Here is a 117,666-nt window from a genome sequence, read left to right on the forward strand (position 1 = left end):
CATTGAAAACCATTTAATCCATATCTGCTCTTTTCCGTCCATAGAAACTACAGTGGAACCTCTGCTTAAGAACTTAATCCGTTTTGGAATGGTGTTCTTAAGTTGAAACTTTCTTAAGTTGAAGCAAAATTTCCCATAGGAATGGACTGAAAACCAATTAATCCATTCTGGCTTTTTTTTTGTTATGTAGAGGTGTGTTCGTACATTGAAGCATTAGTTCCCATAGGAACTAATGCAAAGCTGGTTAATACGTACTCTACCACTAGGGGGAGAATTTTTTTTAACCTAAGATGACCTAAGGTTAAAAAAAGAGCAGGAAATGTTTTTTTCCTGTTCTTATCTTGGATTTCTGTTCTCAAGTAGAAGCAAAATTTAGCAAATGCAGCTGTTCTTAAGTTGGATTGTTCTTAAGTAGGGACGTTCTTAAGTAGAGACCCCACTGTAAGTATACAAATATTAATTAAAATACGTTTAAAACAACAGAGCACAACAGTCCATGTAAAACCCTTCTCAGGCCACTAGTTATTAGGGAAAAGCCTGACTAAAGAGAAAGGTCTTTGCCTGCCCGTGGAAGGACAGTAAAGATGGGGCCAGCCTAGCTTCCTGTGGGAGGGAGTTCCAGAGTCTGGGAGCAGCAACAGAGAAGGTCTTGTTCTGTGTCCCCACCAAGTGCACCTGTGAGGGTGGTGAGTGTGAGAGAAAGCTCCCACCCCCCATGATCTTAATGCCTGGGCTGGCTCATGGACAGAGAGCTGGTCTTTAAGATAGCTTGGACCCAAGCCATTTAGGGCTTTGTAAATTAAAACCAAAGGACAAAAATGGAAGAGACCTCACAGAAGCAGAAGGCATCAAGAAGAGGTGGCAAGAATACACAGAGGAATTATATCAGAAAGATTTGGATATCCTGGACAACCCAGATAGTGTGGTTGCTGACCTTGGGCCAGACATCCTGGAGAGTGAAGTCAAGTGGGCCTTAGAAAGCTTGTCTAACAACAAGGCCAGTGGAGATGATGGCATCCCAGTGGAACTATTTAAAATCTTAAAAGATGATGCTGTTAAGGTGCTACATTCAATATGCCAGCAAGTTTGGAAAACTCAACAGTGGCCAGAGGATTGGAAAAGATCAGTCTACATCCCAATCCCAAAGAATGGCAGTGCCAAAGAATGCTCCACCTACCGTACAATTGCACTCATTTCCCACACTAGCAAGGTTATGCTCAAAATCCTACAAGGTAGGCTTCAGCAGTATGTGGACCGAGAACTCCCAGAAGTGCCAGCCGGATTTCGAAGGGGCAGAGGAACTAGAGACCAAATTGCTAACATGCGCTGGATTATGGAGAAAGCCAGAGAGTTCCAGAAAAACATCTACTTCTGCTTCATGGACTATGCAAAAGCCTTTGACTGTGTCGACCACAACAAACTATGGCAAGTCCTTAAAGAAATGGGAGTGCCTGACCACCTTATCTATCTCCTGAGAAATCTATACGTGGGACAGGAAGCAACAGTTAGAACTGGATACAGAAACACTGATTGGTTCAAAATTTGGAAAGGAGTACGACAAGGCTGTATATTGTCCCCCTGTTTATTTAACTTATATGCAGAATACATCATGCGAAAGGCCAGACTGGAGGAATCCCAAAATGGAATTAAGATTGCCGTAAGAAATATCAACAACCTCACATATGCAGATGATACCACTCTGATGGAAGAAAGTGAGGAGGAATTAAAGAACCTTGTAATGAGGGTGAAAGAGGTGAGCTCAAAAAATGGTCTGAAGCTCAACATCAAAAAAACTAAGATCATTGCAACTGGTCCCATCACGTCCTGGCAAATAGAAGGGGAAGATATGGAGGTAGTGACAGATTTTACTTTCTTGGGCTCCATGATCACTGCAGATGGTGACAGCAGCCCCAAAATTAAAAGGCGCCTTCTTCTTGGGAGGAAAGCGATGACAAACCTCGACAGCATCTTAAAAAGCAGAGATATCACCTTGCCAACAAAAGTTCGAATAGTCAAAGCTATGGTTTTTCCTGAAGTGATGTACAGAAGTGAGAGCTGGACCATAAAGAAAGCAGACCGCCGAAGAATTGATGCTTTTGAATTGTGGTGCTGGAGGAGGGTTTTGAGAGTACCCTGGACTGCAAGGACAACAAACCTATCCATTCTGAAGGAAATCAAGCCTGAGTGCTCACTGGAAGGACAGATCCTGAAGCTGAGGCTCCAATACTTTGGCCATCTCATGAGAAGAGAAGACTCCTCGGAAAAGACCCTGATGTTAGGAAGGTGTGAGGGCAAGAGGAGAAGGGGACGACAGAGGATGAGATGATTGGACAGTGTCATTGCAGTGACCAACATGAATTTGGCCCAGCTCCGGGAGGCAGTGGAAGACAGGACAGCCTGGCGTGCTCTGGTCCATGGGGTCACGAAGAGTCGGAAACGACTAAATGACTAAACAACAAAGATTAAAACCAGCACTTTGAATTGTGCCCAGAAACGGATCAGCAGTCAGTGGAGCTGCTGTAACAGGGGAGTTATATGTTTCCTGTAACCATCCCCAGTTAACAATCTGGCTGTGGCATTTTGGACCCTTTGCAGTTTCCAAAAACTTTCCAAAGGCAGTCCCCCATAGAGAGCATTACAGTAATCTATCTGGGATGTAACTAGGGCATGTGTCCACCATGACCAGATCAGACCTTTCAAGAAATGGGCGCAGGTGGCACACTAGTTTTAACTATGCAAAAGCACCCCTGGTTTTTGAATTACCAGGAGCACCTCTATCTTGTCTGGATTAAGTTTCAGTTTATTCGCCCTCATCAAGTCTTTACTGACACCAGAAACTGATTTAGAACTGAGACAGCTTCTTTAGATTTAGATGGAAAGGAGAGATAGCGTTGAGTGTCATCAGCACACTGGTGACAAAGAACCCCAAATTCTGGACAACCTCTCCCAGTGGTTTCATGTAGCTATTAAATAGCATAGGGAACAAAACAGATCCCAAAGGCCAAGGTGTTGAACAGGAGTCCCCCAGTACCCCCCTCTGGGTTATCCCCTCCAGGAAGTACCAGAGCCACTGTATAATAGTGCTTCCAAGTTCCGTCCCAGAGAGACAGATAAGGATATGATGGTCAATGGTATTTCAAGCCGCTGAGAGGTCCAGCAGAACCAACAGGGACACACTCCCCCTGTCCAGTTCCCAGTATAGGTTATCCACCAAGTCGACCAAAGCAGTCTCTTTCCCATAACCAGGCCTGAAGCCAGACTGAAATGGATCTAGATAATGTGTCTCATCCAGGAGTCCCTGGAGCTGAGAAACCAGAATCTGCTCCAGCACTTTGCCCAAGAATGGGATAATAGAGACTAGCTAGTAATTATCCAGCACTGTGGGGTACAAGGTGGGCTTTTTCAATAATGGTCTTACTATGGCCTCCTTCAAGCAAGTTGGGATCCTACCCTGCTGCAAGGAGGCATTCACTACCCCTTGGTCCCACTCGACCAGTCCCTCTCTGGCAGCTTTTAGCAGCCAGGATGGGCAAGGGTCTAGCAGACAAGTGGCAGCCTTCACTGGTCCAAGGATCCTGTCCACATCATCAAGCTGCAAAAACTGAAACTTGCCCATCAACTGTTGTTCTGTTCAGGCTTAGTGGTGCTGCATTCAGTAGCCAAGGGCTGACTATGCAGAGATAGTTAGCCTGAGTGAAGGGACAAATATTCACACACAAATAAACAACTAAAGGGTTGGTATCAGTGAAAAAGAAAGAGAAGAAATGAGCGAAGATTATTAAAGAAAACATATTCATTCTTATAGAATTCCTGAATGTCCAGGCGACGTCCAAGGGACTTTTGACATGAGTACATGACACAATGACATTACAGTTCAAGGGTCTCTTCTCAGAGCAGTGACTTTGAAAGAGACGGTTAAAAAAATGTTGGTCCACACTGTATCTTTATTTTTCCTAGGATAATTCCACTTTTTTTTTCCAATCCTACCATAAAGCATAAATTAACAAGTACATATTAAATTTCCTACATACACAAGCTGTAAAGACAATCAGGCGTCAAACAAACGGAGGAAAGCACTGAGCAGAAAGCCAGCCGCATTTTCTGAAAAGCAAACTCTCTCTCCTCTTTTTTCTTTTCAAAGACATGGGGCTACTAGCATTTTCCCAGTCATTAGTGATACCTTGAAGTTGCTTGAAATCCTTATTGTTATTATGCACAATTTTTTATTTATTTGTTTTATTTATAGGATGCCTTTCTCCCGATAAGGGGATTCAAGGAAGCTCACAATATATATTTCTTTTTTTTTAATGTAATAAGTTAAACATTAAAAATAATTAAACTATATACTGATTAAAAACAATTGAATAATTAAAAGCAAGTAAACATTAACAATTATCTTAACTTGAAAAATTCATTCTGCGACTCATGATTGTTGAGTCCCCTGGATGAGTCGCCTCTTCAGGTAGAAGGAAGGACAAATAGGGTATATGTCTGCAGGCTGTAAAACTACCAGTCTTGGCTCCAAAGTTATGCAGGAGTGTTCTGTCATTCTATACTGGGTGCCATTTTTCTTTCATTCCCTGAACCACTGGATTTGCTGGAGAAGTGAAAAGTGACTTGCTTACATCAGTGCTTTTTAAAGTCTATGTTTGGCTTACAGGCTTTCATACTTTGATCACTTATCATCACAAAGTTATAAATAGAGTGTTGTGTTTTTTTTAATCATGCAAAATTCTTAAAATAGTATCCACAGTTTGTGGTAAACAGTCAAAAGCTTTGAACTCAATGATAACTCACTTCATCCTTAATTTGTGTGGAGTGGCAGAGGAAAGCATGTTTACCAAGTAAAGGATGGAGCATCAAATTTACCTTTGAATACTATAGCTTTTAGTCCTGTGTTTGATATTTAATGTCAGGTTTTCAGGGGATTTGCTGCTTATTTGATTTAGAATTTCATGTAAAGTAAATCTTAAACTACTGTGGTGGCAGCTATAAAGACAGAAATGTACTCTTTGTAGCTGAGTGATGTCTACACTTCAAAGTGAGCTTGTATTCTATAAAGGGAATCACCATGTCACATATATTTTGAAGCTATGATATAGGACAACTTCATATACACTCAGTTATAGAAGTATGAAGATATTTGAAAATATTTTGCTTCCTACCATTATACAGTACAAAAATGCATAGGGTTTTTAGTGTGGGGGGGTCAGAACTTAGAAATCATGATTTACTTGAGGTCAACTTTGAGGAAGAGAAGAAAGAAAATGAGATCTGAACCAATATGTGGAATATTTCATTTTAAAAGGAGATCATTGTATCACTCATTACTTCTTAGTAGCTATGTTGCCTTTATTGCTATCATTGCTTTTATGATGCATGCAGTTATTTGCATTACCCATTATTAACTTGTTTGTCATGCTAAAGTTGCCAGTTAGCTAGGAAAATACTAGTAAATACTCTTTGATTCCTTCTATTGGCCAATATTAATATTGAAGAAAAGGGCTAGAAACGACAGCAGAGGTCATTGAGTCCAAACCCTCCCCCTAGAGAAAAATCCTACCTTAAGCATTTATTCAACCTCTGGAGGATCCACTACCTTACAAGTTAGTTCACTGCAGTCTTGAATAGCTCTTACTGTAAGGAAGTTCTTCCTAATGTCCAATCAAAATCTCCTTCCTATAAATTAAATCCATTACTTTTCATCCTACCTTCTGGAACTGCAGAAAACATGCTTGCCCAATCTTCCACATTTGAAGATGGCTATCATATTGACTCTCAGATTTCTCTACACAACACTAGACATGTCCAACTCCCTAGACTATTCCTTGTAGAGCTTAGTTTCCAAACCCTTTATCATCTTGGTCACTTTTTTCTGCATACATTCCAACTTCTTGATATCTTTTTTTAAACTGTGGTGCATAGAACTGGGCACAGTATTCCAAGTGATGTCTGCCCAATGCAAAATAGAATGGTACTGTTACTTCCCTTGATTTGAAAACTGTACTTCTGTAGATACAGCCTATTATTTATTTATTTATTTATTTATTTATTTATTTATTTATTTATTTATTTATTTATTTATTTATTTATTTTTGATACTGCATCAACATTGTTGATTAATATTTAGCTTGAGGTCTAAATATAGAACTTTAGATTGTTCCCTTTTGAAACTCATTTTGTTTCAGTGAATTTCTCCAGTGTATTAAGCTCCTCCTGAATACTACTACTACTACTACTACTACTACTACTACTACTACTAATACTAATAATAATAATAATAATAATAATAATAATAATAATAATAATAATAATAATAATAATAATAATAATAATAATAATAATAATAACAAGCACTCCAAACCAATGTGATGAAAGCTAAGATCCTAGGAATTAGTGCTAGCAGCATATGTTGACTCTGCCAAGAAAAAAATGAAACTTTTGTCACACCTCATCTGTGAATGTGCAAAGACTACACAAACAGGTTATAAAATTAGACATGATAGAGTGGAAAAATTAGTTCACTGGTCATTATGCAAAAAATATAACTTTCCAGCTCCTAAAATCCCATGGGATCACCAGATAGAGAAGGTGTCAGAAAATGACAACATCAAGATCTTGTGGTATTTCACCTTGAACATAACATAACAGACATAGTAATAATAGAATGAAGAAATGTCTGGGTCATTGACATTGCAATTCCAGGAGATGCCAGATTCAAAAATAGAGAATTGGAAAAAACAGTAAAACACAAAGATCTGGCAATCAAAACATCTCGCTTTTGCATGAAACACACTTCAGTGCTCCCCGTACTCACTGGGGCTTTGGGAACAATATCAAGATATTTCACATGGTATTATAAGCAGTTGCAGATCTCAGAAATCACACCATCAGAGCTACAAAAAAACAACAATATAAGGAGCAGCATACATACTGCTTCAATATTTAACAGCTACTTAAGCTTTTGGTCAAAACATGTATGCGTTATACAATACCAGCCAATATTTTTATCATTTTGATTAACTGTTCCTGGTGTTTTTGAATAATAATAATCATCTGAGAACTGCAGAGCTGCCCAGCCCTTGTCAAGGAGACACAGTGGAGAATCAAAGTCCCAATCTCTGGTTCTGCAGCCAGATACTTAAACCAGTGAGCTATCCAGCAGTTCTGGACAAAGTCTGGGAAAAGAGAATAGAAAGGAGTAGAACTATGGAAAAATGAGAAGTAGTAGGTTACCAGGAGCAGGAAAATGACTGAACAAAAAAGCACAATAAGTGCAACTACCCTGTTTGCCCCAAAATGACAGGGTCTTATATTAATTTTTGCTCCAAAAAATGCATTAGGGCTCATTTTCAGGGGATGCATTATTTTTTTCATGTACAATCTACGTTTATTCAAATACAGTCACGTCATCTTCTTCTGGTTGCTGCACAATGGTGGAGGGCGGGTTTTCACTTAACTAGGGCTTATTTTGGGGATAGGGCTTATATTACAAGTATCCTGAAAAATCATACTAGGGCTTATTTTCAGGTTAAGTCTTATTTTCAGGGAAACAGGGTAAGCAATGAAATTAGGCTGGATTGAGCTAAACAGGGACACTTGAAAGTGAGGTTTAGATTATATTAATCTACTCAGCCATGCATGCAGTAGAATGGGATTTCCTTAGAGATGTGTGTCTCAGCAATCAGACATGCAAATGAAGCAACAGTAAGTGTTTTTGACATCCCTGAAATCTCACCATACAAGTACTTTTTCTCTGCTTTTAAAAAACTGAGCAAAGATGTTTCTTGAGAGGCTTTTCTAAAGATCGCACCACACATCCATGATGCTGTCTCCAGGAAAGTAATGTATCAGTGTGTTCTTACTGAGCTCCCTCACCACTAGAATTGCAACGGATCAGTGGTCAGTGTGCAGTTCAAAATAAATAAATCACATATTCTGGTCTGTGATGCTCCGATGTTGTAAAATAACAAATTTCTTGTTAATGTAGGAGATGTCTCTTCATGGCCACATATCACATGATATAAACATCCATCTAATAAAATGGCAGAAGCAGTGATGAATATTCCACCAACTAGACCATGTACACCTTAAAAAATGTGCTTGATGCCTAAAAGTAATATTTCCTCTTTACTTCTACAGCTCAGTCAAAGGCCTACAGTGGAAGAGCTGCGTGAGAGGAAAATTCTTATCCGCTTTAGCGATTACGTGGAAGTGGCAGATGCTCAGGACTATGACAGGCGGGCAGATAAACCATGGACACGGCTCACGGCTGCTGATAAAGTAAGTAGGCAAAGTTCATGAGAGAATAATCTTGGAGTTCTTTGGCATACCACGTCCAGCTGTGAAGACCTAGGCTACAGAAAGATGGGTACGTGACATGATAGAAAAGTGAAATAGATAACATTGAAATAAATGATACGAAAGAGTTGAGTGTGCGTCACTTTTCATAATGTGTACTGTCCAGAAAAGTTAATGGGTGGTGGTGGTTTTCAACTGCTAGTATTCCCCAGATAGCACAGCTGATGGCAATCATAGTCATGGGGTGGAGAAGGGGAAATGGCATTGTTTCATAAGCCTTCCAAATGTGTGTCCATGGGAAGATTTGCTTCATTCAAACTGCTTCTGTAGTTCTTTAAAATGGTCATTCAGCTCCATAGAGAGTTGGATTTGGCATATCTGGACACAAAGCAGCCTTTTAATTACTGTTGATTCAGTGGGAGGAGAAAGCATGTGCTTCATTCTCTACCATTAAAATTGATGGGACCTTAGAGTACTCAACATGGGCTAAATCATTCCCTTGGCATGGTTCAGTCATCAAAGAGACAATGCTGAATATAATAATGCCAAAAGAATGCTGAAGGGGGCAATAAAAGGCCTATTCGATCCTGCTGCCTTCTTCTACTGCAGCTGCCAACCAGATGCCTATGGGAAGACCACAGGCCACACATGAGAATATGTCTCAACTCCAGCTCAAGCTGCCCAATAACAGTTATGTAGAGGCATAGTGCTTTTGGCAGTGCATGGGGATATATCTCCATCAGGACTAGCAGTAACTGGTAGCCCCATCCTCCCTTAATTTATCCAGTTGCCTTTTACAGCTGTCTCAGTAGGCTGTCATTATCAATTTCTGACAAAAGTAGCCATGCCATTATGTAAAGTGAGGCGGCCACCGTCAGTAACAGGTTGGCAGGCTGGCAGTGCTAACCCTTCCTCCCATACACGCCTGCTGCTCCAAAGAGCTGCTGCTGATGCTGCTGCTCTGCTCAGATCTTCAGAACCATCTCTTTGCTACCAGCCAGGCTCTGAGAGGTCTTCTCAGAACCAGGCCGTGTTGATGGGCTGTCTAAGGATATCCTCTGTGCCTTGGCAGAGGCAGTTTCCCTCAGCAGCCCACAAACACCACCTGTCTCTAAGGGGTCCTCCGCACCCAGCGTGCCTGGCTGTGTGGAGAGACTCATGCTTGGTGGGTCTCTGTGCAGAGCCTTTCCACATATGATGCAAGGAAAACAGCAGTGATGGAGCCAGAGGGAGAGAGGGAAGAAAGGTGCCAGAGGGAGGATGAAGCAGCAGAGACAAGGGAAAGAAGAAATGGCCAAGGCAGAGGTGAGGTTAGTCCTTGATTCCAGATCATGAGAGGGAGTAAAGGTTCTCCCTGTCCACTTCCTCCACATCATGGATACCTTTGTACACCTCTATCAGGGCCCCTGTGGCCTCCCATAAGGAGCGCTGGAGATAATGCCCTGGTGACATAGGATAACTCCCTCCCCATTTGTTTGCTAGAAGAAGTTGTGTGTCCTGTTCTGAATGTTGCGTGATTGTCTTCCCTCAGTTAGCAATGCGCCTGTTCCTATTTGAAAATATACTTTATTACTTCTTGGGAGACAGACAAGTTGGCAGTACTCACAAAAAGAGCCAGCTGAGGCAGGTTGGTATTTGCTGTTTCATGTCAGGCAAGATTTTCCCTTTCAATTAAAAAAACCTCCTTTCACACTCTTGAGTTGATGTGCAAAGACTTAGCATATATTAAAGCTGTTCTAAAACAGTTTTTCTTGTAATTTGCAGGCAGCAATTCGCAAAGAGCTCAATGAATTTAAAAGCACTGAAATGGAAGTTCATGAATTAAGCAGGCATTTAACAAGGTAAGCAGGGTTTGTGGTGATGGTGGTTTTTAAATTGTGGCTAACAGTAATCGGTGTGCTGAATGAGTACTGAGTGATATCCAAGGTAGTGGATAGAGTGACAGACTAGGACTTGGGATACCTGGGCTCAGGTCACGACTCAGCTGTGGGAACTCATTGGGGAGTGGAACTGGTGATTAAATAGCTCACTTACCGCATTAGGGTCACTTTAAGTCAGTTTCTACCTGATGGCATGTAACATACAAGAGTAGTGTGGTTTCTATTATAAGCACCACAAGCATAAATCTTATATGTAGCCCTGCCACTTCTTAATCCAAATTTAGCCATTGAATTCATACAGTGCTTTGTACCCTTTTCATAGAAGCAAACAGAGCAGTGAAGTGTCACATTAAATGCTTCTTATATTAGACTGTTAGACTGTTTTGAACTACAGCTTCCTGTGGATTCAGCAGTTATGTCTCAGGGTTTTGCCAAATCTGTTTTGCTGACTATATGCAAGAAAAACAGTATGTTTCTGTTGATGATAATCAGATTACTGTCTCTGCTGCCTCAATTTTTTTCCTTTTCATTTCAGATTTCACAGGCCATAAAAATGGGGTGCTCCACCGTCTTCAAAACCTAACTGAAAAGAACCACAAGTGCTGGTGTTGTTCATTTCTCTGTTACATAAAATGTAAATCTTTTGAACTGCCTTTTTAAAATAAGCGAAAACGTGAAGAGAAACTGTGTTTTCCTCGGCTGGGTAGAACTGCAGCGTAAGACCGGTTGGCACAAAGTTCAACAACAGAAACCGCTGTTGGCAAGACTCGTGCCAACAGTTGACACTTATGGCTAAAACCTTGTTGTATGGATTCCACCTCCCTCAATATTCCTCCAAAACCAGCCATCCACGCATACTGTCTTTCTCCAGTCAGCTGTTAATTCCTGTCAAGCATTTCTCCTTGGACTCCAAAGAAAGCTGAGGCCCTTGGTGTTGGCTTAGACATACATGTACTGGACAAAAGCTTGACCAAGGCCTATCATCCTTCTAGACCAACATTTCTAACAAACACTCCTTTCTGTTTGAGAGCACCTTAGAAAGATGGAGGCAGGGGAAGACCCACCCTGAGGACTTACTTATCTTTGACATTTTCCAAGAATCATCCCTGGAGGATTTCTTGGCTGGCTGGCTGGCTGTCACCCTTTGTCATCCATCTCTTTCATTCAGCTGGCTCCTTTGTTGGAGAAAGCGAATTTTGAAATGATTACAGATACAGGGATATTTGGTAACAATCATACTTCAACAAATGGAGCAGGTTAGGATGCCTTCTACCATGCTTGGGTCCATAGTCTCATTTTTCCCTGTGTGGAAGTTGATGGCATAACAGCCTTGCTGATATGACACCAGCTTCTGCACAGACGCCATGATTCTGCCAGGCATGTGCTCTCCAGATGTGCTGGACACTACCGCTCCCCATAAAAACCCAAGCAACTCTGGAGCTATAGTTGGATACATCTGGAGGGCACCAGCTTGATGAAGGCTCCTGGGAAGTGCAAGGTAGAGAAGAAATGAGCTCCAGGTGATGGTTGACCAATTTTACTTTATATGCATGATTTTTTTTTAATAGCAGGGATTTCTGTTACATAGAATACTACCTGTTGTAAATAACAAAATGTGCTGTTATCACTGGCTCAGCATCATACTGAGAACCAAAGCATTTGGCAAAAAGCTAGAGCTGGGATTGCTGTTTTTCTGTTTTTAAAATATTGGCTGTTCTCCTAACTAATTACCCTTAAGCACTGGGAAGCATTATGGATCCAGTCCTTCCAAGCACTTTGGCTAGTGCCACTGGCATCGGTATGGTTACTTGATTCACATTAAGCATATTGGGTGATTTCTCTTGGCCAGAAATCTCAATCTCTTGCAGCAGCTCATTCCAAACAAACAAATACGGGGATGGCAACTTAAGTACTCAGGCTTCTTTACTGATGTGAGAGCATAGGATTGCATTCAAACGTGTCCATAGATCAGCATTCCTAACAACTGTGGCCCATTGATTTAATGGGTGCACTCTTAAGGTATGACAGAAAGTGAAACTTTATGTTGTTTTAAACTCATAGCATACAATTTCGTGGCTGTTTTTTTTTTCTTACTCTAGAATAATCAGGTACAGAGTCCAATTGGGATGAACATGTATGGATGAGATACATTTAAGCCTTCACCCATCTGTTTTTTATTTTAAAATACCCACTTCTGTGGGTGGTTAGAAAAATAAGTAAAATCTCTACTTGATATTAGCCTGCAGCAGTCTCATTACTGCATGCATTAACTTTAGAGTAAGAAAACCAGATACCTGACCACACACTGCATGTTTAACAGAGTGTAGCTTGGTCTTGAATCTGGATCCAACCCAGAGTTAATAATGTCCATTTGCTCTGGGAATGTTTCTATAGAAAAGCATTGTATTTCTGTTAGAGCAGAACAGCTAGCAAGCCAGGTTCTCTTCATGACAATTCAGTCATACTGTTTCATACAGAGACTGAGCAGAAGAGTACTAACAAAGAGCAAAACTGAATGGTCTCTCTCATGATCCTTGCATCCATTCCAAGCACAAGGATGGGAAGGTAAGATGACATTTTAAGGATTAGATCCAAACAAGCCTAGAACATAAGTAGGTTTCTAAATGAAGGGTCACTTACTAGGAAAGATTTGTGGGAGATGGAGGAAGGGATTACACATTTCTACCACCTCCTGAAGGTGGATGGGCATGTAGCTCATAAAGCCCCCCCCCCACTTGCTGTTGGACATGGAGACACAGTAGGGTGAAACTGTAGTCCTGCTATCAAGTCTGGAGAGAGAAGTCTGGGATGGAGAGAAGCTGAAGAGAAAAGTGGATCTTCTACAACTCTGAAAACTGGAGTTTTAAAGTTTCCAATTCTGTTCTCATTTACTAGCATGATAATATAGCTTCATGTATGTGCAATGTCCTTAAGATCATATTTGATGCTGCAACTCACAGGACGTAACCTGTAGCTGCCTAGAGAAAACAACAACATCCAAGAGCATTTTTGAACAGTATTTATATGTCACTGTTCTTCAGTAATTTTAATTTGTCGGCAGTTGTGGGGCAGCATGTCAGGCCTTAATCCAGATGCATTCGTAGGTCTGTTCTCTAAAGTTAAGCAGAAAAAAAAGCTTAAAGAAATTTTCCCCTCCAGGTTTCAAAGACACCAAAGCGTTCATGGCTGAAATCCTGTTGCCCTGCTCTGTCTGCATAATAGAAATGGCTTCATAGGCGGCAGCACACTGCTACTGGTTAAAGGCTTTATTTTGCAGTTTCAGGGTACGTATGGCTCACACACTGTGCAACAGTTGTGCTTGCCCTGGAATTGCAAAAGGAAGCCTTTAATCAACAGCTATCTGCCCTTGTCAGTAATTTCATTCCCATCATGCTGGTGGACCCTGCCCAACAAGATTTGGGCCAGTATGTTAATTTAGCTCCTGTGTGCCTCCCAATTAAAACACACATTTTAGAAGCTGAAAGTAATGTTTATAGAACATATCCTCCAAACCAAAGCAGACTGCCAAATACTGCAGTTTACAGATGCCCTTGTACAAGAAAATTTACTAAAGTGTATTTATTGTTAAAATGAGCAAACTGGCCACTCTCTTTTTCTAAACTCTAGGAACGATAATAACAAGATTGTTTCAATAGAAGGAATTTTTAGAAAGTGTTATCAGCTATTCTGCTTTCCTGGAAGCAGTGATACAGTTGGCTGAAGAGGGAAATGATGAAGTTTTATTTCATCTTTCTGCCAAGATTAATTTCCAAGTGGGATGAGCTATCATCTAACAGCTTAGCTCTAATTCTGGTTCTTCACTGTAAGTTTTGAAATATTCTAGGGAGACTTCTGTATTTTTTCTCACCATCATGCTCAGTGTAGAGAAATCTATATGCACAAGCTCTGATCGGGAATATAATTGTATATACTCATTTTGCCCAACATTAAGATGCCAGTACACTGGTTTTGGGAAGGGCTGTTTACACAAGAGGGTCATTTGGAAATAGATTGGTGGATCCACTATGCCATAACGTTCTATTGCATACTATGGGATGTATTCACAACTTGGAAATGTTCCTTTTTGGACTACAACTCCCAGAATCCTGTATCCAACATAGCTACTAGGTATGAGAGCGGCAGCTCAAAAAAGTGCCATTTACAAGTCCTAGATTTCCTTGCAAAAAAGGAACAAGAAGGTGACTTGCTTCTACTCGTATCCATGAAACATGTCCTGAATTACAGAATTCTTCAGTTGGAATGGTCTGAAGAGTTGTCTAGTCCAGTGGTTCCCAATGTTGGATCTCCAGGTGCTTTTGGACTAAAACTCCCAGAAGCCTTCGCCTTTAGCTGTGCTGGCCTCGATTTTTGGGAGTTGTAGTCCAAAAGCATCTGGAGACCCAACGTTGGGAACCACTGGTCTAGTCCCACCCTCTTGCTGCTGCAGTAATCAAATAGTCGAAGTATCCCTGGCAGATGAGATTCAGGGCACCTACTGTACACAAAAGCTGAAAGTACTTAAGGCAAAACACTGCAGCCTCAGCCAAAAAAAAGGAAGGGGGAGCAAGAATAAACAATGCTCTTTGCCCTTGCATGAAAAATGGCTGACTATTCAAGGTTGCTGAATGTTTGTTCTTTCTGGAGTGCAACCTGTGCTATTCTGTTTCTCTCTTGCAATGGTTAGATGCCCTGAGTGTATGCCACTCCACAAAGAATACAACCCTTTTCCTTCCCACTGAATTAAATGGAAATGGGCAAAACCCTGCTTTCTAGTTGCCTTGCTTCCCTGCCGTTCAACAAGAATTGCGTAGGAGACCTTTCCTTTGTTTGGAAATGGAAGCCCCCCCCCTCCTTTCCAGCAGGAGCACCTTAACTCCAATATGCCTCTGTTATTCTCATGCAAATGAAGGTTATCACACACATGCCAGCAGTTTCCCTTATTATGTGGACAAAACATTCTCCCCCTCAATAACTGAAAAGGTAGCCGTGATTTTAAAGGGCACTGGTGTTACTGTTGAAAATGGCAAATGGGGGTGCAAATTACTTTCCACAACCTGTTTTATCCAGCTTAGTTCTTATGTGAACAGAAAGGCCTTGCGTGAGCATCTCGCCTGTGCATCTCAGTTCTTCTGGACCCAGTGCATTTTGCAGTTACCCTCCACGTCAAGTGTATGTACATAGTTTTGTCTTTGTATAGGAGTGAATGTGGTGACAGTCAAGCCTGTGATCTTCCAATATTGTAATTTAACAGATAATAGCTGTATTCAGCAGCAGCAGCAACAACAAAAAATGTAAATACCTAGATGGAACACTAAAACTGAATCTCTACATCCTGAGGTTTTGTACATATTGAAACTGCATGGTATTTAAATTGTCTGGGATGTATGCAGTTTCTTTAAAAAAATCAAAAAGAAAAAATATGTTCTGGTTTAGGTTCTCCTGCCTTCTGCCAATCATACTGTTGTTTATGATGCAACAAGAATGGGCAAGAATTTCATTTCAGTACTTTAAAAAAAATCATCAACATTTGCAAATTGTTTCATATTTGCAATGGGAACAACTTGATATTTGTAAAAACTGAATGTGGGAAAACTTTAAGGTTTGTCCATCTTAAGTGAGAGCTTTGGATGGTTGTTTAACTTAAAGTTTGTTTTTGAAGCCCCCTGTGTTTTGAGCCTTGTTAATGCTGCATTAAGGTTACCATCTGTGTTTTCTTAAAGGCTCAATATCTTTAGCATCTGTGTGGCAGCAGACCCAAAATGGTGGAAAGAGGTGTACCATGCAAATGGAAGAAACTTTTGTTTCAGGGTTTTTCTAAAAAAACAAAAATGATCATAATTCCATATTTTTGAATTTGGGATTCGGGATGGGTGGGAAATCTTTGAGGTTTAAGGAGTTTTAAACCTTACTGTGGGAGAAAATGGGAAGAAGACAAGGGTTTCCCATCTTGATGGCATCTGGTGCTTCAATCAAATGATAAAATGCAAGTGAACAATAAAGAGAGCTAGAGGGCAACATTGTGCTGAATAAAAATACACCAAGATACAGTAGTTATGAGCGAGAGGTGGCTGAAACCATCATCTGACTTGAGAGACACCATCACCGTCATCTTAGAAGTGTAGTCCAGCCCCTGTCAAGGAGACACAGTGGGGAATCAGACTCCCAGTCTCTGGTTCCTCAGGGAGATACCTAAACTTCTGAGCTATCTAGCAGTTTGGATTTTATCTGCAGAAATATGATGAACAGTGGCTCTCCATATCTCTTGAGGCTAAATAAGAGTTGGGTGGATCAGAGCGGCTTTATTTTTCAACACAGAGAAACCAAACATCAATTACTGTTTGAGCAGACTTTTGTGCCAAAAAGCCACTTAACTCTGTTTCGGGGGGAAAAGACAGATATGGGATGGAGCACCCTGGAATTCATCCGGTTGCATTTCCTTTTAACACCATCAGGCAATTCTCTACATTGTAATAATTTCTTCATTACTGATTGGTTGAAGAGAACCCCACATCTTCAAACATAGGAAAGGAATATTTTATGTATGCAAGTTAATAAACAGAGAACACAGATTTTTTATTATTTTTAAACGTAATTTTCAGACACACTTTCTATTCAGAGGGCAACACTATTAGTAGTCCAAAGTGATGCCACGTTGTGATATGCCTTGTGCAGGTGCTCTTATTCTTTGCAATTTAATAATCTCCAGCGATTAGGGTTTCCATTACATCATTTCTGGATAGATAGCATTCTTGTGTGTGAGTGCATGGATGTATAAAAGAGTATATAACAGCAAAATTGGAAATTAGGTTCAGTGCAAGTATAAAATGTTGTTTCTCAGATTCAGGTCATATGAATACACGCATGCAGTCCTGCACACACATCCTTGGAATTTCTTCACATCCACATCATGTATGTGTGTGAAGAAATTTCAAGGTGGGGTGCAAGACTGAGAGTTTTTTTATTGGGCTTTAGAATAGACAAAAAAGTACTTATTTTTTATTTAAATGATCTATGCTAAGCTTTTGTGTTTATTTTATATTTAATCATTGTTTCAAGGTGATGGTAAAGGAAAAGTGAGGAGATATGAGGAATTCTTAAAAAGAAGGAAGGAGGCATAATACCAACACGTTTGGGAGCCAGTGGTGTAAGGTGATGCACATGGAGGCAAGACATCCTAAGTTCGTGTCTACATAGCTGTGGTCTGAATTTTCAGTGACAAAATAGGAAGGAGGTTTTTGCGGGCTGTGCAATCAGTCCTTGGCAGGCCGAGTAGCTCCGCCTGTTCAGATATTTGGCAGCAAAATTTCATTCCCCACTGTGCCTCCTGAGAGAACAGCCAGTCTGTGTAGCCTTGAGCAAGCTGCACAGCCCTAGAACACCCCCCAGAAGGAGATGGTATACCACTTCTGAGTACATTATAGCTGGAAAATCCTAGGGAAAAATTGCTATAAGTTGGAATTAATTTGATGGCACATAATCATCATTAGTACATTAAACACTCAAGTTCTATGTTATATGTTACTGACAAAAAAAAAACTGACAAAAACTCAACCAGTGTCTCTCAAATGTACATAAAAATATTTGAAAACCATGGCAATACTGTGTAGGATTTCACATCACAGTCATTAACTGAATATCAAAGGACACAAAGAGGAGTAGCCCAAATGATCAAGGAGCTAGAGCTTCTCAACTAAAGCATTTAAGTTATTTAGGAGGAGAAATAATGACTGGAGGGGACTCAATTAAGGCTTTTAAATGTTGCATTGTTTGTGGAGAAGAAATATAAATCTTCACTTATTTCAGGTCAGAATGAAAAATTTCAAAGGTTTTCTCCCTGCTGGATGGGCTTTACAAGCACTTTCATACATTTTAGGCCTTTATTGCAAACAGTTGTTTTTGCCCCCACAAATTTGTCCCAGTTCTTATTCAGGTTTCATATACGTAAGGGCAAACAGACAGCATTTTCTGCCTTCAGATGACACAGAGGATTTTGCAGTCAGTGCTTGCCTGCCTGCCCTAAGAAGAGCCTGCCAGAGGGGGAAAATCATGTAGTTGCCTTATGCAATCCGGAAAAGGAAGCAGGATTCTGGTTTTCGTATTTGTATCATAAACTATATTTTGCAGAAAATGCATTTTTAGAAATAATTTTTTGCCAACTGCAAGGGTTAGAATTCTGTTGTAAGTGCAAAGCTTACGGGCACCATGTGTGAGGCACTCTGCTTTGCCCTGGCATTCTCCAGCTTGTTAGAGACCAGCCATTGAAAACAAGGACTTCCTAGATTTCCTTTCCACAAGTGGTGGAGCAGGGGGAACCAGGGGAAGAACCTGGTCTTCTGGCCGCAATTCCTCATGAGCAGGATACTAGCTAAGGGGCTTTGTTGTGAAGACCCCCCCTCTGTTTTTGCTAGTACTGCAGCTGATGAAAAAAGGGCTGCCCCTTTTGCCCTTCTCTGTGAGCTAAACAAAATCACCCACGTCTGGACAATTTTTTCAATGGATGAGAAATTTCCCACATTACAAGATTCTATTTGCTGCTGCCGGTGCCAAAAGCTGAGTGGCACTCAGGAAATAGGGTTGTGGGTGTGCCTTATAGACCATCACCCACCTTGAGCAAGTGAAGATCTGTCCTTTACATCAAAATAATGGGTGCAAGAACCTCGGGTAGCCCCAGAGTTTTCAAAGGCACCATCTCCAATCTATGAATCTGCTGGAGACATCTTCACAACCAGAAGGCCGGCTGAGAAGGCCTCAATCACATAAATCAGGGGATTGGAACCAACAGGCTCATTCTTTTTTTGGACTAGAAATTTCCATGGTGAACATGGCCATAGTCAAAAAGAAAGGGTGGGAGAAGCTTTATTAAGGGGAGAAGGAGAGAAATAATGAGCCTTCACTACGCTGGTCGTGACATTCTGAGAATGGTAATCCAAAGCATTAACTTCCCAGGTCTGGGTGGCAAACCATCTTCAGTCTTTTTGGAGAGCAGAATGGGAAAAGAATTAAAAGCTTTCATTAACCTCAGAGACTCGGCTGTACTCTTTACAAATGGCTTGCTGTATTTTGCCTATTTCCATTCTCTTCCATTTTAGGGCATCTCACGTTCAGTTCTGATACATGTAGAGAAATCCAAAATTGCACTGATTTTCGAAACTAGTTTCCACCAAAAACTCTTTCTCTCTTCTACCACAGGAAAGAAGAGCTATTGCTTAAAGATCATGCCACACAATGGCTTAATAATAACACACTCCACAAAAGAAAATGCTCTTTTGTGAAGAATGGAATCACATTCTTTGTATGTACAACCGGGTGATTACAGATGAACTTTCCACTGACATTTAAATGGCACTGTTTGATTGACTTCTGGACAAAGCTGAAAGCTGCTATCAGCATTTAATACACTGGTCCAAAATTGCTGTTGTTCATGTGAGAAGTGAAGTGTAGCCCATTTGTCTCATCCTAGCAAATTCAAGTAGCACAAATGAGTCACAAAAGAAAGATTCTGGGTTTTAATAGTCTGACGTCTTGACTTTAAACATTGATTCATGTGTGTGACACTAAGCACTCCTACACTAATCAGCACCGTTGATTGAAGAAACTAAAGCACCTTGCCATCCAAAAATAAAAATGAGATACAGATTCATTTCACAGAAGCTTCCATAGACCACATGCTTAATTTTGCCTTAATCATGAAGTAATTGGCAGTTCAAGCACATTGGAGGGAATACACGTACACTCAACAGCACTTTGAGAGCGTTGCAAATTAAAATAAATTCTCTCTTTCCTAAAGCTGAATTGCTGGACAGCGTTCTGCTAGCATCATCTAAATCAGGCAGTTCGTGTGGCTGGCTAACTGATCAGAATCAATTACAGCACCAAAACCATAATGCTCACATTCTCTTTATCATACTAGAGCCAAGCAACCTAAGGGCATCCAAATGTTTGGGAGATCAATGTCAACCACCAACAAACAAGCCAATGGTTAGGTATTATGGGAGCTATAGTCCCAAAAAGCTGGGGGGGGCACTAGTTTACTACTCCAACATGGTACAGCATAGAGATACTAATGTCCTGTCTGCAAGCAAAATGAAGAGAAGGAGAGACGGAAAAGAGTTGAAATGCAGATGACTAAAATAAGTGGGGTGAGTCTTTCAAAAACTGAGAAAAGAGAAGGCTAATGATGATCCAGACCATATTCTACAGAGGTAGCATGAATAAGAAAAATGAGCTCCCTTGAGACCTTTTCAGGTATACGTTTGTCCCCTTCAGTTTGACAAGAACAAGAAAATGGTGTGAGCAAGAAGAAGGAATGAAATGTTGACTAAGGGCTTTTTTTTTCTCCTTTTATCAATTGTTTTTCATTTATTTCAATTCTGCCTTTCCACAGCACTCATGCTAAAATAACGAGAAAGAGGAAGCTGTCAGGTTGACCCTTTCCAGGGTTCTTTTCTAAGTGTACAGTACAGATACAGTTTACCATTCCTTTCTTCTGGGGGGGCTGTCTGGGACTTGCAGCTTGCCCCCGGCCAAACAGGCTAGTGCCAAAAGGCAGTTAAGAAAAAAATCAGAACTAATGAGCACAGAAAGAAGAGCAGTGGACAAAGCCATTTTGGAAAGCAAGAGAAACAGATGTACCAGGACCAAACCTGCCAGAACAAATATTTTTCTCAGAATATCAGACTGTAATCAAGGCCAAAGCCACACTGATCTCCTGTGACAGAGTCTCCCCATCACTGTGGAGCAACAGAAAACTCTAGAAACCTGATGAGAGGAATGGCACAGTACTGTTTCCCCGAAAATAAGACCTAACCTGAAAATAAGCCTTAGTATGATTTTTCAGGATGCTCGTAATATAAGCCCAACCCCCAAAATAAGCCCAGTTGAGTGAAACCCTGCCTTCCACCATTGTGCAGCAACCAGAAGATGACATGACTGTATTTGAATAAATGTAGATTGTTGTATTTTAAAAATAACATCCCCTGAAAATAAGCCCTACTGCGTTTTTTGGAGCAAAAATTAATATAAGACCCTGTCTTATTTTTTGGAAAACCCGGTAGTCTTTCAAGGGAAGGATATAAAGTTTGGTGTTTGGTTCCAGCTTAGAAACATTGTAAGTGGGAGATGAGAGAAGTCTATAGGATTATGCCTGTATGAGAAAATGGCCAGAAAGTTTGTTTTTTCCCCTTTCTCATGATAAAAGAAACTAGGGCCACCCAAGAAAACTGAACAGTGGGAAGTTTAAAAGAAACAAAAGGAAGCAGCTTTTTATCAAGTGTTCAGTTAAATCAGTGGCACCAAACCTGCCATCCCCAGAGGTTCTTGGACTAAAACTCCCAGAAGCCTTCACCACTAGCTGTACTGGCCAAGATTTTGGGAAGTTATAGTCCAAGAACATTTGGGGACCCAAGACTGAGAACCACTGAATTAAACTATAGGTTTTACTGCCATCAATTGAAGTGATGGCCACCAAGGCTGCTGTCATAAAGACAAATTCATGGAGAATAAAGCTATTGATGGGTCACAGTCACAGTGGCTCAAAACACTGAGAACCTTCGGCATTTGGTATTTTACCCATTAGCAGTTCACCCATGTGCAAACTAAAAGATATACAAACAGTACTTTCACCCTTTCTGCCCTAACATAAAGGGCAAGAAATGTCAGTAGAATTACTTCTACATCTGCCTGGATACTCATTCCTGTTTGCTTTGTCCTGCCTATGGGAATGAGCAGTGTTTCAGTTTATGTTTAAGTGAGAAAGAGAATCCTTACACTAGTTGATCAAAACCCTTGGGGACTGGGTTCAGGTTAGGGTTAATTGCTAATTTCTCATCCACAACATGGGCTGAAAATTTAGAGACTGGTTGCTTGATGGGGCAAAACACAGCTTGTTCAGATGGACAACTTTATTAAACCAGAGTTCTTGCATTTAAGCCATTTTAGTGCCAGCAAGCTTATCCATGTGTCTCTGTTTTGCCTGTTTCTCAGCTAAATCATTATGCCTATGAACAAAACGTCTCCTTCAGATATGTCACTTCAGTGTCCTCCATTTTCTAGTCAGCCTCACCAAGAAAAGCCATCAGAAATAAACCTGCAATTAAATCCAACCAATGCAAATAGATTTACTAGAAAACACAGAATCACAAACATTCAAATGAATTAAAATCATTACCTTCTATATGCATTTATGCACTTTGAGCACTTTCGAAATTAAAAAAAAAACAACTCAATTAATTACCACCACTGTGTCCCCAGTATTTTAATAATTTTAATTGGATACTTTGAGATCAGGAGAGATGGGGGAAAGAATAAAAATTAAAATTAAAAAAAATCTAAAATTCCAGGTGGAGTTCAGTCTCAGATTGAGTGAGCTGGCATTCCACAATGTTTGTGCCACAGTTCAATAGCTTTGCTCACAATCGCATCCGTGTTATCTTGAGGGATCTACAAAAATAAAAACAGATAGTTGGTGTTACTCAGTTGCTTTAATAATTTTAGATTTTAGAAGTTGTAGTCCAGACACTGAACTCTCAGGGGCTTGTTAATCACAGCAACTCTCTCTATTAATTCCTCAAGGAAATAAGGGCTTCATCTACACACAAGAGTCCTTCTAGTCATTCATTTATAACAGTGGTTCTCAACCTTGAATCCTTAGATGTTCTTGGACTAAAACTCCCAGAAGCCTTTACTGCAAGCTGTGCTGGCCAGCATGTCTGGGAGTTGCGGTCCCAGAACATCTGGGGAACCAAAGTTGAGAACCACTTACAATGAAGGAACAGTTTCCCTGACACAGACAATTTGGCATTTGGAGTTTCCATCTCCAGTGATGCTTGCCACAAAAGGAAGCCCACAGTAGCAATGGGATGCATGTGGAAATCTAAACAGGTTCACAGTTACCAAACTGTTTTGCTGTTTTATTTCTTCAGTTTCCCATCAACCCCAACTTGTACACATAGGTAAAAATATTGCACTGTTGCCTGAAAACTGATTTAAGTTGATCCAGATGTGTAGGCTACTGCTGAGTGGTGTTTAAAACGTACTAGCCAAATCTATTCTTTCCTGCCCTTTCATTAGCAAGTCCAAGGCACCTCACAATGTAACTTAGAACAACAACAATACATTTCTTTTAAAGACTGACAAAAATAAATTGCACTAAAGCAACCAGGAAGAACTACAACAAGAGAGAGAGAAAACATTAAAAAGCAACCATAAATAATGTAATCATAATAATTAAAGCCACTTTTTAAAAAGAGTGCAATTGCTTATTGCCCAGAGACCTTCCTAAAAATGACATTTTTACAACCATGCAGAGGGAAATTAGAAAGGAGTTTGAATGTGGCTAAGACGACTCTCCGGCCAGCCTTCAGAAATGAAATCAAACTTTGACTATTCTCCTAAATGTCCAAAATTGTCTTAGCTCACAAAATATGGGGTAGCATCTGACACTGGACTTCTGCTATGGGACAACAGAATCTAGATCTATCAGGGGTGGGAACCCCCTTCATCACTCCAGACTCCTCCTCCTGCACCCTTAGGATCAGCTCTGGCAGACTGAGAAAACCCTCTGGACCTGTTTTTAGGCAGCATGGGGAGCTGGAAAGTGATGTAGGAGAAAAGAAGTTCTGGTCCTGCAGTGCTAGCTGATACTGAATACAGACAACCTTTCACTACAAAAGACATCAAACCAAGATAATGAAGCTGGTTTGCAATCCACTCTTTGTCTTGAATATGGTTTGCTTTTACGTTTGGATTCATAAATCACTGGGAAACTGCCTTATATCTGGACCCTTAAAAGATGGTTTAGATGAAATATTATGGTAAACAGCACAGACCACAGTTTGGTCCAATTCTGAACTGAATCACGGTTACCTTTCAAGCACAGCAAACGGTAATTGGACAAAACCATATTTACTTATTGCTTTTAGCCACCTTCCTCTTTAAAAATCCCATTGAATTTAAATAATCTGTAGTTCCTTTTGAGAATTAAAATGTAAAATAGTACTCACATTTTCCAAAAACTGTTCAATTTTTTCTGCACTATTCAGGGCCAGCAACTTCATTTTAAAGGTTAATAAGATCTCAACAGCAACGAAGACAAGAATTTTGCAAGAGCCACTAATAACTTTGTCCCAAACCCTAGAAAAGTCAATCACAAAGTCATAAAATCATAATCTTAATTTTTACATCGCTCTAATTCATATCAGGGCTGACACCTGTTTCTTTCCTGAACAATACTGTATCTCAAAGTGTAAGCAACATGTAAGGATTTTGAAAATGATGAATTTGTTAAAGTATCAGCAAATATCAAGGCAATGTGTGTCTCATAGCGGAGACATGTTTAGAAGAAATCTCCTTACAATAATCAATTTGACCCAGGAGACAGAGAATACATCATTGTAATACCCAGCCACCTGAGATCCACAAATATGACACTCAAGGCCACTTCTTTGCCCAGGGAACTCATCTGATTTGGCACTTGTGGGGGGGGGGGTGCAGGGCATGGGCACTCGCCTTTGTAAGCTGGATTCAGGTAGACAACCAGCAAAACACCTTCTAAACCAAAGGCTGTGGGGAAGCTGGCCCATTGCTGAACATGATCTTAGGTGTGCCAGGAGTCTGCTATCTTCAATGCTCAGGTACTGTTCCAAAAGTCTTGGCTGGAACATAAATGCAAAGAGTGATAAAACAGACCAAATGAAGTAAATAACCCTCATGGGCATACGTCTTTATAGCAAGAAAACAAAAAAAGTGCAAAAATAAATTCAATGTGAAATATGCAAAAAATATGTCCTTTTAGATATTGTTTTTAAAAAGTCAGACTCAAATACAATTGCTAAAAATTTTAATAAAATACAATATTTTAAAAAATCTCTAATAATCAGTGCTCCAGTTTCCAATCCATTATTATTTGTACTTTATGAGCTAGGTTAATAAGTCACTTGCTTGGCATCAACACTTTCCCCCCCAAGCTCTTGTTTCATTGTCTGCTATGCTACAAACCAACTAGTACATTGTTGTTGACCTTCATTTCCACTCAACCAGGGCACAAGTGTTCATTCAAACAGGCATCTTCAGACCCATGTACCAATGGAACAAGCCCTCTTTCTGACCTGCCTGAATTTAAACACACAAATCCTGAGCAGGAGGTCTAACGGCATCCTCAATGCCTGCTGAAGTTTGCCACCTTGATAAAGCAGGGTCCCTGAACGTACAAAATAAGTTATATTTGCATTCAAGTCAACACGAAGAGAACTCCTGTTCAGGCTTTACAGGTTTGACACAGCAAGTTCAGATGCCAAGGACCAGGGCCAACAGGGCACATGGAATGAGGGCGGAAAGGGTAGAACATCTTACACATTCCCATGTCCTGGCTAGCAGGCTAGTGGCTAGTGGACAACACAGACAATAGAGTAAGATTTTTTTAAAGCAGAATTCCCAACTGCAGAAATGCCTTGTTGGATCACTTTCCCACCTAAACACAAATCTTCAGGCTGAGTGGTTGTTTTAGTGACTGCTGCACTGCAGTCAACAAGGCCTGCAAACGTCTAGTCCTGATGAAGGTGAAGAAGAGGAGGTTCCGGCCAAAAGGAATAAATCGTTTTAATCCAATTTGAGCAGTTTTAATTTAAGAATGGAAACCAACCCCTCTTACTTAAACTGTGTTACATGTTACTAAGGTAAAAAAGTAAAGGTTCCCCTTGACAATTTTTGTCCAGTCGTGTTCGACTCTAGGGGGACGGTGCTCATCCCCGTTTCCAAGCCATAGAGCCAGCGTTTTGTCCAAAGACAATCTTCCGTGGTCACGTGGCCAGTGCGACTTAGATACGGAACGCTGTTACCTTCCCACTATTTATCTACTTGCATTTGTATGCTTTCGAACCGCTAGGTTGGTGGGAGCTGGGACAAGTGACGGGCGCTCACTCCGTCGCGTGGATCCAATCTTATGACTGCTGGTCATCTGACCCTGCAGCACAGGCTTCTGCGGTTTAGCCCGCAGCGCCACCACGTCGCTTTTTTACATGGCACTGCCTATCATTTAAGTTCTTAATAAACAGTTATCTCCAGTCTGTCTAATTTTTTTCTCTATTTCTCCAACTGCATATCCATCCATTTCCAACAATACAGACTTTTTTCCAGCGGCATGTTGTGTGTTCATCTGCATGTTAAATCACCCACCCCCTGCAATATAGGCTCTACACTCACAATTCTAACCTTTCTCTATGGGATAATACGCACAGCCACAAACAACATCTATCTTTTCTTACCAACTGTGGCAAGGAATCTTTGTACTTGTTGTTTAACTGGTTCACAAAACTACTGACGAGCCAATAACAGTCAATGCTGTCTTCCACCATTTCCTCCATAGCTTTAGCAATAGCAAGGAATATCTCATCTTCAGGTTCCTGGAAAGTCAAGCAGACACAAAACCATCCAGAGGCAGGATATGCATTAGACCAACCTCCTGCTTCAGCCCAGCTGTTTAGGAAGAACTCATCACAGCCAGGCCTCCACAATCAGGCTCTGAACAACCACCCCTCACCTCTGTTACATACTAGAGGGCCATTTACAGCCCCGTCAAGGATTTGCTTCACTTTCAAGGCAGCCATACTGAAAGATTCAGCCAATGAAATAGAGCTGGCTGGCAAGACTATTTGGCATTATCCTTGCAATCCTTCTTTACTCTTTAAGGCATGTCCTGCTTTGTGGGGGGGGCAGGGGTGTGTGAAGAATGGACAGAAACAAAAATTCCTATATGCCGGAGAATGGAAACGGCCAACGGGACAGATGAGTATGGAGGAAGGCAGGAAGGGTTCTAAGGCCCCCCTGCAGATGGGCATGCTTTCCTGAAAGTGCTCCAAGCTCTTGGAGGGAGGGACATAAAACTCAGGATGCCAGGAGCATCCCACTGCACTCAACACCTCTGTTTGATGCCACTCTTGCATTTCTCTGTACTGCGGGCCTTCTAGCATGCACATCCCACAGCTTTCACAAGAGAAAAGCTTGCCGTCCAGATTAAGGACATCATGATGACTTGTACCGGTGCATTTCTGCCCTTCTGACACAACCCTGTGCATTCCATAAAGGTCAGATATTAATACAATACTGCAAAAATTAAATACATTGCAGCAGTTTGTTTTAACTCTGCTATTTCTTTTAATGAGGGTGTGAGGGGATCACACTGGTGTTTTGAAGAAGCCTCCCTGAAACAAATGGAGGAAGTACAATACATATGGTGTGGGCGATGTGCTGCCAATAGATGTGACTTTAACACATTTTTAGACACTGAGAAAGCAGTTGATGATGCTCTCTCTTTATATCCAGAGTCTCTGTGTCATCTGGTCATTCCTTCCAATGGCAGCATGGTGGCTTCCACTATTATCCAGGAATGCAGTGCTACTCTGCTTCTTTTCCATTGCCAGTTTATTATCCTTCACTTACAAAAAAGGAATCGCCAACAGGCAGCAGCATTCTAATTAACAGTGTGCCATCTAGTCAATTACAACCTATGGAACTCCTTGCCACAGGATGTGGTGATGGCATATGGCCTAGATGCCTTTAAAAGGGGATTGGACAGATTCCTGGAGGAAAAGTCCACTGCAGGTTACAAGCCAGTATGGGGGTGTATACTCTCCAGGCTTAGAAGGAAGCTATCTCCAAATGCTAGATGCAGGGGAGGGGGACCAGGAGACAGGTCTCTAGTTGTCTCATGTGCTCCCAGAGGCATCTGGTGGGGCCACTGTGAGATACAGAAAGCTGGACTAGATGGGCCCTTGGCCTGATCCAGCAGGGCTCTTCTTACACTCTTATGCGACCCTTCTCACAGTTTTCTAGGTAGAGAATACTCAGAAGTGGTTTACCATTCCCTCCTTCTGGCAACGCGCTGCAACTCTGCAGCTTGCACAAGACCACACAGGCTGGCTCTTCTCCTACAAAGCACAGCAGCCTTCTGCATTTTCTAGGGACCACAGTCCTGTTTATTCCTGTGGCTACAATGCCTCTCTTTGCTAGCCACGGGTAGGCTGTGCAGGGCAAACTGGACTGCTATGCAGCACTTGCCACAAAATAGAAGGGCAAAAGACATTGTTAGAAGACAAAAACAAATATTGGGTGGAATATTTGAACCCTTCTCCTGCCTTGGCTTGGACTCTGAGGCCACAGCAAATCTGCTACCTCACTTTGCTGCTTTCACATTTTAGTACAGTTTCAGATGGAAACAACTTCGATCTATAAAAGCATTTTTTTTTTCTGAGAGCTGAATTAAACCCGACTAACCAGAGGGGAAGATGGATTTCGAGGCAGCTTTCCTGACTCCAGCTGATAGATCCGAAAGAAAACTTCCACCTGAGGGGTAGAATCGTTGACAAAGTGAATGACTCGGAGAGCATGGTGCACATCCTTATACTGCTCCTTCCGGTAATTCATCACAAAGGCATGAGATTCATGGTGTGGAGGAAGAATGCCTTTTTAAAGAAAAAAAGAATAACCATGGAAAATGAACAGAGAAAGAGATTTAAGCTCACCTATTGGGCTGCTGAATGTTTTTTTTATTTTATTATATCACAAACATACAAGGCATACCAAACATACACGCAGGGAGGTGTTTTCCCTAAAACCATATCTAATATATAGAGTGGGTGGCATATAAGATAAATAAATAAATATAGTCTTGAATACATAACCATATTACCCTACTAAAATCTTTAAACCATATTATATTCTCCACTCTGTATATATATATATGTATTTATACACATATATATTTCAGATCAAAACTTCTAGTATTAAACTTAGCAAAAGTCTTTCTAATTTGAAGTGATTACCATAATACACTATCTAATATATAATCTTAACTACATGACTTTGTGGCCTTCATAGATCTCACAAAGGCCTTTGATTTGGTTAGCAGGGAAGGCCTTTTTAAAATCATTCCCAAGACTGGATATCCACCTCGGCTCCTTAACACCATCAGGTCCTTTCATGAGGGAGTGAAGGGCACTATAGTTTTTGATGGCTCAACATCAGATCCCTTTGACATCTGAAGCGGAGTGAAACAGGGCTGTGTCCTCACGCTGACCCTGTTTGGGATCTTTTTTGCTGTCATGCTGAAGCAGGCCTTTGGAACTGCAACAGAAGGTGTCTATCTCCGGACTAGTTCGGATGGAAAGCTCTTTAATCTCTCTAGATTGAGAGCAAAGACCAGAGTCCAACTGAAATGCATGCGGGACCTCCTCTTCGCCGATGATGCAGCCATTGTTGCCCACTTTGCTGAAGACCTCCAACAACTCATGAATCATTTTAGCAAGGCCTGCCAAGACTTTGGACTAACAATCAGCCTGAAGAAAACACAAGTCATGGGCCAGGGCATGGACTCACCTCCCTCTATTACCATCTCCACACAAGAATTGGAGGTTGTTCATGACTTTGTGTACCTTGGCTCAACGTTCTCTGACACTCTCTCCTTAAATGTTGAGCTGGATAGACGCATTGGCAAAGCAGCAGCCATGTTCTCTAGACTCACAAAGAGGGTATTGCTCAATAAGAAGCTGACAGCTTATACCAAGATCCAAGTCTACAGAGCCTGTGTCCTGAGCACAATCCTGTACTGCAGTGAGTCCTGGACCCTACGTGCATGGCAGGAGAGGAAGCTGAACACCTTCCGTATACACTGTCTTTGACGCATTTTTGGTATCACCTGGCAGGACAAAGTTCCAAATAAAGTACTCCTAGAACGAGCTGGAATTTTTAGCATGCATACATTACTGAAACAGCAACATCTACATTAGCTTGGGCATGTTGTGAGAATGGCTGATGGTCGGAATCCAAAAGATCTCCTGTATGGAGAATTAGTGCAGGGAAACCACCCCAGAGGGAGACCACAGCTGCAATACAAGGATATCTGCAAACGGGATCTGAAGGCCTTAGGAATGGACCTCAACAGATGGGAAATGTTAACATCTGAGCGTCCAGCCTGGAGGCAGGCGGTGCATCATGGCCTCTCCCAATTTGAGGAGACCCTTGTCCAGCAGGCCGAGGCAAAGAGGCAGTCCCGAAACCAGCAAATTCAGGGAGCTGAACAGGGGACAGATTGTATTTGTTTTCAGTGTCACTCTCGAATTAGCCTTCTAATTCTAGCTGTTCCAAGACAGAGCACGTTACCATAGTCTCTCAAGATTGAAGGATGCCTAACTATTGTTGTTTGTTGTTGTTGACAGCTTTAGCAAACTAAAACATCACACCATCTCTTCAACCATTATTGTCTCTGCTGACTGGCAGTGGTTCTCTTAATGTTTCAAGCGGATGTTTTCTCAGTCCTGTTTCCCAAGAACCTTTACGTTGATGAGCCATTCATTCTCCCACATGTGATTTCCTCAGGAGGTACAAGTCCAGGCAATCAGACTTCCAAATTAAGCCTGCGTTTACTTCCAATAATCTCATATCACCTTCTTTTTAGGATCCTGCAATAATAATTACATTTCTAAAACTACTTATATTATTTATAATCAAGAATATGATTTTCATATATTAGCATACCTAGAAGCACCTTCCACACCAGGGTCCTATACATGGATGGGAGAGGGAACCTTTGACTAAACGTGCAAAGCTTTTCAATATCTGTGAATAAAGATAGAAAAACAAATACTATTTTTAAACTTGAAGAGCATTATGAAGCACCTCCTTTTCAAAAGTGACACTTGGCTTCTGTCCTATGATATCTTTTGCAGATATGTTCTAAGACAACAGCCTTAGAAAATAAGAATTTCAGTTTTTCGCATTTAGTAAAACTCAACTGAAATTACTATTCTTCCTCCTCTCATTTATGACTGCTTTATAAAATGTACTTGCAAGTTTGATATAAGAGAATTTATACTATACAGTATTCAACCAATTAAACTATTTTAATTGATTTATATCTACACAAAGAAACATTAATACCACTAGCAGAGGATACTGGTTAAAACAAGAGTGAGGAGAATGTGATGTCTGGGTTTGTTGAAGCGCACACCCAATCAGGACAGCATAGTTGCATGCTGAGAGATCATGGCCTAATCCAGAACAGGACTACACATTCCCTCCTTCCTGAGTTAAAACTTTAAGGGGCAAATAAAGGAGATGAGCAACCCCAGCATAAAACTGCTTTTTCTACAATTATTTCCAGCTTTTCAGAAACAGACCAGAAAGGAGTGTCATGAAACACCTTTGGTGCATGCTCTACATCTCCTGAAGTGTGGAACTGTCAAAAATGTTGTGTGAACCAACATGTACATGCATTCATTAATATATACCCACATTTTCTTCTGTCCTAAAGGAGAAGTGAGCATACCTCATAGGTGAGACATGTGTTTCAGTTCACATAAAAACATTTTATCTGAGAAGGTGATAAGGGATGTGGGAACCCAAGACTCTTTTTTAACAATAGGCTACTTTCACGGTCTGCAGATGAAAGCCTAAGCCAGCCTAGAAAGAAAGCAAAAATCCTTAGAAGTAAACTACACTGGATTCGCTATCAAACTTTCTCCCAAATAGGTGTGCAGAGATGTACAGCCTTAGGTTATACAGAGTGGGCCAAAAGAGATGGCCGTTTTACAAGCAGCTCCACTAATCATACCCAGCCGATCATCCTTCAGAAGAATTTCTAATGACTTTTTTTCTTCAACACCACGAAATCCTACTTTCTCATAGTACACTGATCGGAAATTTCTCTGAGGGTCCTCAGCCATGTTTCATTCTGGAAAGAAATAACATTTTAACAACAATCAATCACTGCCATTTACAAAAGACTATCATGGATACAAGTGAGGCCTGCAACAAAATCTTGTAGAATAAAATGCTCTTGTTCAGGGCAACAGACACCCATTCCATTACCCAGAATACTCCAGAGTCCAGACATCCTTTCATCTGGTCTCAAAGAGGGTTCCTTCTCAATACTCAGCTAGCATTCTACTGCCATTGAGCACACTGAGTCCTCAATGGGTAATTTGGGGTTTCCCTCTTAAGGGCATTTCCCCCCCAGTAACAGTTATTCACACCGGTGCAAACCTTGGGAATTTCTCAAAGTCTACAATAGCTCCCTCTTGTGCCTGAAGTGTGCTATTTTGACTACCTAAGAACTGGCACTCAATTAAATGAATTCCCTATCTAGAACCACAAATGAGACCCACAACAAAATGTTGCAGCATGGAATGACCTGATTGTTGCAGCCAGTCAGCCACATCTTTCTTCACAGTACTCTATCCCATTCTACTTCTCAACCATTTTCCACTGCCCTTCCATCAGTCAGTCTCCATTCTGTGACCTCCATACACATTCAGTATGTTTGTTTCTCACAAAGAGTGAGAAGGGGAAAGGAAGGGAGAGGGAGCACTTTTGCAAGCCTCCAGGTACCCTACTATGCTGACACCTTCTTTTTGTGTTTGTGTGTGTATGTAGCAGTGGCTGAGTAGCTGATGCTGCTTTGGTTATATAAGTAACAACATTAATACTTGAATGTTGAAAGGCATGGAAAGGTCAAAACTTGTCAATAATAATGAAAACATCAAAGGAATCCAAACACTTCCATACACCTCAGTTTCTTTTCCTTCTGTGCTTGGTCAATAGAAAACTAGCCAGTTTTACTTCCAGTTTGACTTTAAGAATTGGCAAGATTTAATTAAAAATATGGAAGAGAGTATACTTTGAAAATAAGTCAAAACATGATTGGCTATTTTAAGCCTAGAGTCATTGTTAGATAACTCTATATGTGGAAGCACTGAAGTTTGCTTCTCAAATGTAAGAAAAATTACTTCTTTTACTCCAGAAAAATTGATACATGTCATATAATCATTTTTAGTGTGGTCTTTTAAATATATAAGAAGACTTATTTTGTATTTAAGTTAAACAGTTACAGACAGGTAGTCTAACAAAGTCTTAGAGCACCTTTAAAACCTAAGAAATGTATTGTGGTATTAGCTTTTATAGATCAGAATCTACTTCATCACAACAAGGACTCAAGTGCACAAAAGATTATACTATAATAAATGTGCTAGACCGTTAAGAACTAGCACATTTGTTGCAGCACAAGCAAACGAGAGTTGCTTTATTTCATTTTTAGGTGCCAAACAATGTAACAATCCCACTTCTTTCTTAATAGAAGGAATATATTGCTTCAATATCAATACTTTTTAACCATAATTATTCTCCTACTCTAATACATACCTATGTAGGAAATGCCTTAGCCCAAAGCCTTTCCTCTTTCACTATTTCCACAAACACATATAAACTCCTTCAACACCCTAAGAATTAAATTGTACATGCATTTTTCTGAGAATTAATTCAGGGGATCATTTTATCCATGCCACCCACCCACCCCCAGGAGATATATGCAGTTTTGCAATATAAATTTGTTGTCCACATCATATATATGGACAAAACCATCCTGCTTCCTGGAGTTTAGTAGTCAAATTTGTTAACTACCAGATGAGTGCTGAAATGTGCAAAACTAATTAAAATTCTGATGCAAAGGCTTCAGACTGCACAGACATGGAGATATCCATCTGTGTAGACACCATTCTTCCTCCCAGATAAATATCCAGCTTGTCATGAGCCATTCACTCATAACAAGTTCAAATAATAATAATAATAATAATAATAATAATAATAATAATAATAATAATAATAATAATAATAAAACAGAACCCCGTTGTTTTTGAATCTCCTGCTAAGCAGCACAGCTGAAAAGAGGGTGTTGTTCAAAAGCCACCAAGATGAGCGAGAGTTTTGGGGTCTGTGACCAGTGAAGACATAACTGGTGTGATGAAGAAGGAAACGAGGTGCTGATGATGTCCCTGTTTGCATAACACGGGGAAGTGAGACGGACGGATGCAACCCAGGACAGGCGCGGCAGGTCCGGTAATAAAACCGGGGCACATCCCTACAAGCGACTAGGAAAAGAAACATTTAAATGTAAATATCTCGGCGTTCTAAAAAAAAAAAAAAAAAAAAGACAAAAAGCAATCACCTCCCCCGACCACTCGCACTTCCTCTTCGAGAGCTTCTGAGCATGTGTGTTTTTGCGCATGCTCAGTGCGAGTTTCTGCGCATGCTCAGAACAGCCCCTGTCAAGATCGGCTGGACTGGCATAGCTTTTGAACGTACGAATGCAGAGCTGACTTGCTCAGACTCTGTAGAGGCAAGAAATAGCGGGGCTGTACTCGCTGCTCTTCTGCACGTGTCATATATGGAAAGTTGGAGACATCCCACCCCACCCACTGGAAGCTACAAGAGGTTTGTAATTATTACTTAAATGGCCCATCTTACACGCAAGATGTTTCTGGCTGCCCGCAGCGCGTGGCTTGCCTCTCCAATTCTCCCTGCCAGATCGGTGCGCGCGCACGTGATGGGGCAAGAGAGCGCGCGCGCACGGACGCACAGACAAGACTATTTTGGGCAGAATTATAAAACTGTGTGTTCATGTTTGATTCAATGGTACAACCTCCCTCCTGTACCGCCCATGCAGGAAATCTCAAATTATCGTCAGACCAGTTGGGTCAAGTATTCTGCCCAAGAAAATGTGTTCCGTGTGGCTGGTTTTAATTGAGAACCTTTATTTTTTTTCCGTGATTTTGTTTTTGTTTTGTTTTGTTTTGTTTGTTTCCTTGGATCATATCCTCAGTCCACTTTGGCACTAAGATTTTATGGGCCGGACTGGCATAGCTTTTGGTCAAGTACCACATTGCTTTGGCATTTTGAAAAAATCATTATCATCTGAGTGAATTCACTTGTGAACCTTGGATTTTATGTCATTCTTCGCTCAAATCTGATTCCACCACCCACCCACTTTTTCAGTTAGCCCACCTTCACATCTGCAACCATCATGACAGCACTGAAGCAAGCTCCCCCTTAAACTGTTTGAAGGGTGAGCAACTAGGGTCACCAACAAGAATCAGAGACTTAAAAGTGTCTTGTGGAGGAGGTCAAGAGACAGAAAGCACACATGGACATCCACCAGTGGCGGTTAGTGTCAGGGAAAACACATATATGTACTGCAGTATGAATAGTTCAAGGGGACCAGCAGCAAGGCATAATCAGGAAGTGTTGGACAAAAGGTGCGTTCTTTCAAAGATCATTGATTGCATGTGTTTCTTGGAGTCTTTGAGCTGGTGCTTCATAGGCATGATGAGACTAAAGATTCTGCTAATCCAGGAGTTTTCAAGAGACTAGCAGGTCTGATGGTGTCCATCAGCTCAAACATGGAGCTCCGCTTCTGGTGTGCCACAATGTTCAGCAACCTCTCAAAGACCGTAAGATAAACTGCTGACCTAGATGTTTATAGAGGCAAAGAATTGCAGCCTATGTGGGCAGATGCTCTAAGAAGACAGTGGGATCCTATACTGATAGTCTTTCTTGCACAGAAACATGTGGCACCCTGATATCATCTACAGTCTATTCTAGAGAACATCCACAAATGCCACTGCAGGAAGAAGAACCACTTTGGACTTAGCCAATGGCATCAATTCTATGAGACCATCCATAGGCAACTGGGTCTATAAGTTACCTTCAAAATCTAGGCTGTCCAGAGGCAAATCATAGGTCACCATGGGACAAATTTCAAATAAAAATGGCATCATTATCACCACACCCATAACTGTTTTGCATTTCACTAATCTTTCACATTTCAGCTAAAATACTTCTGCAGGGACACTTGTTTCCGTCACACAAGCAGAGTCCTGGAGTGGAAACTGGGATAGAATAGTACATCAGCTCCACTGAGGGGGAGGAGAAGGAAAGAGGAAGCCTCAGTTACCTCATAAAGTCCATTACTCCTTGCCTTTCTGTTCTTATCTGATCATGTTTACACATGTGTGACTACCATTTGGTTCAATAGGAATATATAATACAGAATCTTAGTCCTGTTCGTGCAGCTGGGAAATCATCTGAATAGTGTGATAACGTTGGTCAAGGGGAGAGGGTCTCACAACTTGCATTCTTCCCATACTGTTTTCACAGGTTAGCTTCTGCAAACATTAGCTTGTAGTTTTTTATTGGAGTCAACCCATCTCATTTTGGTCTTCCTTTTTCCCTGCAGTCTTCAACTTTTTGTAGCATTACTTTCTTTTCCGGTGAGCCTTGTCTTCTCCTGATGTGCCCGCAGTATGAAAGCCCGTTTCACAATTTTTGCTTTTAAACAAGTAATTTTTTTTTAGTACTGTGCAGAAGGCAATGGCAAACCTCTGCTGAACCATTCTTACCCTTGAGAACCCTGTGCCGAGACAGTTGTACTACAGTAATTTTATTCAGAGGCAATAGAGGGCAGACTTAAATCAGTTTTCCCTCTTCTTTAAATCACAAATATTTAGTAGCCTTGACAGTAGGTGGCAGTGATCTCTGTACAGTCAATATGTTACTTGGGAAAAAAATATTATTATATATTTTATGTCTCAAAATTCCCAAACTGGGATCCAAAAAGCTATTAAGGCATGTTTCTCAACTTGTATAAAGCCAATTCTGGTGCCAGGTTCTTATAGAAACTTTCCTGATTTTCAAATGTAGCTGGAGAGAGGGATAACCAAGAACTAAAATCCAAAGGCAAGAGTAAATGATACCTTTATTAGACTGCTAAAATCACAAATTTTACCTAGGTTTCAACCCCTCAGTGGTCTTCAAGTGCTGCAGAGTTGTGGATGGTATAAAAGATGCATAAATCTTCCAAAATCATGGAATTAAAAGCAAAAGCAAAGCGTGCTGCTTATATACCGCCCCATAGTGCTTCAAGCACTCTCTGGGCGGTTTACAAGTTAATTATGCAGGCTACACATTGCCCCCCCCCCCCCAGCGAGCTGGGTACTCATTTTACCGACCTCAGGATAGAAGGCTGAATCAACCTGGAGCCGGCTACCTGGGATTGAACCCCAGGTCGTGAGCAGAGTTTTGGCTGCAGTACAGCGTCACCATGTCCCCATACAGACGGGGACATGGTGGTGCTGCGGGCTAAACCGCAGAAGCCTTTGTGTGCTGCAGGGTCAGAAGACCAGTAGTCATAAGATCGAATCCATGCGACAGAGTGAGCTCCCATCACTTTGTTCCAGCTCCTCGCCAACCTAGCAGTTCAAAAGCATGTAAATGCAAGTAGATAAATAGGTACCACCTCAGTGGGAAGGTAAACAGCATTCCGTGTATAGCCACGCTGGCCACGTGACAACGGAAACTGTCTTCAGACAAACGCTGGCTCTATGGCTTGGAAACGGGGATGAGCACCACCCCCTAGAGTCGAACACGACTAATATGTCAAGGGGAACCTTTACCTTTACCTTACAGCAGTTTAACCACTGCACCACAAGGCTCTCTTAAATTTAATTTTAATTAAATAAATATGTTTCCCAGGTTCGTTTGTTAAAATTAAGGTTCACAATGGTATTGCAGATTCAGATTTGAGACGTGCATTTCAAATTCCGTCTTTAGTGCTGTGGTCTGGAATGTCTCTCCTCATCATTTTATATTATGCTGCTGGTTCTCTAAATAGACATTTTTGAGGACTACTGTAATTATAAATGTGGGGTGTTGCTCTCACAGGGCTGCTTATGGGCTTCTGAGAGGCATCTGTTTGACCACTGTAAATGCTAGACTTAATGGATCTCTGCACTTTTGCTATAAATCTTTGTAAGGCCACAATACAGTGTTTGTGCTGTGACAAGAGTAGCATGGCTACCCCTCTGGGATCTTATTAGAGGCACAGAAGGATATCACAGATGGCAAAGACACTGTAAACTGAATGATGTTTACTCACAGAGATTTATTGTAACATGGAACCAACAGCCTGATCCTAGCCAAAGGTTGTTGTTTAGTCATTAAGTTGTGTCCGACTCTTCGTGACCCCAAGGACCAGCGCACGCCAGGCCCTCCTGTCTTCCACTGCCTCCTGGAGTTGGGTCATATTCAATGACACTGTCCAACCACCTCATCCTCTCTCGTCCCCTTCTCCTCCTGCCTTCACACTTTCCCAACATCAGGGTCTTTTCCAGGGAGTCTTCTCTTCTCATGAGATGGCCAAAGTATTGGAGCCTCAGCTTCAGGACATGTCCTTCTAGTGAGCACTCAGGGTTGATTTCCTTCAGAATGGATACGTTTGTTCTCTTTGCAGTCCAAGGGACTCTCAAGAGTCTCCTCCAGGACCACAATACAAAAGCATCAGTTTTTCGGCAGTCAGCCTTCTTTATGGTCCAGCTCTCACTTCCATACATCGCTACTGGAAAAAAACATAGCTTTGAGTATGCAGACCTTTGTTGGCAAAGTGATGTCTCTGCTTTTTAAGATGCTGTCTAGGTTTGTAATCACTTTCCTCCCAAGAAGCAGACGTCTTTTAACTGCTGTTACCATCTGCAGTGATGACGGAGCCCAGGAAAGTAAAATCTGTCACTGCCATTATACTCCTTCTATTTGCCAGGTGATGGGACCAGTGGCCATGATCTTAATTTTTTTTTTATTTTGAGCTTCAGATCATTTTTTGTGCTCTCCTCTTTCACCCACATTAAGAGGTTCTTTAATTGCTCCTCACTTTCTGCCATCAGAGTGGTATCGTCTGCATATCTGAGGTTGCTGATATTTCTTCAGGCAATCTTAATTCCGGCTTGGGATTCCTCCAGTCCAGCAAGTCAACCCTCAACTTACGAACTGAATCCGTACCAGAAGGACGTTCGTAAGTTGAAAAGTTCGTAAGTCAAATCCAAATTTCCCATAGGAATGCACTGAAACTTACTTAATGCGTTCCTATGTGAAAAAAGTCATGAACAAAAAAAAATTAAAACAAAGTCAATTACCAGGTACTGCACAGCGAGCCTGGCTCCTCACAGCACCCCTGCAGCGGTGGAACAGCCGGAACAAGAGCACCCAACAGCTGAGTCAGCAACCAGCAGGCAGGCTGCAGCCATCCCGGAGAGACAGCAGCCATCTTGAGAGACAGCCAGCCATGTGGTCGTCTCTCAAAATGGCTGCTGCCTCCCTGCTCTTTTTCTGGTTGTTCCAAGGCCACAAAGGAACTGTAAGGAGCCAGGCTTGGTCCACAATACCTGGTAAGTGACTTTTTTCTTCCAATGATGCTGGGAGGACTGGCCGGGGACCTCTGAAAGCGGCGCTGGTAGTGGTGGGTGGGTGCGTGGGCGGGTGGGGCAGCGGGGGGAGGTTGTAACTCGAATCCAAGTTCACAAGTAGAGGGAATATTTCCCTATCAGAGCGGTTCGTAAGTCGAAATGTTCGTAAACAGGGTCGTTCATAAGTCGAGGGTTGACTGTATTCTGCATATAAGTTAAATAAGCAGGGGACAATATACAGCCTTGTCGTACTCCTTTCCCAATTTTGAACCAATCAGTTGTTCCATATCCAGATCTAACTGTTGCTTCTTATCCCACATATAGATTTCTCAGGAGATAGATAAGGTGGTCAGGCACCCCCATTTAAGGACTTGTGTCGGGTTTTTCCTCGCGGAATTACGTTTTACGCCTATAATTTATACTTGACAACTTGCCATAGTTTGTTGTGGTTGACACAGTCAAAGGCTTTTGCAGAAGTAAGATGTTTTTCTGGAACTCTCTGGCTTTCTCCATAATCCAGCGCATGTTAGCAATATGGTCTCGAGTTTCCCTGCCATTTCAAAATCCAGTTTGTACTTCTGGAAGTTCGTGGTCCACATACTGCTGAAGCCTACCTTGTAGGATTTTGAGCATAACTTTGCTAGCGTGTGAAATAAATGCAATTGTACAGTAGTTGGAGCATTCTTTGTCACTGCCTTTCTTTGGGATTGGGATGTAGACTGATCTTTTCCAGTCCTCTGGCCACTGCTGAGTTTTCCAAACTTGCTGGCATATTGAGTGTAGCATCTTAACAGCATCATCTTTTAAGATTTTAAATAGTTCCACTGGAATGCCATCACCTCCACTGGCCTTGTTGTTAGCCAGGCTTTCTAAGGCCCACTTGACTTCACTCTCCAGGATGTCTGACTTGAGGACCGCAGCCACACTACCTGGGTTGTCCGGGACATCCAGATCTTTCTGGTACAGTTTCTCTATGCATTCTTGCCACCTCTTCTTGATGTCTTCTGCTTCTGTTAGGTCCCTGCCATCTTTGTCCTTTATCATGTCCATCTTTGCACAAAAAGTTTCTTTAATACAGTGGTGCCCCGTATAGCGAGGTTAATCCGTTCCGGATTAACCTTCGCTATACGAAATCTTCGCTAAGCGGGAAGTAAAAAGCCATTGGAACGCATTAAACTTCATTTAATGCGTTCCAAATCGGCCCTAAACTTCCCACTTAGAGAAGTTTCTTGGCCCCGGGCAGCCATTTTCGCGCCCTCCCCTCGCTTGCCGAGGGCGGGAAAACGCCGCGGGGGGCCATTTCGGGTCGTTTTGAAGCCGCAAAACAGCTGTTTTGCGGCTTCAAAACGGACCCGAAATGGCCCCGCGCGGGGTTTTCGCGCCCTTGGCAAGCGAGGGGGAGGGCGCGAAAACGCCGTGCGGGGCCATTTCGGGTTGCCCGCGGCCGTTTTGAAGCCACAAAACAGCTGTTTTGCGGCTTCAAAACTGCCGCGGGCGACCCGAAATGGCCCCGCGCGGTGTTTTCGCGCCCTCCCCTCGCTTGCCGAGGGCGCGAAAACACAGCGCGGGGCAATTTCGGGTCCTCCCGCGCCCATTTTGGAGCCGCCGATCAGCTGATCGGCGGCTCCAAAATGGCCACGGGACGCCCAATCGTCGCAAAGCGAGTTGCGGCGATTGGGTGCTCCGTATAGCGATCCCGAAAAAGGGGATCGCTATACGGATTCGTCGTTGTACGGTGCACTCGCTAAGCGAGGCACCACTGTATCTCCAATTTTCTTGAACAGATCTCTGGTTTTTCCCTTTCTATTATTTTCCTCTATATCTTTGCACTGTTCATTTAAGAAGGCCCTCTTGTCTCTCCTTGCTATTCTTTGCAAGTCTGCATTCCATTTTCTATAACTTCCCCTATCTCCCTTGCATTTTGTTTTTCTCTTCTCTGCTATTTGTAAGGCCTCGTTGGACACCCACTTTGCTTTCTTGCATTTCCTTTTCTTTGGGATGGTTTTTCTTGCTGCCTTCTGTACAATGTTACAAGCCTCCATCCATAGTTCTTCAGGCACTCTGTCCACCAAATCGAGTTCCTTAAATCTGTTCTTTACTTCCACTGTGTATTCATAAGGGATTTGGTTTAGATTATACCTGACTAGCCCAGTGGTTTTTCCTACTTTCTTCAGTTTAAGCTTGAGTTTTGCTATGAGAAGCTGATGATCAGAGCCACAATCAGCTCCAGGTCATGTTTTCTCCATCTTTTGCTGCAGAGAATATAATTAATCTGATTTCGGTATTGCCCATCTGGTGATGTCCATGTGTAGAATCGCCTCTTGTGCTGTTGGAAACGAGTGTTTGTGATGACCAGCTTGTTCTCTTGACAAAACTCTATTAGCCTTTGCCATGGTTTGTTTTGAACGCCAAGGCCAAACTTACTTGTTGTTCCTTTTATTTTAGCCAAAGGTAGATCCCACTAAAATTAGTGAGACTTGTTTATCAATAACAATTGTTGGTACGGTTTTATAATCATACAATTGTCACTTCTTCTCTTTCTTCCCTGCTTAGCAGAAGCTTTTTAACAGCTTTTTAACAGCTTCAATAATTTCATGAGCAGAAATTCTACAGACACAAGTTTCTGCAGGAAATGTAGCTCTGTGCACATAAAAGCTCTGCATTTTTAATTTCTGGACAACAATGCAACTGTCAAAATCTTAAAGCATCTTTCAAGGAGAAGGAGACTAGCAACCCTTTGTTTTAGCTTCCGTTAGCTTTCACAAGCTCTTTCTGTTCATAGAAGCTTGTAGATTCTAGTTGCCGCCAGCTCTTTAATAAATGCTGTACTAAAAGTGTATGAAAAAGAGACATAAAGGGTAATGAAAATGAAGTTTCATCACTGACTCTTTTGAATAGCCAGTGTTCTCCTGCTGATTCACTCCTAATTAGTTTACTGGGTATAATCTCACACAGTCCTCTATAAGCTTTCTCCAAGATGATGGAATACCCCTTCCTGTGTTGACTGAGGACATTTGTGCAGCCTCATAGTCTGGCAAAACTTTGTTTTTAGTTCCTGAAGGCAGTTACTCCTAAAAGGACTTCTTCAACTTCCTCCATCTACATTAAAAAAAAAAAAAAACACCCTCTATTTGCTTTAGCATAATTTAGACAGCATAGAAGTATATTAATTATTGTCAGGGGGGAACTTAACTCATCAAAGTCACCTTAAAACACCAGCCCTTCCATCAGGAAGAGGCCATTGTGTCCCTCTCTGGGTGATTTGGGGCTACAGCACCTATCCAAACCAGGCTGCATAGCCAAAGGTAAGAGATGCTTCTGCCCAACAATAATTAGATGGCTACCGTTGCCTTCCCCACCTGTCTTTCATACTGCAATAAACTTAGCAGGCATGTTTAAGAAAGAGCAGATATTATGGAAGATTGAATTGTCATGGAGAGATGTGAAAGGAACGTGAAAACAGCATGAGTGCTGTGAGTTGTGATTTTCTGGGAAAGATTATTACAACAGGTTTCAATTTACAGTATTTCAATTACAGTAGTGCCTCGCTTAACGAGCGCCCCGTTGAGCGATTAAATCGCTTAATGAGGGGCTCTGGGCCATCGCTGGAGCATTCGCTCAGCGATGGCCCCTATGGCGTTTTTTCACATAACGAATATCGCATAACGAAGCGGGGGAGAACAGCTGATCGGCGGTTCCAAAATGGCCGCTGGAAGGTCCGCGACGCATTTTCGCGCCCTGCCCTCGCTTACCAAGGGCGCGAAAATGGCGGCGCTATGGAGGAAGATTGCTTAACTGTGAGTTTTAAAGCCATAGGCTTTTTTATTTCCGTTTAGCGATGTTTCGCTATAGCGAAGGTTAATCCGGAACGGATTAACCTCGCTATGCGAGGCATCACTGTATTCAATTTTCCCAGAGAACCAGAGGAATAATTGATGGGATGCCACCAGGACAAAAGGATATGAAATAAATTGCCAGTGTCTCATAAAAATATAATTCCCATAACTAAGAGATAGGAGCCAGAACTACTGAAATGGTAAAGGCCAAAGTAAATTTGTTAACAACTGCAACATTATCTTCAAATACTAGAAAACTGAGGTCAGTGGCAGCAGACAGTGGCTGAAATCCTATTGTGCAGTTATGCAAACGGCTTAACTTTTAGAAGTGAACTGCTGTAAGTTAAGAAATCTCTGCAGACATTAACTGTTGCATGCTGACTTGCACAACTCAGTATGTAACAAACAACATCTATGGAAATGTCTCAACTTGCAATTCACTTCAAAAAGCTACATTGTTTGGGTAACTGCACAACAGTATTTCAGCCAATATACAAGTACTGAATTCAGCTTCCCTGATGATTGCACGAATCCCTCATTTTGGATGGCATTTCAATTCGGAGTGTTCAAAGTCTGAGTTTCAGTTGCCTCCTTATCTCTCTCTCTCTGGGAATTGTATCTGCTTTTATCATTATTTTTATTTATAGTAAAATAATTTAATAAAACATTATTTTAAATAAAATGATCATTTAAATAATTTAAATATACATAGGCACCCTTCAGTCTCGAGAGACTATGGTAACATGCTCTGAATCAAGAAGTGTCCTCTCCAGAGCATGAAGCCTGGTTAAAGTAATATGGAGGATAGGCTGTTACCCAAGCACCAGATCCCCCCTCTCCATGGTGCTGAAATGGTCCAGTAGAAAGGCAAAAGCCAATACAACTGGTTCCAGCAACGTCGCAGGAGTTGGCAGAGCGACACGAACTGCCTTCAGGACTCCAGCTCCGGATTTTGCCTCTAGGTTAACTCCTGAAGCCTGTTCCATGAGTGGATATAGCCACAAGGCAGTGGAGGTTTGAAATCGGAGTTTTCCTTCTCCTAGATGGGCTGCCTTCCATGACTGACGAGCCCCACCTACCTGGCCTGCTCTTTAATAGTGCAGAAGTATGGTTCGACCCTTAAAACTTTCCTGTCTCCCAGGTGTATGCAAATCTACTTGGCTTTCCTATTTACCATATTAGGGCCAGAGATAGAATCAGAGAATTTGAGAATTTCTGGGACACGCTCATTTAAAGTAGAAAGCCCCACCCCCCAGGCCATGTGGTAGTGGAGAGACAAAAAGAAAGCCCAGGGAAAAAACTCCTCAGCAAAATGTCCATGCAGATGTACCTGACCTTCAGGTTCACCCAGCTTTCTAGGAAAAAGGGCCTAGGGTCCTGGGACACACACATTTAAGGTAGAAAGCCCCACTCCCAGGCCATGTGGTGGTGGGGAGACAAGATGGAAATCGTATCACAGCCTGTAAACTTTCTGGAAACATTTTTCAGTTTCTTAGGCAGGATTCAATTTTTTTCAGAACTTTCATAGTTTAATGAAGAGCTTTTAATTTCTAAGGGTCTTCTTTTCTTCTGGAGCTCAGGTGGAAACTACAGCTCCTGCATTTGCTCCCAGAGACTTTTAAGAGGCAGTATCCAACATGGAAGAACCTTGTAATGAGAACATTACAAGAACCTTGTAATGAGAGTGAAAGAGGAGAGTGCAAAAAAACAGTCTGAAACTCAACATAAAAAAAAAAAACTAAGATCATGGCCACTGGTCCCATCACCTCCTGGGAAATAGAAGGGGAAGACATGGAGGCAGTGACAGATTTTATCTTCCTGGGCTCCATGATCACTGCAGACGGAGACAGCAGCCACGAAATTAAAAGACGCCTGCTTCTTGGGAGGAAAGCGATGACAAATCTTGACAGCATCTTAAAAAGCAGAGACATCACATTGCCAACAAAAGTCCGAATAGTCAAAGCTATGGTTTTTCCTGTTGTGATGTATGGAAGTGAGAGCTGGACCATAAAGAAAACAGACCTCCGAAGAATTGATGCCTTTGAATTGTGGTGCTGGAGGAGGTTCTTGAGAGTCCCCTGGACTGCAAGGAGAACAAACCTATCAGTTCTAAAGGAAATTAAGCCTGAGTGCTCACTGGAAGGATAGATCCTGAAGCTGAGGCTCCAGTACTTTGGCCATCTCATGAGAAGAAAAGAGTCCTTGGAAAAAACCTTGATGTTAGGAAGGTGTGGCGGCAAGAGGAGAAGAGGACGACCGAGGATGAGATGGCTGGACAGTGTCTGCGAAGCAACCAACATGAATTTGACACAACTCCGGGAGGCAGTGGAAGATAGGAGGGCCTGGTGTGCTCTGTTCCATGGGGTCACGAAGAGTCGGACACGACTAAATGACTAAACACACACATCCAACATGCTTACTTAGACAGGTAATGTTAAGAATCAGGCTATGAAGACCAACAATCTTCACTCAGTAAAACTTAAGTCCTTGGAGCAATCACTCTAACCTACCTTACCAGATAGACAAAGGGGAAGGGAACCCATGTACACTGCTTTTCAAGAAAGTGAGAAACTAATTTAATAGATTCTGCATACATGTTCATATGTCTGAGATGTGTATTGTTACTCTATTTGAAATTATACCATGGTCTAAGGAAAGGCTGAAGAACCTATGGGTCTCCAGATGTGGCTGGACTCCACTTTGTATCTGCCCTTACAAATCTGGCAAATAGTTATGGATGGTATTTTCCTAATCAACAACTCTTTGTTATCAGAGCTGCCTATCATGGAAGCACTGTTAAGTGTATTCAGTGGAAGGTGTTACAGCGGAACTTTTTGCTGATAATGCCAAGGGTTGCCGGTCCTCTGGATGTAGTAGAGAAGGCAGGGGTTATCTGTATCATCACATTGCCAACAACCTTTGAACTTTGCACACTTTCATGTTCAGCACCTGGGCTTTTGTCAAATGTTTTCCCTTAATCAATGAAACAAGGACATATGTGGCTCCAGCTTGGGAAACTCATGGAGCCACTAATAAACAAAAGTCTTGAATCAAGAGGTATTTGTATGGTTGGAAATCTACTGCCAGCAAAAGCTGCTGTGAAAGCTGGAGTTCAGGTGACAGAAGACACAGAGATACAAAGAGTACAACAGGAGGCGTACTCTCTGCCCATTTCAATTTGTACTCTAAGAACACCTTTAGAAAAGCACTTCTGATTCAGACGATAGCACTGTTGTCAATGAACAATGCCCTATATGTAGAAAATACAATAACAGGCTAACTGTTTAGATGGTTTTACAAATGCAGTACTACTCAATAAAGTCAATTAAGAAAGTGGCGAGTATGACTTATAAGTGAGAGAAAGGTGGCCTAGAAATGAAAGAAACAAATATTAACAACTGTTAAGAAATGCAAGTTCATAGTAATCCAAAGAAAGCAAGCAGCCTTAAAGTGCAGTTTATCATAAAAAATGCAAGTATGGTATGTTGACAGAAATATATTTCTTGACATTAAATGAGCTGTGGAGTGCAATAGAAATCAGAACAGAGATGGCCCAGAACAATTCCTTTAAGCCTTCCTTTAAGAACCCAATATGCCACAAAAATTAAACATTGGCATTGAGAACGTGCCTTATACAATGTTATTTTCAATTCTCTTGTATAGCATAGAATCACAGGCTTTACACAGGCTCCTATGCAAATACAGGATATTTATTGAAACATACTGATAATTTCTGTAGAGTTGTGGTGCAATAGATAGAATATTGGACTCAGGAGGCTTGATTCAAATCCTTGGGAAGCCATGGAAACCCAGATGTGCCTGGCAATAGTAAACCTCTTCTTCAACATTTCACATAACTTGAAAATCCTATTAGGGTTGCAAAACAAAACAACACAAAGAAAGAATCAAATAAAAACCTTCAAATATGTCTGCTCAGCTTTAGCTATCTGTTTTGTGGGAATGATGTATTAGACGTTCACTGTATTGCTATGATAAGGCACACCCATGTGGCAAGACTGGAGTTTACTTTTTCTGAGACCAGTACTTAAGAAAAAGCTATGTGACAATGCTACAGCATCAATCATCGCCTCAGAACACCCATGACTCCACACCAAATCTTCTCAGGATTCTATGTTATAATAAGCAGGAACCTCGTGTTGCAATTGTTAAACTGTAGTACTGCAGCCAAAACTCTGCTCGCAACCTGGGTTCGATCCCAGTTTGCCAGCTCAAGGTTTTATTTATTTTATTTATTTATTTTTGGACTTATATACCGCCCCATAGCGCTACAAGCACTCTCCGGGCGGTTTACAATTTTAATTATACAGGCTACACATTGCCCCCCCAGCAAGCTGGGTACTCATTTTACCGACCTTGGAAGGATGGAAGGCTGAGTCAACCTTGAGCCGGCTACCTGGGATTTGAACCCCAGGTCGTGAGCACAGTTTTAGCTGCAATACAGCGTTTTTTAACCACTGCGCCACGAGGCTCTTCACTGAGGTTCACTCAGCCTTCTAATGTCAAGGTTCACTCAGCCTTCCAATGCCAGTGCGGGGGGGGGGGGAGAGATATGTAACCTGCATAATTACCGTATTTTTCGCTCCATAAGACGCACCTTTCCATAAGACGCACCGATTTTTCAGGAGAAGAAAACAGGAAAATATAATCTGTTTTCTTCGCTCCATAAGATACACAGACTTTCCACCACCCCTGTTTTGTGGGAAAAAAGTGAGTCTTATGGTGCAAAAAATACAGTAAATTATAAACCACCCAGAGAGTGCTTTAAGCACTACGAAGTGGTATGAAAGCAGTATGTTTTACTCTTTTTTTGGCGGGGGGAGGAAAAAAAAATACAATAATCATCTTATATTTTACAAGAGCACTTCAGGAGCAACAATTAATTAAAATGCTTTCCTTCTTATATCCACCACACTTCCCTACCCAGCTTCAAAATAAGGAATACCATATATTTCTTTCAGGTTCATTGTATCAAAGAGTCCTAACAGATGGCAGAACAAGCCTTAAGGAAGAAAACACAACTGAGGAATGGCTGACAGCATGAAATCCTATCTCCTTGATGTCTTTATTTAGCATTTAAATTCTTTTTATTCCAACAATACAAATATGTAAGCACAGGAGGAAACTATTAAGTAGCACATATATGCTCATGGCTGCTTATAGTTAATTACATTCCCCAAGCAATAAAAAAAATAACACATGAAAAGCATCCTTCTAGGAAACAGAAGCAGAAGGATGAATTTCACTGCAAAGAATCATAGAAGGCAGCTTTCTGTTTTAAGACATAGCAGCCAGCCTGTGAAAGTGCTAGAGATAATTATCCACAGCTTTTGCCCTTTCTTTTATAAAATATTGCCATTTCCTCACTATAATTTAAACACCACTTCATTTTGTTATCTACAGCATAGATATATAAAATATAAACTCTGTTTTATCACACTTTTGTTTGATAAATAGTTTTTAAAATATCTACTGTACATACAATGCCCATGCACTGATACTTTAGATATATAGTTTGCTTCTTTCTGCTTTTCTCTATATATATGCTTGTAAACCACAATAAATACTTATTTAAATACAGCAATAAATTGACAATTGGGTTTTTTAAAGGTTAAAAAGGAGCAAGGTAAAACCAAGGCATCATTCAAGAACCAGATAAAGTAAGGAACAGCAGTTGAGTCATGGGTAGATGATGCTTAATTCTACGTACATCTACAAATCAAATTAGACATTTCTCTTTCTCCCTTTTTAAAAACCATGATACCATCCTCACTGATTAATGTAGGAGAATGGCAGGAAAAACAGATACTTCACTTGACTAGATGTGCCTCGAATAATAGGATGACACTGGGTTTCTTTTTTTCAAAACTGAAAATGTGTAAATTATACAATAAATATTATAGTCATCTTCAAGTGCTTTTCAGAAGGCGGTGACTGGCGTCATATTCGATGACCTATATTCAAATAGTATAAAAGATATCCAAGCTGTAAGTGTGTCAATTTTCAAACATATTGAAATTTCCACCCGACTAATTCTTCCGCCCCTAACCTGCTATCCCAAATGGCATGCTTCTCTCTGGCAGGTGAACAGGTAGCAGTGTTGCATATGGGTGTGTACATCAGGGTGTGCTCAAGATATTTTTCTGCCTGAGGAAAGAATGAAACAGTGCCCCACCTGTATTCTACACAGACAGTGAGCTGAATCTTGTTTCATTAAGGGAAAAAGGACAGCATGATCAGCTTCACCATAAGGCAGCATACTTGCTGACAGTCTAGTTGTATAGAATATATAGCTGTACAGTATCTTTCAACACTTTACCCATGGGCCAGTGCTCCACAGCACTTGTCTGAGATAGCTACCTCACCCTGTGTAATGGTAGGGATGGCTCCAGTGTGCATCCTATATCTGTGCACAAGAATCTGGGTATCAAGGCAGAGAGATAGAAAGGATAATTTTGACAAGAGGATTGCCATCTTTACTTTTCCTAGTTCTGTTCTATATATAACCCCCACCTGCTCAGAATGTGGGTAGGCTTTATGAGTCTGAGGGATGAGAAAAAAAGAGGAAGCAGAACTCATATGGTTGGTCAACGTCATTGATTCAAAAGAGATCAATGAATGACCAAGAATTCCAGGAATAAGAGGATTTGTTTAACTAGTTGCAGAGAACACAAAGTGGCCTGAGTGCTTCTCAACTCAGGCAGATATTAAAAGGAAAAGTAAATGACTTTCCACTGGGGAGAGTCTCCAGTTGAACTTTTCTGTGCAAGTGCAGAGCCTGGAAATGTAACTTTTTGGACAGCAACTCCTGGGACCATTCAGTCAGCCTGCTGGTTGGGTGATTCTGAGAGATTAAGTCCAAACAAGTAACATTTTCAAGCTCATGTTCATGTCAACTGAGCAACAAAGCACTGATCTTGGGGAATATGCTTTTAACATCCTTTGGGTTGCACTGTGCCCAGGTTTTCAAACAGATCTTCTGGCAAATGTTAACTGCTGCTTTTTCTACTGTTTGTGCTGGTTTTACTGTTTGCTTATTGTTTATATATTACGGTTTTTATTCTGCATTTATTTTACTATTTATTCAAGTGCCTTCTTTAAAACTGAAAGAGATCATTCAAGTTTCTAGCTGAATAAATAAGTAATAAAATAATTTATTGCATAATCTGAAAACAAAACCAGTTGATACTAAGTGCTATTTCTTTTTAAAAGAACCGATACATTTTTGAATGAACAAAAAGTACAGGTGTAATGGTCATAAAAACATACTAGATGACACTGACAACTAAACCGGATGCCCATTATAACCGAGTTGCCCCGGTAACATGCAGTACTCTAATTTTAGTTACTTTTATTCAAAATCTGGAAAAGTAAAATTTTGGACAACAATCTGTAGAAGACCCCAGCATTGGCTACGCTGGCTGTGGGATTTTGGATTGTGGTCCAAAGAATATTGCATTTCCAAGCTCTACTGTCATTCAAGGCCTTCTTTTGAAAGAGAAGGATGCTTCTGACTGATTAGAGTTCTTTTTAGTTATAAGCTTTTGCATTATTGTTGAGCGGGGGGGCGGAGGATAAGAGCTGCACAAAGTGCTATTCTATATGCACTGGAACGGTCTCTATACAGTATATGCATCTGACATGCTGCCAGTAAATACTACCACAAAGGAAATACTCAAGCTGTAGCACTGTGGTATTATTTAGCATTTGCGCCTCTAAAGCTCCATCCTGCTTTAGAAGTACAGTAATTCACAATGCTCTGATTTTTTTCTTACATTCCTGAGATCCAGCTAGACTAAACAAGGTTCAAGCCCATATCATTCAGATAACCTTGCATTGTTCTATAGCTGGGGGGAAACCATGCCCCTCATTCCCCCCCCCCCAGTATTTTATCTCATTAAGTGAATCAGTTAACTTTGTGTGTTGCACAGTAGGACTATATCAGGATATTAGTTTCTGGCATTCTCTTTTACTAATGTATAATCTGACCCATGAGAATCTTTCTTATGTCTTTTTGTCTCTGCCATTACTCCATACTTTATTATTATCCAGTGAAATCCAATGGTGACTAAAGGTCAAATCAGACTATAAAGATAGTACATCATTATTGAGCAGCATTGAGCAGGGGGTTGGACTTGATGGCCTTGTAGGCCCCAGATGTTTTGAACTTCTGTCACCACTTGTCATGGTGCTTGCTGATGATAGGGATTGTCGTGCAGTACATCAGGAGGACACGATGTTAGGGAAGGCTGGACTAGGCTATTTAAAATCATGTCCCATTTTCAATGGTGACTTAAACATGGCATTTTTAAAAATTCTAGCAAGCAGTCACATGTTTGCTACATACATAAAATCCCTACAGTAGAAATCTCAAACCTCTAGGAGCAAAGATAATAATATGACACCTTTGATTCCCCTTACACTGTCACAGGTTCATCCTTTTAACAGGAGAGAGAAAAGCTTTCAATAAATGCTTAACAAACTCTTACATTTGACATGCTTTCTCAAACCTGAGGAAGCATGATAAAACTTTCACAGGGGTTCACCAGTATAATTACTGGCCTACCTGTGTAATTAGGAAATGAAATGGAACTGCAATAAAAATAATATTAGAACAGCTGCCAAAAATGGCTGTCATGAAAAGATTCCCCATATAACTTCATAACAATCTTAAGACACACAGAAAGCATCATTCATGGCATCTCAAGCAGCCTTTGGCCAAATTATACTTTTGTTTCTGCCTAAAACATGTTAGTTTTGGTTAAACGTGTTCCATGGAATTGTTCGAGTTTAATACCTGAAGACAAAATCCAAATCAGCCCTGCACTATCTGAAAAATTAAGAAATGTATAACAGCATGGATTACTGAAGACTATTTGTATACTTTGTTAGATGGCCTTATTTGTGCACCTAAGGAAGTAAGCTTCACTTTATGAAAGTTGATGCTCCAACAGATTTGTTAGACTTTAAAGGTGTCAAAAGACTCATAACTGGTTTACTGATGAAATGCAACTATTAGTTCAGCTACTTCTCTGGTTCTGACAGGGAAAATGAAGATAGTTTTTGCATATTCCTAGTTTCTCAAAAGGTCTTTGTGTTCAGTACTGAAGCCTAGCATTAACATATTGAATCTTAAATGAAACACAAGACTATTTTGGACTACCCTGTTAACCTACTTTTTGGAATACAACTCCCACAATTCTCAGCATTGTCAGCATTGTCACTGGCCATGTTTGCTGGGGAATTCTGGGAGCTGTAGTCCAACACATTTTCCCAAGCTTGGCCTGTATTTTGAAAACCATATATGCTCTGACTTTTATTGTTTTGAAAGAACAGTCCAGAAACAACTCAAACTGCCGATTTTTCAAGGGCCCATGACCTATTCATGCCAATTGTTTTGATTCCACCTATGATCTGATGCAAATGCAATGGGTTTCTGATTATAACAGGATCAGAGGTGCATGCTCTTATCAACAGGGTTGCCAAGAAGTGTTCGTATCAGAAACCACCTGCTGCTGTGTTTGCCACAAGGGGCTTTGTGACATATCAGCATCTTTGCAACCTGCTGGGTGGTGAGTAATACCCAACTGGACCCTTTCGAATCTTTTCCCCCCACAGTAAACATAGCTGAATCAACTGTGCACCTGCAGGTTGCAAATTAATGATATTTCACGTTCCTGCAATAATATTTCTGTAAACAGCAAATTCAAGTTCCTCTTTTAAAGAGGCCTTGGGCAACAATTTTTCACAAGCAATTCAAATGCATCTAATATTTCAGCACCAGCTAGGCAATGAGGATTATCTCTCTATATATTATATCCCTTGTCCAAGGCCTGCCAGACAAAGCAGGACAAGTTTTCTTGTTATGGCATAGATTTGCTCTTCTTTTTCTTTCTTTCTTTTTATTTTTTTGAGACACGATCAGAGAAAGCTAGCAGTACAGGGACATTCTGCTCCTGCGCATTGCTTCACTGATCAAGTAAGCAGGGCTTAATTCTGGTTCCTCAGTCATAATCACAATATTCTGCCATTCACCCAGTTGGTTTGATTTCTTAATGGTGTCCACTACACATAAAGCATACAGACAGTCATCAAAAGTGGCAGCCATTGTGAGTGGTCGCCCATCCCAGGTTCGGCGGTCATCCTGATCTTCAAATGCCTCCCGGACAGCTTGTACCATCTTTATAGTTCCTCGGAGATAAGGGGATGGGATGTCGCTGAAGGCCTTATCTGGTAACAAAGCATTGCTGACTGGTGTGGAATCTTTCAAAAGGAGTTCCTTTTGAGGCGAGTTATTGCTCTGTCCATATAAATCGGTGCCTACTACCGTCAGTCGCCCGCTGGAACCCACAACAACAATATCCTGCTTAAATTCCCCGGGCACATTGAAGTTGAGGGTGACAGTACAACACACGCCACCTTCCAAGACCATCTGAAAAGTACAAAAGTCATCACTTGTGATTTGCCGTATCCCCTTGATGTGGTCCGTCTGTTTCACAAAGGTCTTCAGCAGCCCATGGACTTTCACAGCCTTCTGGCTGGTAAGGAAGGTCAAGAGGTCAATAATGTAGGTGCCAACCGAGTGCAGTCCCCCACCTCCCATCAAGTCATCACAGCTCCAGTTGTACTTCTTCCCCAATAGGCTCCCACTGTGGACCTGTACCTCGCACACCAGCAGCTCCCCAACGTAACCCTCCTGGATCAGTTGCTTCATCTTCACAAAGGCAGGTAGGAAACGGAGGACATTGCCCATGATGCTCATGAGCTTGGGATAGTAATGGGCAGCAGTCATCATCCTAAAGGCATCCAGTGGAGTGGCTGTTCGGTCACAAATGACATTCTTCCCAATCCCTGCCAGATAAGAAAGAAAGAGTATTATGAGGCTGGAGCATTTCATGATCCTCAATACCAATGTAATAATACAGAGAAATTGCAAAAGGGGAAATTCTGTTGAACAAAAAATTCATAAAGAGTATATCCTTCACCTACAATCTTTGTTTCTGCCCGGTATGTAATCTCTTTTTGTTTCACTTAAACTGCATGTGTGAAGAACAGAATTCAGAATTTCTGACTTGCCCGATGAAAACAATTATTTCTTATCTGACAAAAATATGGTCTCACCTGAAAAGGAAGGCTGTGAAACTAGAATTTTAAGACCAAAGCTCATTCCTCTAGTCCAAATCTCTGTTTTGCACAATATACTTTATTTTTAATGAATGTTTGCAGTTCTTCCTGATTTTGTATAATACTAAAATTTAATGTAATCAATGCCTACATTGGCCTAAATTTTTATTATCCTGATAGAGTACCAAAAGCTCAGTCATACCCTAAAGAGGGAAAAGATATAATTTTAGACCTTGCAGCTCCTGCAGACAAATGATTTAACTTCAGGCAAAATCAACTACATACGCTTTACATCTGGTGTATTAATTTAGTTCCTTGCACAATTCAGCTTTAAAGCAAAGCATATACCCCCCCGCAACACATCCTGCTTAACTTTAAAAGAAGGTGTGCACTCTATACATAAATCTTCTGTAAAGTAAGTTTGCTTTTGACACTCCCATGCCAACAACAACGGCAGGATACAAGGAGGTTGTAGCCCTTTCGGCATGAAAGTTGCCCAGCTTTTGAACACTATTCTAGTGGGATTCCTCGGAAGCTCATGAAAAGGATTCCAGAATGAATGGATGAGAAATGGAAACTAACATTTTCTCCAATAAATTAAGCCAACCCACAGGCTGCATTCTCCCTTCAGTCTATAGTGGCAAACATGGAGCAAGGGTAGTAAGTACGGGTGTGCTTTTCTTTTTCTGGACTCCCAACTCCAGAAAATTCAGGGGTCCGTAGGTATGTGTTTGTGAGCTGGAACTTCCAGAATTATGCCTATGGAATTCTTAAAGAATTCTAGGGTTTGGTGCCCAAAAAAACCCTGAAAGGCACACCCCCTAGTGGTGAGTGTCCTGTATGACTTGACCTTGTACCATGAAATCAGAATCTGGAAGATTTACAGTACTTCTTTGGTGTGCAACTAACTCCAGAACACCACCACAGCCATATGCAAACATGGAGAGTCACTAATTTCCCATCCAAAAAAGTAAACTAAGTGTCAAAACAAAATATGCCTCAGGTACTTCTGCAGTGGGGTAAAGTTCAGGAGCTGATATAAAAAAAGGCTTCTATAGAAACATCTGCTGAGGGGGAAATGTTCTCTGATGAGAGAATGTTTGAAAGGCCAGATATGGAACTAAAGGAATGCAGCATATTTCTGTGTATGTATATATACATCTCTCTCTCTCTCTCTCTCTCTCTCTCTGTATAAAATAACCAAATAACCTTTTTTAATCTACTACCACAGGCGTGTCTATTTTTTTTCTGAGCCTCTTCCTCAAATGTACAGATTGCCTCTGAACTATAGCCCCTCTGAACCTTTGTCACTAAAAATCTATCATTTCTCACTGTGTTGACTTGATTCAAAGAACATTAGCTTTGTTTGACTTCACAAAATGAATTCATGTAGCTGACCTACATTCCTTTAATAGGTAAAGTTCCATCTGTACCTTCAGTTACAGAAATATTCAGCACAGATCAGCGATTTATTTAAGCAAGTATTTACTAAAAGAATATGTTGTCTCTGTAAGCCTCTAGGGTTAGCAGACAACCAGAAATGTAGAAATTCACATTTCAGATAAATATCCAACAAACTTCCCTTAGCTGCAGTGCACATGCCAAACTTACTGCAGCCATGGAGACCATTTTATTGTGTTTCAGCATCATCTCTTCTTGCAGCCTCGCTAGTTTTCCCTCCACAAATGTCCTTCGGTTATTTCTTTCTATCAGGTACTGACACTGATCACCATAGTAATCATTTCTCTTTCCATCACCAAGGTCTTCCTCCTTCAGCTCAAACCCAGGGATGGGCGACTTCTCCATCAACAATTCCCACTGGCCAATATGGTCCATGCTGAGGAATTATGGGAGTAGTAATTCAGAAATGTCTGGTGGGCCACGTTTACCCCCATCGTAGGAGCAACAGCTCTTCGGTTTCAAGAAACCACAAATTCTTTTGGAGTTGCAGCTCAAAGAAACTAGACAAGTATGCAAAAGACTTCTTGGACATAATTCCAGGTTGGTTACAGCCTTTCATCAAATTCCTATCAACACATGGAGGCCAGTGAGGGCAATGTCACATAACACCCACCAGATAGAAGTTCATAACAAATATATAGCGGTGGGTGTTTATGTATTTACAATGCATTTTAATGCATATAATATCATTTGGGGGAAAGAACTGCTGGATAGCTCAGTGGGTTAGGTGTCTGGCTATGGAGCCACAGAGGTTGAGAGCTCAGTTCCCCAAAGTGCCTCCTTGACTGGGCTGGATTTGATTATCCATATAGGGTCCAGTCCCTTCCAGCTTTGCAATTCTAAAATGGTTATGATTATGATTATAAATATTGGATTATAGCAGGTTATCCACTGATTCAATCCTGAGGAATAATTCAGATTCTCATACAGTACTTGCACTGAGATAACAGCTTTCATTGGTGCCTACTCTGGCCCAACTCAGATCACTTTATTTATCCTCATCCTCCTTCAGTCCTTAGAATGGTCAGATTTTTTTTTTGGACCAAAACTCTTAAAACTCTTAAAACTCTTGCTTATCTGCAGTCTAATCACACTTCAAAATCTGGGTTCTAAATGAAAAACATTTATATAACCTAGGACATTTTTCAACTGGAAAGAAAAGGCCCACAGTTTGGCTTTCAAGCATTCCTTACTATTTTGAAATACCCTGTTTCCCTGAAAATAAGACCTAGTATGATTTTTCCGGATGCTCATAATATAATCCCTACCCCAAAAATAAGCCCCAGTTAAGTGAAATCCTGCCCTCCACCATTGTGCAGCAACCAGAAGTAGATGACATGACTGTATTTTAATAAATGTAGATTGTTGTTCTACATGAAAAAAATCCCCTGAAAATAAGCCCTAATGCATTTTTGGAGCAAAAATTAATATAAGACCCTGTCTTATTTTCAGGGAAACACAGTATGTCCAAGCTCCTGATGAGCAACGTTGGCTTGTATGCAATTTCTGTTAAGTCTTATAGCTCACAAATGCTCTGGATGAGAAACATGACTTCCATGTGTCTCATTCAAAGCATCAGACTTCCATGCAGAAAAAAAGGCCTATGTTGCTGCCTCCCATAAATTGTCCTAACTTTGCATTGTGTCACCACTTCACATCCCAAACAAGTAAACTATAATCTGTGGGTAAATGAGGATCAGAATTATTAAAGTGAAGGAAAACAAGATTAGATTTCCAAGCAATCAACATGCACATTTGATTGATACATTTGTTTCGCATTTCTCTGTCTTGAGATGTACCAGGCAATTAGATCATCCCTTTAGACAAGGAAGGTGACATAACAGCTGGATCTTAATTCACAATGGCATGCTACAAAGTAGCCTTCAGCAATACTCTACACACCAAGAAGCAAACAATGCAGCAAATCCTGCTCCTCTCTTCAACTTTTTAAAATTGTTCTTTTCTAAGCACATTTTGCAGCCATCTGCTTAAACAGCACAGCTTTTTCATGCCTCAGTTACTTGATAGTCTGCCAACTGGTTAGCTTAATTTGCTAGCAATAGGCCTACAGTTTGAGCATTCTGATTTTACAAACATTTGGAATTATGTAATTTGGGAACAATTATTGCTTTATCTTTATAGGGAAGAAAGGATGGTGAGTTGCTTTTCTTCCTAACTGAACAAGCTATTCTTAATGACCTGATTGTAAGGGCATTTTTACCAAAGCCGGGAAAGTTTTTAAAAAATATGGGTGTAATCAGAGGCATTTAACCTGCTGCAGGGATGGGTTGGTTAGCTCCTTTTTCTGGTGGTCATGTAACATATTGTGAAGTGGCTTAAGAAGACAGTCACTTCGGGATATCGGCAAATTAAACACTTCCTCTGGTCCTCCATGGATACACTGTATCACATTAAAAAAATAGAAAACCTCCTCCAGGAAGCAGGAAGAGACAGGAAGGGGCAATGATAATGCTGTTGCGGGGGGGGGGAGTGCACTGATCTTTTCACTCTTGTGCAGAAGCAAAAAATCTTGCAGTGTTGGCCTTTTTTTCATCAGAATGTCTAAATGTTTCCAGACACCCTTTTTCCATTGAGAACATTTGCAAGTATTTATTACATCCTTATTTACTTGCTGTGATATAAAAACAAGAAAGTTTGAAGCTGTTATATTCAAGTTAGAATTCAACACATGGAAATCTATATTTATTTATGATGATGTATTATTTTGTAATATGAGAGTATCTGAGTACTGTAATCAGTCTCTCCCCTCTATAGCGAGAGTTTTAGCTCAATACATATTTGCAAACTGTAACAGAATAGCTTTCAGCCATACATACTGAGTCTAAAATACAAACACTTCTGTGCCCATTCTCACATTACAAAATATATCCTTCATATAAGCATGTGTGTGTCAGCGTATCAAACTGTACTGTAGGAAGTCAGCTTCAGAAGGAACCTTAATATTTGGAGAAGGGAGGCAAGTTATGTGAAACAGTTCTCCTTATCCTTACTCGCCCAGCCACCCACCCAGGGCATGCAGACATAAGATGTGTTTTTAGGGCTGTTTCAATTAGAACATGGACACATTACTTTATGGGACTATCAGTTCCAGAATACTCCAGCTGACATAGTCTGTTGGGGTTTTGGCAAGTTCTAGACCAAAAAATAACATTTTCAAGTTCTGGTTCCAGCAATCAACTCTGTTAGATGACTGGAGCACTTTTGCAGCTGAGTAACATGCCAGGCTGTCAGAATCTAGGCACCAGTTCCCTGTGCTGATCTCCATTCTAACTGTGACTCATGCTGTGAGCATGCTTCTAGGAAAAGTATGGTGGGAAGAATAAGCAACATGGTAATATATGGTAATATATGGTAATAAATGGATAACCATATAAAAGAAATGTCAGATATTTCAAACCAAATGTGATGATTAGCACTGCATTAAAATAAGTTTGTTAGTTCACAGTGAACATAAGATGCTGACTTAAAACTGGACCATTAGTTTACCCCGGTACTATCTATTTTAACTTGCTGGGTTTCGCTGAGGATTCGTGTAGATGTTTTTTCTAGCCTTGCTACTTATAGTCCTTTTAAGTGGAGATATGCAAGATTGAATCTGGGGCTTTCTTCATGCAAAACATTCGTTTTCTATGTTCTTCCCTTTTAGCACAGGCTCACTATGTTCTTCCGCATTAACAGAGGCTCGCTGTGATAAAGGTTAAGAGTTAAAGCAGATATTTCCAACTACCTATGTATTCTTTCACCCTTACACAGTTAGACTTATGTAAAACCCTTCGGGGTTTCCCTAAAGAATTCTACAAACATAAATTCAGTGTAAGTGAAGACACTGTAAAATAAAGTGGAAAGATTACAACACTGTGGTGCAAAAATCTTCATGCAAAAGATTCTCCTAAATCTAAGGCATATCAAAGATGCAAAACCACTGCCCAGGTTCCTAAGACTGGTTAATCATCATCATCATCATGTCAAGTCAAATCTGACTTATGGTCATCCTTTGCAGAGTTTTCTATGTAAACGTACTCAGAATTGGTTCACCATGTCCTTCTTCTGGGGGCATCCTGGGATTGTGCAGCTTGCCCAAAGCCACACTGGGATGAACAGTAGGAAACTGAACTCCCAACTGTGAGGGTCCGCCATTTACCTCCTCCCCCACTCCAAATAAACCAGGAGACATTTTCAAACCAAAAGACTCATCTTGATTTATTAAACTTGGCAACGGCACAGAAACATTCACCACAAACTGGGGGGTAAGCTTCTCCGGAAGGAGCAACGGATCCGACAGGGGTAACCATGCTTCAGTTTCAAACGGATTAGTCGACTTCGGTGCCCAGGGACCAGCCAGAACTCTTTCGGGTTCTTGGGGCACGACGTCTTCTGGATCTGGGACTAGTAAAGGGGTGGTCTCCTCATCCCCGCTCCATCCCCAGAATGGGAATCCTTCTCCCAAGTGGGTGTCCCATGGCCCAGGAAGCACCCCATCTTTCTCAACTCCTCCATGTGCCATGCTCTCTTAGCCTCTCTCTCTTTCTCTCTCAGCGGCCTCCTTTTCCTCTCTTAACTTGCGCCGCCACGCTCGAGTCTCTGATGGGCACTGGGATAGTCCTTTCTTTCGGTGACTCTCAGCCTCCTGCTTAGGTACTCTCACTTGCTCCCACTTCCCAGTCCATGGGTCCTGCATCCACACCATCTCCCAGCCACCCGGGATACTGTCCCAGTCCCCTTTTATCTCCCCCATTCCCGCCTCCGCTACGACCCACCTCCATTCTTCTTTTCCCGCCAAATCCTGAGTGATCTGGGTAGCTACAGATAACCCCTTAATTCCCTTTTCCAAGTCCGAGGTATCGGCGGCTTGATGTATCAGCTTGGGAGGGAAGGGACGCGGAGCGGTCTGTGTTCCTACAGTTGCCTTGGGGCAAGACGGCACTCCCACCAATGCCTCTTGACCCGAAGCCCAGGTCTCACACCAACCTCTGGTTCCACTGCCAAATACCTAACTCACTGAGCTATTCAGCCAGTTAGGACTGTTTACTGCTATTGAATAAACTGCAGGTTTATCCCTCAACAGTCAGGCTTTCTAACCAAAGGTGTCATGAGATCATTTTGTTTTATATTTCTTTGTGGCTTAAATTCTCCCTCTTCTCAGTTATTTGTAGAGCTCCTCTGTGGCGCAAAAGTCAGCAAAATGCAGACATCTGGTTGTGGTATTCAGCTGATTCTGACAATGTCAGCTAATTGCTTTTTCTTCTGCCACCCTCTCAGAAAGGAATCAAAATACCTCCCTTCATTAACGGAAAGCAAAACAAACATTCTCAGTGTGTGCTCATTACATTAATAAAATCTCTGCTCCCTATACAAATCACTCCTCAAAGCACACCCAGTGTTCACCATACGGCACTAAGTACAAGTGACAAACCATGTACAGTATGTTCCTTTTTGGAGTCTTGGGGCTCCACAGACCCCCGGCTTCCCATGCCCACAACCATTGATTGCCTCACACAGAAGGAGACTAAGATGAGGCCTTGATGATCACGAGTGGGCAAAATATGGCCCCTCGGTCCCTACTCTCTTTCAAGCAACTTTGAGCCTCCCTGATAAAGCAACCCAACTTTTTTTTAAAAAAAATTAACCAGTTTCATGTTTTTAACTTGCATCTGTTCTGTTATTTCATTGCTGGATGACTGACTGTCTAGAAGACAATACATGGAATGGCTTATATTTTGTCACTTCTAAATTTGTTCTTTGTAATGCTTTTTCCCAGCACCTTTAATATAATGTTATTAATTGTTTTTAATATTGTGTTTTTAATGATGTAAACCACCTCAGTTCCTCTTTTAGGAGAAAGATGCAGTAAAAATATTTTAAAATAAATAATATAAAATAAATAAAATATATAAACATAGTGAACAGATAAATACTGTACTGCATCCAGTTCTGGATAGTACACTTTAAGAAGAATGCAGATAAACTGGAACAAATTCAGAAGAGGGCAACAAGAATGATGAAGGGACAAGAAACCCAGGCTCTATGGCAAGAACTGGGTATGTTTAGCCTTGAGAAAAGAAGACTGGGGGGGGGGGGGAGATACAACAGGACTCTTCAAATATGTTAAAGGTTATCATACAGAGGTGAGGCAGTATTTGTTCTTAATCATTTTAAAATTCAGGACATATAATAATTGCCTCAAGCTACAGGAAGCCAGTTTTCTGTTGAATATCTGGAAAAACTTCCTGTTAAAGCAGTAAGACAATGAAACTAATTATCTCCAAAACTAAAGGCATTCAAGATAAAGTTAGGCAGCCAGCTATCAGATACGTATACTTTTGACTCCTGCACTGAGAAAGAGCTGGACTTGATGGCTTTATAGGCTCCTTCCAATTTAATTATTCTATGCTTCTAACATTTGATTCCTGTGTACAACTATCCATTAACAAATGCCATGAATTTGATGCACCACTTCTTCTACAAGACAACCAAGTCATTGCCATGTTTAATGTGACCTGCACACCCAAGTTTCTGTATCCTTCTGGTTGGGTTCTATCTTCATAATGAAATTGGAAATGACAGAAAATTGAAATGGAGAAGGCAATGGGGAAGGGAGGTTTTATCCTTTCATAATATGCTCCAATGTCATTATCTAATCTTCTGGAGGACTGGAAACTCTATACACAAGGAAGGCTGTATTGACGAAGTGCCAGATAAAATGAATTCTCATATTGCTTGGATGCAATATTTGAAACAACAGCTGAACACTGATTAAAAGACAGTCGTTTTTACTTTGCAAATATAAAAACACATATATCTGATACACGAACTATTTACAAGGCAATCACCTTTACTTTCAAGGCTGCTGCCCTGAACACAGGCTACTGAAATCCTGTTGCCATACACTGCCACATTAGATTTAAGCAGCCTACTAATGAAAAGTGTGTGTAGTACAGCTACTCTCTATGTAACCTGTGATATTTTGAGCATTGATTTGTTTAAAATCGGTCTCAAGGAAATAATAAAATCACTCTTAACAATGAAATCAATGTTTCTAACTCGTAGAAACATATTGATCACATATGCAAAGGAAGCTCCTGTTTTCTTGGAGTCTCTCCTCTCCTCACTGATACAGGCCACTCATGATTATTGTTAAGACCTGTTGGGTGTACATCTTCTTTCCATTGAAGGTAGTAATCATAATACTGTTCATATCAAATTTAAACATCAGATTAACCTCAGATAATAACAGAGGAGACTTAGAGTGGCTTCCTTGCTTTTAACTCTGCCCAGTGTCTATTTGATTGTGCCACTGACATCCCACTTCCCTCACAGAGCAGGACTTAAGACACTAGAGTTAGACTCTAGTCACATACTGTGACGTTTACCACGTGGCCCCTGCTTGTTTCACCAAACAACGAGTTCACGTTATGTATCCCACCACGTCCTTTACCACGCTGCCACTGGTTAATCTCTTTACCAACTATGTTTCCTGTGAAAGACTGAGGTCCATTCAGTGCTTAACTTTCAAATAAGAACAGGTTTATTGGTTACAAGATGTTTCAGGAATAGTTCTTAAGCACATTTTTAAAGTTACACAAAGTGTTCAGTATTTTCCTTTAACTTCCTCTATACTTAATACAGATAACACTCTGATTGTTCACCCCCTAAACTCTCTTTCTGCCTCAGAACCCAAAGCTTCTCTTCAAACCTCTTTCCTCTATACAGTGGCGCCTCGCTTAGCGATGTTAATTCGTTCCGAAAAATCGCTGCTAAGCGATTTCATCGCTAAGCGAAACGCGGTTTCCCATTGAAATGCATTGAAAACCGGATAATCCGTTCCAATAGGAACGAATTGCCGTCCTTAAGCGAAAATTGCCATAGGAAACATTGCTAAGGGAAACGCGGTTCCCCAACTGAAATGCATTGAAACCTATTCAATGCATCTCAATGGGGGGGAAAATACAACAACAAATTTAAAAAGTCAGAACAAAGTCAAATTTGGTTAACAAAGGGTTTATTAAGTGCACTTTATGATTTCAAACATTTTAAACAGTAAACTTTAACTTTATAAATAACAGAAAAACATTTAAAAAACAGCAAACATGAGGCTATTTAAACCATCATTAAGCGAAACAGGGGACCCAAAATTTAATTGTTCTGTGAAGCATGATCCCAACCATCGCTAAGCAAAAATCGCCCATAGGGACCATCGCTAAATGAAGTGCAAAAACACTCCGAAAAAGTCGTCGCTAAGCAATTTCGATGCTAAACGGAGCACCCATTAAGGCAGGCATCACTGTATATCACTTCTCTATCTGCTTCCCATCTACTCCACACTCTGCTTCAGCCCCCCTTTTATATAACTGGCTCCGCCTGCCAACAGCTCCCTATTGGTTCATGCAAATACACTGCTGAATATGCATAACAGGGTGACCACTACACATATATTAGGGAAAAATAAGTTTCAAGGGACTTTAGAGACTAACATATTTTATGACGTAAGCTTCATGGTCTACAGTTCATGCAGTCAGTGTTCTGAGAACACACCACATGTGATGGACAGCAAAAAATGCATACAGAGTGTAAGGGAATTTACCCCATGGCCCCTGTTTATTTCACCAAACACAGAGCTCACAAAAGTATCCCAACACACCCTTTAACACGCTGCCACCAGTTGATCTCTTTATCAACCTATATTTCCTATGAAAGACTGAGGTCCATTCAGTACTGAACTTTTAAACAGAAACAGGTTTATTGATTACAAGTTGTTTTAGGAATAGTTCTTAAGCACATTCTTAAAGTTACAGAAAGCTTCAGTATATTTTACTTTAACCTCTTCTATCTTAATACAGGCCACACTCTGACTAATCACTCCTTAAACACTCTCTCTGCCTCAAATCCCAAACTCTTTTTTCTCAACTCTGGCTCTGACTGAACTAACTAGACTCTGACTCACCCCTCCCTTCTAGTTTCTCTGGCTCTGCCTCCCAACAGCCCCCATTGGTACATGCCAATAATCTTCTACCTGAGCCAAAGCAGGCTGATCATATGACATAATTATCAATGACATAAGCTTCATGGTCTACAGCAAGGGTCCCCAACCCCCAGTCCGCGGCCTGGTGCCGGTTTGTGGGTTTTCTTTAACTGGACCATGTCCACGGATCTCCACCCCCCATGCACGCACACACGGTGGGCATGTTGCGCTTGCGGGTGGATGTGTCACGCTCACAGAGGAGTGTCGCACTTACGTGCCTGCAAGCGTGACACACCCCTCCGCAAGCGTGATGCCCCTCCACAAGTGTGACACACCCATCCGCAAGCACAGGAGTGCCCCCACCCCTCCACACACAGAGCCCGCACCCGCCCCAATCGGTCCGTGGTTCAAAAAAAGTTGGAAACCGCTGGTCTACAGTTCATGCAGTCAGTGGTCTAAGAACACACTACATGTGATGGATGGCAAAAAATGCATACAGAGTGTGAGGGAATTTAAGTGCAGAGAAGTACAGACAGTGATAATAATTATTTTTTTTAAATACAGTACAGATTTTATGAATGGTGAAAGGGAACTGGCCAGGCAGATTTCCCTAGACAGGGAGATCAGCAGGAGCAGCACTCCCAGGATGGCCTACTCCAGGTAAGCTCCTGTAGCTCTTCAACTCAAGGGCACGACTGCATAGATGTTTGCCCCGCAACGAGCCAAATTGACAACTAAATTGCTGTGACCATTCTCACAGAAATGTTTAATTATTCCAAAAAGGTATGTTTCAATTGTCCATATATCACACCGCTTCCTTTCCTCTTCTCAGCAATTATCATCACCCTTTTACCCATCCTTTGGCCAGCATTCAAATCTCTTCCTTTCAATGTTTAGCAAGTGAAATAGTGCTGAACTGCTAAGACATGATGAGGATTTGAATTATTTTTTTAAATACAATGGACTGATTACATTGCAGTTGTTGGGGAAATGAACAGATTTAGCTACCTAGTGCAATATCAGAGTAAACTGGCATGATTTCCCATTTTGAGGCATGTAGCTTTTTATCTATAAAGCAAACAACTGCCCATTATTATCTTGTAATCTCCCTGCAATTCCTCCCTGGGCGAAAATGTTCTGGGCAGGTAAAAAACAATGCACTAGACTAGATAATGCTTCTTAGCTGGAAGATCTCATTTGTATGGGAGATTTCTTTCTTTCTTTCTTTCTTTCTTTCTTTCTTTCTTTCTTTCTTTCTTACTTACTTTCTTACTTTCTTACTTACCTACTTACTTGTTTGTTTGTTTGTTTAAACTTATATACCACCTCATAATGCAACACACTCTCTGGGTAATTTACAGCAAAGCATAAAACAAATAATCAAAAAAGCATATAAATATAAACTGACAAACAAATCAGTCTATCAATCAAATCACTGATTGATCCGTTCCTTAAATCAATCAATCAGTAGATGTCATTTCCCTTCTGGAACAGTGCCTTACAGGTAGGAAGTTGGCACAGGTCAAATGTAGAATAGCATTCACTAACCTGGTGGTTTCCTGGCATTTTAGACTATAGTGCTGGATGGAAGAAGAGTGGAGAGGTGTGGGGTATAAGAAAAAGCTGTAGGAGCTGAGTCTGGCCTGTTGACCTTCTGCTGGCCACTTCTCTTTATTATTAGAGGCTAGTGGAATTGTGAAATTCCTGTTCCTGTTCTATGAATTTTGTTCCTGTTCATATGACTAGAAAAGGGAGCCAATTGGGTCATGCTGAAGTACTTCACTGTAAAAATACATCAGATTAATAAACTAAGCTCTAATTCAGTTGCAAACAATGTGACCTACTTAACATGAAAACACTGGTTCTTCTGGGAGTTAGCCACAGAAGCCTCCATCTGTTTCTTGTCTTTCCATTGCTTCCACATGTTCCATAAAGAAAATTATGAGAATCCAAGGAATCACATAGTTATTTAAAATAAAGTTTTAAAAAAAACTACTGTCATTTTTTTAACTTTTTATAAAATTATGATAACTTGCAACATCTACAGTGAGCAAATTGTACTGAAGGTCTTCCCACATCCCAAGTTATGCTTCTGAGAAGTTCCATTCTGGGTTTCTAAGGATAAAAATGTAGCTGCTTATTGTCAAAGCAAGAAGTAGCAGAGAACAGATGGAGAAAACTAGTTATTTTTCCTTCATATTTTTAACTTTTGTTTATCCATACTGTTTGTCACTTTACACACTCCTATTCAAACATGCAGAAATAAAATGACATGGGATGTAATTGAGCAATTCATGGAAGTTGCAAAAATTAGAGGAAGAGAAATAACCTGTAGGGAGAAATTGCAAAACAAACAAACAAACCACCAAAAACTGGAAAATGGGGTTCAAGTAGATGATGTCACTTCAGTCAAAAGAAGAGAGAATACCCTTTCTCAGTCACTTCATATAAAAAGACAGGAACTCAAAGCATGTTAGAATTATTTCCCCTGTAGAATTCTTGATTTCCATTTCTGCAAGTGACTGGCTACCAGTTGCAGAACATGGTGCCCAGACAGAAACATGACAAGGACAGCTCTTTGGAGTGATATAATTTGCATCCCAAGAGGAAGTGTCATGTCTTTGCAGACACTAATGATTGAGCTCCTTTGTTTATACACAAAGGTTTCCCTTGAAAGCTATACTGTGAAAGAAAAGGGTTCTTTAATGGCTGGTGATGCTCCATGGTTTGAAGTGTGCTGTGTTTTGAGCTATCTGCAGTTGCTGTAAAATTCAGTTTGGGCACCTCTTTTGTTAATTAACCACAACACATATTGGCGAATTTGGAGTCCTTGGCAGTGGCAGGCCATTTGTCTTACCTTGTTTATTAGGCTGCTTCTAACATAGTGGCTGAGATGAATCATCCTAACAATGAGACATCAGCTATGGCTGGGTTTTCTTGTCATTCCTCATAAAATTCTGTTTGTTTGACTAACAGACTATTCATACAATAATTTCCAGTTTTAGTACTATTTCCATCAGTCAAGAAGTACATTATGAAAAACTACGAGAAAACGACGCATTTTGCAGAATAGTCAAAATGTTCCTTCTTGTAGACTGTGATACCTGCCTGTGACCTTAACAGCTTCCACCCACTGCAATTTGTACACACATGGATTAGAACAGAACAGCACTTTTGTGTGGTACGCACCACCCAAATTAACTGAAGCAACATATCCTAACTACAAGAAAAAAATTTAATTCATATCTGAATACCTTTTACTATAACACTAAAATCTTCCACACTTCTTACTCTTTGTTACAGCAGCTGCTGGCTGGTGATTATGTCAGTCTAATCATCTAGAATGATCAGATATCTTGTTAAAAGATATCCAGAAATCTTGTCTGAATTATTTTACAGGCGGTGTCTGTTCATCAGGTTTCTGAAAGTGACACTTCTTCAGCACAGAGGAAAAGGCAGATGTATGTGAAGAACAGCAGATTTTCAGTTTCAAACAGACAGAGACAATGAGTGTGTTATGAGTAAGGGTGTGTCCAGGCAAGTACATAGATCGGTATTTGGATCACTGTTGGCACAGTTTGATTCAAACCACACCATGTCGTCCATGTGTACATCTACTTTGATCGACCCATCCTGGCCCTTTGAGAACTGTCCTGCTCCTTTTTGGAACCGGTTTGGGGCTTCTGTTTTTTTGGCACGATTCACTGCACTTCTAATTATCCCATTGTGTAGCATGTGCAGATAGAAAGTTGGCACCCAAATGGAGCTGTGGGTGGTGTTATCAGAGGTAGACAATCCTGTGACATAATATGTGGGTTGTGACATTAAAAGGGAGAACAGAGAAGCCCTCTCCTCTATTTTCATCAACTTAAAAAAATATTTTCTTGATGCAGCACAATTCCAATACCATGCTAAGTTGATGCATTGCTCTTTTGATATTCCACTTACTTTATTCAACCAAAAAAGGAGGAAAGCCACTGCAGCCAGCTGAACTATGGCTGCCAGAAAAGGCAGGAAAGGGGGCTATGTTGACTCCCTCGGTTCTGCCCCAAAAGGCAACACAGCCCCAGCAGATCCTTGGCTGAGGAAAAAAGTGGGGGAAAGGGGGGTTATCTCCCTTCATTCTTCCCAACCTTCATCCAAACATTTCCCCCTCACACCAGTATCACCACCATGAGTTCACCACACCACTGCTGTCCTCTGCTGTTGTCTCCTTACTCACAAGTAAAACAGTAAATCTACTCATGAATAAATCAGGTACCAACACATTGGGAAACCAGCACTCTGAGAACTTGTGTGGATCCTTCTCACAGAAGAATAAACATCTCCAGCGTGAATAGAAGGCTTGCCCAAGTGAGAGATAAAACAGATAGCACTGATGGTAAGAAACTTAAGTACAAACCAGATCGCTCCAGGCCCAAAGACTGCTGGAACGCCAGTACCCACTCCCTAAGATTTCTTGACCAAAGCCTGAAACAGGTCTTTACTATGCCACAGAAGTGGGCCAGGCAAGTGCTGGAAACGATCTGGAACTGCTTCTGATTCAACTGATTGTACACAGGTAAGCATGGAAGGCAAGAGCAGGTGCTTCACCCATAAAAAGCAGAATACTGTTTTGTAGTGGTGTATTTGATGTGTACAAATTGTGTTAACATACTATTATGCAACTTTGCTCCCACTCCTGGAAAATACCTCTAGGTACTCATGTTCACTAATATGAGCAAATAATGCAGATGGGATCCATCATCTTACCACAACAAAATAAACAATTGTCTGGAAAACACAGAAGCATCTCTCAGCTCAGATAAGATTTGTACACCATGAAACAATAAAACCTTACAGTCCTCTCAGCCTGCCATTTATTGGTTTATTTGGGTGTCTGACGTCAGGTCACATAAAATAAAATGGAATTTCAAAACAAAGCAAAAGCAAAAACAAAACACCATTTATAACAGCATGAGACAAGAGGAATCCCTGCCAACCACAAGACACGGTCACTCTATTCACAGTAAAATTAATTCCACACATTTGTCATTGTATTGACCCATTCCTTTACAGCTCACACAGAAGCTACTGAGGCTTGCTATTCCTACTGACCTCCATTTAAAAACAAAAAAGATTACTTTAGCTGTTTTAGCCCCAGTGCTTTATACATAGAGAAAACAAAAAAACAGAAATGAACTTCTGGAACAATCCATTAAAGAAAACATGAGACCTCACACCAATGTCTTTTTTTCAAAGCCTTCTCCTTGATCTGAAGCTCGTGTTTGGAAGAGGGTGCTTAACACTACTGCTTTTATTCTGAGAGAAAAGAAGTTGATTAGATGGAGAAAAGTAAACATAGAGCAAAGAATAATTGGACCTTAATTGGAATACTGTAGCCAGTTCTGAGATTCCCAGAGTGGTGTAGTGCAGGGGTCATCAACCCCCGGTCCGTGGCCCGGTGCCGGTCCGTGGGTTAGCTGGAACTGGGCCGCGGACACAGATCTCCACCCCCCCACCATGGGGCAGCCAGCCTGGGAAGCACCTCGATGCACGGCTTTGCTTCTTTGTTTGCTGGCTTGCTCGCTCCCCACCCTCCCTAACAAGCCAGCAAAGAGTCAAAGCTGTGCGTCAGGGCACTTCCCAGGCTGGCTGCCCCACGGCAGCTTCCCTGTAGAGAATGGGCGCTGGGGGAAGCATTAGCATGAAGGCCACTCACCTGCAAGTGTGACACACCCACCTGCAAGTGTGACACACCCACCAGTAAGCGGGGGGTCCCCACCCCTCAACCGGTCCGTGCATGGAGCACACACACCCCAAATGGTCCGCGGACCGAAAAAGGTTGGGGACTGCTGGTGTAGTGGATAGAGTGACAGACTAGGATTCTGGAGAAGAGGGTTTGAATTCCAACTTGGCCATGAAAACTCACTGGGGGAGTGCAACTGGTAAAAACACTCCTTAAATATCTCACTTACCTTGAAAGCCATATTAGAGTCATTATAAGTCAGTTTCTACTTGACAGCACAGAACACAAACACAACCAGTTTTGGGAACTACAGTATATGGAGGATAGTAAGAAGCTGGAACATGTCCAGAGGATGATCAAAGTTGTAAAAGGTCTAGAAACTAAACCCTATGAGTAATGGTTGAGGGAGCTGGGCATGTTTAGCCTGGAAAAGTAAATACATAGCAGGGAAGACTGGACCCACGAAGATGTCTAGAAACTGCAAGCAGACACCTCTGACTATTCTCTTGACATCATCACATAACAAGCAGTCACTACATCATGTTTAGCTTGTTTCTGTCAGTTTCACTTTTTAATAAATCTTATGTCTGCACAATCATTGTATGGCCTCTCAATAGAATCCAGCAAAAATGTGCTCCTGTCAACTGGAGGTAATATTCGTGTATTCCTGATGAAGTGGACTGTGGTCTACAAAAACACCTGCCATAATTAATTTCTCCAGATTTAATGTGCCAAAAGATTTTTTGTTGTTTTGCTCTAGAAAAAGTTACTTGCAATCAAGTCTCACATAAAAAATGGAAGAGAACTTCCTTGCTTCTTCCCTGCAATCTACTGCTTTCAATTGGACTCATCTTCAAGCACTTTTGCTGAATACTGCCTTTTGTTTCTGCTTTTCTAGAGAAGAGCTGGGGCTGCGTTTGGAAACCTTCTTAGACAATTACTGTTTACAAAATAGCTTCCTGTATCTCTTCTGTGCTCCTTGAAATGATCATAAAAGGCAGCAGCGAGGGAGGGGGAATTTTGTACATGCGATTCCAAAGGAGGCAGCCGCTTTCAATAATTAACCTTGGAAGACTGTACAATAAATTACTCACACATCCATCCTGTATCTCAAACAGCCTACAGATACCAATTGTGTCTTGTAATTACCTCATCTCTAAAACATGAAATACTAAAAGTGAGCCAGAGATCTAAGAATAATGTCGGAGAGTTTGCTCTGTTCATCATGGGCCAAATTAATATCTCCTACCTACTGCAAGAATATTGTCATGAATTTTTCCCAGATCAAAACTGGGAGTGGAATCCAGGGATAGTATTTTCATAATTAATGAACTCCCAGTCCCATAAATTGGTGGGAAACACACACACACATAGCTAAATTATGGGATTAAGAGTCATCAAACCTGCAGGAGGTAGAGCAACCCTCTTACCTTTATGCCATTCCTGCACTGCTTGTTTTTATTACCTTTGCTTGCTTTGTGTGTTCTCTGTTAGTTTTGTATGTCTATATGTGTGATAAAATAAAATATAATTTTTAAAAAATACTATTCTTGAAATTATCAATTTCAGGATGCCAGAATAATGGACCAGATTTTGAGGAACTGAATAAGGCTGTGACTACATGATCAAATACTGTGGGATTTCCTCAGCTCACACAAGGGTGATTTTGAAGTATTTTTATTGACCACATGATGCAGAGGCTGATTTGAATTGCTATAGTCCTTTTTTTGCTTCCAAAGCAGCTTTTTTCCCTCTGCCCTGGGGTTGGCAGAGAAAGGTTTCCACTTTTTCAAGCTGGAAAGATTAAAACAGTCTTTTCCCCATTTGAGTAGTTGTGATACATTCTTGTAAAGATGGAGGGTGTGTTTGTAGGTGGTGTTCTGGTGATGTAGATAGCCCTACATTCTTTCCTCTTCCTGACTGTCCTCTTGATTTTTAATTTTTTAAATATATATGAGATTCATATAAAATATATATGTGTGTGTCTCTGTGTGTGCATGTATATGAAAAAAATTAAAAATAATTTTAAAATGTAAATATTAAATTTAAATAAATACATTAATAAATCTCATTCTCATATATATAAATATACTGTATATGAGAATGAGATTCTCTCATATATATATGTATATATGAATATGAAAATGTATATATATGAATATATATGCATGTATATGCATATATATGAACACAAGTTAAAATAATTTTAAAATGTAAATATTAAATTTAAATAAATACATTAATAAATCTCATTCTCATATATATATGAGCAGCAGAAACAGGACCAGAGGAAGGAAGGAAAGGAGGCAGGTACTGTGAGCTAGAATGCAAATTGCATCATATCCTGTATGACGAGTGTACTCCCAAATCAATTCGTAGCCCCTGTGTGAGCAATGACTGCAATTTCAAATGTAATGCAGGTTAGAAATCAAATTGCATTAAAGCTCCAGTTTGGCTTTCCAGTGTTGTCACACTCTAAGATGAGAAACAGCAACAATTCTTCCAGACATTACAATGCTTGCAGAGGAAAAACGAGTACAAGCATCACATAAAGGTGAGTTGAATTCTATTATTCCCTTTTGAATCAGAACAGCACTGACAATTTCGCTTAGAGCTCTCATCTGGCCCTCAAGAGATCACTCAACACCAAGAACAGCCTAAAACAAAACAAAACAAAAACGTGATGCATACTTCATTTGTAATGCAAGGTGCCATGTCTTGAACAAGATTCAGAAATCTAATTTTTATAACACTGGTGTTTATTAAAATGGCAAGACAAGATGTATAGTCAATAAGTAGGAATATTTAATGTAGACGACTGACATCACTTGTCACAGACATATACAGTGGTGCCTCGCTTTATGATTGCCCCGCATTACGATGAATCCGCTTTATGACCATTTTTTTGCGATCGCAATTACGATCGCAAAACAATGGTCTGAATGGGGGAATTTCGCTTTGCGATGATCGGTTCCCTGCTTCGGGAACTGATTCTTTGCAAAATGATGTTTTTTAAACAGCTGATCAGCAGTTTCAAAATGGCTGCTGGGTAAATAAAATGGCTCCCCGCTGTGTTTAGGGGCGGATTCCTCGCTATACAGGCAGCGAAAATGGCCGCCGTATGGAGGATCTTAGCTGGATGGTGAGTTTTAAGCCCATTGGAACGTTTCAATGGGCTTTTTATTTTCACTTTATGATGCTTTCGCTCAACGGCGATTTTCCTGGAATGGATTATCGCCATTAAGCGAGGCACCACTGTACCTTCAATTTCTGGATTCTTGTCTACAATTTTTCTGCACTATCTATGAAGGGACTGAGCTAAGCCTGATGAAGTGGAATTTTCTCTATTGAAGTTTTCAATTTGTTGGGTTTTTTAGTGGTCCAAGTAAAAGGTATCACCCACTGTAACATTAATGTACAGCAAAATGTGCTTTTCAAGAAGCTACCAGGCATCTCCCCAGATTGACAATGATTCACCCAGTAGCACTTTCCATTATCGGTTTCTCAGTTTGGAAATTCTGTGGACAAAAGGAAAGTGATTACTTCTTTCAGAATTCTAACTCCAGCGGGCAAAAACAGACCCAAGATTGGCAAAGGAAAATCCTTAAATAAAGTACAGTGGTGTCCCGCAAGACAATGTTAATCCGCCATTGAAATAACTGTTTAGCGAAAACATCGTCTTGCGAAAAGCGTTTCCCCATTGCAATGCAATGAAATTCGTTTAATACATTCCAATGGGGAAAATAGTTGTTGTTTTGCGAAAATTGCCCATAAGGAAGCCATTGTGTGAAGCACTGATCAGCTGTTTAAATCACTGTCTTGTGAAGTATCGGTCTCGAAAACACCTGTTTTGTGAAGATCGCCCATAGGGAAGCCATTTTGTGAAGCGCCGATCAGCTGTTAAAATTGTCCTCTTGGGAAGCATCGGTGCCGGAAAAAAAACGCCTTGTGAAGCACGGACCGAAACATCATCCAGCAAAAATCGCCCATAGGAAACACTGTTTTGCGAAGCACAATGGCGATTGCAAAACCTCGTCATGCGGATTCGTCATTTTGTGGGGTAATCGTCTTGCGAGGTACCACTGTATCTTGGTGGCACAGCAGGAGTTCCTCTCATCCCCTAGAACATGTAAATTTGGTGATGGGACTTCAGGACAAAAGTATAAGTTTAATTCTGATTTTTCAAATCTGAAAAACTGCCTCAGTCTCTAACATTAATTTCAGGCTATTTATAATGCCTAGTTCTTCTCTAGAACAAGTATTAAAAAGAACGGCACACCTTTCTAATCACCAGCTGTTTGCACAGCCTCACACATAGACACACACACAAAGAATACTTTGGCACAATCTCTTTAAGTTTATTATTTAACCTTGTACAGTGGTGCCCTGCGTGACTACGACCCCGCTAAACAACAAAACCGCAGGACGATGACTTTTTGCGATTGCTATAGCGATTCGCAAAACAGGCATTTCAATGGGGGAATTCCACTTCACGACAATTTGGTCCGTGCTTCGCGGAACGTTATTCGCAAGACAATGATCTTTACAGTTGATCGTCGGCTTCGCAAAATGGCTTCCCACTGTTTTCCGGATCCATGCTTCGGAAGACAGCGATTAAAAACAGCTGATCGGTGCTCGCAAAATGGCTGCCCTAGGGAGGATATTCGCTGGATGACGAGGTATTTTCCCCATTGGAACGCATTAACCGGTTTTCAATGCATTCCAATGGGGAAACTGTTTTCGCATGACGACCATTTCACTGTACAGCGATTTCAGGGGAACAAATTATCGTCGTTATGCAGGGCACCACTGTAATAAAATGCAAATCAGAGCAAATTTTCCCTTGCAATTTCACAGAAATCTTAATACTCAAGCTATTTTATATGCAATGTCTTGCCTTATATTTTTCCAACAAAACTATGCAATAACAAAAAGTTCATCTGTGGTGCTTGTAGATGAACCAAATAGAACACACCCCATTATCTGAAGCTCAGGAAAACCAGAAAGGTTTCAGGAATAGAGAGATGACAAGTACCAGTTATATGTAGGGGAAATTCAACCAACAGAACTCAGAACATGTAATAATTCCTCAAGAGTAACAGAAGTAGCTACAAGAACAAAAATAGCTAGAGCAATTATTCTCCGGCCACTAAATACCTTTATAGATCTTCTGACATAGCAAGGGGTTATGTTGCTCCAGATGTTGGTGAACTACCATCATTCTTCATCACTGGCTGTGCTAGCAAAAGCCAATCAGGGTTTTAATCTGACAACATCTGTAGGGCCACACACACAAACACCATTCTTGATCTAACTGCCTTGGCTGACATTCTCTATCCTCTGCTACCTTTGCCTTTGGTATTATTTTTCATATTCTTTGCTACCCTTGATTTTTCCCTCTCCTCAATGTCTATTGGAAGAAAAGCTGCTCAAGAATTATACAAAGCCTAGATGGCTACATTACTCTAAAAAAACAGCAGCAGTATAACCAGAATACAGTGGTGCCTCGACTTATGAACGTCCTGACTTATGACCATTTCAAGTTATGATCAGCTCCAGCTGTAAAATTTTGCTTTGACTTGCGACCCAAGCTTCAAGTTACAACCAGGGAAAAGGCGGGGAATTCAAGCTGCTAACCATTGGTGGCAAAGAGGCTGCTTCTTTGTTGCTCTTTCACCCCAGCGGTTAGAGTGTGCGCGTTCGGAGGAGGCTTCGGACTGCCTGGTAAGGTGCTGCTTTTGGCTTTTTAAAAACTGGCTGTTCTGGGTAGGTTTTGCAGTGTGGTTTTGGGCTGGGGGGGTTATGTTTCTGTCCTGTGATGGGTTTTGCAGGGTTTGTTTTTTGGGGGTGGTGGTTTGCATTTCTGATGGGTCTTGCAGGGTTTGTTTGCTTTTTGGTTGTGGGTTTTTTGTTTTGTTTTTTGTTTTTTGTTTTTGTTTGTTTGTTTTGCATTTCCAATGGGTCTTGCAGTCTGTTTGCTTTTTGGTTGGTTTTTTTTTTTTTTTTTTTTTTTTTTTTTTTTTTTTTTTTTGCATTTCCAATGGGTTTTGCAGTCTCTGTCTGCTTTTTGGGATTTTGTTTTTCTTCAACCGTAACAGATTAATCGCGTTTCCGATGGGTCTTGTAGTGTTTTTTTTGGGGGGGGGGTGATTTTTTTCCCTGCTCGAGCGGATTAATCGTGTTTCAATGCAGTCCTATGGGAAATGGTGCTTCGACTTACAACCATTTCAAGTTATGACAATCTTCTGGAATGGATTAAGTCCGTACGTTCAGGCATCACTTTATATCCTAATCAGGGAAGAGCAAAGAACAATTTCCTGGTATAAATATCAAGTTTCACCTATCAAGAGTCACAAGACTTCCTGTCTGTTATGCAAGGGTCAACATGAAGATTCTGTTTTGTTACATTTTATTTACCCTGTTAACATTAATATGTATATGCAAATAAGCATATACTTTTTTTCTCTGGGAGACAGCAACACAGTGTAACTGGATGCCATTATTAGACACTGGTATATATTTTTAAAAACCACAAAATCTGCTGATACGTGCATGCACGTGTACACACACAAAATTATAATTTAAACAACCTTACTTTGAAATGTTTGGGACTTACAATATAGGATCACCATCCTGGCAAAATTGCATATTTTAATGAGTGAATTAAGTGTATGTGACCCAGTGCAATCTCAAGTAAGTTCCACTCAATCCAATAGGACTGGATCACTGTATATGATTACAGTCTAGCTCTTCCTCTTTTAAAATCAGTGGAGCTTTAACAACACAATCCATGTATTGTATGTGTTCTCAGAAGTAAGTTCCACTGAGTTGAGTAGGGCATATTCTCAGTTACGTGGGTGTCAAACAGCAGCCCGAAATGTTGAATATCAGTTAGTTTGTGCTCAGTGGTTTCTAGATAACCTAGCAGGGCTGGCAGAAGCTTCTGCAACAGGAAGTGTCAGAAATTAATTTTCTTTCATGGTACACTTCAAAAACATGGCCTGTCCATGAGCTCTCAGGGTCATTGTTTTCTCGTGTGTGCTACCGATTTTGACCAAAGAACTCCAACACAGTTCAGTGAGCACGAAGTAAAACAAAGCTAGTAGCATGGAAAATGTTCTGGAGTTGACAAGAGTACAATATGTCTCCGGCTCATCAAGGCTTGAACAAGAATATATTCCAATAAGCAAAAACAAAGAGTTTCTTTCAAAGCTTCCTGCAATACCTTCAACAAAATGCTTTAAAAGCAGAATGTTTAAATATTTATTTTATTTTATTTATATGTCACCTTTCTCCCTATAAGGGGATTCAAGGCACCTCACAATTTTAAAAGGAACAGAATTAAAACATAATAAGTTGAAGATTAATAAACAATTAAACTATATGCTAATTAAAATGCAAGTAAATAATTAAAAGCAAGTAAACATTAAAAACTATTTTAACTCTAAGCAGGCATTCATGGATTCAAACATGACTGTTAAAAGCCTGCCTGAAGAGATAGGTCTTTAGTTGTTGGCGGAAGGATAAGAGGGGCCCAGGCAGATCTCCCGAGGGGGAGCATCCCATAACCTTGGAGCTGCCACAGAAGACTATTCCCGTGTCCCCATCAGCCATTCCTGCGCTGGCAACGGGACCAAGAGGGCTTCTTTCGATGATCTTGAATGCCAGGAAAGCTCATATGGGGAGATACGGTCCTTCAGATAGCCTGGACCTAAGCTGTATATGGCTTTATAGGTAATGACCAGCACTTTTAATTGGGCCCAGAAACAGACTGGTAGCCAGTTTAGTTGTTGTAACAAGGGCATTATACAGTGGTGCCCCGCTTGATGATTACCCCGCTCCACGACAAATCCGCTTTATAATGAGGTTTTTGCGATCGCTATTGCGATCGCAAAACGATGTTTAAATGGGGAAAAATTGCTTTACGATGATCAGTTCCCTGCTTCAGGAACTGATTCTTCGCTAAACGATGAATTTAAAACAGCTGATCGGTGGCTCTCAAAATGGCCACCCGCTGTGCAAAATGGCTCCCCACTGTGTTTAGGACAGATTCCTCGCTAAACAGGCACCAAAAAATGGCCGCCCTATGGAGGATCTTCGCTGCACGATGAGGTATTTCGCCCATTGGAATGCACTGGAACGGTTTTCAATGCATTTCAATGGGTTTTTTTTTACTTTCGCTTGACAACGATTTCGTTCTACAGCGATTTTGCTGGAACGGATTATCGTCGTCAAGTGAGGCACCAATGTATGCTCCCTACAGCTGGTCCCAGTCAGTAGTCTGGCTGCTGCATTTTGAACCAGATGAAGTTTCTGAACTGTCTTCAAAGGCAGCCCTACATGGTGTGTGTTACAAAAGCTGGCTAAAAATTTGGCTATTTAAACAGGCCTTCCCTCCAGTCAATTAAGTGATTTTCACCCCTAGCTCTTTCTTTTTATGGTATGCCATCTTGGCAATGTCTTGGTTTGTAATCAACTGCTATAATTGTAAATATAATTGTAAATAATTGTCATTTTTAATGATTTTACATATGTTATACTGTATTGCTGTGTTTTATTTGTAAGCCACCACCACCCCCGAGGAGACGTTGTCTAGAGGGGCAGGGTAAAAAAAATCTAATAAATAAATAAATAAATAAATACAATAATCCAAGCAGGACGTAACTAAGGCATGTGTCACTGTAGCCAAACCAGATATCTCAAGGAACAGGCCTATTGAGATAACTATGACACTTCTTTTATCTACTACAGTATCAATGTTGTCATGTGTTGTCAAGTCAGACCTGACCTATAGCAACCCTAATAGGTTTTCAAGGTAAGTGAGGTATTTAGGGAATGATTTCAACAGTTCCACACACCCACCTCCATGACTTTCCATGGCAGAGCTAGGGAATCTAACCCATACTCTATCCACTTCACCACCATAGGCACACACAGTATCTATAGATATCTGTATTTTATGGTATTTTATTTTGCTATTTTAGAAATCATGGTGAAAAAGGAATTTAAAATTCAGAATAATTATAATCAGAATTACCGTCTGTAAGACACTATTTTTTCCTAAAATCATTACATTAAAAATTGAGGGGTGTCTTTTACACAGAAGTAAGCCGAGATAGCTGAGGAGAGAACAAAACGACACATACCTTGCCTCTGTAAACAGGCTTCAGTCACAAGGCTTATTCCTAGTCAGGAATTTAGCTTCCTCCAATCACCAGCCTTATAGAACTGATGTCAGCTGATCCTGAACAAACCAATTGGAACACACCTCCTTGGAGGTGGAGTCTGTAGGTTCGGATTCAACAGAGACTCAAAATATCCAATGTTTTGAACCCAGAGGCTGAATCCTCAAAGCTGATTTTTCTTAATTTTGGGGTTAGAAAATTGGGGGGTGGGGGGTGGGTCTTATAAATAGGGGCATGTTATAAATGGAAAAAAATGGCATAACAACTGTAATTAGGCCAGGCAGGCAATTTAGAAAACATCAAACAGTTCTTCAGTCTGTTCTAGAGTCCAGAAGGAGCAATTAATCACCTGGAACATATATATAATAAAATGAATAACAAAACAGAAATAATAAAATGGTGCAGCAAAGTAGCCTTCAAAGCCCTCAGCCATTACAAGTTGCTTCTTAAACTGAAAACCTTTCTTCTATTTAAACCTTTTATGCCAGCTCCTCCTGTTTATACCCCAGCAAAAGTTAAAGCAATGCTTTAAAAATGTACGCTGCACTGCTACATGAAGTCACTCTTACGTCAATTCGGAGCCTTTCCCCCTTGAGGGCAAACCTGCCTTTCCGATGAAGCCACAAACTGTCCAAATAACAGAGTTCCTCTCAACACCTTTTTTTTTTTTTTGCATTAGACATCACTTGCTTAATGAGAAAAGAAGTAGACACATATCTACAGTGACTCATTAGCATACTGAACAGTCAGAGCTGAACATTCACACCCTGCTGCAGCCTGTTAATCACATGTTTCATTTGCTGAAGGGAAGGGTGGAACTGCACTAATCGGTAAAGAAACTTCAAAAGAGGGCAGTGCTTCAGATTATCATGTTATTCACGCAGGCGAAGTTTATCCAGGACATTTGGCCATTTCAGCAGCAGAAGCAGGACATGATTCAGGGGACACCCCCTCCAGTTTGTGAGATGCAAGCAGTACTTGGATCACGCTTCTCTGATTATGGTGTACTTCTGTGCCAGTGTTACGAAAACTACTGCCTCAAGCAACAAATTCACATGCTCTATCTCCGGTTATCATTCAGCTATAAGACTTTAAGTGTAATGGAAAGGGATGATTTGGGTTTTGAACAAGAGGTTTTTAAAAAGCACTGCCCAACCCTCTGTGTAGGGGTTGATGGTGGTGGGGAGTCACAGCACAAGGGGAAGAAAGGGCTGATTCATTTAGCTTATTTGACTTATCTTCCCCTTTCTCACAAAACTGGAGTTCAAAGAGACTCACAACAAAATTAGCTAAAAAATATAGAGAAAAAACTGAATAAGCTAATGCAATTAAACAAAGTATATTATTTAAACTGAACAGACTTAAAAGCAGTTTAAAAACCGCTAGTGAAAAGCATACACCAGCCACCCATTAAAACCACTTCTTCATTAAGGAGTTAACTGCCCTCTGAATAAAAATATTTAACAGTAAGCTTCCAAATCGAACCACTTCACAGCTGCAACTTCTCCAAAATGGTCCCATGTGTCAATCAGGTTTGGGGAAAAACAGCTCCAATAGGTGGCTTTTGTCCAGCCTAACTGTTGTTCGGAGAGGCAACTTGGAGGTGGACCCTTATGTTAGGCTCTCATTCTCCATATTAAAGGCATAGGAGCTTTGACAGGCAAAATGACAGCAGCCTTCCTAATAATATGTTAGGATGAGTCTTCCCTTAGTCTATCAGATCGTTAGTATAATGCTAGTGAAGGGTAAAATTACTACTGAGACAAAGGCATTACAACTGTTACCTCACCCTAGTTTCTATCTCAAGCCAAGAGAGCTTCGTAACAGGCTGGTGCATTGCCCAAAATTAGATCCTCTTTTGCAGACTGCCAAGCCTGTTGTTTCCTAAAGTAAATGCATATAACCCTTAACAGGCAATTCTTCTTCCTGAAATCAATGGCTCTAAAAACGTAGCAGGAAAGGCTTCATCTGTCCCTCAAGGCCTCTGAAGGGGAAAACACTTTGTGTATTCTTCTATTTTCAACAGAGCTGTTCCTATCACCAATGATACTCAGCAGCTTTGATAATTACTTAATAACTCTATAGAAAGAGAGGGGAGAGCTATGGGGTCCTTGTACGTAATCCAGACAAGGGGAGGTGACATCTTTATCGGACTATGAGAATATCACAAGCAGCAGCTAGCTTTTGGCTAGGCAGACGTCTTCATCAGGCTGGGCATTAGGCCTTCACCTCCACATCATCCAGTCTGATGAAAACGCCTTTGGAGTCAAAAGTTAACTTCTGTTTGTCATATTGGAGTGATCAAATGAAGGTATCACCCACTCTTGTCCACAAAAAGAATATTTTTACTGAAAGACGTCAGATTTTCAGCTTTTGATCACAATATGTAAGTGCTCATATTAACCAGTGAGTTTAAGAAATCCCCACTCCTCCAGTGATTAATTATCTGAAGATTCTCAGTCATCCCGGTGAGATTATCTGGAAGCTGAGTCATGGCAACCAGACTTTCTTTCTTCTTAGGTTGAAATGTTTCGTTACTCATCCAAGTAGCTTCTTCAGTCTCAGGAGGGTTGGTAGGAGATCTCCTCAGACTGAAGAAGCTACTTCAATGAGTAGCGAAACATTTCAACCTAACAAGAAAGAAGTCCAGTTGCCATGACTCAACTTCCAGATAACTATCTAAGATGTGTGTCATTCCAGTAAGTCATAACTCAAGAGATCACAAAATGTGTCCCTTATTTAGCACCCTTCCACAATGCAAGGAATCCAAAGAACATCCCTGAAATGTGGCTAACTGACACTTGGATGGAGGAAAATATAGGTGCCATGCATCCATAGTGCAGGCCTCCACCTGCATTTAAATACTTTAAAGTATGTCAGATACATGTAGCACACAAATATTACACCTTTAAGAACCAACACTTTAATATATTGTGTTTTTATTCTTAATACACAAGCCTAACAGGTAGCTGAATGCAAAAGTGATACACAAAGCTTTAATGTTATCATTAGCCTGAAGGTATCTCATGATCAAAAGCAACACATATTGAGCAAATGTCCATGATGCATTCGCGAAAGCTTTCACGGCCAGGATCTAATGGTTGTTGTGGGTTTTTTGGGCTCTTTGGCCGTGTTCTGAAGGTTGTTCTTGGTCTACTCATACTGCACCCAAGAATATGTTACTTTTCACATTGCTGTTACTGTATATCAACAAGGCATATCTGCATGAATGGTGAACATAATTAAGATTTTTTTTATCCACCAACTTACATTCTACCTTCTTTCTAGGTCCTAAAGTATCATGCTAATGTGAAAACAGTTACTTCTAAGCAGTAGCTTTATTCCTTGGTCCTCCAGATGCTGAGAATCCTATCGTTCATTTGAAAGGCAAGAGCCAGTGGCGATCTGGCCAGCAAGTGCGTATAACATGAAGAATGGTCAGTCATAGCTATTGTCTACCTTCCAAGCAGGGCTACAATCAACGGACATAGCTCACCCCAGCTGCATCCTGTAGGCTCACAATACATGTATTGTATTCAGAATAAAAGCAATGCAGAGCCAGGTCTGCCTTTACAGTTTTTAACATACATAATATATGTTAAAGCACTCCCTTTCCCCCTTCTTTAATTTGTCAACATGAATATCTGCAAATGTTCAGCACATTGGCTGCAGAAATTAATTCCTGATGTGGCAATAAGCCCTTGCATATTTATACTGCAAATACGAGAAAAGAAACAAAGGCAGGTGAGGGCATATCAATTAGGACAGAGGCATCCTCCAGGACTGTTTCAGAATAAAAAATAATAATTTGTACCTCTGCCACAGAGGTGTGTTTCAAATGACAGACCACAAACATGCACCCATATGCACAGAAACCTACCTCTTAAGAAGAGTCAAGTTGAATACCAATGAATGGGCTTGTTTGCTCAAGTTTAACGTTCATCTTGTTAAAGACAACGCCGATGGATGAAGTTCTTGGATTACACATGTGCTGTATTATTACCATTTTCTGTGTTTCATATTATAGACAGAGCACATACAACAGATATTTTATAACATTCCAGTACTCACACTCATCTCTGTCCCAACAATTGTTATCTGCTGTCAAGTCACCTCCAATTTATGGAGACCTTATGAATGAGCCATCTCCAAAATGTCCTGTCCTCAACACCCCTGTTCATCTCCTCAAAAGTCAACCCTGTAGCTTCCTTTAGGGAGTCAGTCCCTCTTGCATTTGGTCTTCTCTTTCCTAGCATTATTGTCTTTTCTAGAGAATTGTCTCTGCACGATGTGCCCAAAGCAGGACAGCCTCAGTTTCAATATTTTGCCTCTAGGGATAGTTTAGGCTTGGTTTGATCTAAGACGCTCGTTTGTTTTTCTTTCTGGCAGACCACAGTACCCACAAAGCATTCCTCCAGCATTATTTTTTCAAACAAATCCATTTTCAAATAAATCATTTTCCCCGTCCACTTTCTTTTCCTTTCAATTTTCCCACCCATATAGGGTAATCGGAAATACAAGAATGTGGAATACTACACATGGAAGTTGAGTATAAATATCTTGTGGTTACTGTATCTCATTATACATGATGCATAACAGAGATTGTATTATTAGATCACTAAGTAATAGAAGTCATTCTGTATTTTGATTAGCAACTATTTTTCCTTTTAAATAGTAATGCTTGTTAATTCTTCCTCAGATTACTTATGCGTCAAGGGAGTGGGAATATTTTTGTGAGTTTTTTTCTTTTAATGTTTTTTACTTGTACATTTTTATTAAGTTTCAACAATAAAGGTAAAAGAAAGGTATGATCATAACAGTCTCAAACAAAATTCTGTATTTTTTCACAGAATTGCATATCTTTTGATTTTCATCTTTCGATTTCCAATAAGCAAGGCAGATCTTTAATTTAACTTATAATGCTGACCTAGGAATTTATAAAATTCTGACCATCTTTCTTCATAGTCATCATAATGTCCATTTGCTTTCAGTGATGTTGAGATCTTATCTATTTCTGCACAGTTCAACACCTTCATTATTAGTCTTCATCAGGGATCTTGTTCGTCTTCCACAGTTGTGCATATATCATTCTTGCCGCCATAATGATATGAATCATTACAAATTTCTTATGTTCGTCCATATTTTGTTGAATCATAGACAACAGAAAAGTTTCTGGTTTCAGCTCAAGATTAACTAACATTGTTTCTGATATAAATACTTGTACTCTACCCCAATAACTTCTTACTTTCTTACACGTCCACCACATATGAAACAAAGATCCCCTTTCATCATTACATTTCCAATAAATATTGGATACTTTATGGATTTTAGACAATTTTTCAGGAGTTAAGTGCCACCTATGAAACATTTTATATAGGTTTTCTTAAAGTGTTATTGACTTGTGATCCTAACATTAACCTTCCATAATTTTTCCCATTCTACCAAAGGAATTTCTGAACCAATATTCTGAGCCCATCTCACCATACAATCTTTTATTATTTCATCTTCTGTCTGTCTAACCAAGAAGTAATTATAGATTTTTAAATTAATATTCCATTCAATGAAAAAATTATTTTATCAAAATCGACTGCTTGATTTAAGAAACCATGTTGCTTTTTATCACTGTTGAGCCAGGATTTTATTTGCATACCTAGCCACCAATCTACTTTAAAGCCTTGTAGTTGTAATTCTACTTTTGATTTTAGTTGTAAGTTTGGGGTTAATAAGTCTTTATATCGTAGGATTTTCCCTTCCTGCAAAAGAGAAGGTTTTGTGTGGGCCTGTTGTGGGGAAAACCAGAGTGGCATCGCTGTATAGACAGAGTCCCTCAACAACCTCCAGACCCACAACAAGGCATTTCTTATACAGTGGGGTCTCGACTTAAGAACTTAATCCGTATTGGAAGGTGGTTCTCAAGTCGAAAAGTTCTTAAGTCGAATCTGCATTTCCCATAGGAATGCATTGAAAACCATTTAATCCGTATCTGCTCTTTTCTGTCCATAGAAACTAATGGGAAGCTGCTATTCTGCCTTCTGCCACTAGAGGGGGATATTTTCTTTCTTTTTTCCCCTTAGGTTCAGGGAAGGCAGGGAACACTAAAGGCAGCACTTTAGAACTCTTTTTTTTAAAAAACGAAGCCAATTTTAAATAATGTTTTAAAGCATGTTGTGCTGATTTTTTCAGCACAAAGGCACTCAGGCAGGCTTTTTAGGTGCTGAGCAAGCCTCCGGAAGCCTGCTCAGAGTCAGCCGATCAGCTGTTAGGCGGGGAGAGGATGGGGAAAACCACAAAATGGCTGCCAGGCTCTTTCTGGGTGTCGGCTTTTAGCTCTTTCCTGCTCTTTTTCCTGTGGTTTGGGGGCTACCAAGGCCTGGTAAGTGACTTTATTTAACAGTACAGTATTTATTTTTAAGTTTCTGACCCTTTTCCCCCCTCCAGAAGCCTCTAAGGGGAGGGAGGGGGGACTTTTTTCCCTGTTCGTAACTCGAGGGAAGTTCTCATGTCGAGTCCTTACTTTCCCTATAGGGCAGGTTCGTAACTCGAATTGTTCGCAAGTCGGGTCGTTCGTAAGTCGAGACCCCACTGTACAATGGTTTTCAAAGTGTCTTTGAGCTTTTACTTTCTCATACCACAAATAGGCATGCCATCCAAAATTCAGGTCATATCCTTCCAACAATAGCAGATTGTTATCTTTTTTGTGAATTTTAACAACGCTATATGTATCAGGTGCAACAAAGAAGTATCTGTAAATCATCCTCCTGGAGAAGTATTACAATTAGAATACAACCCCCCCCCGGCACAGATGGTCACCCTGATTATTTCCCACCCCAGACCCTGCCAGACCACCTACCACACAGCGCATGTTGTGAGCGGCCACTGGCGTCATCACTGAGCCAATCATTCCAGTAGCTCAGCTGCTGCAGCCCGGCCTCCCCGCTCACCCAGCCACTCCTTGGCTGACCAGGGAGACTCATTGCCCCACCCCTTGCTAGGATTGAGAGGTCAGTTTTGGACAGTGGTGCCCTGCTTGACAATGATAATCCCTTCCAGGAAAATCACTGTTAAGGGAAATTGTTGTCAAGCGGAAAAAAAACCCAATTAGAATGCATTGAAAACTGGTTAGTGCGTTCCATTGGCGAAATACCTCATCATCCAGTGAAGATCGCCCATAGAGAGCTGCCAATCAGCTGTTTAAAATCACTGTCTTCCGAAGCAGGGGTCCGGAAAACAGCCATTTTGCAAAGGGAAGCCAGCCATTTTGCTAAGGGAAGAGATTTTGCGGAGCCCGGAAAAAACATCGTTTTGCGAACAAACAGTTCGCGAAGCAGGGACCTAATCAATGTAAAGTGAAAAAAAAACATAGGAACGTCGTTTTGCGATCGCAATAGCGATCGCAAAAAACTCATCGTCAAGCAATTTGACCCCATCTTCAAGCGGGGTCGTCATCAAGCGGGGCACCACTGTATTTGAAAAATCACTGAAACAGTGAGTGAACAAGGGAAGGAATGGGTAATACAATATTATTTTAAAAATAATCTGTCATTTAGTGCAACATGGCATTGAGCCCAGACTTTTTGACCTTTACAGACACTGTCTCTGTCAACCAAAGCAGTAGCCATAGCAGCTTTTGGAACACATCATCTTTCCTCCTTGTAAATCTTATCTAACACAAAATATCTCTCTCTCTCTTGTGTGTGTGTGTGTGTGTAATGAAAGACTGATGACAGGAAACCCACAGCTACAGGAATGAAAGTATTTGAGATAGCTAGAGACAGTGACTTGTGATGTAACTGGGTTCAAGTGCCTGCTTTGCCTGCTTGAACATGTCACTAATGTGAGATGTTGGGTGGTGACGGTTTGGACAACAATCATTACCACACTGTCTGAGATGTTCTGCAAAATATACTTACTCCAAGGAACAAAATTACATTATTACTGTTTTATTAAGGAGGAACAATATTAAAAGGTGATGTTGGGTAATGCAGAGATTGAAACATGAACATTAGTGACATGTTCAAGCAGGCAAAGCAGGCACTTGAACCCAGTTACATCACAAGTCACTGTCTCTAGCTATCTCAAATACTTTCATTCCTGTAGCTGTGGGTTTCCTGTCATCAGTCTTTCATTACACACACACACACACACACACACACACACACGATTGGAGGGATTGCCATTAAAGAACTGAGGGTTTTTAAAACATTTATAAAGTTAAATCAATTTTTCAGAAATGCACTTTACAAAAATAATAGTAATAACATGCAAATTAGCTCCCTTGACCATGTCCCTCCCTTTTAACTCCTCCCTCCCAGGAACAGGCTATGGGGCAGAAGTGTAATTTAGACTTCTGCAACAATCAGCAATCAGGCTTTGCTACATGTGGATTTTCCTCCATCCAGTGATCCCTATGCAGAGTAGAACCTCAGAGACCAATGATGGTAAGTCATGACTATACTGTCACCCAACTGAGAGAGGGTTCAATAGAGAGGGACATCTCTGCTCTCCCTGAATCAGATTCCCTACCTGTGATTTACAGCAATGATTGCCAGCTACATGCTATGTTTAGAAGCATTTTTTAAAAAGACTGGATGCAAAGCACCCCTCCTGCTTTATTATATTTTTTTATGCTCTGGAAAGTCATTTCACTGTTATATACATAAAAAACCATACAATAACAATCTGCTTGTTCTCCACAATTAATTCCACACAGACTACCTTTTTCAGTTTAAAAGAACTGATACTCTGTATCATCCCACAGTGTGATTTTCCTGACAGGATTTTTTGCCGTTGCAATCTCCCCTGCTCATTATCGAATGAAAAAAAGAGCACAGAACAAGTGATCAAAGGCAAGTTTATTTCCCACAGCTTGTTATTAAGGGCATAGTAGGATTTTATTTCATCTTTTCAGTGGTTGTCAAAAGTAAAACCACATAAAAGCACGGTGTTTGTACCTTTTCATGCTGTGTTAGCTTTTACTTTTCTCTACTGTGTGGCTTACCTGGTCAGCATCAACAAACAAGAAGGTTTGGAAAATGTAACAAAATAAATTAAAAGCTTTCTAGACCCAGACAATCCCCTAGGTCAATTCTGAACATTATTTTAAACATGTGAGCAGTATTAATAATAGTTGCAAGCCTAAATATGCTTCCCTTAGCAGATCTTTCTATGGAATATCACTTGGCAACAAATTTCAAATCACTAAGTGGAGTTTTCACTAATGATCTAGAGTCTAGACCACAAAAAGGAAGCACAGGGAATTGTTAAGGCAAGAATTAGGCCCATTCTTGACATGAAAACATAGCAACTACCTGTTTATATCTCCTTTGGAGTGGAAAAAGAAATGTGTGGTTGCCAGCTCTCAGGACAACTACACGTTTAAAAAAAACTGCTATGCCTCTCTGGATGTTCAAGTAAATCTAGGGGTGAGCAACACTAGAAGAGGATATGGTTTTATTTTCATGTGGGTGAGTCAGCTTTAAAGCTTGGCCACGCATTCCGAGCTGTATACTGTTCACAATTTACCCACTCAATTCAAAGGCATTTTTATATGCGTGTTGTTGTTTGCTTCTCTCTTCAGTTTAACCTGCCTCACCAACTGGACATCAATGCATTGTCTTCATGACATTGCAAGGACACACCCTCGGCCTAGTATTTTGGCCCAGAAATTTCAGGGAACAGGAAGCTCTTGACCTGGCAACCTTCAAAGAATGCTTAGTCCATGGAAACCTACCGCCATCATAAGGCTCTACCTTTGAACAAAATGAACTGCTAAAAGAATCCACCATCATCTCCCATCTGAGGCAAAAGGCGGTCATGAATCTTTTGCAGGGGGAATAAAAACAGCACATAAGAGTCAGTCTACAGCAGGGGTTGGCAAAGTTGCTGGACTGCAACTTCCATCAACCCTAGCCAGCACAGCCAGTGCTTAGAAACCCTGGGAGCTGCAGTCAAACAACCTCCAAAGGGCCACACTTCACCCACTACAGCCTATACCTCAAGTTGCCTCTAGTTTTTCTGCCATTCAAGAAAACAAGAAGGAGTAGATGGCAGCAGCTGCAAAGAACCACTCACCAGCTTTCCCTTTTCATCTTCCACCACCTATTGTGAAAAAGAAGGAAAAGTGGGACTGTAAAAAAAAAAAAAAGAACATCAATGGTACCAAAAAAAGGAGCACTCTTTGGTTCAGAGGATTCTGCCAGCAACTGTGCTATTTTTATTTTTAATTTTTAGTATCATCTTTAATTGGCTTTCTTTCTTGCCTCTAGATCTTTCCCGAGGAGCTTTCCAAGGATGCTACAAACCCATCATTTCCCTGCGCTTCCTCCTATCTTTGTTAAAGCCCAAGGGATTAACAGCATGAAATACTCATCAAGGTCACTTTTGTGACATCATCATTATTATTAACTATAGTAGCAGCAACAGACATCCATTGCATTTTTTTTCAGGAGCTTCTACTAGCGAACCTCTTGCAAAATATCAAATGATCAGAAAGGATTTCTGGGCAAAAAAGGCAGAAATTATCTCTGGTACACGGGAACAAACTGTGTGCTAAAAAGCACTGGGGCATCTTATGCCACTAAAAAGTGAATGCACAAATCCTTTAACTGGGGAAGGCATCATTGCTAATAGCCAGCTGATCCATCATTCCAAAATCCATTAAGACAGACCCATGATCATGTGATCATCTAAACGACATTGGCCGGCAGACTCTGCAACCAAACCTTGTTTATCAGGCACAACTGCAGCTACCAATCATTCTTAGCGAGGGTGTTTTTTTTTCCACTTTGAGAAATAGGGATCCCCATGCACTTTATATGCAACATTTATAGGGATACTGTACCACTGTTATAATTCTATTCTGCTTCTATAAATGAGTCAGGATTCTTCTTTCCCAAGAGGGCTGTATATAACTGCTTTCATGCTTCACAGCATATAGTTCAGGGGAGATGAGTAGCAGGAAAGGAGAACTGCTACAAAATGAAAGCCAGAACTCCTTTTTGACTTTTCAGAAGTTACATCACTACACAACCAAAATATGGACCTCTGTCACAAATGTAAGCATACACACAAACTGACTGATTTGATAGCTAGTAAGAATAAGTGGGGTGAAAAAGAAAAGGGAGAACTGGGTAGGAAGCAATGTGAGCCAGATCCTGGCAAAGTTACCGTTTTTGGATCATGTAAAGGTGAGACAATGTAGTCATGCTGGCTGGGGGATTCTGCAGTTGAAGTTCAAAAGGTAACTTTTCTAAACTTCAGCTCATAAATGAGCAGAATGCATAAAACGTACTACTTCTGATCACTTCCAACCTGCAAACTATCACAGATACATCACAAAATTATGTCTACACACAGAACTCACCTCCCACTTACCACACCATCTGCCAGGCATCTACCTAAAATCTCCCACTTATGACTTATTCTTTGTCAGGAACTAAAATAATCTGGCATTCATAGCTAGGAAAAACCAATACTGTACTGATGATGCATTGCTTGTCGACAAGGAAAACAGAAAAAGAGGGTTAATGTGATTTCAGTACAAATGCAGTGAAGACTGACGACTTCAGCTAGCACCTCTGACTACATCACTACCACTCTGTGCAGTGGGCAGCGCCTCAGAGCACAGTGGAGCCTTTCATACTGGAAAACCACTGCAGGATTGCTGTTGACAGTCCCAAACTGGCAGCAATGCTGCAGGCAATGAAAGGCTTCCCCCTCCCCAATTCATATCCTGAGGCTCCCCAAAGGCTTCCTCTGGGCAAAAGGGATCCCTAGGAAGTCTCAGAACCTGAGACTGTGTGTGGGAGTGTTTAAATTAAAATCAAATACTGTAGACAGTACAGTAACATTGCCCTGGGATGATGTGACCTCTGTTGCATGGCAAAACATTGTTCAAGAGTACTTCAGCCATTGTTTATCTGCACGATTCCTCTGCAGCATTTGGCATCACACAAACTGTCATGGTTCCATCCCAAGGAGAGTACTGACTAGTTTCTGCTACAGAGCTATAAAATACTCCCCTGGTTTTGTGTAGAGAATACTTCACCAAGCTGAAATCCCAGGATTCCTTAGAATGGAGCCATAACTCCTTTAGGCTACTCCCGGGACATGGAGCTGAGCTCACATGACTGCACCCTTGCTCTGAGGAGATATCTCAGAACAAAGCAAAGAGTTCTGCTAATATACCATCCTATAGTTCTTGGAGCACTCTTTGGGTGGTTTACAATTTAATTGTACAGGCTACACATTGGCATCCGGCCCAGTGACTTAGGTATACTCAGTTTACCAACCTCAAAATGATAGAAGCCTGAGTCCACCCTGAGCCAGCTACCAGAGCTCATGATTGAACTCAGGTCGTGAGCAGAGCCTTGAGTGCTATAATACAGCTTAACCACTGTGCTACAAGGCTCCTATAGATACGTCATCCCTATTTTTAAGTTCAAACCCCACAGTAGGCAGATGACTGCTCTGTCACAGAACTGCTTTAATTTTACAATGTCCTATGGTTCTACCTGAAGGGACGTGGTGGCGCTGCGGGTTAAACCGCAGAAGCCTTTGTGTGCTGCAAGGTCAGAAGACCAGCAGTCGTAAGATTGAATCCACGCAACGGAGTGAGCTCCCGTCGCTTGTCCCAGCTCCTGCCAACCTAGCAGTTCGAAAGCATGTAAACATGCAAGTAGATAAATAAGGACCACCTCAGTGGGAAGGTAACAGCATTTCGTGTCTAGTTGCGCTGGCCACGTGACCACAGAAACTGTCTTTGGACAAACGCTGGCTCTACAGCTTGGAGACGGGGATGAGTACCGCACCCTAGAGTCAGACACAATTGGACTAAATGTCAAGGGGAACCTTTACCTGTACTATGGTCATACCTAGTCAAAATGGACATACTGTACGTGTTCCATTTAATTCACTGTGTATCTGTGCTGCTATTAAGTCCAAATGTGAAAAATGCAAGGTTGAGTCAAATTATTATTATTAGCATCAGCTGATAACTTATTTTTGCAAAATGGAACCCATTACTGTATCATGTAAGAGCATCAGCACACACTGCTTATCAACAAAGGCAAACATATCCATCTTTCAGCATAACTGCAAGCCCATTACAGTATTTGAATGAGAGTTCTGCAATTCAGTTTATTAAAGCAAGCCTGAACCCTATTTAGGTGCCATTTTAACCATAATAGTTTGTTTAATATTACAAATTGGTCTTCAAAATTGTGAGAGCTGACAAATGAAAACAAAGCAAAACAAAAAACATATACTCTCACACATCCAAATTTACACTTTCTAAATGACTTGACAGCACACAAGAATAACAGCAACAAATGCCTTCTCAGTGTCTATACATATAAAGTGTGTGTCTGTTTATATGTGTATATGTATTTGGTATAAAATCTGAAAATTGTATGTTGGGCAATAGATTAATTAACAAAAACCTGGGATTTCTCAGATTACTGATAATGTTTGAAACCGCCCACAGCTGAGGTCCAAAAGCTTACTACATGAGCCATTTTCCACAGGGAATACACTTACTGCTCATAAAAATTGCATAATCAACAATTTATGCCTTTAATTTTAATTGAGCCATGTGCCAGTATAGATTTTTTTAGCAATAAGCAAGCAGAATTCTCTTGTGATACTTTGTCTATTCAGGGAATGTATGAATTACAGAATTTCAGTTTAATAGGTTCTTTGAATGTAGACCTCAACAATGAAGAAAGACCAGCAACATACTTTACAGGCAGTTCTATTATTGATACCACTTAACACCTCATATTGCACAGCAGTGTGAAGGGCAGCAAACTATCATTCCTAACAAGGCAATTAACAATCAGACAAAAGAAAATTTTTGTGTTTTAAATCAATACAAGTAAATGGCACAGCGGTGATTTAATTAACATGACAGTAGACTGCATTGCAACATTCTCATCCAATGCAACTTGTTTAAAACTCTTTATACATCCTACTGCACTCAACAGTGCTATTACATTAAGTAGGTTACTCTCTTCAGTCCTTGTAGGTGGTGTAAAGTAATATAAAAATATAACAATTTCGTGAATGTAATTTTGTGAACATTTCCTGATGTCTGGAATAATTTTAAATAATGTGGTTTAACTGTCCTAATGTGCACGAACTACTAATTCCATTTCAAGAAAAAGAAATCAAAAGCAAAAAAGATGTTCTGAAATATTTTTATTTACTTGATTTTATTTAATCTGATAATCTGACTTTAAATCTGATAAAAAAGATGCTCTGCTGATGGCTCTCACACTGAGGTCAATTAGCTAATTTAATGTATCAGAATCTTTACTGATGTTCAGGCAAACCCTTTTAATAGCACACTTGGCTCAATATATAGTTATTTCTGTTCCATTTAAATACATGGCCACAAAAAACTCCCGCATTGTTTCAAATCAAGTTTGGACTGCATCAGTAAAACTTGAACAAGTATACAGACAATATAAAAGAATGTAGACTTTCACAATTCAATTCAACTTGAACACAGCCAGTTCCTGGCAGGAAAGTTGGGAAAGGATGCCTTAAACTCAATGAAAACAAAGGAGGACAAGGCTGGAGCAAACTCCACTCTTTTCCTTAATTTTAAGAATAGTTTGATTTATTTTATTTATTTTATTTATTTATTTACAATATTTTTTAGCCGCACCATTGCCAGTGGCTTCTGATTGAATAAGTGTTAAGAACCATTCCTTCTTTTAAAAATGCACTGATTCCCACATCCGGCAAGGAAATATGAACTACCGTACAAGATATGAATAGCAACAGCCCTACAACCAGAGGCAATGCTATTTTCCACTACAGACCCCAGAATATTGTTTAGAATGGAGATGGGTAAAATCTTAATTATTTCCATTCCAAGGGAAAACACAGATCAGAAATACAGATGTGCTAGGCCACTGGTTCTTAACCTTTGGTTACTCAGGAGTTTTGGACTGCAACTCCCAGAAGCCTTCACCACCAACTGTGCTGGCTGGGGTTTCTGGGAGTTGCAGTTCAAAAGCATCCGAGTAACAAAGGTTAAGAACCACCGTGCTAGGCAACAAATGGATATGCAAAACCATGTAAATGATTTACAGAGATATTGACTATATTTCTGGATTTTGTCTTTCCCCGCCATGTGTGCCAGATGTGCTCAGGTTTTGGGGTACACAATGCTGCTGCAGCATAGATATCACACCAAGCAAAAATCATGTATAAATTTTATATTACATTTCAGTCATACAACTATGTTTCTGTCTAGAAAATAAAAATAAGTATCTTACTAACATTCCTTTTATCATTTCCTTATTTGACTTCTATCTCACCGTTCTCCCAGTCTGGGACTCAAGATGTCTCATCTGCAACTGCACTCAGTTTGGGTGACCACACGGATTGCTTTGATTCCACTGTCTATCCCAGCCTCTCAATCCAACGCAGTGCAATCTGTGCCCACAGTGCTCCTTCCTTTAATTCTGCCCTCCCACTGATCCCTGGCTCTCTTTTTTTGTGGTGTGCTGTCAAACCACTGGGACTTGCAGCAAAGTTGCACAGTGGTAGTGGAAAAGGCAGTTTTCCAAGTTCTCCATATATATACTGTACATATATCTACAAACATACATACTGCAGAAACATTACCTGCTAAAGTTTGTCGGAGTTGTTTCCACTGTATACATTTTTAAAATTATTTCTCAGATGTGATCTAGCACTAAACTAATGTAGCAATGCAGTGACAAGGTGATCTAGTGCTTGACTCAATAGTTGCTTTTAAAATATAAATTAAAAAGTACAGTACTTCAGGAAGACTAGAAAGAAAGATCACAGCAGTTGGGTGATCCTGCTGTCCAAAGATCTGCATTGACCGTCACATTATGTGATCAACTGAAAAATACTTTGACTTCACCCGCGCCAATCCTGGAGCAAACTGTGAAGTCTTTTCCAATGTAGCCGCACACTAAGACTTGTTTTCAGAGAAGGGCTCTCCTATACTACCAAGAAATGCCAGGGATTGAATGTCTAGGATCTTTGTTTTCTATCAATGAGCTAAGGTCAGAAGGGAAAAGTGCTATTCCACCCATTCATTTATGCACTGCTAGAAAAAAATAAAATAAAAGGACTCTGCAGAGCTACACATGGAAGTACAGATTGAGCCCATACTTTGTTGGCATACCCAAAGTGATTTCTTTGGTGCTGGAAAAAGATGAATACTCCTTTTCAAAATGGTACTGAACAATCTCTACTCAGGGAGCTAAATGCTTTGCAACACCAGGGCTGAAACACAAAGCCTCCCAGGAGACCACTGCATGGAACCTGGTTGTTGTATTTTGGGAATCTCTTCTTGTCAATGATATTTTACTGACATGGTATACACCCCCCCAAAAAAACCCAACAAATTTTAATACTTAAAAAAAAATTCTTAAATCATCATCTGTCCAGCATAAACAGAGTAAAAAGGAAAAACATACATCAAGGAATCAAACATACAGCAGGTACAGGAAAAGGGGCACTAGAATAAACACATAAACAAAACTAGATAGCAGAAACAAAGGCCAAGTAGACAAGATGATTTTTGCACCATTTTTGCAAGGCCAGCAAAGAGAAAGAATTACAAATTTTAGGAAATAAAACATCCCACAACTTCAAGGAAAATAATGTACAATGCACATTCTTTGCCACACCAGTCCTCATTTCCTCTGAGGATTGGACCTCAGACCAGGGGCTTAGAAGCCAGAATTTGTGAAAATTTGTGAGCAGAGGGTTTTCCAAGATCTGTTTTCCAAGATCTGTTGGGACCTAGGTCATAAAATACAAGCTGTTTCTCTATTTGTCCTATTGGGTTCACTTAAAATAGCAGGTTTATAAAACACTGAGAACTGGAAGCAGGGTTATTAAAAGAACCACTAAAAAAAAGTAATTGCTAGGAACTTTTTTACGGGGGGGGGATAATTCTGTTTCCTGATGTCTCTGTTTTTTAAAAGTCTGATGTGCAAAGGTTATGAATAAAGTTTTTAAGGTAATAACAAGGAAAGGAAAGTATCTAGACAAATACTTTCCCTGAGAACAAGGAACCATTTATCATTAAATTAGTAGAACAAAAACTAGATCAGCTACAATATTAATCTCCATCTCTTTATAACATGAAAACACTTTTACATAGTTACCTTTTTTTTACCACCGGGGGAGAAAGTGAATCAATGCTCAATTGGCATGCTCTACATTTGAGATCTCTTTCTCCTTCCCCATTTTGAAAACTAGGGGTGACTACATTTCCCTTCCCAAAGATGCAGCCCATGCCAAGGTACTGAAGAAGAAGAAGATGTCTTTATTATGATCAACAGGCCAGATAACAGGATGTTGATAATTTAAGTACAGTACTTACTATGAGCTTAGTCCACTGAAACCAACAGCACCCACATCCAAGTCAATGTTTTCAAAACTATACTATACAATTTTCCACAACAGGACTAGTTTGCTAATCAGCCTGGCCACTGCCAATGAATCTTCAACATTAGAGACCTGTTTGGTAATAATAATACAGTGTTATTACCAGGCAGTGCAAACAATAGTTACACAACAAGTACATCTGGCAAACAGCCAATACTGTACTATATTCCATAGAGCCAAACAGGCAAGATTTGACTTTAGAAACCTTTTTTTTTTTTGTCTATTTCACAAACAACAGCTAAGATTCTTTCCCCAAAAGCCACTTGTACTCAAAGGGCTAGCGGCTGACCTAACCTGCACAGAGAAAGCTGAGAGTAAAACTAAATTGATCTTGACAAGAAAAAAACAAAGCTTCAAACCCCAGTGGAGCCATTCCACATAGGTAGGCTCTCAAAGCTTCTTTTAATACATACCTGAAAACAACCCAAGGACATGTTTTAATGGTATACATCCAATTATAATCTTTTTCTGTTGTTGTTGTTCTGGGTGGGGGACTGTTTTCTGTCACTGTTCCTTACACTCTTCCCCATCTTATACCACAATGCCTGGAATTGCTTAAAGATGTGATGTGCCATTTGGTGCAACCCTTTTCATCCAAATGGCATACTGAAACTCAAGCAACTTCAGGATACTGGCAAACTGAACACAGATTTGGCTATGGGCAGTTTCTCAATCAGCTTTTCACTCAAGAAAAAGAAAATATATTTTGAAAAAATTATAAGTGACGTAGTATATCATTTATTTATTCACTTATTTGATTTATATACCGCTCATCCAACCAAAACAACATAATTAAAACAAAATTAGATTAATTAAATAATAATAAGCAATGGTCTACTATAGTATATATATAAAAAGGTCACCCAACCACTACTCCACCAAGGAGCAGAGGAAGTAATGGTTGTTCTGGGTTTTTCGGGCTCTTTGGCCGTGTTCTGAAGGTTGTTCTTCCTAACGTTTCGCCAGTCTCTGTGGTCGGCGTCTTCAGAGGACAGCAACCTGTGCTCTGGTGTAGTTGGCTTGGGAGTGCCAAGCAGAGGAAGTGTTTGATTTGCTGATATCCTGAAGTGGATCACTTATTAAGTCATTTTAAGATATCAGCAATTCCAACTGGAAGGAACTGAATCAAACAGGGTTGCCTGAGCTCTCTGATGCCATTTGGATGCAAGCTCTAAGCAATTCCAAATGACCCTATTTAGCCCCTATTAGTCTGCTCTAATGGAACCAATTGACACCCAGAAGGCTTGCTTTTGGTCCACTACCGTTGACGACACATGATGGAAATACAGCAAAGTGATCCTACCTGCACCAAAAACGTAGAAATGCCTGACAAGGATTCAGAACGTTACAGATAGAAAAGCCTTGGAGACAATCTGGATTGCTCCAGCAATTACATTGTGTGATTACTGGTAAAAGGAGCAACCCAACCCATCCCCGCAGTGGACTAAACACAGTGGATGAAAGAATGGGCTAAATAAATGCCCATCTGATTGCACCCTACGTTAGCCTTAGCCTAATGAAAAATGAATATACTGTACTACTGAAAAGACAATAAGCATAAAGGAAATGACCCAAATATTAAAACATATTTTCTCTCTAACAGTTGATTCAGCAATTTAATAGAGGGCCGAAACTCAGCGACTGAGCATATGGTTTGAATTCAAAAAGTCCCAGTCTCAATCCCTAGCATATCTGCATAAGAGCTGGAAAAGCAATCCTGGAGCAATTCATGGTCATTACAGATAATACTGAGATAAACAGAACAAGAATCTGACAGGTGCAGCTTCCAACGTTCCTATCTGCACATTCTGAAGCCAGAGGGGCTCTTCAACTGGTTAGCTAAAGTTGACTACGCCATGGTGGTTTTCACAGGGGTTGGTTTTTTTTTTGTGGAAGGGTTTGAGACAATGGCTGCATATAACCTTGAATATTACAGATATATTTGTGGTTAGCCATATTTAAATTGAAGTTCTATGACTAATAAAAAAAATTAACCCAGTATAGTTTCTTTTTCTTTTAACCTGTTAAGTTTCTGAGAAGAAGGCAGCAACAACTGGAATGTCCTTCCTCCCCAACCTAATGCATGCATGGTAAAGAAACTAATATTTTCCTCATATTCAACCAATGTATTTGGGTCACTTATTCTATACCTTAAAGAAGGCTGTCCTTGAAGACAGTGCAGAAACTTAAATTGTCCCATAGTGCCACACCCAAATGATTAGATGAGACCAGTTGGATGGATCACATTGTGCCCATTTTATGACAGCTTCACAGGATACCAAATTTAAAAAAAAGTGGTCAAGACTGAGGTATCTCAGAAATGATCTCCCACAGGAAGGTACTCCTAGGCCTCTTCCACACTGACTGGGGTTTTGTTAGAGGGGATGACAGCAAGAGCCTTCATAGAAATAGGGTCAGTCTTTGCCTGTTAGCCTAACTACACAACAGGATTGGTTGTATGGATAAAAAAAGGAACGAAAGAACCATGTAAGTGAAATTGATAGAAAAGGTGCAGGATATAAGTGAAATAAAAGAACTGGGTAACCACATGTGGTGGGGGGAGAAATCTAGCAATGCCAACAAGGCTAAACTTTCTCCTACTATGGAGACTCATAGTCCAATACGATCAAAGACATAAACATAGATAGTTTACGTGGGGTAATTGGTGCATTTCTGTCTGCTGTATTGTCTGGACTGATTGCCAGTGTTCTCCAGAGCTTCAGATAGATTTTTCCCAGCCATACCTGAAAATAGCAGGTATTGAACAAGACATCTTTTCTATGCAAAGCATGTACTCTACCACTGAACTACAGCTCTTTCCTAAAGAACAACAGCTTCCGTATCCTCAATATTAATGTAAAATTAGTTCTCTTATGTGTTTCCTACAGACAGCTGATTGGAAATAGCTATATACTTTGTATTACATATAAGAATAAAAACAAAAAAAGAAAGAGCAATAATTATATCACACATTCTTTTTATTGTATCTGTTACTTCCTATATAAATAAAAAATTATACACAACTATTTGAGTTGTAATGGTTCACAGGATATTTTTAAAAAACATAAATTAATGATTTGTGGAATTCAGTTTATTGCATTATTCTTAGAATGCACTTGTCAAAAGGCAGTGCAGAAACAAATAAAGTTGAGCATTGTGAACATAAACAAAAATGCCCCCTTAACTCACTCTGAAAGAAAGAAAATTGCACCACATATTATTGCAGTTTTACAATAATATTTGTTGTCTGCTATAATTTATTGCATTGGATCAGTAATGTTCAGCATGCAACCATCTATTTGGACTCTGATGAAATAAAAATAAATAAAATAAATAAGAGAAGGACTGAAATTACATTTTTTGGAAGTGGATAAAATCATTGATATTTCAAAACTCTCCCACAATTCCACGTTTCTAATCCTATGACAGTTAATCTACATTGAGAAGATGAATAATAAATGTAGTCAAAAAGCGTATCACTTGTTATCTAAAACACAGGGTATGGCACACAAGAAGGAGAAGCATATTCTAAAAAGCATGTGGCCATTTACAAAGTTTGAGAATTAGCAAATCTGAGTTCAAACCCGGCTCTAACACTAAATTTAATGGATGACTCTGTATCATTCCTTTCCTCTCATTCTAAACTATCTCACACAGCCAGTGTAGTGTACTGCTTACAAGTGCTAAATTGGGTTTTAGGAGATCCAAGTTGAAGTTGCTACTGAATCACTGGGGCATGAAACTCACTGAGTGGTCAGTGGCTCTCTCTTCCCCTGTTCTATCTCAAAGGGTTATTGCCGTGAGGATAAACCAGAAAGAAGCATTCAATTAATGACCTCAAGCTCATTGCAGCAAAGGCAGTCTATGAATGTAACAAAAAAGCATTAAAATAGTTGTGAAATATGCTGCCGTGCTGCTCTGAATTTCTTGGTGAGTAAGACGAATAAATATACACATGAAAAGATACAGATTCAAAAAGGAACCTGGTGAACAATAATCTCATGTTGCCATAAATAAAAGGCTGGGTGTATCTGGAAAGAATGTGGGAAAAGGGTTTTCCCCCTAGCCTTAAAAAAGAAACCTGTCAAGGCCTATACTCTCCTAACTACAATACTTAAGCCATAAATTCTTTACAGTTTAGGTGTCAATCCTGTTTTCTTGCTCAGAAAAAAACCCAATAGTGTCGCTGAGTATAGCAGTGGGCCTTTCCTGCACACCCAGATTGACTCTACTCTGGTCAAACCTTTAGGATTAGAAAGAATAATTTATATATTGGAGGTAATGCTTAGAAATGGAGCACAGTCTATTCCTAAGGGGGGGGAGGGCAAAGCTGACATGATGCTCCATAGCCAGGCCTTAAAATAACCTCAGGGATTTTATCCTGGCTAACAGTATTGTTTAAGAACCTTTTTTAAAAAATGAAAAGTGCTAAATGCTGAGGCATGCCCTGCCAAAATAATAATAATGAACAACTCCATGCCTCTGAGCATGAGCAAAGTATGATTATTTATTCCCCAATGAGCAAGCGGGTTCCGCCCACCACGAGAAATGCATCCAGGAGAGCATCCAGACGTTCGGTTTCCAGTCAGGCTTTTTAAAAAAAGCAAAGCAAAGAAAAAAATAAAATAAAAAAACCCTGGCGCCTTAGATTTCAAGGAAGGGCCTCACAAATCCACACCGCCCGCCCTAGAAGGTAGGGAGGGCCGGCTGCCTCTCCGCCAGCCCGGCCCTGCCGACTCCCTCTCACTCACCCAGCGTTTTGACGGCGATCTGCCTGGTGAGAGGCGGCGGCAGGTTGATGCAGACGAGATCCACATCCTGGTGTAGCAAGACCTCGTCTATCCGGCTGGTGTAGAAAGGGACGCTCATCTCCTTGGCCAGCTCCTCCGCTTCCTCCTGGGTGAGGCCCCACAGCGCGTTGACGGCGAAGCCCTCGTCCTTCAGCAGTGGGATGATGACCCGGGCGGTGAGGCTCGTGCCGAACACACCCACCCCGGGCAGCATGGCTGCGGCGGCGGCGGGGCTGCGGCGGCTCCCGCCGGCGCTTCTGCCCTCCCTCCCTTCCCGTTGCCGCCGCCGCCGCCTCCTCCACCACCTCACCTTCTCTCCTTCCTCCAACCGCCGGGCAGCGATCTGCCCTTCCCCGCTCTCAGTGCCCCTTTTCCCTGCCTCCCGGCTGGTTCTCCTTCTTCCTCAGTTTCACGCGGAGCCGCAGTGGGAAAAGCGCTGGGGGGCTGCGGTGCCAAAGGCGCCCAGTCCCGACCGGGAAAGGCTGCACCGGCTAAGCAGCAGCCCCGGCTCCCTGCAGCAGCAGCAGCAGCAGCTGGCTCTTCTTGCCACCGCGGGGCCCTGCCGCGTCCCTCGCCGCCGCCGCCGCTGCTGCCACTCCCACTGTCGCCGCGGAAGGCGCCTCCTCAGCAAAACTGTAGCCTCCTGGGCTCCCCGCCGCTGCCCCTCCATAGTCGGATCATCCCCCCCACAGACACGCACCGGCTGGGCAAGCTTCCTGTTTTGGACCTTGCCTTCCACGCACAGATACAAAAGAGAAGAAATCAAACACACACACAGCACCCGCTCGCTTGTTTTCGAAGGCGGCCCGCCTTCGGCCGCTGCCCCCGAGCCCGCCACCCGCCGCCAGCAGGTCCGCAAAAAGGCTCGGAAAGGGCAAAGCCAACAAGTGGCGCGGGAGTTCCGCTCAGGCGCCGGCGCCCCGCCACCCGGGTCTTAATCCTCTTCTGCCATGTTCACCACCGCGCACTCCTGAGCATTGCGAGAAAAGGAGGAGTTTACGTGCTGTCACCTCCCGAGTATAATGTTTTTTTTTTCCCCCTGCAACGCCCTCTTTAGTTCTCCACATGTCATTGGCCGCCAATCCGGCCAGAAGGTGGCTTTCGCAGGGTTGCTGCTGCGGTCGTTCCGTCGCTCGCTCCTTCTCAAGGCTTGCGGCGCCTAAAGCGGAATAAACCAGCGCCGAGCCTTGTTTTCGGGGCGGGCGGGCGGGCAGGCTACGGCCGTAGCTGACCCGCGTTTCCCGGGGGGGGGCGCCCGGCGGAAAGGACACCGAGCCGGTCAGGAGGCTGTGACGGCGGCGCGCGAGGGGAGGCAGGGCGCGCGGCCTTTGGCGGGAAACCCGGGAGGCAGCGGCTGCCGCCGCTCGAGAAACCGGGGCGCGTCAGGGCCACAGAGCAAGCTTTGGATCCTCATACGCACACCCGCTTATTCACACTTCTTTTTATTTCTGGCCTCTCCCTTGGAAAGCCCTCCGTTCTTTGTTTGTGTATTATTTAATACATAACTACGTGATTTGGGCCGAAACTGCTACGGAATAAGCGAGTTATTTTCCCTCTTTAACGTTTTGGTGCGGTACTATGGATTCCCTGTTCCTCCTCCTCGCTCTGAACGCGGCTAGGAGGATAGCCTTATAATGGTCGCTCCCTCTTGGTGGTATTACAGGGAAAAACTAGAACTCTCTAGGATCCTCAGCAAAATCTCAGGCCCTGCAACTGGGCCTTAGAAACTGTACAAAGGCAGGAGACACGTGTCTTTAAGCACACGTTCTCCTTGCTTCCCTCGTGTACAGTATCTGGATTTTTTAAAAGCAGGTGGAAAAAAATAATATTGCAAGCACTTTTTGCAGAAGGCCAGGAGACAATCTTTTCTGGCGTAGATCATCCTGTTAATCCTGAAATAATCCTAGCAAATTGGCTGACTTCAAATATTTTTTTTATTATTCTACTCTCCTGTTTACTAGTTTAAATCAGACTATTAAGAGTTACCTTTACCTATTAAGAGTAAAAGCCTACCCATAATTGGACTGTATTCTGAGCATAGGAAGGGGCCTCACTCTGAACTTTGCTGGTGAGACACTCCCTTCCTCTTTGGATAACAGACCACTCTTTGGATAACAGACCACCTATGACACTATATCAGGTCTTTTTCTGCATATTTTAAGACCTCTGTGTTCACTGAACATCTACAGTGCACTGATTCTCACTCACTCTTTCCAACATAAAGGTGCCCCTTGACATTTAGTCTAGTCGTGTCCGATTCTATGGCTCATCCCCGTCTCCAAGCCGTAGAGCCAGCGGTTGTCCATAGACAGTTTCCGTGGTCATGTGGCCAGCGCAACTAGACATGAAATGCCGTTACCTTCCCACCGTGGTGGTATCTACTCGCATTTACATGCTTTCGAACTGCTAGGTTGGCAGGAGCTGGGACAAGCGACAGGAGGTCACTCCGTCGCATGGATTCAATCTTACGACTGCTGGTCTTCTGACCTTGCAGCACAGAGGCTTCTGCGGTTTAACCCGCAGCGCCACTACATCCGCTCTTCCCAACATACATACTCTCTATTCCTATTCAATATTTGTCCCATGCAGACTTACATCAGCGGGACCTTCCTCAGTGAAACCTCTGTCCTTGGGTGAAGAAAGAACGACAGCATTGGTGTGTTCAAAGATTGTGAGATTGACTGTTTCAGTAGCATATAAATTCAATTATCAATTGCTATGGGTTTTTCAGGCTCTTTTGTCGTGTTCTGAAGGTTGTTCTTCCTGACGTTTCACCAGTCTCTTGCCAACATCTTCAGAGGACAGGAGTAGGAACTCTGTCCATGCTCTGTTGCTGCTTGTTGGATCGTTGAGTATTTATAGCTGTGGTAACAGCTTTTGTTCTTTTCAGGACAGGGTGATCAGCGTGTTTTTGTTGTGGATGTATTGTGGTAAGTGGGAGAGATTATCTGTCACTGTGGTTGATGGGTGCCTTTAGCTGGTCTTTTTTGTGCAATGATCCCTGGTCCTTGTGGCTGGGTAGAGTTTGTTGACCTTTTGCAGGCTGTATTTTTCAGTGCTGGGAGCCAGGCCTTGTTAAGTTTTAGACTTCCTTCTTTTTTGTGGAAGCTCTGCTCGTGTTTGTGGATTTCAGTGGCTTCCCTGTGCAGTCGAACATAATGATTGCTGGTGTTGTCCAGTACTTCACTGTTTTGAAATAGAATTTCATGTCCAGCTTGTTCAGCTACTACTGATTTTTCCAGTTGTTTTAGTCAGCAGTGTCTCTCATGTTCCTTGATTCTGGTGTGAATGCTGCATTTTGTGGTTCCAATTTATACCTGTCCACAACTGCAAGGTATTCGGCATACTCCTGCAGTGGTGAGGGGGTCCCTTTTGTACTTTGCTGACCATAACATTTGTTATATTTTTGTGGTGGGTCTGAATACCGTTTGTAGGTCGTGTTTTTTTCAAAAGTTTCCCCATGCGGTCCATGACCCCTTTGATGTATGGCAGAAATACTTTATTTGTGGGTGGCTGTTTTTCCTCTTCAGTTTGATGTTGTTTTCTTGGTTTGAAGGCTCTTTTGATTTCATTCTTGGAATAGCCATTCACTTGTAAGGCCCAATTCAGATGGTTGAGTTCGGTGCTGAGAAATTGAGCTTCACAGTTCTGATTTGCACGGTCTCCCAGTGTTTTGATTATGCCTCTTTTTGTCGTGGGTGGTGGTTGGAGTTTTTGTGTGGGTGGGTTTTCTGTAGACCTTGTGTCCCAATAGGAGGTCAGTTTTGCGTATGACCATGACATCTATTATCCTATAGATAAATTCAGTTATCCTTTTTGTTTTGGCACCACTTATCTACTCAGAGTTTGGCAGCCAGTTGCTCAAGAAATTGCAAGCTCTGCAAGTACAGAGTTTCGTTCCTTTTGGTCCATAGAAATGTGCTGCCTTGTGCTTTCCTTAAGAGATGCTAAAATAGTTTCTTATGAAGGATTATTGCCCATGTATGTCTAGGGATTTTGAGTCTCTCAAACAAGTTTGTCTTTATTGTAATTTTCAACCATGATTCTCGATGGGAATTAAGTCCATTTATTGGGTCACTTAAAAGCTATAAATAAGAGAAACATTTTCATCAGCCAAGCATAGTCCAAAATTTAGGGTGAATACTGTAGTTCAAAAATTGAGCCAAGGTTTTAACTTGTGAACCCAGACAACAAACCAAAATGGAGTTTAGTTTCTGCAGGAGACAGAGGTGACAAAGATATTAACTGGCAACTCCTTCCATTTCTTCCCCCCCCCCCCTTCAGCCTGCTGCTGCACCCTCCACTCCCAACTTTTGCCATGGCTGGCTTGGCTCAAAGTGCTATTATGGCAGGTTCTCACGTCTCTCCCTCCAGGTACTCTGCCTCAGCCAGCCAGCCATCAGAGCCACAGAAGAGCTGTGGCCAGAAAAGAAGAATGCACACTCAGGAGCCCGCACAGCAGGGAGTGAAGAGAGCTTGGCTTTTTTTGAGGGGGGTTTCAATGGAGGGAGGGGTTGGGTGTGTGCAGAAGGGAAGCGGGGGGGAGGTGGATAGGAGTTTAGGGTAACGTTTGCCCCTCCTCTGAAAACTGGCACGCTCTTGGAAGATACTTTGCAACCTTTTTGGGGGTCATGACTGGGAAACCATGCTTTAAATAACACATAATAAAAATAATTGTTACAAAACAACACATGTTTAAGACCATGATACATGGATTGGAAAATCTAAATTGGGATGCAGCAATTAAGCTTCTGGCTTCCCATTTCTGTTCAGATCCCCATAGGAGACCCTGTGTTTTGCTGGTTTTTCTGTAACCTGAAGATTGAAATATTTCAGGAACTAAAAGTGATAATCTGTGGTGGAAAGTGGTCCCCAATGTTTTGTTCTCACCCTATATACAATTGATCTCAGCGGATACATTCTAGAGTAACTTGTTTGTGTTTTCTTATAGTAAATAGTTTTACAGTATTTCATAAATCTTTTATTTCATAAATACTTGATGGCCTTGTAGGCCCCTTCCAACTTCACTTATCTGTGATGAAGAGCAGACAATAACATATAATAATATAAATTCATCTGTATGCAGAAGCAGAGCTTGGAAATTTTATTGGTTTTTTTAAATTACAGATTTCAGAATTCTTGCAGCTATAATTCTGAAAAGTAATTTTTCAAAACACCGTGTAGAACATGATAGCAAACACTGTGCATGACAAGTTTTTCTGCAGTTTGATTTTCTCTGTCAGAGGTCACTCCCAGCTGAAGAAATCATTTTATTATGTTTGCAACTCCAATTCATTTGCTTTTGCATTTATGCACTGCACAGCAGACAGACACAAATCTACTTTCTGGTATTAATGTACTGGAAGTGTGCCAAGGATATTTTGCAACTCCAGAACTCTCCAATATATGGAAATAAAACTGAAGGCAATGTAAACAAGAATTCACTATGAATAGTATAATTTCCCCCTGCCACCATCCTCTTTTAAATTTTGAACATTTTTGGTGGTGCTAGCCAAGGCAAGATTTTGAGTTAGAAGGCCATGGTTGCACCAAGCAAAATGAGCCAGTGGGCCTTGAAATACAGTGCAGCTACACCTTACCAATGTGGTGTAGTGGTTAGAGGGTGTTGCACTAGGACTGCATTCAGATTCCCATTTGGTCATAAAATTTACTTGATGGTTTTGGGATTTGGGGTTGGTCACATTCTCAGCCTGACCTACCTAATAGGATTGCTGTGAAGATAAAGTGAGGTAGAGAAGAACCTGGTACACTTTCCTCATTGGAACTAAAACAGGAATGTCATAGACAAATAAATAAATGAACAAGAAAGTCCACTGCCCCTTTAAGACAATTCAAATCAAAGACTAAGAGCTTGGTCAGATGGATTTTTTCCCCTCTGTTCAGTGCACTGTGGGGATGGTTTGGTTTGCTCTTTTTTCCAGTGATCAGGCGTTGTAATCACTAGAGTGAACCAATCCAACCTCAGAGCACCCCAACACACATCTTCTACTTTTTGGTGTGGGTAGGTTCGCTCTAATTTGGACTGTTTTCACCATGTGATACTGTGAAGTGGCTTAATAAGCAGAGAAAAAGTAATGAAATTATTTTTGTTTATTCTGCAAGACCATCACTGATGCTACATATCACTTAGATTATATTTTTAAATTTTCTTTGCCTTGTCTGAAGTGCTGATAGAGAAACTGGCAGCAATTTCTCAATTGGCACTTAAAACAAGGTAAAGGGAAAAAATAAAACGTAATCTTCATGATGCAGCTCATCAGCAAGGTTTCACAGAGTAAAAAATAGTAATTTAACTTTCCTGCCCCTCTACCAAGGATATAATGAAATGGCTTGCTTATTAAGCTACTTCATGATATCAGAAATTGACAGAAGAAGCCAGACTAAATAGGATCATTTGAGGTTCATATGCCATTTGATGTGAGGATTGCACCAAATGGCATATCGCACCTCCACACTACCTCATGTTAGCCTGTTTATACCTCACTAACTCAGGGGCCAGTGTAGATGAGCCCGAACTAGCTTTTCCTAACTGAAACACTAGACATTTGTACAGTCAAATGAGCTTTGCTTCTCTGCATGATCATCATCCTAAATTAAAGATGGGGACAATATTCTGGTCAATCACATTGATGTGAATCTACTGAGTTTTAATATCTAAAGTCCAAATTAATTTGGACACTATTCATACAATTAACTGTTGTGTTGATATATTTTTGAAGTTAAAGTCCGGCATGGAGAACCCAATCCAGACTGGAATTCTAGGGATCTTTAATCCTTTAGCACAGTGGTCCCCAACCTTTTTAGCCCCGCGGACCGGCTGGTAAAGGCGGGGCACCCCCCTGCACTCGTGCACATGTGCGAAGGTACTTGTGCACATGTGAGAAGGGTGGCGCAGCGCTCGTGCACAAAGGGCAGCACAGCGCTCGTGCGGGCACGGGCGTGCTTGTGCACATGTGCGAAGGGTGGCACAGTGCTGGTGTGGGTGCTCGCGCGCTGGCACACAGGCACAAACAGGCTGTGGGGGAAGTGCATGCGGCGTGGGGAGAGGTCTCCGTGGTCCGGTCGGGCTCAGGCCATGGACTGTCACCGGGCCGCGGACCAGGGGTTGGGGACCTCTGCTTTAGCATACAGTGCTATTCTAGGGAGGCAGAATATTAGCACCATCCCAATATAGAATGCCTCTTCCTTGTGCCTGTTTACTTTTAATCTATTCAGACAACTTCTAATTGTATGAATGTTGGTTTCTTTAATTAGACCCTTAAAGTTCCATAATTCAAGTAGGATCAGGTTAGCTTGTCTAGAAATCCTATCAATATTTTCTTTCTTTATAATTGGACAAGAAAATTCTGTAGGACTGGTCCCACACTCTCAGAGGACCTAGGAAGGTGGTTTGCACCATTTCCTTCTTTTTGGTTATGCTTTTGGCTAATTCCAACATGCAGCAGAGGTGGCAAAAACCTACCACATAGTAAGAAAAACTACCAGAATGGATTGTGCCATTTCAAACAACAGGTGAGAAATACTATATAATATGATATAATATAACTAGTATTTAAATATTAGTTTTAAATACCTACCTTTAGTTTTTTAAAAGGACATACAAATCCACATCAGAGAGAGAGAGACAGAGAAAGCAACATTCTGGTCCAGTTGACTTCCTGTTGAGCTAGTTTTGTTTGAGAGCTATTTCCCCCCTACATAGGTGAGCATTAAAAATGTGGTTCCCCGAACTGCAGCCTGAAGTGATAGAGATCATTGATTTACCTCACACCTCTGCCACCACATTTGTTGCTCTCTGCAGCATTTGCAGATCAGATTCCCTGCACTTGTCATACCTCCCTGTGTTGTTCGGGGTCCAGGGTGTACTCCTTGCTGTCTGAAACTGAATTGGTTTATTTCCACATGTCCTGGACATCTTCTGATTCCAGTTGCTCCAAGGTGCTGATAAATTCCTTGAAAGGCTGTCAAGCCCCTAGAGCCTGGTCTGACGACATGTGATGCAGCAGTGTTTAGTGCAGGAGTAGGCAATTTGCTGGCCTAGTTTCAACAGCCTGATTTCAAAATCTCTGCAAACTGACATATTTAAATTCTAACGAGCTATGCTGTCCATCTACCTGCAGTCTACCAGGCAGGGATGAAGAAACAAAGGGAAGGGAGGAAGGGAATAGAGAATTCATATACTGTAATGGTTGGAAAGCTTGTGTATATTTTAATTGAATGGATGCTGTTACATCTTTTTTTTAATCAACATGTTTTTAAATTATGTCGTTACTATTTTATATATACCCGATGCTGGTAGAAAGCTCAGGGACAATTTGAACAAATAAAATACAAAGTTAATGAATATGTAACTTCATCCACCTGGAGTTCTGGTCCTGCCCAGCTTTAGCATACAGCCCCTCCAATATTACACCTCAAGTAATACAGCTTTTGAGATAAACAGGTTTCCCACTACATCAGGGGTCTCAAACATCCGGCCCGGGGGCCATTTGCGGCCCCCCAGATGATAGTTTGTGGCCCTTGCCTTGCCTGCTCCCCCCAAAGCGCCCACACATCCTCTGCTGTCAAGAGTTTAAAAAAAAGCCTTGCCTCGCTCGCCGGCTCTCTCGCAAGACAGCACCTCTTGCACCCTCCATCCAGAACTGCAGCCTGCCAGCCGGCCCACCTGTCTGCCGACTAAGGAAACTCCTGGGCGGCTTCCTCGGGCTCTTGCTCCGCTTGGCAGAAAATCTGATGCGGCCCAGCCTCACTCAGACTCTGTCTCTAGCGGCCCCCAGGTAAATTGAGTTTAAAACCCCTGCACTACATACTAGTCTATATAATGGCCTCCTCTGTATTTGAAGGGGGAACAACTTGGTAGATACAAATATGCAGCCATGAATTCCGTGACAGAAGGTAGGATAGAAGTATACTGTAGTCCCATTTGGTCTCCAACCCTAATGGAATTAACTGTTAGAGAGAAATAAATATGAGAAGTCTAAGGTGAAGCAAATTGCAAAGAATTAAAATATTATTGATTTCTAGCTATGTTGCCTTTAATGGTATCCAGATTTTCGTGTACGTGTCAGCAGTTAAGAAATTTCAGATATTCTTCAGTTCTCCTTGTTTCTGAGCAGCATTTTAAAACTAACACGTGTGCCGTGGTGACATCTCAGGAACATAAATATCTGAAGACTGAGTGGAATTGTGCCTATATTACTGTTCAATATAATCTGTGTTCTTTACTTGGAAAAGTGAATGGTTGTTTCATAGGGAAACAACAGAAAAGGTGTCTCCTAGTCTAATCAGCTTTAAAATTCAGCCTGTATAGTGAAGAAAACAGAAGGTGCACCAGCCTACTTTACTGTTAGAAATGTGAACAGCCAAGTCTGTTTTAAAGGTCCATACATGAAGATCTATGAACCCTACTTTGCATGTGTTTCTTAGCACATAAAAAGCTCATTGAAATAGTGTTTGAAGTGTCAAATTGGATGAGTGTACATTTTTCAAAATGTCACTATGAATATCAGATACTTTCCATTTGCTAGATTGAATGCTACTGCATTAGATATTATGTACCACACACTCTTCTGTTCAGTTTGCTCACCTGGAGTATTTTATGGACAACATTTCGATAGTGCCAAATCTCAGCACTCTTCATCTGCTATTCCCTAGCTTGTTAATAGTACTGTGAAAGGCAGATTCAGAGCTCTTGTGAAATTAGAGCTTGCTTGCCAAACAAATTGGGAAATGTTTGGAATTCAGTAATGTGCTAAGTTTCCTGACTGAACAGGTTCATATCCTCCAGTATGTGAACTTTGTGCAAACTAGTTTATGACTGCATGGTTTTTCTTCATCATGTCTGGGTTTATGCAACTGTGAAAACTAGTGGTTTTACTTGATGTTAATTGTGATTCAGAGATAAAGAAACGGGTGATTCAGACCCATCTGGTTCCCCCACACAGAGATTTTGAGTCATCCTTTGTATCCACAGATGATGTAGAGACGTGAATGAGATTGTGAAGTCTTTAATTCAGAACAGCTTGGTGTTTCAGAGTAGCAGGAATGACTTCACCAATCATTTTAAGACCTCTTTGACAAAATTGCTGTGGGGCACCCCACGACGTTCTTATTATTTCTTTCAAATAGAACAGCCATTTCAACATGCATTATACTAAATGTTCCAATGTAGAAGAGAGAGTACTCTTACAAAGAATTATATGTTTTTCACGTACCTGCAGAGCACTCACAAATGGTGTTTACATTAGGGAAATTGTTAGGCATGTTATGTTTAAGGCACTTCCTTATCCACTGGGGAAATATATGCATTAATTTTCCCATTAATGATTTCAGTTTTTTTCACTATATACTTCGATTAATAGTGGCTAGAACCTTAACTATAAACCAGGTAACAGCCATAGAAAAACAAAATGACCCAGTTTAGATATCAGAGTTTTTGGACTACAATTTACAGAAATGTCTGGCCAATATAACAACTAAGTGTCGCAATCTAAAAAATAACTTTTCCAAGCTCTGAAAAAAAATATGTTTCAATCAGATTTTGAAATGTACAGTATTGTGTCTTCTTACAAGTGAGTGTTACATGCTTTTTATTTCTGAACTGTAAATCTGTTTTTCCATTTTGCTGCCTTATCATGTGAAAGTAGAAAAGGGCACTTGAGTGTATTCTAGTGGGCAACTTTAATGCCCAGCAGTCCTGATCAGGGATATGAAGAGGGTATGTGCGCTTCAGATGCCCTTACAGCACATTTGGTTTCCATGATCTCTCGGTAAGGGTTCTTTGGACACAATATGAAAAGGGACTCCTTGTGGTTGAAAGTCTGTAGCACTAAAAGAGCAGGATATATGTTTTTATGTATGAATAAATAAAAAATAATGCCAACATTGTACGTTTTTATTAATCATAAAATGCAGTCCGTAGTGCATAATATAAAGTGATATTACTTATCAGTTATTCAATAAAATAAAATTTATAGCCAGTGAATCACCATTTCCTCAAAATTGCAGGAAGAACTTTCTTAGAGTCTTAAACAGATTATCTCTTACATGCTTCTCTCTCTCTCTCTTTCTCTCATTTGGATATTGTTCTTAAAGCATCCAGCAGCAATAAAATTTGATGTGTTTGTGATGATGGTAAATGTTCAGTCTCTGTACTTTAGATATTTCAGAGCTTGGAAAAAAGTCACCTTTTAAAACTGCAACTCCCAGAATCTCTAAGCAAATGTCGCTGATGGCCATGCTAATTTGAGAACTGTGAAAAATAAGTATATTTTTTTCCAGGTTTATGGATATTCTTGCTTCTTTACAAATGTATTCCTTGACTGCTACACTAAGTAATACCTTAACAAGTACAAATTAAATATTTTTAGGTCAGAGGTGGGGATCCTTTAACTCTCCAGATATAATTGAACTGCAATCCTCTTCAGCTACAGCCAATAGGGTGAACAGTCAGTAATTCTGGGAGTTGTTATATAGCCACAAATTCCCCACTGTACTTTAAGTTTATTTTATGCCATGTAAACATTGGTCCCGGTAAAAATATTCAATGCCAAACCCAGCTCTTTTGTCAGATAAATCTCTCCACATAATACATACCCCAAATTAAAAATAAAATATCAAGTAGCTTATTGCATCAGTTCCAAATCCATCAGTAGTCTTATTAAATTAAATGAAATGTTCATATACTTTATCAGAAATGCTAGTACCTTATGGGCAATAGTAAACAAAACATTAAAAAGACAACCACCCCAAACAAACCAGAGCAGAGAGTCTATCTCGAGGGCTAGTGTCATTCAATTATGATGTGCTGGATATTGATCACTTCTCCTGCTGCTGCTTTTGACATCAATTCCACAGATGTCTGTATCCGGGCAGAATGCTATTGAGCATCTCTGCCTCCATCAGAAGCATTGCAGGGCCAGATCAGTAACATTTTCTGTGTCTTCCCTTTGAAAAGGGTTTTCGTTTCCATGTCTTTGCTTAACATTATCAAGAATGGCTACACAGACAAGACTCAAAATGGTAAATGTTCCAACTTTGAAGTACAATCAAGGCAGTGTTTCTCTTTTAAGTCTTGTTTTGTAGTATTTTTCCCCAAAAAGGTGACCTTCAGATCATCCAAATAGTGTCTAGGTAGACTGAAATATTCTGAAACAGGTTTTTGTGTTGTGATTTCTAATGTCAGATTTATGCCCATTAATTATTTCACATCAGAAGTTAACTTTTTCTTTACCATGGACACCCTTTAAATATCTTTTGTTGCTGTAGACCACCAAGACTTAAGATTTAAAACCCTAAAATGCATCAAATAATGATTTAATGTTTCTCGCGAAGGGTCTCATCAATAGATATTCCTTTTGCCATAATGGCAACACTTTTTAAGATGATTGGAAGAAGCTTAATTTCACTTTGAACAGGGTGCACCGTCATCAACATCGTAAATTCTTTTACATTTCAAATTCAGCCAGCAATCCATTCCGAGGCTCATTCAAAAAGAGAGGTTACTTAACTGTAACTCTGCTTCTTTTAGAGGTCATATGTGAATTCACACTAATGGGGTTAATCTGCACTGGTGCAGAAGTTTCCAGAATATTCTAGAGCTTTATCATGCATTCACCAGGACCGCCCCCCTAGTACAAGTGGTCCACCCATCCTGGTGATTGCCTCAGTTCCTAAGAACAGTTCGCCACTATGCAAATGAGACAGACATGACAGAAAGAGGGGAGGACGGGCGGGAAGTGTGAACTGACAGATGACCACTTAAAGAACCAGAGTTACAGGTACGTAACCTCTCTTCTTTGTGGTCTCTGAATGCACACTAATGGGTGATTGACAAGCTGACTTACAGGAGGAGGGCCGTCACGGAAGGATCAATGAAAGTTCAACTCTGCTGAAGGCCGCATCCGTCTTGGCTCTGACATCAAGCCAGCAGTGCGAAGCAAAGGTGGACAGAGTCAACCAGTGGCAGCTTTGTAGATGTCAGGAATGGGTACACCTCTGAGAGAGGCTGTGGTGGTAGCAACATACCTGGTGGAGTGTGCAGTGAGGTGTGATGGTAAAGGCTTGTGAGCAAGTTGGTAAGCAAGACGTATTATAACAATCCAATGAGAAATGGTTTGAGAGGAGATGTGATCCCCTGTTAGGTAAATGTGGAGTAATAAAAACCCTTTTAGACTTGCGGAAAGAAGGTCTGTCTGTGTAGAACACCAGAGCCCGTTGAATATCTTGTGAGTGTAGGGATCACTCAATGTCATTAGACGTGACAGGAAGAAAGTGGGCAAGATAATAGGTTGTTTTAGTTGGAAATCAGAGACAACCTTTGATAGAAATGAAACATCTGGGTACAACATGGCTGTAAGGATTCAGTTTTTGGGGCTGTCGGGTCTTCCAATAAAGGACGAGTCGGTCGAGGTAAATCAAAAGGTTCAGTATTTATTGCAACTTCAACTCCAACAGGGTTCACCCCCAAAAAGGGATTCAACGATTCTTGAAACATATTGCTAAGTTTCAACAGGGTCCATAAACCATTTATAAAGGGGTTTGTTGTCTCTGGGTTCCAAGGTCCTGTTAATAACGGCACAGTCCCTTGCCCAGGGTCCAGTTCTTCATCCAGGCATATTAACGGTAGGGTCTCTTCGTCTCCGCTCCACTCACCCCAGGACGACCCGTCTCCTCCTTCGACTCCCCAGGGACCGGGTAATCCCCCAGCTTCCTCAACTCGGCTATATGCCATTGTTTCTTACGTTCCAGTTCTCGGGCCACTGCTTCCCTTTCTTCCCGGAGCTTTCTTCTCCACTCTTTGGCCTCGGTCTCACCCCAGTACGACGGGCGAGGCTTTAGCCCAAGTTGGCGGCGTTTCTCGGCCTCCTCATGGGGGACTCGGACCTGCTCCCATTTGTGGGTCCAGGGATCCTCCATCCAGATCCACTCCCATCCCCCTCGTATTTCCACCCGCTTCCCTCTTTTATCTCCCGCCGCTGCCTCAATCTCCTCCCTCCTTCTTCGCGCCAAAGATTCCCCAGGTCCCGGGGTAAGGGTTAACCCTTTCACAGTCGCCTCAAAATCTCGTGTATCTACCCCCTTATTCAAGGTAAGGGATTCGGCGACCTCTTGTTCCCAATCTGGGGTCTCCACGCCTTTCTCTTCCCGACGCATTGGGGACGGAGGTGGGGATGTCTCTGTGTGTAGGGTTCTCTTCGAGAGCGACAGCAGTCCCACTAGGGTCTCCAGTTTGGGGGCCTCACAATGGCTTATCCAGGTGGAATTGGAGGTAGGGTGGGTCTACTTGGAGAGCAGAGAACTCGCTTGCCCTGAGGGCGGAGGTAAAAGCAACAAGAAATAATGTTTTAAAGGAGAGTAGGTGCTCAGACGTAGTTGCTAGTGGTTTGAAAGGAGGTAAAGTAAGACAGCGGTAAGATGGTGTGGAGTGACCACTGCGGTGGTCAAAGAGGACCTGACAGGCAAATATTGCAAATTCCTCTGAGAAATTGTTTAAGAGTAGGGTGCCGTAAAAGCAAGGCACCGTCAGTCTCGTGGTTGATGTGCAATGATGGCAGAGATGTAAACACTTAGGGTAGACAATGAAAGGTTACGATGGAAGAGGTGTGAAAGAAATGTTAAAAGCGCATCAAGAATCACTGGAGATATAGGTAAGCCATGATGCCTTGCAAATTTTTGAAAGGCAGACCACTTGTAGCCATGGAGATGAGTTGTAGAAGGTTTTTGAGAATTAGCAAGGATAGTGGCTACCAAGGGTGCATTCTCCATGCAGTGAGGTGGAGAGTATGAAGATCGGGATGGAAGGTCTTCCCTTGATGTTGAGGTGGAGGAGGGGAAGACGGAGGAAGTCGCTGGAGATTGAGCAGAGCGTGGTGAACCATGGTTGTCTGGGCCACCAAGGAGCTATGAGGTTGGCACTCAAGTGGTCCTGATGGAGTTTGACTATGGTACGTAGAAGTAGGGGGAAGAGGAAGGAAGAGGTAGAGTAGCTCTGGGGACCACAGTATCATGAAGGCATCCCCAAGGAGGTCGGGCCCAACTCCCACTCTGGAGCAGTAGAAAGTGCACTTTGTATTGCAGGAGGTGGCAAAAACATCTGTGTGGGGGTGACCCCATAGATTGCTTAGGTGAAGAAACATGGAGTTGTCTGGAGTCCATTCGTGAGTTTGAGTATGGAGCCTGCTCAGTGAATCCGCCAGTTCATTCTCCTGTGTGGCAATATGGACCACTACTGGGTACATGTGTCGTTCATAACACCGCTCCCATAGTTGGATGGTAAGGTAAAGGAGGGAGAGTGAGTTAGTGCCTCTTTTTTGTTGACATAAAATAGAGTTGTGATGTTGTCCGTGGTTACCTGTGCGCCTGTTCCTGTGATCACAGGTTCAAAAGCCCAAAAAGCTTTGAGAATTGCGAGCAGCTCAAGGTGGTTGATGTGGAGCTGACATTTGGAACATGACCACGGAGCATGTATCTGAAGACCGTTGTAGTGAGCCCCCCAGCCAGTGGGGCTGACATCAATGATGACATGAACAGTGAGTTGGAGGGACGCAAAGTGCCTACCTACGAAGAGGTTGGTAGGTGTGTCCCACCAAAGTAGTTGGGCCGCATGTTCTGGTGTAACCTCGAGGAGCTTGGTAGGCAGGTCTGAGAGTAGATCGAACAGGAACAGGTACCATGACTGGAGTGAGCACATCTTCATGCTGTATGACCGACGTGGTGGAGGCGATGAGGCCTAACAGACATTGAGCATGATGTGCTGTCGTGATGGAAGTGTAAGAGGAGTGAGTGGAGTTTCATCGCCCATTCCTCAGGGAGGAAAGCTCGAACTCTTCATGAGTCAAGAACAGC

At 41.2% G+C, this 117,666-nt stretch overlaps 3 protein-coding genes across 18 annotated transcripts in view; 1 reads left to right on the plus strand and 2 right to left on the minus strand.

Annotated features, from left to right (window-relative positions):
• The window catches only part of PHACTR1 (phosphatase and actin regulator 1), a 325,437-nt gene extending 309,598 nt beyond the window's left edge, over positions 1 to 15,839 (plus strand). For all 12 annotated transcript variants that reach the window (XM_072998617.2, XM_072998621.2, XM_072998618.2 and 9 more), the window contains 3 exons: positions 8,143 to 8,283; positions 10,066 to 10,142; positions 10,717 to 15,839. In XM_072998617.2, coding sequence (XP_072854718.2) covers positions 8,143 to 8,283; positions 10,066 to 10,142; positions 10,717 to 10,732 — 234 coding nt within the window. In that variant the 3' untranslated portion in view covers positions 10,733 to 15,839. The remainder of the gene's footprint in view (positions 1 to 8,142; positions 8,284 to 10,065; positions 10,143 to 10,716) is intronic.
• A 6,586-nt stretch (positions 15,840 to 22,425) lies between these two features.
• On the minus strand, positions 22,426 to 34,529 carry TBC1D7 (TBC1 domain family member 7). Of its 4 annotated transcripts, XM_020812241.3 has the most exons (9): positions 34,470 to 34,519; positions 33,849 to 34,093; positions 31,783 to 31,902; positions 30,708 to 30,788; positions 28,449 to 28,636; positions 26,441 to 26,578; positions 24,687 to 24,832; positions 24,182 to 24,311; positions 22,426 to 22,619 (listed from the first exon to the last, which is right to left on the minus strand). In XM_020812241.3, the coding sequence occupies exons 3-9, from the start codon at positions 31,892 to 31,894 to the stop codon at positions 22,533 to 22,535; spliced, it is 882 nt and encodes a 293-aa protein (XP_020667900.2). In that variant the 5' UTR covers positions 31,895 to 31,902; positions 33,849 to 34,093; positions 34,470 to 34,519; the 3' UTR covers positions 22,426 to 22,532. The 4 variants fall into 4 exon arrangements, with proteins under 4 accessions (XP_020667900.2, XP_020667897.2, XP_078249576.1 ...); XM_020812238.3 differs by lacking the exon at positions 33,849 to 34,093 and having other exon boundaries at positions 34,171 to 34,529; XM_078393450.1 differs by lacking the exon at positions 34,470 to 34,519 and having other exon boundaries at positions 33,959 to 34,093.
• Positions 34,530 to 48,135: 13,606 nt separating this feature from the next.
• On the minus strand, positions 48,136 to 102,980 carry GFOD1 (Gfo/Idh/MocA-like oxidoreductase domain containing 1). 2 transcript variants are annotated; one of them, XM_072998624.2, is made up of 3 exons: positions 102,110 to 102,973; positions 101,761 to 101,947; positions 48,136 to 53,940 (listed from the first exon to the last, which is right to left on the minus strand). In XM_072998624.2, exons 2-3 carry the CDS (start codon positions 101,876 to 101,878, stop codon positions 53,021 to 53,023), a joined length of 1,038 nt encoding a protein of 345 aa, XP_072854725.1. In that variant the 5' UTR covers positions 101,879 to 101,947; positions 102,110 to 102,973; the 3' UTR covers positions 48,136 to 53,020. The 2 variants fall into 2 exon arrangements, with proteins under 2 accessions (XP_072854725.1, XP_020667873.1); XM_020812214.3 differs by having other exon boundaries at positions 101,761 to 102,980.
• Between the last annotated feature and the right edge of the window lie 14,686 nt (positions 102,981 to 117,666).

Source organism: Pogona vitticeps, chromosome 4 (assembly GCF_051106095.1).
Source record: "Pogona vitticeps strain Pit_001003342236 chromosome 4, PviZW2.1, whole genome shotgun sequence".
NCBI lineage: Eukaryota > Metazoa > Chordata > Lepidosauria > Squamata > Agamidae > Pogona > Pogona vitticeps.

What these genes read in the sequence shown, in the direction of transcription:
- TBC1D7 (XM_020812238.3), bottom strand. Translation starts at nt 31,894, where the DNA reads ATGGCTGAGGACCCTCAGAGAAATTTCCGATCAGTGTACTATGAGAAA. An exon ending in GGTGTGGAAGGTGCTTCTAG is followed by an intron (nt 28,637 to 30,707) that starts GTATGCTAATAT and finishes TTCTTTAAAAAG; the next exon opens with GCATTCTTCCTCCACACCAT. An exon ending in GAAATCCATCTTCCCCTCTG is followed by an intron (nt 26,579 to 28,448) that starts GTTAGTCGGGTT and finishes TTGACTTTCCAG; the next exon opens with GAACCTGAAGATGAGATATT.
- GFOD1 (XM_020812214.3), bottom strand. Translation starts at nt 102,013, where the DNA reads ATGCTGCCCGGGGTGGGTGTGTTCGGCACGAGCCTCACCGCCCGGGTC. An exon ending in GATCGCCGTCAAAACGCTGG is followed by an intron (nt 53,941 to 101,760) that starts GTGAGTGAGAGG and finishes CTTATCTGGCAG; the next exon opens with GGATTGGGAAGAATGTCATT.